Source organism: Barbus barbus (assembly GCF_936440315.1).
Source record: "Barbus barbus genome assembly, chromosome: 1".
NCBI classification, from domain to species: Eukaryota; Metazoa; Chordata; class Actinopteri; order Cypriniformes; family Cyprinidae; genus Barbus; species Barbus barbus.
Window position 1 is genome coordinate 25,260,280 of NC_136729.1, and position 144,179 is coordinate 25,404,458.

Consider the following 144,179-nt stretch of genomic DNA (forward strand, 5'->3'; position numbering starts at 1 on the left):
TCTGTCTCTTTAACTCATATTCTGGCCCTTCCTGGTCTCATTTGCTGTCTTTTGTCCATTTCTGTGGGACATGTGGTCAATTATACATATACTCATCATTCAGAGTCAGGACAGTCTTTTATTGTGACGCTATGTTCATATTCAGGACTCAAGATGTAAAGCTAGTGAAGCATATAGATGTATGTTATGATATGATATATGATATGATATGGCATAAAACATTTAGGTTTGAATGGATTGAATGCTTTTGGCTTACCTCAGAGATTAAGCACCAAATATCATTGCCTATTGCTTGGAAGGATTTTGTTGTTAAATAAGACTCTTCAAATAGTTTTGGGATCAGAAACCTGCTTAGGAATTTTCTGTTCATCATAATCCAAGCAATGTTACTCAAGATGGTTGTTTCCTTTCGAAACATGATAAGTAATGGTGTTGATATGTAGAGGCTTTTTTGAGGTAAATGTGTTTCAGAGGAAGTCATTATATATTTCTTGAACATCAAAGTGTCAGTGGGACAGGGAGATAAATTGTAATTGGCTGGTTCGGGTCATGCTCAATGCCAGGGTTGCCTAGAGACAGGAAACGCTTGATTCTAATTGGGTTGTCTGTCTGATTCTGCTTGCCGGTGTCCTGTCCTGCATCACAGCACACATTATTTTAGGCCGACACCAAAAGATCGGAATGACCCTCTGGTCTAAAAAGCAGATGGACAACAGGAATTATTACTACGGCAAAAGAAAGCATGAATGAAAGCAGCAGAGGTGCTAGATGGACACGGTGTATAATTATTAACAGAGGGAATGTCCTGAGATGTGATTCTCATCACGAATAATCCAATTTGTAACACACCGAACAAAATAAATTAAATAAAAAAACAAAATGTGAAAAACCCACATTAATGCATTGGTGGCACTGGTGGCACTCTTTCTAATTCCAGTAAATAAAAATATAAAATGTTGCCTTTTTTTTTTTTTAATTATAACTAATCATGATGAGTTAATGTTGTATTTATTAAGATTTTATTTGGCATTAAATAACTTTTATTTAAATACAAATATAAATATGATCCTTGCAACTTCTACTGTCTTATATAATGATAAAATATAGACCTAACCTTATTGTTCTTTACTTGTGTTTTCTCTCACATTTCATGTCCTAAAATCCTATTTTTCCAGGCAAATGGTAATTTTATGTTATTCAAACAACACATGGTTTGCTAATGCTAGTAAGAGCATTCATTGTATTGCTTGTTTTTTAAATATCTGCTATAAAATATACACCGTACTTACAGAGTTTACAACACATAACAGTTTTGCAGTATATATAGGGCCTATATTTATAAATATAGGCCTAAATATATATTTAAATATAGATTTTTATATTCATATAATAAATCTGACAAAGGTATATTTGAAAGCATCCAATAAGAAACTGAAAATCTTTTAATACATCCTTGGGATTTATGGAGCTTTAATAGGACTGCAAAAGTAAAATCAAAAGCAACAGGCATACAAATATTTAGTCCTGAAGTCTGTTGTGTGAATCTTGGAAGATATATGTATGATATACATCAATGTTTAAACCAAGGAAATGATCACAGCTATGCTGAGATATTATAATAAGTGAAATGTTGGGGAAATGACAATGTAAAACAACAATTTTAACAGCATTACAAATAAGTAGTATATGTGGCTTGTACTGTATATGACAACGGTTTATCAAATGAAATGTATCAATGCAGCTTTGTTATAAAATTAGGATTTAGCTTTATAAGTCTTGTAGTCCCCATTCCATATGGATCCTGAAATAAACAACCACAAATGAAATTAAAAATATATGTAATTTGCTCGCTAGCTATAATATTTTTCAGATCATTTGAGATTTTTCTCCATTGTTATACTTACAGAGAGTAAGCTGTTGATGTGAACAAATGAACCATGGATGTTTAATGCTTTGCACTTATTTCATTCTTGGATCAGCAAGGCCATAGAGACAGTATCCTCCACTGCATGTGGAAAATGCATAACTACAACAACAAAAAGAATAAAAAAATGTTTTTAAAGAAACAATACAATAAGTAAAACAACTTTGACTCATCAGAGCATGGCATATTTTTGTTTATTGTAATTACAAATGCTGAGAGCAGCATGAAATACTAAAGCTGAGAAATCTGTGAATTGCTCTCCACTATAGACATGGATATATTACAACAGCACTGGAGTGGAGAAAAATTCAACACATTTGTGAGTGGTGAGTGTTAGTCTACGCCGGGTCTTCAGTTCTAATGTGGCAAGTTGGTGAGGTTTTATGCACCCTCCTGTCATTTATACTGGAGCGACGTAGGCCGCGGATGTGGCCTCGGATATGTCTCATACGGCTCAGTTTGACTTCAAGTTGGAAAACCTTAGTGAGCACCAAAAATACAAATAACTCATTTAGTGTGATTAATTTTAAAAATGTAACATGATGTGATTGAAATTAGAGCATCGTGAATACTGAATCAAATGTGTGTACATGTACACATTATTACATATGCATTCTTCTACACGTTTCCTACATCTCTGCCTTTCATATTCATACTGTATACTCACACCTGCCTGTTTTCTTTGTGATCTTTGTCTTTGTGATGCTGGTCTTCACATTTATGGTCACATTAGTAGAAGTGCTTTAAATCGCCCTACCCCCTTCCAGTCAGACAGAGTTACAGTCATAAAGATAAAGGTTGAGGTGCTTTCCCACCTGTGCAGACATACAGATCAAACCACCTGCCAACACGATCCATATTGTTACGTATTAGGATGTCATTTAGTGGAAGTGTGATTAAACACTGAAAGGTTCCTTGTGATTTAGCTGCTTCAAATTGTCATTAATATTCTTGATTATTAATATCGGGGAACTTGATGTTTGATGTTTCTGCGCTCTGCATTTCCTTAAGTTGCATCATTGAGAAAAGTGTACAAACACTTAAAGTGCCTGAGCTTACAAGCTGTATAAAGTACAAACAGTAGTCATTTTTATTGTCTTCTGTAAATGTGTGTATGTAATCCCATTTTACAGAAAAGGCTTCTTGGCAGAAACAACAAAAACTGTTGGTTGATGTTTACATGTTATAGTTTCAGCTTGTTTGTATTAAGTTTGTGTAAACATAATCTTATGATTACAGCTGAGATTGATTTAGGTGTGAAGTCAGCTAACACAAAGATAGGGTGAAAGCCAAAACAAGAATATTTCTATACACAGGTGTCATAATGTGCATTCTCAAAACTCCTGCATTCTCAAAACTGTTTCAATGATGTGTGGGGTGAACTTCTGTAAACTTCATCTGCTGTAGACTATAAAAAGTATTATGTTTGCCATAGACTACATGAGGGAGTGACCAAATCAATTAAATAGAAAACAGAGAAAAAAATATTCTTTTAAAGTTGTACCGCCTCTCAACCTAGTGCAAGCTTTGCAAGCATGTGTCATGTGTCTGTCTGCTGGGCTTTTGCCACATACTAAACAACGGTGGATATGAAGAGAGCCTTGAGTAAGTCGTTTAGAGTCACAGAGAAGGAGCATTAGATGGTTTAACAGGCACTGAATTCTATATTGCTGTAGGTTAACAGTAGAACTGAGATCTAAAGTGGATTTTTTGTTCTAGCAAAAGGACACACCTGAAAAGGCTGGTGCAGGTTTGTCTATCTGTCTATACAGTAATCCCCCCTGCTTGTTCTGGGAAAATTCCACAGATCTGAACCACACCTTTCGAATGCTTCTAATATGATTCTCATCTACAGGAAACTATTATTCGAACAGACTCTACCTCGATAAAGCTGACCTGCTAATCTCAAAAAGTAATGTTTAACTGATTAATAAAACTGTCAGTTTCTACATCTAGAGGTGCTTTTCTAGAGATTCTCGCTTCTTTTCAGTATAGTTGCGAAAGTTGATGCTGGCTTTATAAAACTGACAAATGCCTTTGCTCTGAATGGTTATTAGTTAGAAATGAATCTGAGCCTTGAACAAATACCTAATATAAAACACACAGAAACATGTCTGAACAATAAACATCTCTTGAAGCAAGTTTGTCTGGAGTTTATTAAGATCCATAAATAGATTTAGAAAGCTGATTGTGCTTTTGAAGCTACCACAAGATATCAGAGCTTTAGAGCCTGTAAAACAAGGTGAGGATGTTAAATAAGCCCACAGACGCAGTTCTGGACTTTCTCAACCATTTGTTTTAGGCTATTCTTGGGATTTAGAGCTTGTTTTTTCTTATTTGCTCTCTTCTTTTCAACATACCACATAAGTAAGGGATAATGTACAGTCATCCTATCTTTATCGCAAAATAAAACTGGGTGATCAGGGCTCTGATTTGAACTAAATAAATAAAAACACGAAACTAGCACAGTTCTGTAGCAAACTGGTTGCCTGGGACAAAAGTCAGTTATACAGTTTAGTAGTAATTATACAAAACAAAATCAAATAAAAGGCAGAAACAAGTGTTCCAGAGAGCCACATATTAAATGACAATAACCACAACAGGTGCTCAAGAAAACCAGAAAATTCCCAAAATAAACTTCTACAAGGGTTTAATTTTGTTTATTTTGCTTGTACTCTGATTAAATGTAATGCTGATTTAGTGCTAGAGACAAACCATCTGGGTCAGATCACTAAAGGACTCTTGAAGAGGTGTGTCTTGAGACTCTGCAATCTAAGGTAGTCCATCATAGCATCATTTGTTGTTTACATATAATTCTCACCTCAAAGCCTCTGCTTTATTTTCACACCTTTTCCTCTTCTCTTCATTTCAGGCTTTGCTTCTTTCCTGTACAATCATGCTGCCCTCGATCGCAAAACTCTGGCGACCGGAATGAGGTCATTATCCAAGGCTGTGATGAGGAACTGCTGCATTCTCTCTCTCTTTCTCTCTCTCTCTCTCTTCTTCAGCAGCAGTAGTCTTTGGGATCATACTGCTCCACTCCTGATCTTTGATGACGTCACAACACTCATCCTTATCTATCACCTCAGAAGCTGAAGCGTGCAGACACATGTAGTTAACAATTAATTTTACAATCAATATGAAAAATATTGGCTGTAATGTTGTTCAGTGAGCAACATCCTGGAACCTGTTCAGGAGACTTTTGAGTGTGGGAATGTTTTGAAATCATTCACTATTCTTGTGGAATGTCTTCAAAGGCAGCACTTCTCATGGTGCGATGGTGATTTGCATGGCTACTAGCCATGATGCTTTCACTTTTCATTGGTTATTGTGGTCAGCTGTGTTGAACGTTGACTACATTTCCAGAGAAATTACTGTTGCTCCAGGTAATATGGCACAGGCCACAAGCACCCCAAGTTCATTAAATAGATACTATCTGTGTCCTCAGGTCAAATGGCAATTGAACAAAGCATGCTGCAGCAGATGGTTTACTCTCATGTGCTCACTCATTTGTATCCTGAACTTTCCCATATCACTGCAATAATATTTTCTTCCGCTGTCCATCATTTTACAGTTCTGGTGTCTTTGACATCTCTTTTCCAGGAGTGTTAAATATTCTAAATAAATATGGAACCACGTATAGTATTGAAAACAGCAAAAGGTTGAACCATGCAACCACTAGTCATTAGTATTATATAATGGCTGATGACGACTAAATTGGTTTTCTCAGCCTCCACAATGGCATTTTTAATGGCACTGAGTGGAATGTGTTAAGTCAATATGAAAATGCTATTGATAACATGCTTTTTTTTTCTTCATCATTCTAGGATTTATGAATTACTCTTAGTGCTCAGCAGCCCCCTTTGCCCCCTAAATCTCTGTGCGAATTGAAAACAGCATGTATTTGCGCATCTCTAACACTCTCCTCTCCCTCCCGCTGTGTTGGGTTGACCTCGGGCTTGGCTGTCTTGCCTTGGCCTTGAGAGGACTGAGGCTGTGTTTAAGTAGAGGGAGCGGCTGAGCGAGGCAAATAAAAAACTCTTTACACACTCCGAGACGGAGTTGAGCCTGAACCTCAGGTACGCGATTGTGAAATTCCCCACGTTCCACTCCCTGCAGTCCACAACAACACAAAGAGCTGCCCGAGTTCCTCCACAGAATGCTTGTCCTTAAGACCGTTTCGCTGTACACTAACTGCTTAGGGTCATTCTCAAAGGATTAGTCAGTTGGGGCGGCACATGATCTTGAACGAGTCCCAGAATTATGAGACACTGTTTATTTGTAGGGCTTATTCATGCTACACATACAGTTACATGAATGCATGACCTGAAATAGGATGTCTGCGTAATTATGAAGTCTGAAAAACAATAAAGGAATGGAAAACAATATCAGTGATCTCTTAATTGCTGATGAATGCAGTTGCGGAGATGTAATTGTAGAGGAGCAAGAAAATCATGCTCCACTCCAACATGTGTCTCCTCTGTTTCCTTGTAGTAATTCCCACTGACCAAAATCACTTCGTATCAATTAAGTTCCAGTTCATAATGTGTTTATCACAGCATTTAGAAAACCTTAGTATACTCTGCACAGTACATTTCTTTTAGATCACACTGACCAGGTGGTCATAATCTCATTTATCATGACCAATTAACTTCTGTGTGACTATTTGCTAGAAGCAGCAATTGATCTACCTCTCGGTTGCGTATTTGGCGCTTATAAAGTTATTTTAGAAGAGAATAACTGCTAAAAATTTTTAGGGGAAGGGGAAGTGGTGTGTGGCCAAGTATGGTGACCCATACTCGGAATTTGTGCTCTGCATTTAACCCATCCAAGTGTACACACAGTAGTGAACATTTACACCTGGAGCAGTGGGCAGCCATTGCTGCGGCACCCGGGGAGCAGTTGGGGGTTCGGTGCCTTGCTCAAGGGTCTCACCTCAGTCGTGGTGTTGAGGGTGGAGAGAGTGTTGGTTATTCACTCGCCCCACCTACAATCCCTGCCGGACCTGAGACCGGACCAGACCCACGACCTTTGGGTTACAAGTCCGACTCTCTATCCATTAGGCCACGACTGCCCCAATTGGCTGTCGACATTCTGTGAAAAGGTTCACACTGCCTTCATCCTGAGAATTAATATAGTGTATAAGTTTATTAATTGACAAAGAATTAGTTTCCAGTTAAGCTAAATCACCTGTGTCATGCTCAATTGAACAAAACCTTCAGCAGGGGCCCTGCTCTTCTTAATGTATTTCTCAAGACAAGCAGCCACCATCTTTGATAGAGCAGTCTGGAAAATGTGTGAAAACAAGGGAAAATAAGACAACGAAACACATACCTTACCCTCTGCTATGGGCCAGGGAACACAGTGGTTACCATGGCTTAATCTGTCACTGAAGTGGACTTTAAGGGGTGACAGGGTTTTTGCAGGCTGATCTTTCTCCCAAACAGACAGCTTAGCATTTGTGTGCACAGGAAGAGCCCTTTCCAATATCACAAATAAGCTGTGTTGGGCAGAAGAGCTAATTTAATGTCTGTCTCCTACTCTCTCAATCTCTACGCCAATGGAATTGCAGCTGATAGAGAGGGAGGAATATTTCATTTTATTCTAAATTAATCAAAACATTCCTGGCTTTTCAGTTTGGAAATAGACGTTTGGACAATATTTCAAAGAAAATTAAATCCTGTAAATTGTTTAGAAACTGAACCTTTCACTAAAACCTTGGCAAAATGATGCTGATATAGGGGGACATTGCACAAAGGATAATAATTATCATGCATATTATAAACCAAACTGGCTTTTTTTCAGGTTGAGAGATGAATGGGACAACAAGTGATTAACCTGATAAGTATGCGATTAAAGAAATAAAAAGGGGAAAAAAGTTTGCATGAAATTAAAACGTCTGTTTTTTTGCCATGTTTTGGATTGTATTTGGGATCGCTTTGTTTGTGGTTATTTTTATTCATGCGCACAAGCACAGTCTACACCGTCTGTAATAAACCAAACTTTTAACGAAAGTCGCGCAATTTATTTACCCTTACATACATCTTAAGCAGGACCATACATACAGACAAAATGACTTGGTCCATTAGCAGGTCACATACGGATGGGGCTGAGCACACATGCATGTCGCAGCCTCACAGACAGCAGCGAGGGGAAACTGATGCATTTACATCTCACCGTGTCCCTCCCCTGAAACCCACCTTCTTGAAAGGTTTTTGCACGTCTGTTTTGTGGGATAACATCAGAAGGGTTCGTCCCGTCGAGCCAATCAGGTCCCTCCCTACCTCAGATCGCAGCTATAATACATAGGAGTAAAGAGGCTTCTCGCATAAGTGGCTGTGGCTTCAACTACCGTTGTGATTTCGAGGTCAGTCTTACCTTTCCCATCCACGCCGCAACCCTTCGATGCGTTATCAGACGCACATTTCCGCACCTGTCACGGTAGGGCTCGGCGCCGAGGGACACGCGTGAGCTGAGGAGACGGCAAGGACATCGCCGGAGATCCGCGCAGCGAGAACGAGAAATCCTGCTAGACACACCGCGCAGGGCGCCCTAGAACACCGCAGCGAGATTCACCGTGCGGCAAAATGCGGCTTATGGCGAGAGTACTGCTGGTGTCTCTTCTCAGTCTGTCCTTGGTGGTGTCCGGACTGGCCTGCGGTCCTGGCAGAGGCTACGGCAGGAGAAGACATCCCAAGAAGCTGACACCTCTCGCCTACAAGCAGTTTATACCTAATGTCGCGGAGAAGACCTTAGGGGCCAGCGGCAGATACGAGGGCAAGATCACGCGCAATTCGGAGAGATTTAAAGAACTTACTCCAAATTACAATCCCGACATTATCTTTAAGGATGAGGAGAACACTGGCGCGGACAGACTCATGACACAGGTAATTCCCTTCCCTTCAGAAATTGCACCGGTGCTTGTTTGGGAGTCAGAGCTTCGGAAAGTAGCTACAGTTCGTGCAGGGATTGTGAATTAGTTTTACGGCATTGCATGGATCTCTCTAATGAAGCTGTGCGAGAGAAATGCCATCAAGAGAGCACCGGCTGGTTGCCTCCTTGCTCACCCTCATTGTGGAAGGTAGCGTGAAATATTTATGCGCTTCTCTGTTCCTATCTACGCATTTTTGTCCGCCTACATCGGACGCGCGTTATCTGTTTTATAAAACGTGGAGATCCTACTAGATCGGTACGGCACCTGATCCGAAGGGATGGTTAGAATATTTCAGTTTTATGACAAGCTAGATATAGAACGAAATTAAACATACATGTTCATGGGATCGCTTAGTCAGACCGCAGCCCATCCGCTCTCAGACACTGCTTATCAGGGCATGAAAATATTGACATTTCTCGAAGGATGCTCTTCCATTTGTTTCTGCTTATTATTGGGCCAGGACGGTACCACTTAGTGACAGAATCAGACACAATGGCCTGTGTCTTCAGCCCTCTTTTTTCGATATTATTCAGGAGTTTGCTCATCTGCTGGCAATGCTGTATAATCTATAGCTTATTTGTTGTACAACTGACCGATATATAAGTAACATCAAGTGACACACAGCCTGAAATAAGTTTCATGTGGTACGCTCCAGGAATAGACTAGTGCAACATTATTTTAATTACAGCGCTATTATTTTGGTAAATAGGTGGCTATATGTAAATAATCACTTAGATGCGGGGAACTGTTTTTATTTTACTAGTAAGACGTAGATCTATTTATTTTATGGTTAATGCTATAGTTGTGTGTTACTCCAAAATGATATAAAGTGTTTTTTGTTGTTTTCTTGTTCGGGTTGTAGGCTATAGCTAACATTTATGCTGTCTCACACAACTCATGTTATCTTTTTTTCAGTCATTCTTTCCCCTCTTTTTTTCTAGGCCTATTTATTTTATTTTCCAAGCAAAGCTAGGCCTGTGGAATAAAATCAGACAGCTTCGGGAATAGGCTGTCTGTCCCCAACATGGCTTTCCACTCTCGTCGCATTAGCAGGGATCATTTGAACTTCTGACCCTTTGCAAAGCAAAGGAACAACTACATTGCTGCTTAGTAAATGCATCGAAAATATTTTTTCTATAATGTGCATATTCAGGATTGCTTCTGTGTAATTTATAAAACTATTAGTCTGAGTATAATATCTTTATTAGTCTATTTCGGACGTGTCTTTGCTGAATAGCTCGAAGGTTCAAAGTCTAAGTCATGACTGATTATCGCATGGACAAGGTTTGCTGAAACATTGCGAATGTCAACCAAAGTGGATTTACACGCGCCTCGCAGGTGCATTATAAAGTTTCCCCTTTTCTGGTCCTTAAAAAAAAGATGAAACCCCTGTCTGGTGTGGTTTTCTCAGATGTATATCAAACTCTACTTAAGGTGAATGTGATTATAAGTGTGCGATGACCCACGGGCACACACGCTGCCATTAAAACCCTTGCAATCTTGTAACTTCAAATGAACGTCTGTCTTTCAAAGGGAGTTAACGAGGTGTCATGTTAACAAATGTTTTGGAGAAGCGCACCCGAGTGTAAGAGATGGTTTGTTGGTTGAACACGCTGTGTAATCAATTGGGCTTAACGGTGCTACTCGCGAAATTACGCGCTACTGCGAGAGCATCCAGGAGGCTGTTTGCTCTGACAGGTAGCTGATAAGTGTTTCCTCTAAAACAGTTCATTTCGGGAGGAGATTAGTCGCTGACTGGGACTAGGCGGCTTGTTGAACAAACCTCGTGTGGGGCACAAAGCGGCGGCACAGGGGTTCCCGCTGCGCTTCATGGTGGCTGAACAGAATTTGGCTTGATTTGCGGCACACGACCCAATGAATTAATAAAGAGTTTAGGCTTCACGGCTCTTGAATCCCCAGTAGTTTTGCTCAGAATGTGCTAGGTTGTGTCTTTCGGTGCCTCGTTTGTATTTTCCTCTCTCATTCAAGTGCCACAAGTGCTGTAGAGCTATAATAGGCAGCAGATTCCAAGTATAATCACTAAATCCGTTGTATTTCTATTAGGGTAAAGTACCATTCTGTCATTTTCCATTCAGACCACAGATATTCCACACATCATCAGTATGAAAATGCATGTAGCCACATATAAGACGACACATCTGTGAAGCACAGTAAGTTTTTGGTGGTTTGACAGATCCAAAAGACATGGTAGACACAGTTTTTATAATAGAGACTAAAGACATAATGGAGTGAATTGAAACATTTTATATTTTATAATTGACTATACTCTTTTTTTTCTAATTTATGATGGAATATAATCCAGTGTAATAAGGTGCATGTGGCCTCACTGCACATATGAAAATTAGAGGGTCAAGTAAATCAGTAGAAAGTGAGGCGATGGTAGTCAAGTATAGGATGTTATAGGCTAAGAATGGTGTGTGTGTCTGTCTGTGTGTGTGCACTTATTGAGGGGGGAGAGAAAGAGGGAGAGAGTGAGCAAGTCAAAGCTAGGAGGGTACGTGTGTGAATTATTGCAGGTATTAATTTGGCTTAGTGTCACAATTTGCAAGCATATTTTGAATAGATTTTATATAACCTCTGAAAGACTGTCGGTTAAGCAATCACATCACGTCCCTTGAGCAAATCTGTGCTGCAAGAATAATGAGTAGTTGCTTCTCCTTTTGGACGCAGTGAAAGAGTCTTTTGTGGGGTTTTATTTGACATATTGGTTAAGTGTTGGGAAGAGTTGTCCTGGAGAAGGACAAGCATCTCAACACAAGGTCTCGGGTAAGGTTAGTGGGTGCACCACCCAAACATGCCCTAATATTCCGCAGCTACCTGCACCTCGGCGAAAGCCACTGCTCTAAACCTTAAAGTAATAGTACAAACTCAAACATCCCTTTTTAGTATTGTTTTCTCATTTCAAGTTGCCATTGCATGTATTTTGGCCTTTGAAAGAGATGCAGTCACACCTTTCCCTGGTTGGATCTATATGTTTTAGATCAGTGAAGCGAATGCAATAACTTATCAATTTTTCATTAAGCTCTTTGGGCAGAATAACCTTGCATGCAAGGCTGAATTATTTCCAGTGTAAATACAGGTTCCTCGTAGAGTCACCTTGTTTGTCTAGACTTATCTATCTATCTATTATTACAGAATTATTGTCAGTAAATGATGAGGAGCTGTGATCCTTGAGAAGGTTAGAGAAAATGATAAGATACTACTGAACCAGTTTATGTCTTTAAATAAATTAGACCTGTCGGTTTATTTAGGGGTGCAAACAGCTTTTATGTAAGCTATGCTATTATTTTTGGAGATTCAGAACATTATTTATACATTTGTAAAGTAAAAATGCTTATGGCAACATGGATGAATGAATAGAAATGTATTAAAACTCAGTTAATTACCTCTTCCTGTTCTCTCTCTGTTCTATTAGAGATGCAAAGACAAGCTGAACTCACTGGCCATCTCTGTAATGAACCAGTGGCCAGGGGTTAAGCTGCGTGTGACAGAGGGCTGGGATGAGGACGGTCACCATTTTGAAGAATCACTCCACTACGAGGGAAGAGCTGTTGATATCACCACCTCTGATCGAGACAAGAGCAAATATGGGACACTCTCTCGGTTAGCTGTGGAGGCTGGATTTGACTGGGTCTATTACGAGTCCAAAGCCCACATCCATTGCTCTGTCAAAGCAGGTAAGACCATGGCAGCTTGATTGGAACAGCAAAATAAAGAAGTGATGGGCATGAATGTTTCACACTCGAATTTCATGTGAAAAAAAGCAGGGTTAACACTGCTTTTAAATACTGATACAGTAAAAAAAAAAAAAGTTCTTATATATTACTGGAACTGTACTGTATTAGTGTCATAAAAAACTTCTGGCAAAATAATTATTATTTCTAACAAATATTATTCTAATTAATAAATCTACTGTATATTTTAGGATTTATAAATAATGATCAAGTGATAAGCAATCAAATGCTACAAATTGTTTTAAAGCTATTCCTCTATAAGACCTGCTTTTAAACCTTTACACATAACGCTGCGTTAAACACAGAACGACTTGCCAACCAATATATGAAGTGATCTTACATCGCCCCACTCTGTCTCTTTGAAGGAAGCGCTTATCAAGTCATCACAAGCTCACTCACTGCAACAGAACACACACTGTACAAACATTTTACTAGAGATCTATGAAAACAAATTGAGGATAGTATTTTCACACGCGCGCTTGTAAAAATACGATGAAGGCATCACTTGGGCAATGACGTTGTAATTCTTGTCAGGATTTGATTTAGTTTAACATTGATCGAAGATAATTTAGCTGGGGCATATTGGCTCGTTCACCAAATTTTATCATTTGAATTCTAAACACATTTACAAATACATTACAGGCTTTGACAGAGCCGGGTCGAACTCGCTCGCCCAAATCTGTTTCTCAATGGTCACCATCTTATTTCATGCCCTAGAATCTTATGAGGGGATTAGACGAAAAGTCCATTCTATAGCTCTGTTTACCGACCCAAGAGATAGGAATGTGAAGAAATCCCACAAGGCCCGAATTATTGTAATTAAGCTTGACAACGGAGAGCAGGATGGTTTTTAAAAAAATGAAAGCAAAGAAGAAGAGAGCATTGATTGACCACCGCTAGCATTTCTAATTTACATTCAAATCTACACCATTAGAGCCTTGGAAAAGTGTCAGGGCTGAGTAAATACTATTTGAGCCTGCTTGGGGTTTTCTCATTCTATAAGTGTGAATTGTCACATAGAAGTTTCTGCACCTGAGCAAATATGAAAGAGGCGCAAGGAAAGGCAGAAGTGTCCTTTTCCAAGAGTGCTCTGTACACAAGCTGCATTAGAATGACAATGTGCGGGCTTTATTGGTTTTTAATTAGAGCAGTCCAGACTCTTTCCTCCTTCATCTCACACAAAGACATTGCTTTTTGGGAAAGCTTTCGATTTACAGCCTAATTCCCGTTGCCACGTTTTCTTTTGTTTATTCAGACTTTTTCTTATACGTGAGGCGACTTTGGGGCAGATTTAGCTGCTTTACGCGCATGTTTTTCGAGCTGTTTTGACTTGACAACCCGACAACTTCGCCAATAACGACTCAACACTCTTAAAAATAAAGGTGCTTCACGATGCCATAGAAGAACCTTTTTTTGTCTAAATGGTTCCATAAAGAACCTTTAACATCTGAAGAACCTTTCTGTTTCACCAAAGAAGGTTCTTCAGATTAAACAAATGTAAGAGAGAGACGCTCTGAAGAACCTTTTAAGCACCTTTATTTTTAAGAGTGAAAATGTGCTAAATTAGCGTAAAATGTTTATGATGTAACTTCTTGATATGCAGGATAAGAAATATTGCTATTTATCTCGACAGAAAATTCGGTTGCGGCGAAATCTGGAGGCTGCTTCCCAGGCTCGGCTCTGGTCTCGCTCAAAGACGGGGGACAGAAGGCCGTGAAGGACCTGAACTCAGGTGACAAAGTGCTGGCGGCGGACGGCGATGGGAAGCTCGTGTACAGCGACTTCATCATGTTCACAGACCGAGACTCCGCGACGCGACGCGTGTTTTACGTGATAGAAACGAAAGAACCAGTTGAAAAGATCACCCTCACCGCTGCTCACCTCCTTTTTGTCCTCGACAACTCAACGGATGATCTGCACACCATGACTGCCGCGTTTGCCAGCAGTGTCAGAGCCGGACAAAAGGTGATGGTTGTTGATGATAGCGGTCAGCTTAAATCTGTCATCGTGGAGCGGATATACACCGAGGAGCACCAGGGCTCTTTCGCACCAGTGACTGCTCATGGGACTATTGTGGTCGACAGAATACTGGCGTCCTGTTACGCCGTAATAGAGGACCACAGTCTGGCGCATTTGGCCTTCGCGCCCGTCAGGCTCTATCACGACGTGTCATCGGCCCTATTCCCCAAAAACTTCATCAGTCAGCCCAATGCGACTTTACAACAGGAGGGAGTCCACTGGTACTCCAAGCTCCTGTATCAAATGGGAACGTGGCTTTTGGACAGCCACATGCTTCATCCTTTGGGGATGTCAGTAAACTCAAGCTGAAACCCTCGCATGGAAATAAAGCGAGAGAAATCACACTAATGTAGGATATAAGACAATATTAGTACAAGCAAGAGAGAAAGAGAGAGCGAGAGAAAGAGACAAAGGCCCCGAGCGGAGTTGGGATATTTATTACAATGACTTTAAAAGAAATGTCATTTTCAAAGAATAAATGGAGCCTTAAAAGTTTTCTTTGCATAATTTATTCTCGCGTGAACTCAGGCTGGAGGCACACAGACGGATTCGAATGCAGTGGTCATCCAGCGGTGCAGAATCTATTTTTGTATATCTCATGTAAGCAGGAAAAGAAGAAGAAAAAAAATGTAAGAAAAGTAAGAAAAAAGAAAGAAACTTTCATGACAGGTTGTAACATTCTGTGCATATGTGCAAATGACTGTTATATTTTAGGAGTAAGCAAACGCCGTGGGGCTCCAGAAATTATATTTTTATACACAGAATTGTACATTAGATTTTGACCGATCGTTACCTAATCACTTTTCGTTATTTGAAATAGTGTAAGATACGAGAATATATTTTAATTTAAATAGGTGCAGAGTCTTTGCAGTCTTGTGCTGTTTTCTCTTTTAGAGCTCTCTATTATTTTGTCATTGCTTTGGTTGTCAGAGTGGGACAGACATATACGTCTTCTCTGGTTTCATTGTTTCTTGTACTTCTTTTAAGAAAATACGAAATGCACATTCTGACAATTCAGTAACGATGATAGTCCCACAGTAAAGAACAAAGAGTTTCGTTAAACAAATTAACAAGTAACTACTGTACATTTACTAAAATGTATTTTTCTTTTCATATTTTGTAATAGGTAAATAGTTTTATAGAAATAAAATGCAGCTGATGCACAGTTTGGATAGCATATGATTGAGTGGCCATACCAGTTAACCTACCTTTCATCAAGGCAAGGTGTCAGGAAATGTATAGAATTTATTATTTATATGTTTATTATAAATGAATGAGATAAAGAAAATATTCAAACTGATCGTTGGTATGTTTTTGTTTCACGAATATCCGTTGAAAATGCAGACATTCAACATCTACACCTATCATTTCAATAATCAGATTTAATATCATTATTATTGTTATTAACGCTCATAAATATTTCATTGTTATTGCTGTTGTTTCAATAGTCGGCTCTCAAGGGCTGCTATTAAAATATGAACTGTGCTGGTAATGCTCATTGCTGTGCAAGAAAAACGATATAGGCTAGCCTACAGGTTGTTTAAATGCATATAATTAAACAGGACTACGACTTGTGTTTTATTGTCACAATAAAAACGCTAACTGACAGAGTCGACCAATAATGTTTCCATTTCCAACCCACGTAAATCCGGCTATTCAGCTTGCATAAAACTCGACTGAGAGAAACAAGAAGTCCATTCAAACAAATGCGAAATGAAGTTAAATCGTAGCTACTGTTGAAAACGGCTATCGGTAAGACGCGAAAAAGTCTTTGATCTGGATTTTGTATGCTTGCGAAAAGTTGTGGTCCCATGTTAAATATGAAGAGGACAGTCCTTCGCAAATAACATCTGAAAATCTCTCACGCAGATTAAAAAGGCCACTGTTTGCGTGCTTTAGTTTAGACGCACCAACACATTTCCCACTGGAAATAGCTTTGCTTATTAGATTTGCTGATTTCACAAGCGGAGATCTGTAGTGTTGCTGTTACTCACCGCCACGAGAATCACGTCAAAAATATGTGACGCAATCAAATGCTCATTTTTTTGAAGAAATTCACATGGATGACATAGAAAGTCTCCACCACCCCATGGTTGCGTTTAAACACATGAACACAGTTTTCCGGTCTTCATGTAATTGGGATTATAGTGAAGATTTCCTTTAGTGAAACAGGTGGCGCACCAGGTGCAGCGAGAGCAAGCGCTTCACTTCCCATCGTGATGCACGAGTCAGCGCAGCGGCTTTTTTCCTAACTTACGGTTTAGAAAACCCAAACTCTAAGGTTTCCTTTGGTTAATTCTGAATTGTAATATGTGGCTTCTACATGCATGCAAGCAAATGACAGCCTAACCTTTTGCAGCCATCTAATAATGAGCCCCGAACCCTTTCACAAGTCCAGACAGCAGACATTCCCTATCTCTGTGTGAAATGAAAAAGCAATTATATGCATTCACCTTTGAAATGACCAAAAGCCGATCACATCCACAGCAGAAGCTGAATGGCCAAATGTCACCTTCACCAATTCAAAACTTTTCAAACTTTCACAAGCACCTCCCACACCTCGATATCATTCATGTGAAGTCTCTGCTGCACAATATTATCAATGTGAGCTCAGAGGATAAAATGGCTATTGAGAACAGTACTAAAGTCAATGTTCCTGTCTGACTGACGTGCAAATACAGACAGCAATGCCAAAAACATCAGCATGAAGGATCAATAAATATAAAAGATGGGCTAGGTTAGTGTCTTCACCATCTTTGTGTTGCACTATACAACATATACAACCATATCCATTTTTTGTCTTTTATGATGAATGTGTGCATGTGTGTGCACGGACACTTTGAAGGGTGTTAACTAGTGAGTGAATGGAAGTTTGAGCTTTTGAACTCTGTTGCAACACGAATAGAAATTCCACTACCATTTCTTGAGAAGACTTCATTGTGCTGCAGGTTTTGCTGCTTTTTAGAGCTGTTGGTGAGGCTCACTCTCAGCCCTGACCTTGAGCATTTACACAGACACAAAAGCGACCGGGCGAAAGCATTCCTCGGAGCAGGTAAATAAAACCAACTAATCCTTCAGAGGGGCCTTGTGTCTGCAGAGAGAGCAACTGTTTCAACAAACACTCGCTGGCATTTGCAAACAAAAATGGACCGGCAACTGTTGTGAGGTGCAAAGGAAATAAAGCTTGCCTATCGTTAAATTCCAATCATTACCTTGATTACATAAATATTTACGCAAGAGACAACCAGAGTTTGGAGTGGCATAAAGATTGTTTGGGACACAATTTACAATAAGGTTTCATTCGTTAACATGGATTTATTCATCTTAACATTAATCTCAACATTTACTAATACATCAAGATCAAAAGTTGTGCGTGTTAACATTATTAAATCACTAACATGAACATTTTAAGTAATATTAACAGAAGTTAACGAATGAGCTGCTCACAATTGATAAACATCTCAAGCAGATGCAAGGTGAGTGTCAAAAGTTATTCATTTATCAGTCCGTAAAAACAACAAGCAACAGAGAAGATAAAATCCAGGAAACGGATTTATTTCAAGTAACTGTTCAAAACAAGTACAGTCAAGGCATATTATCGGTTTTCATTTGACAAGCTCCATGAAAGCTTACTAAACAAACACCATTTATATTCTTCCTAATTCAACATGTAGGACAGTCTGGTGTACACATTTCAGACAAATCAAAACAGTTTCATTAATACAAGAGCGAGGGACAACAAAACGGTGATCAAAACAGCATAAATCATTTCCCCCAAACAATAATGATTTCCAAATAATGTTTTCTTTTCGTCCAACAACACAACGTGTGTGTATAGCTGGCAAGAGAGTACAGATCATTCTTGGGCTTTGTGCAAGTTTTTGAACTTTGGAACTCAGTAGGGTGTGGTCCCAGAGACGCAAAACTTCCACGGACGTGGGCTAATACAGAAAGGAAATCCAGAAGCAAGGTCCCCCTGCTTTAATACAGAAGGATTATGTTCACACAAACACCACATTGAGATCAACAACCGCTTTCCCATCCAGCCTCCAAAAGAGCAAAGAAAGAGTGAATGAAAGAGAGAGAGAGGGAGAATGAAAATCAATGAAAAAAATAAATAAAGAGACAGCGAGAAAGAGAGAAAAAACACGAAAGAAGGGATATCTGGCAGCACTTAAACTGAAGAGCACCTGTTGAGAAATGAAGACAAGTTAGCATCATCTGGAGGCAGCTCTACTGTAGACAGACACGACATTATTTGGAACTGAAACCAAAAGGAGGGTTTTTCACATCAGCTCAATATTTTAGTTGACGTCCGATTTGTTTATGCCGTGGTTTTCAAAAGCACTGTTTCTTTCATGGAGTGTGGAGTGACACTCGAACAATCAATAAAACATTTTCATTATAATAACGATCAGAGTCATACTACTACATAAAAAGTTAAAGCTATACAGAACATGTTTCTGAGAAGCTCAACACAGCACAGTTGCGGCTGTGCAAACGACAGTACTGGGCGGAACTGGGGAGAACTGCACCTGGGTGCAGGTCTGGGAATGTATGAGGTATGTCAATCATTATACTAAGCTAATACTCAGGGCACAAATCTAACATAAGTCACAAAACTAAGCAGCTAAGGTTTGCTTAGAAGCCATAAACCTGATAGTTTAGCCAAGTTAAAATTAATTCTGCACCAGATCCACAGAGCGCTGAGCAAGACTGAATCAATCTTCAAAACCATTCTGTAGACCTAATATACAGTTTAAAGCACAATCCTGTCCTAGTTAATGATACCAGCAATGGTTGTTTGCTAGTGCGAGTATGTATGACTATTCTCAAAACACAATCTCACCAGCTCAAAGTTGTTTTAAAGTGCCCCTATTATGGATGAAAACATCCTGCAAAGTTTTAAATCTGAAAGTGCACTGTGTATAAAATTATTATCTCTCAAAAGAGAGTCGACTCTGAATGATTGAAACGAGTCGTTTTTAAAACGAATCACAAGCCGTTTCATGTCGATGTCAACATGAATCATTTGCATATCGCCCGCCCACTTGTTGGTCTTTTTGCATTGGTCTGAATGAAAATGCTAATTCATTCTTTGCCACCAAGCGCTGCTATTGGAGCAGTAAAAATAGCGGTTTCCCCGGTAACGGCTGTACACAAAGCACCACTGTGCTCACAAACGCTGCTTTATCAGGGATTACAGGCATGACGAAATGAAAAAGAGACCAAATCGGACCAATCACCGCAGATAGCATGACGCAAAGGAGGGGTTTGGAAAAATTAATCGTTGAGCGAATCGTTTGGGAGTCGTTGAGCAAGTAAGGTAAAAATAAATGCATATTATAAGACAATGAAAGTGTTTTAAGACCTTGCGTGCTTGTCAACCTGTTGTTGGGGACTCCCAAAACCAAAATATGAAGCTTTCATAACCCATAATAGAGGCACTTTAACATGCATATGCTATGATCACTTTGCAAAGAATCTCTCAACTCTATCACACCACAGAATGACTCCAACACTAATGTATAAGAACTGTTTCACACACGCTCTGTTTGCAGTGTGCGGTGCAGAAGCAGCACGGACTCATTGTGTTTACACACAGGACGCGTTTGCAGTCCGCTCCTGTTTACCACAAACACAACATTTATCCATTATTTTGATTTTGAATCCAAACGTTGTTAGCCTATACTGAAAGTGCTTTTTCAGCATTGTGATCCTCTTTTATCACAGTACACAATCTTTCATAGACATTCACGTTTAAACTCAATTACGTATTAAATGCATTTGGCTATAGATTTGTATATTAAGTTGCTCAAGCAAGTGGAAACACATTTAAACAGCATACATCCTACGTTGTGTTAGGCTATCACAAATATTTTAAATTAAAACCACTGACAGAAACAGTCGTGCCTTTTACATTTAAATCTTTATTACAAACAGTCCCGCGGGTCTGAAAGAACTTTGTTTTTCTACCTCCACAAGACAAGTGCATATGTTGCCTTGTTTATCTAAAAGTGCACTTTTCTTTGTTTTATAGCCAAAAAGCCTGTGAAACACCGTAGACATATCTATTTATTGTAAACTAACTACACTTCCGTGTCAATCCATGTTCATTTTTACTGCAAACAAAGAGCTGTCACATCAATTCAGCGCGTGCAGCAAAGCAAAAATAGACTCGGTGTGGAAACGATCGCTGCACTGCTGCAGACGCACCGCTGGAGAGCAATTCTGGACCGCAACCGTGTGCAGTGTGAACACTCTGATCCGTTAACATGGGTGCGGAAAAATAACACACTCCGCAAACGGAGTATGTGTGAAACAGGCGTAAAACAGCTTCACAGAACTTCACCCAGTATTACTTCAAGCAATCTGTAACTACAACACCAAAAAAACGTTCCTTTGTAGAGTTTCAACACAATCTGTACATTTCTAAATAGTCCTTTTGAAAACCAATGCCACCTTAGAATGGAAAAGAGTGCAGAGCATTTGTTTTATGAAAAACCCTCCTTTCTGTGCCCCTTGAAGCTCTGTCCTGAAAAAGAGAAAAAATGGCTTAATTACAAGTAACAAATAATCATACTGCTGCCAACGGGAAGCAGCACATCGTGTTTGTCGCTTAAAACAGTGAGTAAAAACAGGCAAAATTATTATACAAAACAAGCAGCAGAATTGAAAAGTATCAACATTTTTTCCCCTGCAATTATGGGGGGAAAATGTCACATCTACCATTATGAGAAATAAATGTAAACTAACTAATCTAATTCTGAAGCAGTGGGCAATACTGGTGTTTTTATAAACTGGCCAATTGCTCTATAGCAGCAGGATCCGCGGTAAAAAAAATAAAACACTGGGAGTGTACCAGCCACTTGCGACTGGCAGAAAAAAAACAAAAAGCGCAAACTTTTAGCCTACTCTTGATTCTATCACATAATACCTCTTCCATTATTTTGGACTACACAGCTTGTGAAAAATATCTGCCAAAAAGAGACCATCTCTGAAAACTTGATGTGTCACATGTGTGATTACAGATCAGAAAGGGACAGTTTCCCCAAAGTTATTCTACACTTACAAAGAAGTTACTAAAAAATTCAATATGAATCAGTTTTTCTCTCTTATAAGGCTGTTTATAAATATTATGTGTCTTATAAGATTTATACCTACAGTTTAAAAAAAACTCTGACTAGATAAAACATTTTAAATCCATAGGATTAACTCTTTTTACATAAATACATTCAAACCAACAAATAAATAAACGTGTGCAACTGCAACTGAAAAAAAAACAAAAACAAACCAAATCTGTGCCCTATACCAATTTTAAACAGAACATGTCAAGAAAACTCAAAGTTAACAAAAAAACAAAAAAAAAAGCTTTTTAAGTGGAGCCATATGTACTTTATAACATTATTCATAATCTTACCCATTATATGTATTTCTGTAATTCCTCAAAACTCATGGAGCAAATTATTAATACAAACAATATGGATAAATAAGGTACTGTGATTAACCACACTCGACTACTATATTATAATAAAAGATGGCATTTCAGCAAATTACAAGTGCATCTTAAAACAAGAGGGTGCTGAAGGGTAGCAGCTTTACAAATTAACTTCATAGACATAATAATGGCCCAAAGTCTTGGACACAGTGAGCATTAGAACCATAACACAAAATTCAATTCACCTGACTTGAGAGAAATCGTGGCACCTTAATTGGAAACAAAATCTTTTCCCCGTTTGTACGGTTGGCAACAAAGAAACATTCAGGAGGATGGAGGAAATTGGGGAAATGAGTATGTTGTGTTCAGAGTAATATGCAAGAGGGAATCTTCAAACACAAAACAACATCGGACAACAGTTAATGGTGATCAAGACAGTTGGCTTCACATAACCGTATTTATATGGTATATATGTGACCATCTTTTATTTTTCATCTTTAAAATATCCTCAAATAATAAGCTCTAAGTTCTCCAATAACAAAACTGTTGTAAAATGACCAAGGAATACTTTTTATATCGACATATAAAAACAAATTGAGAAAAGAAATTCACCAGTCACGTACTAGTAGGTATTTTCAAACCATTTCAAACATGGAAAGATTTCAAAATGAGAAAACAACAGACTTGACAGCTTCATACACTTTTTTTTCTTCATTATATACAAGAAAGTGACCACTGATAACAGTTGCTCCCAAATCCTTTGAAATTGCAGACCTGGATGTGTTGATATCTACAGACATATTTGATTTTATTGAAATGGCTTAAACATAATTTGATTTTGTTATACTGTTATAGTATCTAAAATTGGTATATTTTAGATACTATAACAAGACTTTGTTTTTTGCTATACATGTAGCGTATAACTTAAAGTGTTTGGATTAGATTAACAGTCACAAATATGAAAACTGTAATGGACTAGATCTAAGATCAACTCTGGGGCCATAACGTGAAGGTTTAGGTTAAGCTGTACAATTAGACCTGACCAAGCTCGCATATGCTTGCACAATACCACAAACTATTATTATTATTATTACTATAAATAAAAATGATATAATAGCAATTTGAGGTGTGAAATACTCATGATTGAAGCCATGAAATTATTTTGAGGGAGTGTAAATATATTCACTGGAGACTGAAAATGTATGGGATTTGTTAAAAAATAAAAAAAAACACCTTCCAAAAATCTAAATCTTGGGTAACAACTTACTAAATAAATGGAAAAATAAAGTGGAAAATGGAGATAACTGATTTTATAAGGATACTTGGGAGCTGATCTTGACCAATCCTTATCTCTAACAACTCACAATTCAGATTCAGTAACCTGTATTCCCATCTGACAAACTTCAAAACAATTAACAGAGCCAAAGTCATAAGCATATTACAAACAGTCCAAAATATCTCTCTTCACAAACAAATAACCAAGCTGTTGTTGTAAACAGGACAGTTCAAACTCATCTAGTGCTCTAGACATCCTGCATCTTGTAAGCAAACAGAGAGCCATCAAAACCTACAATAAAATCCTATCAAATCATCCCATAGGCCATGATTCAGTCATCCTCTTCCACATACAACAAGTGCTGAAAACTAAACACATTAAAAAAGGAGTATTACCAAAAGAGGGGACTTTCTGGTTGCCTTTAATTCTTTCTTAGAAGCCATTTCTAACAACGGTTAAAATAATCTAAATATGCAATTCCAGCACCAAAACCTAAAATCAAAATATAAAAGCCATTTGTCAAATAGTTTTTCAGCTGTCTTTAGGTCACAAAGACATGCGTCGTGAACCACCACTCCAGCTCCGCAGAACAAAACCCAACTGGAATACAATCATAATGGAGAAAGGGACAATGAATAAACTTAAGATCCTGAATAGTCGTAAACAAATGCACAAAAAAAAAAAAAAAAAAGACGCAATATTACAGTGGCTTCCAAAAGATACACAACTAGAAAAGCTCAACCCAAATATGTCCCTGAAGTTTCATAACAGCACATCTCTAGCAAGCAGTGCTTTTCGCTCTGATGTCCACATGTCCTTAGCTGTGCCCCAACATACAGAGCTCCATACCGAAGACATCTGCTGCCCTCTACAGGTGACAAACCCAACTGCAGCATACGCAACATTATTCAATCAGGCCAAACCACCCGTTTAACACTTTGTTCAAGTCACTGACTGTGGAACTTCCACAATAAATCAAGAATTCCTATTTGACCAAAAACAGACATTCAAAAGATTATCTTGAGAGCTAGAGGATGGGAGCAACTATTATCAACTGGCATAAAAAAGTCCTGGTTTCATACCTTTGTCTCTCTTTTCACCTGCTGGTTCAGACCATTACTGATCCCTCCATATATAAATGAAAGTACAGAAACAAGAGCAAGACTTCATGCCACTGACAATGTGAGTTCAGTGCTGTGCCATATCCAGCAGGACACAGCTGGTGTGTGGCTCGTTGTTTTTGATTTTTTCATGCATGTGGCTTGAGTTTGTCGACAGCCCTTTTCACAAAGCTTTAGCCTCCTGATTGTGCGTCTGTCTTTCAGAAAAAGACGTTCTCTTCTTGCTCACTTCTCGTTGTCTTGTCTGTTGAACTGGCTTGTTCCTCAGCCATCAATAATGGAAACATCGATGTGAGACAAATCTATCATGTGCCTATGTAATCAAGGGAACATGTGATGAAAATGAGACACACATTAATGGCAAGCTAATCTGAGGCATCTCCATCAAAACATGACAATAAGTGGAGTCGCAGCAGAGCTCTTTTTCTTTGTTTTGATGAGTAATACTCACTGATGCTGCATTTCGGCACATTTTATTTGCCCTTCAGTTACATAAAACATTAGGCCCAATGACTCTGATCTGCTTCAGCCAATAACACCAACAGAAAATACACCTTAATATTCACACCATATGCTACCAGTCAAAAGTTTTTGAACAGTAAGATTAATGTTTTTTTTAATGTAAAGTATTCTCTTCTGCTCAGCAAGCCTGCATTTTAAAAAAAATCCCAAATACAGCAAAAGCAGTAATACTGTGAAATATTTTTACTATTTAAAATAACTGCTTGGTGAGCAGAAGAACATTAAAAATCTTACTTTTAACTGATAGTGTATATGAAGACACTTCAGAGGTTTGATATTTTGTAACTGTTCTACAACACTTCAACAGTACAAGTTTTTAAGCTATTAAGGTGAAATACATACATAAGTCTATAGGAATCCACTGTTTCGATTCAAAATAGGGATGTCAACGATTAGTCGATGATCGATTAATTTTCGATAAGACATGCAATCGATTAACGCCATTGATGGCTCATTGGCTGTGAGTCACTGTGAGTTACGGTGACGGGCTGGATCTTTTGCGAAAATAATTCACTAATGTAAAAATTACGCTTTTAATGTGATCCAAACTTTAAAAGTACATTAAATAGAAACAATGCAAAGTCCTTCGACATGGAAAGCAATTGAAATTTAGTAACTAACTCATGTCTCTTTAAAGCCTGGCTCACACTACAGGATTTTTAGCCCGATTTAGCCCCGATTTCCCCCTCCCGAGAATCTTTGTTTGGCGCGGATTATCTGGTAATGTGAGGCGTTCAGAGATAGACCCTTGCACCTCCCGATCTGCTCGCACACAAATCAGGGCCGCCCCGATCATGTCAAACATGTTTGATATTTAGGATTTAAATCGGGATGATGACGGGTATATGATTATGTCAGTGCTTTCACAATAGCCAATGTGCGACCGCAAAACAACTGCTTCTTGAAGTTTTGTAGTAACACGACTATCTGTATAATGTGTCGAAAACACATCACAACCGTGAGGAGAAAGAGAAGCGCTGGAGTGAAATCGCCCAGGTTTTGAATGTACCAGGTGAGTGCAGAAAGCTGCTAGCACGCTAGCTAACATATGTAAACATTGCTGACGAGCTGCTGCGTGAGATCACGTGAGGCGCTCCGTCTGGCATGATCATCTTAATATCTTGTAGTGTGTGATGCGCCACAATATTCAAATCTTGTATTGTGCGCATGTTTAAGATTTGAGGGAAGAAAATCTGCGAAGATTCTTCTTATGTGTGTGCTGCAACCAGATTTCATAATCAGTTCGGATTTTAAAACTTCTGTAGTGTGAGCCAAGCTTAAGACCATATGTTGTTTCTTTTGCTCAAATAGCGTTATAAAAAGCTTATTTTTTCAGGCTAGACCAGCCAGTGAACATGCGCACGTCTCAGAGCGCTGACTGTTTCTATAGCAACCAGGACTTCTAACAGCAGCTGCAGTGACGCGCTAACTTTACCAATTAGCGATTGGCTCTTTCATTCAGAAGGTGGGGCTTTCCGTTTGAGCAGCCATATTGAGCGTTGCATTCTTCCCCATTCAAAGCTAGACAAGTGACATGTCTTGGGTATTCTATTTCCCCAGATGACGGTTTCAAAGCGGGCACTGCGCTTTGACAGGGCTGTGGGACACGAGCGGGAATTTATTGTCCTACAATGTACAAACCCGATTCCAAAAAAGTTGGGACACTGTACAAATTGTGAATAAAAACAATGCAATGATGTGGAAGTTTCAATTTCAATATTTTATTCAGAATACAACATAGATGGCATATTAAATGTTTAAACTGAGAAAATGTATAATTTTAAGGGAAAAATAAGTTTATTTTAAATTTCATGGCATCAACACATCTCAAAAAAGTTGGGATAAGGCCATGTTTACTAGGGCTGTATACCTTGGAGAACCTGGCGATACGATACATACCTCGATACACAGGTCACGATTCGATACGTACCTCGATACAGAGCTGTCTCGATACGATTTGATACAATGTGACACGATTCGATACGATTCAATAAAAATACATGGGCCAGAGCCAATTAGTTAATGCTGAACACATTTACTCAACAAACAGAACTCTGCATTTTTCTTCAATTTATTGAAGACAAAAGTGCATTATAACAAAGTGCATTTTGCTTAAATATTTGCAACTTTAAGTGCTCTGATTAATTGTACACAAATTGTATTAATCTGGAAATTACCACAAGTCAACATTTAACTTTCCAAGGGTACAGTCTGAGCTCTCACAAGCACAAAATCTTCTTCTTATTATTCTTAACTTCTTATTAAATCTTCTTATAATTCTTTTTTGTGACACTACTGCCATAACATATTTCACTATGAAATCACTTAAATGCTACATCTTGCTTTAACATTTTCCATGAGTTTTTTTGAAACTCGCGGGCGCCGCTGCGCCCCCTAATGGCTGGGCGGAGTATCGATACTAAGGGCTAGAATATCGATACTGTATCTTTTTTTATTATATCGGTATGTATCTAAGAATCGATATTTTGAGCACACCCCTAATGTTTACCACTGTGTGGCATCCCCTCTTCTTTTTATAACAGTCTGCAAACGTCTGGGGACTGAGGAGACAAGTTGCTCAAGTTTAGGAATAGGACTGTTGTCCCATTCTTGTCTAATACAGGCTTCTAGTTGCTCAACTGCCTTAGGTCTTCTTTGTCGCATCATCCTCTTTATGATGCGCCAAATGTTTTCTATGGGTGAAAGATCTGGACTGCAGGCTGGCCATTTCAGTACCCGGATCCTCCTTCTGCGCAGTCATGATGTTGTAATTGATGCAGTATGTGGTCTGGCATTGTCATGTTGGAAAATGCAAGGTCTTCCCTGAAAGAGACAATGTCTGGATGGGAGCATATGTTGTTCTAGAACTTGGATATACCTTTCAGCATTGATGGTGCCTTTCCAGATGTGTAAGCTGCCCATGCCACACGCACTCATGCAACCCCATACCATCAGAGATGCAGGCTTCTGAACTGAGCGCTGATAACAACTTGGGTTGTCCTTGTCCTCTTTAGTCCGGATGACATGGCGTCCCAATTTTCCAAAAAGAACTTCAAATTTTGATTCGTCTGACCACAGAACAGTTTCCCACTTTGCCACAGTCCATTTTAAATAAGCCTTGGCCCAGAGAAAACGCCTGCGCTTCTGGATCATGTTTAGATATGGCTTCTTTTTTGACCTATAGAGTTTTAGCCGGCAACGGCGAATGGCACGGTGGATTGTGTTCACCGACAATGTTTTCTGGAAGTATTCCTGAGCCCATGTTGTGATTTCCATTACAGTAGCATTCCTGTATGAGATGCAGTGCCGTCTAAGGGCCCGAAGATCACAGGCATCCAGTATGGTTTTCCGGCCTTGACCCTTACGCACAGAGATTGTTCCAGATTCTCTGAATCTTTGGATGATATTATGCACTGTAGATGATGATAACTTCAAACTCTTTGCAATTTTTCTCTGAGAAACTCCTTTCTGATATTGCTCCACTATTTTTCGCCGCAGCATTGGGGGAATTGGTGATCCTCTTGCCATCTTGACTTCTGAGAGACACTGCCACTCTGAGAGGCTCTTTTTATACCCAATCATGTTGCCAATTGACCTAATAAGTTGCAAATTGGTCCTCCAGCTGTTCCTTATATGTACATTTAACTTTTCTGGCCTCTTATTGCTACCTGTCCCAACGTTTTTGGAATGTGTAGCTCTCATGAAATCCAAAATGAGCCAATATTTGGCATGACATTTCAAAATGTCTCACTTTCAACATTTGATATGTTATCTATATTCTATTGTGAATAAAATATAAAAGTTTATGAGATTTGTAAATTATTGCATTCCTTTTTTATTCGTAATTTGTACAGTGTCCCAACTTTTTTGGAATCGGGTTTGTATTAATTTGTGGCCACGATCCATGTTTCAATAATTTGTTCCCTAGATAACCCATAATTTAAGTAAAATGAGGGAATGAATTAATAAATCGGAACAAATTCTTAATTCATGGAACGAATAGGAACAAATTCTTAATTCATGACCACAAAATCTTTCATTTCCCACCCACGTTAACCACAGTAAGAGATGCAAAAACAGAGATAAGCGAATTAAAAAATAAACCTGCTAAATTAGAGCGTGAGACGGTGAAGATTTGGGAAAATAAAAGATTTCATGGAAATTCATCATAGATATGTATAGATACCCCATTGGACCGCTCCACGCACGTAGATGGCGCATCTACAGATCGCCATCTTGGAACGGTCAACTTGGCGTCATTCACCATACTGTAGGGTTCGCACAGAGCCGTTGAGCCGTTCTGTGCAGGATTGTGGCATCTTTCGAATATTCAGTGATTGCTATGGTGAATGATGTCAAGTTGACCGTTACAATATGACGGACGGCTTGCATATAGTGGCCCATAGAAAAACAGTCACTAATGAGGCATCTACATATATCTATGGAAATTTGTGACTAACCCGCAAAAACGAACACAAAGCCGCGTATGGCTTTAAACATATGGGCTCGAACAGCATAAATCCAAAAGCATTGTTGTGATGTAACATTTGGCTGCTAACCCATTATTTCTCTTATAAGTAAAGCTTTGAAGGCTACCTCACTTGTGTCATAATCCTCGCATTAAAATGTTTCATGTGAACAACAGTGTGTTTTGCTGTATAGCACTGCTGGTGGAAGCGATGCACTGATTGCGCGGCACAGCAGCAATGCGCCGATAGTTACTTTTGGGATCATTTTATTTTAAATGCTGACAATTGCAAACATTACGATTGTTTTAAAATGCAACAACGAGCACCAGGAAACAATTCAAAAGGTGCGTTTAGCGGTCTCCGTGACAGGATGAAACAGTCAACAAAGTATAATTGATCCCAAACATGACTACAATACGTTCTCTTCATTTCATCAAATAATCATAATCCATTTTATCATCATTTTACACTCCTGCTACAAGCCTTTTATTTAGACTAAAATCCCCTTTCAATCGGGTGAGGAAGCGGGCGTTTTGAGTGGCATTTGCACATCTGTCATGCCAGTGACTGGATGTCACCGCAATAGACGCATTTTGCAGTATTAAGGTTAACGATTAATCGATTCATTGATCGTTAATTTAAACAACGATCGATCATGGGAATGATCTAAAATTGACATCCCTAAAATCTTATTTATAACAGACATTTAAAAATGAATATTTGGTCTTGGTGTGAATAGGCCTCATTCTATAAAAATATGAAGAAAAAAAGTCCCAAAATCTAATTATCCATAAAATGTCAACGGCTCTATTCATTTTCATGCATTGTGTATAAACAAACAGCACAATCCAGATTTGAATTTAAAAAGTGTACCTGTGAAAGCTGTGCAGAAAACTTGCTGCATGCTGAGGGTTCACAAACTTGGCAATGGCCTTCTGCTGCTCCGGCAACATTGTAAACATCTACAAAATAACCATCAATTTGTGTATTAGCAGTGGGTTTTAGAATCTAAATGCTCCTCTGTGTGTTTCAGTAGGAGATAACCTCTGTTACTTTGCACTGTAACAGTGGGTGATACACCTCAAAAGCTGGGAGAAAATCATACAGAAGTACAGCCCTGAATGCACACAGCTAGATGGCGCTATTGTAAAAATTTAGAGGAATACTCTCCACTCTACCCAGTTTATTCTTAGGGTCACTAACAGGAAACAAATCTTTCTCTTGGTATTTTGTGAAGGATAGTTTACAGCTAGGAGTGCATTAAATGATTTTAATACACAACATGGAGGCGAATAATCAATCACCTAGCTGTATATTTTCCCACAAAAACAATAGTCATTTGCCAGCACAGAAAAGGTAATGTGCAGAGCAAATTTTGACTAGACAAATAAAAAATTTCCATTAGATACTTTATCTATGGGTTGATCGATCTAGAATTCTGAAGACTGTGCATATATGAATTCCCTGTGCAGCATGCCTTTACTAATCGTGAGTTTAATTACTTCAAATCCAGCAACATTACCACCACTTAGCTGAGAAACATAATGAAGCATTTCAGTACTTAAGCTATTTTAGTAATAAAAGATGCAGGGCAAAGTTGACAAGTTTCTGTGCTTCTGAATGTTTCTCCGAGTACATGTGACAAGTGTATGTTTGTTAGTACATTCATTTACAAAGTGATCAAACTGACTGGAACTACAGATGCATTAAACTGTTTGGTAACACTTTATTTTAAGGTGTTCTTGTTGTTATACGTTACATGTACTTACTATTATAATAATAATGCATAATTTCATGCAAGTAACCCCAAGCCAAACCCTAACCATATAGTAAGTACATGTAGTTAATTAATATTACTCCGTACTTCAATGTATAACTATACGGTAACAAGGACACCTTAAAATAAAGTGTAACCAACTGTTTAAATCGATATCAATTACATTTTTTTTTTCTTTTTTTTTTTTCTGAAGATATTGTCTTCAGAATGGTTAAACAGCCTGAAGTTGATACTTAGTAGTGTATACTTTAAATACAAATACTTAAAAACATTGTTTTTTGCTCTTTGGCCATCAAGTGGTGCCATCATCAAATTGTTGTTGGAAGCTCAGGGCATTGCAACAATGATATAGCAAGTTATACATAAAATTCACACTTACACCCCTTTTGATGCTTGATCAGTAATAAAAAGAAAAAGACAGAAATGTGTTTTGATAAGTGAGAAACAAATTTAAGGAAGCCTTACCTCAACAGGGCCAATGGAGTTGAGAAGGTTCATGAGCTGTTTGTTGGTTGTGGTGGTGGATAAACCTTCAATGCAGACAGTGTTTCTCTGACAATCCTGAGCTCTTGGGTTCTGCTGCATCATCACACCCCCCCCACCACGGCCTCGCGCCCGACCCCGAACTACCACCTGTGGACATCAGGAAGAGGAATATTGAATAAAGATGGAAAGAACAATTAACAGTACACTGGAACTAAGGATCTTTAATTAATTGTTATATTCGTTAGCCATTTTTGTACAGCTGTTCATCAGAAATATCGCAAGACAGTAATTGCTCTTAAAAACAGACGTTCTAATTTGTACTCATTTAATTTTTATATTATCAGATATGAATAAATGGTTTCAAAAAGCAAGCTAAACCATATTAACTAATTTCCTGTAGCCTTGACTGAATTAACAGTTATTAAATAATCAAAGCTACTGAATTTTAGTTCATATAGAGAGTGCTGGACATTCACTCCCCCCACCTACAATCCCTGCCAGACCAGGTCGTGGGTTCGAGTCTCAGGTCCGGCAGGGATTGTAGGTGGGGGAAGTGAATGTCCAGCGCTCTTTCCACCCTCAATACCACGACTGAGGTGAGACCCTTGACCAAGGCACCGAACCCCCAACTGCTCCCCGGGCGCCACAGCATAAATGGCTGCCCACTGCTCCAGGTGTGTGTTCACGGTGTGTGTGTGTGTGTGTGTGTTTTCACTACTCACTGCTGTGTGCGCGCACTTGGATTGGTTAAATGCAGAGCACAAATTCCAAGTATGGGTCAACACGACACATCCTTTCCTTTCCTTCATATAGTGAATAAATGTGTATTTGCGTCTAGTGTTGGGCTAGTTACTCAAAGAATGTAATATATTACTCATTACTAGTTAATCCTTTCAGCAGTAGTATTGTTACTTTACTTATTACGTTCTGGCAACAGTATAATCTGGCAACAGTATAATGAATAGTTACACTACAAGTTACATTACTTTTTCTTCACGCCCCACTAAAGTTGTGACTATCTTCCACATAAAATTCTTCTTGAATGTTACTAACAACATATTTCTGCCTCATTTTACCAAAATCCACATTGGATCGCAGTCAGAAGTTATTGCAAACACTCAATAGTGACTGATTATGACATTCAAGTAGAAGTGTTGTATTAATCTCATTAATTGTCATGTGTAGCTTGAAGCTAATTGTAATTTCTCCGTTACCCATATACGATTATATTTCATTATGTATTTTATCAAATCACAAAAGTTTGTAAGAAACAGTTTAATTTTCCAAAAAGATTAATTATAATATTATGTACCACATGATCAGAGGGATGTGGGTGGGATGTAATGCCAGAGTAAAATACAGCCACAACTTACACAACGGTGTTCAGATCAATACAAAGTCAAGATACAAAATCAATATAATGCAATATTTCTATCTGCTGAATGTAAGCTTTTCCATATTCCAAGCTTGCCTGCTGCACTGGGGACAGCATATGCATGTACGAGTCGTGAAAATTATGAAAATAAATCAGGAATTATTTGATTGTTGGATTTTAAATCAGCGGGGTTGAGTAACTAAGCTGTTTTATGGATGGTAACTAATATTATTACTGAAATCAGTAATTAGTAGTAATTAGTTATACTACTAGTTACTGCAAAAACTAAATTACTTGTAACTAGTTACTGGCCAGGAAAACCAGTTGCAACAATGCTTTTTTTCTGAAGTAGGAAAGACAGTCCACCAATCTCTTCAGCACTTTACTGATTAAGCCTGTGAAGCGGCTGGAGGGAAGAGACTTTTTAAAAAGGCCATCATTAAGTCACGCCTGGAGTCTGCTAGAGGCCATGTGACAAAACCTGGTGAATGAAAATGTTGTGGTCTGTTGAGACTGAAGCGGAGCTCTTTGGCCTTGAAAGCAAAGCTCTGTGCTGGGCACAAACCAGAGACATAACGCTTCAGCATAAGCCTCTCATTTTATAAAGGCAATAAAGGGTTTTTTTCAAGGCACTGTTCCTTGTTAAACTGCTTTGGATGTTAACCAAAAACATGAAACATTATTTCAAAATTAATTTGAACTGAAATTCTGGAGAATCACACTACCGTTCAAAAGTTGTTGTCTCAGAAAGAATTTGTTAATGTTTTTGAAAAAAAGTCTCTTACGCTCACCAAGACTGCATTTATTTGATCAAAAGTAATCTAAAAAATATTAGGAAATATAATTTGAAACAAGTCATCTATTTTAATATATTTTTTAATTAATATCAATTGCAGATAATAAGCTGAATTGCAATCAGTCATGACATCTTGCTAGACCAGAGGTCCCCAACCACCGGGTCGCGACCCACTACCGGGCCGTGGAAGAATTCCTACCGGGTCGCGAGAAAGTTCTGGGGAAAATGTGTATAGATATATGACGCTCTGTTAGTTGTTGTGCGTAAATGATTGTTCTAATTATTCTGTATTCTCGTTGTATGCGATTGATATAGAGTAGCAATTTGACGATTTCATGTTAAATTAGCAATTAAAAGATTGCTCGTATCTGTCATATAGGCTATAAGGCTTAAACGGATCGCAGTTGATCCGTGATATACGGACCAGGTCCAGACCAGTTCGGCATGTGATTCGCAGATTAATTTGCCAATTTACACTTTCAAGCTATTTAAAACCACAAGAAGAAGAAACTAAGCGCAACAATTTTTTCAAACTGTAACCGGTCCGCAGTGTAAAAAAGGTTGGAGACCCCTGTGCTAGACTAACAGACTTGTCATAGCACTTGTATATTGTTGCTCTGTCGTTGGTCTGATTGCTTCTACTTTGTAAGTCGCTTTGGATAAAAGCATCTGCTAAATGTAAATGTCAAAAGAGATTTCTTCAAATTTGCCATCACTCCATCAGCCGTTGCATTAGAAATGCATGTAGCAGCATAAACAAGATTTATGCAATTTAATGCCAGGGTATGTATGTGCATCTGTATGTATGTGTGTGTGTATATACAATATATAAACAATGTTAAATCTGAAAATGCTTCAAAGTCTGCAAGAGTGAAAACTGACTTGGTGCTCCAAAAAAAACATTTCTTACCATCAATGTTGAAAACAGTTTTGCTGCTTAATTTTGTGGAAAGGTTTTTTAGGATGTTTCAAAATAACAGCATTTATTTGAAATACAAAATCACAATTATAAATGTCTTCACTATAACTTTTTAATGCATCTTTTCTGAATAAAAGCATTAATTTCTGTAAAGAAAAATTACAGTAAAAATTTTAATGTTTATATATTGTGTTGACAAATGTATATTTAAAAGTATAAAAATTTGTGTTTACCTTGCGTTTAAATTTGGAGTAATGATAAAATATTCCAGTACAACGCAAAGACATTTCATTCCATTCCACACAGTGCTTTTTAAATGAAAGGGAGGCATCAAAAGTGCAGCAGGCACGCTGAAAAATCCCTTATGGGTTCCCAATGCTATGAGCTAGATGCCCTCTCACCACTTACACATACTGAGTATACAATTCACTTTTGCTCCAAGCAAGACACTGGGTAGAATGTCAGTGAGTGATTTACAAGGCCACAGTTATATCAGTAAACAGCAGAAAGTGTTTAGAATATCTGACTCAACACGAGAGCTCAGGCAGATGCAGCAAAACAGTCGGACTGAGACAGTGTGAGTGGCTGTGGAGGAAGGCGCTCTGCTGTGACTGACTGACACATGTTAGCACTGCATTTATCCCCTGAGAATGGACTACTGTACAGAGACGGCAGCGTGCTGAAAAGGCCAAGGGATCTTCATCTCTCCTGCTTCAGCCTGTCAATATCATCACACCTGGCACTCTGTTCCATATCATTACTGCTCCTGCTCTCCTCCAAAACAGCTACCAGTCCCCTGAGGAAAGCAGTGACACAGCTGAGCCATAGCAGGAAACCAAATCTGCCGTCTTTACTAGTGCTGAAGCGTGAGGGAGAGAAGAACCACTTAGAACAGCTCTTTATGACAGGGAAAGAGAGCCTAACAAAGACTGAATTGTATATTCTGGACAACACTATACAAGTCCAGGAGCAACAGCAACAGTTCCGGTCAAAATTAATGATTGAATAAAATAATACTGATATGGGCATTCAAGTGATTTTGAAAATTCCATAGGCAAGTTCACTTATCCACTTCCTGGCAAAGACATGACACTTTTAAGAGCTAACACAACAACAAAGAGCAAAATGTGTGTGTAAGTTAGGGCTGCCACTAACGACTTTATTTCGATTAATCTATCAACTAATTTATCGATTAATCGATTAATCTAAACGATTAATTTCCTGCAAAAAAAAAAAATCTACTATTTTACTTAAGAATATTTTATTAAACCAAATGAAATCCAAATTTCTATGAAATCCTTTTTTAAAGCAAAAGTGAAGTGCAACAGAGTGCAAGAAGCAGGTGTCTCAGTCCAAATCACTGAAATCACAGTTCAGTATTATAGTGTAAGAATAGAACACATGGATATGTTGTCAGTCTAATAATACAATTATCAGCAAAAACACTTTTTAAAGGAGCATTTACCAGAAATATTATTTACCAGAATTTATTTAGGTGAAAAATGTAAATGTAGAGTATTTCTAAAAAATAAAATAAAATAAAAATAACTAATATAAAATCAGTTAGTTGGAGATGCTTTTGATTATTACAATTTAATGGAACCATTCAAATGGAATCCATAAAATAATGGAAAACAGAATTTGGTAAAGATAAAACTGTAAAACTCAATTAATCTAACCATTAAAACAGAGTATAGAAAAATGAAAATGGAAAAAAATGAATTTGAAAATAAAACTGATTTCATAGGGCCCTATAATGATAATAAATCGTTGTGTGGTAATAAACATAGATATAAGTGAACAACAGCTTTTAAAATGACAAAGTACATATATAATAGCAATGATGCAATAATAATTAGTTCAAATAAAGTATCAAAAGCAAGAAATCATATGGTTTTATTGAACAAAACTGTTAAAATACATACTGTATTATAAACAACAGAGCTAATGTAGATTACGCATCACAACAAAGGACCGCAGGGGGCGCCGACGGCCTGATGATTATTTTTACACATTACTGCGCGATCTAATCCTTCTTTAATATTGACCAAGCACCCTTTAATTCAAATGTCCACTTAATCTTTAATATTTGGCCATTTCTTTAGGACAGAAATGCTACAGCCGCTGTGATTAAATGAATATGTGGACATCAAACCGTGTAAACTCAGAGTGAGGGTTTGAGCTTTTATTTTGAAATCGCGATGTATTCTCCTGTGTTAGTGTGTTTGTGTAGATTTACAAATGATTTACCTTACAAATCTGATGAAATGGTGCGCGTTGCATTCCCAGATGAACGTTATAATAAACACAAACTCACAACAACATGCAGAGATGAGTTTGAGACGCTCCACATGTAAATGATTTACATGTTTTCTGTGACCAGAGCCGCTGAGAGACTTACACGCATGGAAATAAAGTGCATATACTGTATCGCAATTAAATCATAGCATTTGTGAATTCACAATTATGCTTATGATTTTTAAGTGTGTTTAATTTATCATGCAGCCTTAGAAAATAGTCTAATATTGTGTTTTATGAAATGCCCCAATTCCCGGTATTTTACCGGATAATCGACGCAAGCAAAATGAAGTCGACGATTTTTAAAAATCGACTAGTGACTAAAATCCACGAATCGCGACAGCCCCAGTGTAAATTATGTTTTATGTACACAACCATTCAAACATTCGGGGTTAGTAAGATGTTTTTGAACATCTCTTATGCATTTATTTGATCAAAAATACAGCAAAACAGTAATATTGATAAATATTACAATTTAATTAAAATAACTGTTCTATTTTAATATACTTTAAAATTCAATTTATTGCTTTGATGGCAAAGTTGAATTTTCAGCAGTCATTGCTCCAGTTCTCAGTGTCACATGATCCATCAGAAATCATATTAATACGTATGTTGATTTGGTGCTCAAGAAACATTTATTATTAGTAATGTTAAAAACATGCTGCTTCAGGATTCTTTTATGTATATAAAGTTATTGTACGTTTTTTGTAACACTGTCCCTTGAGATCAATTTAATGCATCCTTGCTAAATAAATCCTTAATTTCAAATAAAAAATATCTATCTGACCCCAAACATTTCAACTGTGGTGTATTTTTCCACTCTTGTGGTGCCTCAGAGGATGATGGGAGATGGGGAATTTGATCAGATTCATCAAACAAGTTAAATGCATTGCTTTCTGGCAAGTTTGATCATTTTCCTCAACAGTAATGCAGTTATGCACAAAATGCATAAAAACATTTTACAGTTACATCTTATGACTAACAGCAATTTGCTTCCACCATAATGCTTTAATTCAGACATTCCCAACTCAGAAAGCCATGGCTTAAAAAACGTGGTAAATACATTCATTTGGATATGATTCGAAAGCACCATCAGCATCAGGGCTTAGTGTCAGCTGCGCAAAATGGCATTGTGCACCTGCCCAATTAAGGGCTTATGAGAGTAATCCAGATTCAATGTCATACCCGGTTTGTTTGGTTTGCCATGCCACGGCCAGCCTGTTGTTGATTTTGTACACCACCAGTTGCCATGGTAACTTTCCTGATGGGACCAAGTCTCTGTTGAGGGGCAGGCCGACCAATTGGTTGTTGCTGCTGCGGGGGACCAGTGTTGGGACCGGCATCTGCCTGCTGAATACAGAGCAGACGCATCTTACAACCCACACAGAAAGAAAATCTCCAGCGGCACACAAAATAACAAAAAATTACAGTCCATCATGCTAAAGTCTGACTGCACCACAATTAAAGGTAATTACAGCTAGGAGGGTACCACAAGGTAATGAATACAATGGCAGTTTTAGAGCTGCCCAAAGCATACAGAAATGTGTGATCAGTTTAAACTGGCACAGAGTAACCAAATAAGCCGACAAAAGTGTTCAATTATGTGATGTGCTCTGATTTTGGGATGACACAGAGATCATTTTCGGAGAATAAGGTACAGCTGAATTCATTAAACATCTTTCAGAACAGAGATGACTGCATTTCTGGGCACAAATGCCATGGATGTGGTCCTTTCTGAGATAAACTGTCTCTGGCTCTTCCTCTAAACTCTCAGTCATTCTGTTTCCTCTTCAGGAAACTTACATGTCTACGTTATCTGATGGCAGTCTTTAGATGTAGAAGGCCTTGAAAATGGCCTCACGGACCACTAAATCTCACAAAAAGGGAGATTTTCATATTGTATAGGGTAAGCTGGGAAAGATGTCCCCTATTCTCTTGACAACAGACGGCACACAATCTCAACACATTTAATGAATTGCTATGCTCTTCTTAATTTGTCATCGGTCATCTGAATATCAACAGTTGTGAGATATACTTAGTCACAAAAATTCTCAGGTAAACTGGCTTAAACTGTGTCACTAGAAAACTCTGATCTTTGACCGTGTGTTATGTTGAATGTAAAAGGATTTTGTGTCTATATGTTAGTGTTACTGTGGGGTTTTTTTGGATCCATAATTGTTTTTAGATATGCGAGCAAAAATATATTTTTTATTTTGAACTGAAAAGGTACAATCAGACCTTGGGATAAGAAGGCCTTTTTGAATCACTTTTGAATAATTTTACATAATTAAATGTTTCTCTATTTAACTCAAACACATTGGCTGATGTATCAATCCTGCACATGCTAAACTTTTATCTAAATATGTCACCTTAATTTAAAAGTACACAGTTTAACAAACTGGTCTGTCTGTGCCAGTAGGTTTACACAGAGATACCATTTGCAATATAGAAAATATGTAACAGTTAATATTTTTCTTAATCATACAGTTTAGTTTGAATCCAAATGGTGTGTGTGCGCTGAGTGAACAAATGGTAAACAACGCATGCAAAAAAAAAAAAAAAAAAAAAAAAAAAAAAAAAAAAAAAAGGCGTTCTCTTTCTTTTCCCTTGTTAGAAAATATGCTATTGAAACATACTATCGAAAAAAATATATTTTTTCAAACTTTCCAACAGTGTTTGGGAGAAAGACGAGCACTCAGAACACTTGTGTGTCTGTGCCACTGTGCAATCAATCAGCTCAGCACTTTACTTGTGTTGAAATAAGAATTGAATTAGTTTAAATGCAAATTTATGTTTAATATTTACATCATAGACATCCTTATCGAAAATTCTGTTTCAAGTTTGTGCTGTCATCAATGTTTTTTTTGGGGTGGACACAAACACTATACACTATCTGTTTTCGGTACAGGAACATTTGAACAAGAATGAGTATGTTAGCTGTATCAGGCCAGACAGCAATACCACGACTGAGGTGAGACCCTTGAGCAAGGCACCGAACCCCCAACTGCTCCCCAGGCGCCACAGCATTGTTCACGGTGTGTGTGTTCACTACTGTGTGTGTGTGTGCACTTGGATGGGTTAAATGCTGAGCACAAATTCCGAGTATGGGTCACCATACTTGGCCACACGTCACTTTAACTTTGATCCCTAAATTCATTATTGGCCACTACAAAGAGAAACAAACATTAACATGTATTCCTTATCCGACAGCAACAAGTATATTCAGGCTGGTAAAGCATCAAATATGCGCCCTGTAAACACATTCCTTCAGTCTACAACAAAGACATAATTGCCAAACCCTGCTACACTCATCCTTTTCTCCCCATCTGTCTTTTTCAAACCCATGTGCATTATCTCAATTGTGTCTCCATCTGAGGGGTTTAATGGATTAATCTAACTCAATACAAAATCCACACCTTCAGATTACATCTATCAGATACACCGGGGCGGGATGATGACACTTGACAAGCACCTCCCCCTCCCCCACCCACCCCGTCACCTCCATCCCCCATGTGCTTTTGTACGGCACAGGCTTTGTATTCATCCTGATGAAAATTTAATTTGCTCTTATCTGTACGGCTAAGCTGGGAAAAATACAAATCCGCCATCTCTCTTTCTCCCAGACTCTCACAGGTATTATTACACCGATATCAACGTAGAGGAGGAAGATTAATTGCAGATGTCCACGGTCTGACACCTATTCTAACACACTTCAATGATGAGCTGATGGATGGATAAAGCGGGAGGCGAGACGAGATAGATGAAGAAAGCAACACCGAGTGAGCGCAAGTTAGAAAGGAGAACAAGAAAGAGAGATACCATTGTCAGGCGGCTGAGGTTGACAGCAGGAGAAGAGAAGCACCTAAAGGATCAGCTTCTCTCGGTCTGACACCCCCTCCCCCTTCTTCCTCTTTGTCAGTCAGAGCCACGGCACTTCAGATAGCTGCGTGTAGCTTTCTATTAACTAAGTTGACACACAGTTATCTTCATCCACAGAGATCCGGCACTCAAAGGAAATATTTAGCTACGCTTCAGGCAGGAAACTGGAAGAGGATGTTTTCTCCTCATTCAATGCAGCAAATCATCTCTTAGAGCCCATAAATCATCCTTGGGTCCTTCTTTTCTTGGTCGAGATGCAGAAAATGTCCCTTCAGATTTGTAAATAAGCACCTCAAACTCCAGTCTTAATGCTAAATGACTCCACATAAACTTCCATTAGGCCATTCTCAAGTCGTCACATGCAACAGCACCTTGATTTAAAGAAGACACAAACCTTTACAATGTCTGGATCTGTTGTCACTCAACAAAGGCGCAAATGCCAAGCGACTCACTTTAATGACGCCAGAATAGTACCATTTATGGGCTTGAAAGGTAAAAGTGTTCTGTCAATTAAGTGTGGTGTCACAAATCCCAGCACTGAGACCGCTTTCTGTATCGATTCTTTCAAAAAGAGAAAATCGCATTATGCTTTAAAGAGTTTTTAGCTCTAAAAACTTAAGCGGTCAAAAATGTATACACCCTGACTTTTAGAGTAATTTGGAAATCCACCTTGTCGCGTTCAGAGTTCTTTGATTTATTCTATAAAGAGCTCTGGTGACAACTACTTCAAGAAAACCACCAAAGGACAAAGACAAAAAGTCAATCAGTGGCATATGAACTTTAAAGATCACATTTAGAGTTTAAACCGATAACAAATTCACTCACCTCTCCCAGAAGCTTAACTACTCGCACTTTCTGAGGAACCTGAGGAGATTCTATGCTGCTCGCTCTTTGCATCACTGTTCTCTTTCCTCCAGCTTGAGGCTGACCCAATGGCCCTTCTAATGGGCTGGTCTGAGCAGCACCTTGTCTCTGAGTGTTTTGTGGGGTCATGGTCCTCTTCTGCTGCGGTTGCCATTGGCCCTGCTGGCTGGCATCAGGACCAGCGCTCTGTTGCTTCTGTGGCCCAGACCAGCCTGAAGTCTGTGCCAGAGGTTTAGTGTTCTGCAGACGGGCCTTCACATTTGGACGAGGGGAACTAAGGCCTGTCGAAGGGTTCTGGGGGGTTCCGTTAGAGATCAGTGAAGGGACCGGCTGAGGGGATTGGGCTGCTGGGGTTGGGTTGGGTGTGGGGAACTGAATTTGTGGAGTTTGGTTTGGGTTCTGGCCGCTGATCCGTTCCATCAGTTCTTTTTTGCGCATACCAGCCTGCATCTGCCTGCGCTGCTCTTTGCGCTTGAGGATCTCCTCTCTCAGACGCTTCTGTTGCTCGATCTTCAGTCTGTACTGACGTGTCTCCTCATCTTCATCTGGGTCCTAAACAATGACGAAAAAAAAATCTAGATGAACATTTTTAGCATGATGAAAAAAATGTGTAAAAATATATTAAAATATATATATTAAGTTTAAGTTAGTTTAGTTTTAGTGTAATCAAGCTTCAGTGTTCATCCCCCTGCCCAAGTATACACAACATATCTGAAGGAATAAATACAGTTTGCACTAAGGTTGGGCGATATCTACCAAATTGGTATTGGACAATGTCTACAGTGAAACATTGTGATGGACTAGAGGTGTGCCTGAAGTGTGAATCCGTATTCAGAAAGTAACGGAAAACAAATAACGCACTCTACGGAGCCACATGTTTAGCCACTTGCTAGCGGTAGCCTGTAACATAACAGTACATGAAAGTTCACTTTCCATATACACAGACTAAGGAGAGATGACTGATAGGACGATGGCGAATGATTTGCAGATCCTATGCACCACTGACAAATACCTAATCTTGTAAAATGTGTGGTAAGTACTGCCGCTTCATAGAGTCTGTGTGATCGTGAATCTCGAAAGTGAAAGTAAAATGAGAGCAGGCATTCGAAAGCGGTTTCAATGCCCTGTATATTAATAGCGGCTCCCTGATGCCCGCAATCTATATACGGTAGCCTATAATTACCCAACGATATAATTGTTAGAGAAAGAAAAATTTTCCTCCCATGTCGTAGGATATTTATTCCCTTTAGGGGTTCTGTAGTACACTTTATTTCCTTTCCTTACATGGAATAGGGATGCAGCGGATTACGGGAGAGGGGGGAAAATCACGATGCCGGCTCAACATCGTGATGTCTGTCAGCCATCGTCCCAACCCTAGTTTGCACATTACTTCTTTACGTGCACACAGCACAGAGGTCAATGGTAGCCCAATTACAATTAAAGAGTTTATTAATTTAAGGCATACATTTTCAAAAGATGTTTTTAAATGGCATGCCAACTTCTATGGCTATTTTCATGGCAAAACTCAGGTCAGAAAATTTTACTGTTGATTCTGAATTCAGCTTAAAAACAAAGCTTTAACAGAAAGCATCAGTACAAAAACAGTAAAAAGGTGAGACAATCAGCCACAACAATAATAGGACTATGCTACACGTAAACTAAATCACGAGGCCATTACAGTGGAAAAATGAAGTTCAAACAGAACAATTCCAGCATTTTAAATACTCCTACTGCAAAAGTCTATGGGTGGAAAACATGCTCAAAATTTACCCCTCTCCACATGATCATGCAACGCAGTATTACCTCTGGAGTGGTGCTTGACTGTGCAACTGGACACTCTTTCTTCATCTCAGGCACACTGGGCTGCTCTGGTGCTTTGGCAGCTCCCTGCCCTTGTGCCACAAATCCTCCCCTTCCTGCTGGTCCAGCACCAGCAGCCTGCACTTGCCTAACATTCTGTGTTACCCTGGTAACAGGCTTTGCTTGCCCACTAGGCACTGACGGGCGGTTATTATTGTTGCCTGTGGCGATGGGCAGCTCACGGAGGTTGCTGTTGCGTTGAGGAGGAATCTGCTGCAGTGGAGGAGGACGCGTCTGAAGAAGAGGAGGAAGTGGTCAGATAAATGGGTTGACATTCAAAGAAGTACAGCAAAGACTGACATGAATGAAATCTGTTTATTTATAATAAATATTTATTTTGCCATCTTACTCTCTTGCAACAAATACACATTTGAATGGCTAACCATTTTGGGTCTGACATGGTTGTTTCGCTGCTGGTTGCCTTGTGGTCGTGACTGCATCTGTCTGTGGCCACTTTGAATCGATTGGTGGAAGTGGGGCTGGGACAGGTGCACCATGGGATGTTGGTCCCTTGGGTGGTGTTGGTGGTGCTGTTGCTGTGGAGGCTGGGAGTGATGCAGACCCTGTGGGGGCATGTTCTGTCTGTGTTGCTGGTGCTGCTGTTGCTGTTGCTGGTGCAGGGGTTGATGGGATAGTGGCAGATCATGGTGCAGGGGCTGCTGCATTAGACCCTGAATAACACAAAACAACAGAATACAGCCAAAATGAGACCCAAAATCAAATATTAATACATAATATAAAGCAAAGCTGTAGGCTTGAGTGTACAAATGAATAAGATCCAATTTTAGGGCATTTACACTGAAATATAGGCCAGTTGTAATGGGAGTACTCTAGAAGTCAGCCCTGTATAATATTTCAGTAGACTTAGACAAATAATTTGCCACAATTAAACCAGTTAATATCTCAAGCCAAGAAAAAATAATATCAAGTTGTGTTTGATGACAGTCAAGAGGAAATATTTTCATGAAAGAAAGCTAGACCTCTGATGTGTAACAACTAACCCAGTGACCTCAAATAACCATGAACTGACAAACAGTGCTAACACAAGAGGGCAGTCTTGTCTGCTGCTTAAAATGAAGACAGCAGCTTCTCCTGTCACAGTGGACCACTACACCTACATGGCTTACAATGGTTTCCAACCAAACCAAAACACCTTAGGTTTGTCATATACATGATTGTTCAAAGTTTGGGGTCAATAAGATTTTTTTTTTTTTTTTAAATCAACACTTTTATTTAGCAAGGAAAATTAAATGATTAAAGTGACAGTGATGACATTTATAATGTAACTAAATGCTGTTTTTTTTTAATCTTTAGTCATAAAATAATCTTGAAAAAAGAAACTCATTTTTGAATGATCATATGACACTAAAGATTGGCGTAATGGCTTTTAAAGATTCAGCTGTTTTCACAAGAATAAATTGTCAAAAACAAAAGTTATTTTAATTCGTAATAATATTTTGTAATATCACTGCTTTATTGTATGTATGATTAAATAAATGCAGCTCTGGTGAGCACAAGACTACTTTCAAAAACATTTTTAAAATAAATCCAACCCCAAGCTTTTGAACAGGAGTCTAAGACTGCCATATTTCCTACCAAATTCCAGGACTGTGAAAAGGCACATTAAATTGATTAAATTCCAAATAAAAGACACTAAAAACCCAATATTTTGACTTTATTTTTAATATATTTTTCATGCTACTTCCATGCCATGCTGTAAATTAATGCTGCGTTCCAGCAGGTTTTTGAGCCCACTTCAAACCACGACTCACGACTTTGTAGCGTTCCAGGCAAGTCACGTCAAACTGCCGAGCGCAAGGAACTGTGGTAGCTAGATGTAAACAAACCAGCATGGCGGACCATACGGGGCTTATGGTTTCAGACCAGGGGCGTCGCTAGACCCCTTTTACTGGGGCATGTGCCCCAGTATAAATCTATTGTGCCCCAGTATAAATCTCAAGTTTAAGTTTTAACAGTTTACTTTATTTGTCAGTGTAATACATAATCGTGTGTGTATTATTATTATTATATTATTATTAATTTGATTGCAACGTTATATTGTCCTAAAGTCTATTTCTCACTGTGTACCACTTGCATAAACACTGGGTGCACATCGATCTAGTACGAGTTCACGGGTGGGAAGTCACGGGTTTGACTGCCGTTCCAGTGCACTTTCACGGGTAGAAGGTTGGAAAAACACGAGTTACGGGTTGCCTGGAACGCAGCATAACATGCAGAGTTTAACACGCCAGCAAGGCCATGCAGATTCTAGTGAACTAACTTACTCTCTGGCGTACCTGCATACCAAACGGCATGTGCTGGGGGCTAAAGGGGGGTCCCTGCTGTTGGGGCGAGAAGGGCTGTCTGTGACCCACAAAGCCACGGGGACCAGGGGGGCCTGGAGGGCCTCCATGCTGCGGGGGCAGACCCAGCCGAGGGGGCTCGCTCTGGAAAATACCTCCTCCCTGAGGCCCTTGGTTCTGCCTGAGCCCCAGAGCAGCAAATCCAGGACTTCCGAGACCCCCTTGTGGGGGGAAAGATGGAGGGCCTTGACCCGATATCGGAAGAACACTGTTATTCATGAGGGGGGCAGGGCCTGGCTGGTCAAACATGTGCTGGCCTGAAAAACGTGGTTCTAGAAAAGAGAAAAGGGAATAAAAGAGAAGCCAGAAACCTGCAGCATCAATTCTGACTGCTTCAGTTGCTGGTAAACAACTGGATAGAATAACAAAAGTCAAAACAGATCTTTAAAACCATGCAGGTATAGTCTATGCATGCAACCAGTGGGACCGACCACCTTAACTTGACCTTACCACCAGGGAAGAAGTGCTCTGGATCCTGATGATGTGGTGGTGGTCCTCTCCATTGATCCTGGGGTGGCAGAGGCCGTTGAGGTGGGCCAAAATTCCCTTGGAGATGCTGCTGGAAATCAGGAGGAGCCTGGAGGAGGACAGACAAAGGCAAAAAAAAAAATATATCACACTGACTCCATAGAAAACACTATGACTATTCCAGCACCAAAATATTATTGTTGACATGATTTTCAAAGCTAAAAAGCTTCTTATTTGTGCTCCTTATCTTCTTATTTAAAATGTAGCTCTCCATATTAAGATCATAACCATCAGCATATACCACTGAGGAATATTTTAGGCAGAAAGACAACGATTTGCATACACCCTTGAATATAAATCTTTATCCATTCTCATTGCTTACCTAACCCATTGCTCATAAAACTCAAAACCCCCCTCTACCTTTCCAGAGGAGAGAAAGATAACGATCCTTACTAATCCTGCAGTTGAATACGAATCCCCTCTCCTTTATTCTTTAAAAATATCCTTTGCTCTTAAGAAATTAGCCTTCGTTCAAAAGGGCCACACTCCAGCAAATTGTGATGCTTAGCACCTCTTTACTCATTATAAATGACTTAAGATGCAATCAAACTTTTAATCCACGTTTTCAGCTCTGATCTTCAGTCGGCCAAGTTAGTGTCACCAAGGCCAGCCAAGTTGCTTAACAGAAAGTCAATCAGGCAGCTTAGCTAAGCAATGGCCAGGAGGGTGCGAGAGAGGATCACATTGTTATTGTGGACTCCATTGCTCTATTCAAAAGGTCAGCTCCTGTAGCACAATGGGAGCTTAAGTACATTCACAATACCTTTGCAAGTTTGCATTCGTTTGATAAAAGGAGCATGTCCTTTCGGGGGGCTAATCTTTCGTAAATACCCATGGATCTGTTCAATATGTAACCAGTTATGATCTGCCTGGGAGATAGAGAGGGAATGGGAAAGACAAATGCCAAACACAGGCTGCTGTCATTTTGGAGACAGGCCTCATGTGTCTCAAAACACACTCTGCAACCTATTCATTTCTGCTGTTCAGGTATCTGACAAATTCTCAAAGATCAATATTTGTTGCCTTTTATGTCAAATACCTCAATTTAAGCTTCAATCATTCAGAACACTATAACATTCATTCATCAACAACAGCGAAATTTACAAAAATATAACTGAAGCATCTGACATGGCATTTATGTTTGTTTAATGCTGCTTATTAATTTTGATTAAGAAAACACAAAAAGCATGTTTGTATTTGGGGAAACGCATCTTCACATTCTGGCTACACAGACAAAATCTAAGAACCATTTCTGAATTAGTTTTATACTTTTTATGAATTAGAAAATCTAGACTTTACGTTGGTTGTCTTCGCAGCATAAAAAAGACATTTTTAACAATGAATAAATTATATACAGAAAGAAAGCAAAGATTTGTCCATTTTGGTAGTATTTTTACCCCACGCCCGTTAATTTCCAACCCTGATATACACACAAAACATAAAATATGAAAGTTCTCTAATATTTTTACACATATTCTTTTCTATATTTCTACAAGTGTTTTTTTATAAAAATTGTATATCTACAAAAATCCTTCTACTGGTACTACTTTATGACATATTAAAAGGAATTTATCCATCCAACTAATGCCTCATTATGCAATAAATGTTATTAAGAAAACCTAACAAACTTCTACTAACTTGTAAAATGAAGCCAAGCCATTTATTTATTTATTTTAATATTAAAGAGTTTTCTGATACTTCTGCTACGACCAGTATCAAACATAAAATGCAATATAAATATGTAGTATGGAGATTAATATTCAAAAACTCTGCAGTAGTAAATATTCATAGAGAAATTGTGGATCAGCCTATTGTAAGATGAGATGTGATCATATGCTAATGTATGATAATCAAGTGCCCAGAGGGCTAATGGACGCCGCTCTCTGCAAAATGCCATTGGCATTTTAAATGGTGTCCTGTCTGTACCAGACTGGCGATGAGAGACAGACAGCTGGAAGGGTGTCATAAATGTGTGTGTGGAACTTCTCTCCTATTCAGCAAGATTAGGAACAACCAATTATTTTAGGTGTCCACAATGTGTCTAAACAAGGGGCCACAGTACACGAGTAGTTGACAAATAACATTGACATGAACTTTCCTTTTTCAATCAGGAATTTAGATTAAAATTCATAATAGAAAGAGTATATTTTAGGTTATTTGACTTTTTTTTTTTGCAGTTAAATGGCTCTGCGGTGTGAACTTTTTTTTTTTTAACACTATGCCAGCTTCATGGCGAGAGTCCTTCAGACAAAATTAGGATTTAGTTGGTTAAAAACCTTTTCAAAAGTATTAATAGAATAAAACAAGTTTCTCAAAGGAGTAGAAGCAAATCCAGGAAAATGTGTTTAATGGACAGAGGATTCTGACACTTTGGGAAATTCTCTCCTGATAGTAAAAGTTTGTATGTGAGTCTCCTATCTAACACTGTTTGTAAATGACTTGATCCCAGTGATTATCAAAATTGAATACAATTTTTTTTGTTTTTTTTTCCCGGCATTTTATTCCATGTAATTTATTAAGCACTGATCCCATTTCGATTGCCCTTTTTTTGGTGGTGTGATCATTTTTAAAAGCTGAAATACACCATGTAGTCTTAAAATGATGAGAGTAATGAGGTAGTAAAATCTAATTGTAATTATATACAAATGAGAAAAATGTTGTTCACAACAGTTTTAGATAAAACTTTAAGCGTAGCATTACACAGCACTCCTGTCACTGCCATATTCCAGATTGAAACACTAAACTATACATCCTTTAGACAGCAATATTAAAAGGGAAAATCAAAGTACTTTTAACAGAGAGGAAAAAGAAGAGAACTGGGGAAACAGAGTTTGATGGAACTACGATGGTCTCCTCCTCAGCAGTAATCACTTTAGCCACAGCATGGGCAGCTGCTTGATGGATCCTCTACCTCCTAACAGGCAAGTAAATGCTTTTACAACTGTTCTGTGTTTTCACGGTCTCCATTTCGATTTTAGAGAGGTTTCGAGAGACATGCCATCCACACAACAAGATAAATATTGCTTTCGGTGGCTACATTCCAGTCAAACCAAGAAATACCATGATGTCTCGACCGTAACACACTGCAGTTTTATGCAGAGTGAAATCACTTCATTCTAACTTAAAGCAACGTGAGGTTACTTACCGGGAGTCTCTGTGGAGTGATGTTAGGCCTCGGTTGGTTCTGCACAGGAGGCATTGAGGGAACTGAGATTAAATGGAAACAGAAAAAGCACGAGTCAGACAGACAGAAAAAGGGATGCAGAACGAGCGAGTGGGGCGGCGTAACACAAACACCATAAAAGTCTCTTCTGCCACGTTTCTAAACCATGGTCTGTCACAGCTGGTCACAGAGAGAGGGCTGTTCTGCTGATTAAACTGTGCATCTCTCTCTCAAGCAGACTGGGCCACCTAATGAGATAAACTGACAGTCAAAAGGAGTAATTTCGCTGTGAATCATTTCACCTCTGCAGATGTGTGCATTTCAGAAAGCTGGTTTAATGCTGATGGACTGCCTACAGAGTGAGGGCCATGCCAAAGGAGAAAAAAAAAAAAAAACTTGAGTGAAAATGTGAGTAAGCATCTGCCAAAGTGCAAAGCCTAAAAATGAACAGGGAATCTGCTTGTTAAGTCGTGTTGTAAGGAATACTGTTTTCGAGTCCAAGCCTATACTCGTTTCAGTTGAGAATGCCATGTCAACAGCTGTTTATGAGCACTATTTAATCAGGGTGTCACAATTAAGCTAAGCTAAAAAAAAAAAATTAGTGTACACTTCAGTCTCCAGGCATCCCAGACACCAATATTTTAACAATCCAATAATGAGTTACTGTCTAGCCATCTGAGATTTCACTATGAAGATAAAGGTCAGGATCATGATTTTCTTTTAGCAATATTACACCGCTCCTTGAGTGTATATTAGCACCATTTGCTATTTGTTTTGGTACCTAATACAGCATTTAGACCCAGAAATGGTGACATGTGATCCATCAAAAAATGGTCATAATTTAGAGATAAGTGGTAATTTTCTACAGCAGATTTTTGCCCTTTGATTTAAATGCTACCACCCACTGTTGTGATTGGCTAACATCTTCGCATATGAAATGAGCATTATAATTGGAACTCTTTATTTATAAAATTTATAAAGGCCTTCCTTTACCTAACAGCAAATTGATGGACAGATATGAGTGGTTTAGGACACGTTAAGGGGTGTGTCGAGGAGAATAGTGCCATTTAAAAAACCTGCTGATTTAAAATCTGGGCATTTAAGAAGGGTATAAAAGAATATTTCATTTTGAAATGGGTAGTTTGTTTTGAGTTCTGAAACTTGCTGTATATTTTTTTACTGCAGATTAATCTCTATTATGTGTAATTACCAAGACAATCTTGATTCATGAGCCTTTGACAAGCGTCTAGGCACTTTATAATGTCAAAGACAGCGTACAGCACACACTCAGACAGCCTTCATTCACCCAAGTATATAAAAATCAGGTTGGTGGTCTCTGGGGCCATACCTTGCACAGGCGAGGAAGAGAGTCCTCTGAAGTGAGGGTTGATGTGAATGTTCTTGGGGTGATGCTGTTGATGCTGCTGGTGTTGGTTGGGATGAGCGTGTGAGTGCCGCGGCGGCGAGTTCAACAAGCGTGGTATGTGTGCGTCATGTTGTGTTCTGGGCCCCGAGGAATGGTGGGCCAGACGAGGCATCATCAGCTGCAACGGCTGCTGAGGAATTGGGGTGCCCGGATCTGGGAATAGCCCGGGACCTCCACTGCCTCTCGGACCAGGCAGACGAGACTGATGGTGGTGATGCTGAAGCGGAGGAGTCATTCTGAGCTGCTGCTTTAAAAAAGAAAGAGAGAAAAACAAACAGGCGAAACAGAAAGACCATCAATCAATACATAAGCTCTTTCTCTTTCACCACAAAAAATCATTATCTTGTAGTGTTGTGACCTTGACTCTCAAGAAGACCCCTTTAATCAAGTAATCAATCATAAGAGCATGTGACTGGGACTGAATCTGAATTAAATGAGTAGTTAAGGAGGAATACAAAATGTTTAAGTACCCTCTTAAAAACCATGCATTGTGCCTTTGTGTCCCCATTGATTATGCAAAAAGGACAATATCCTATTTCAAATGATGACTGAAGGATTGACTCAAACTCAGAAATACACATTGCAGTCTCTTTCAGAAATGTGTATATACTAGATTTATTAACTCATCATCAGATGAAGACAACTTGTACTCATAGTCAGGGGTGGAGAGGAATTCAATTAAATCATTATGGAAGTGCTGCTGTCTATATACCGCAGTCTGAAGCGTAACGTAAAAGAACACATCAAATGTCGAGGAATGACAAGTTATGTCAAAAGCCTGAAAAGGCTTGCCTTCCCTATAAAAGAAAATCAGCTTTAAAAAAAAAAAAAAGGTGCTACGCCAACGAACGAACAGCTCAAGCGCAAAGGGATTACACCCTCGACAGATATTTAATAATAAAATAAGCGCAGGAAGCTAAATCCTTCAGCAAAGTACAAATTTAATTTGGTGTAATGCTTCCTCAATGGACTCCCGCCAAGTTATTTGCCATAATCCATATATCAACATGGATAAGAGGGAGTGAGAACGGTGATAATTGACTTTTACTCAAAAGCAAACTGACTCCACTCCACAAGGGTGAGACAAGACAAGACACAAGTCAACGGACCATCATCTAAAACTGATGCATCATCTTTAATAGCCACAATCCAATCGCAAGAGAACTGCTTGACCCCCAAGGAAGTTAAAATTCATGTTTGCAAAAAGCTGTCACTACTAAAGTGTTCAACAGTTGTAAAGAATGTTACTGTTTATACACTTTACCTTTCAAATGTCTGGGGTCAGTAAGATGCTCACCAAGACTGCATTTATTTGATCAAAAATGCTGTAAAACATTAATATTGCAGACCTGCCAAAGTTTTGAGTACCAAATGTTGCGTTTAGTTCACATGCTTTGCACCACTTTGCACATCATCATGCATGTCATTAAAACCGATGAATTCAGTACAATCTTATATCGTTGAGGAAAAAACTACTATTTGTGTGCATTTTTAAATAATCTGACTTCAGTTCAGAGCCTGGTTTCTGACTTCCTGGAAGCATTTTTTACATATATTCACCTAGTTTTTTAGTAAATAATAAAGTAATAAACAAATGACTGAAAACTAGTGCTCCTCTCTTCTTCAGTTCACCATCAAGCAATTCAGATCCTGCTCTCCCAGTACACTGTCTTTTCCCAAATCTTGAGCAACATCACAACTACCCTCTCAATAACTGGCAAAAAAAAAAAAAATCCTAACCACAATGAGATACATTTTCATACCCTCTATATCTGTGGAATATATTTGAATATTCAAATGTAAAAATAAAACAATGCATACCCCTCACTGTATGGATTAAATGTACACTGATTCTTAATAAAGCTACTCAGACAAGAGCAGTGAGTGATTTTCTCTCTCTGATTTCTGATTCTGCATTCCAATACATATAGGCCACGTTCACACAGCAGCAGAATACGGTTGTCAGTCCTGTATTTGAGTCTTTAATACAGTTACATTGACACATAGTACGGTTATTTACAGGCGTGAAAATCGCATTCTGTAACTGAACACACCCCCGTACATTTTCAGGCCTCACAACCTCATTCTCATAAAACACGCGCTGTGTGAACGGAACAGGACTGGACAACTACAGTAGGGCAAATAAGTATTTGATACACTGCCGATAATTCAAGTTTTCCCACTTACAAAGAATGGAGAGATCTGTCATTTTCATCGTAGGTACACCTCAACTGAACAGAATATAACAGAACATAAAATAAAATCCAGAAAATCACATTGTATGATTTTTAAATAATTAACTTCCATTTTACTGCACAAAATAAGTATTTGATCACCTACCAACCAGCAAGAATTCTGGCTCACACAGACCTGTTAGTTTGTCTTTAAAGGTCCCATGACATGCTGTTTTTTAGATGCTTTTATATAGGCCTAAGTGGTCCCTAGTACTGAATCTGAAGTCTTTTTCCCGAAATTCAGCCTTGGTGCAGAATTTCAGCCACTACGAGCCAGTCCCACAATGAGCTTTCCTTAGGACGAGCCATTTCTGTGTCTGTAGCTTTAAATGCTAATGAGGAGGAGAGAGGCGGGGCAAGGTGGAGGGTGGGTGTGTGTCCTGCAGCTTGCGGCCACGGTACCATGCGCTAATGTTGACAGTGGATGTATCGCAATGGCTCGTAGACACGCAGTCCTTCAAGCTTTTCAGTTTGACCCAGAATCTGATCCGGATGGAGAAGCACCAGACGAAGAAGTTGTAGCTCAACGCCCACTGCTCCGGGTGTGTGTTCACGGTGTGTGTGTGTGTTCACTGCTGTGTATGTGCACTATGGATGGGTTAAATGCAGAGCACAAATTCCGAGTATGGGCCACCATACTTGGCCGTATGTCACTTCACTTCACTTCACTACAGCAGGACGTCTCTCTCCCGGCGCAGTGTCGCCTCTCTCGGCGTCTGTTCTGAGCAGCAGAGAAGCAGCGCTTTCAGTTTGCTTTATTGGGCATTCAGTTGTATTACAGTATGTGACCGTTCATAGAGTAGAACATATCTGAAGTGCCAAAAAACAGTGCTTCGCTCGTTTGCAAGCCATGATGTCTCGCACAGTCGTAGCTTATTTTCGCATGGGCGGGCAAAGCAGAAAAAGGGGAGGTAACCTTTCCCCATATGACGACATAAGGGGAAGATTCCAGATCGGGCCATCTGAGCTTTAATTTTCTCAAAGGCGAAGCAGGATACCCAGGGCTCGGTTTACACCTATCGCCATTTCTAGCCACTGGGGGACCATTGTCAGGCTAGGGGAACTCATATTAATGTTAAAAACCTCATAAAGTGAAAATTTCATGCCATGGGACCTTTAAGAAGCCCTCCTATCCTCCACTCATTACCTGTATTAATTGAAACGGTTTGAACTCGTTACCTGTATAAAAGACACCTGTTCACACACTCAATCTGAAGAGAGCTGGGACCACAGTCTCAAAGGTTACCATTAGTAACACACTACACCGTCATGGATTAAAATCCTGCAGCGCGCGCAAGGTCCCCCTGCTCAAGCCAGCACATGTCCAGGCCCGTATGAAGTTTGCCAAAGACCATCTGGATGATCCCGAGGAGGCATGGGAGAAGGTCATGTGGTCAGATGAGACCAAAATATAACTTTTTGGTATAAAGTCCACTCGCCGTGTTTTGATGAAGGAGGATGAGTACAATCCCATGAACACCATCCCAACCGTGAAGCATGGGAGTGGAAACATCATGCTTTGGGGGTGCTTTTCTGCAAAGGGAACAGGGCGACTGCACCGTATTGAGGGGAGGATGGATGGGGCCATGTATGGCAAGATTTTGGGCAACAACCTCCTTCCCTCAGTAAGAGCATTGAAGATGGGTCATGGCTGGGTCTTCCAGCATGATAATGACCCCAAACACACAGCAAGGGGAACTAAGGAGTGGCTCCGTAAGAAGCATTTCAGGGTCCTGGAGTGGCCTAGCCAGTCTCCAGACCTGAACCCAATAGAAAATCTATGGAGGGAGCTGAAACTCCATGTTGCCCAGCGACAGCCCCAAAACCTGAAAGATCTGGAGAAGACCTGTATGGAGGAGTGGGCCAAAATCCCTGCTGCAGTGTGTGCAAACCTGGTCAAGAACTACAGGAAACGTCTGACCTCTGTAATTGGAAACAAAGGTTTCTGTACCAAATATTAAGTTCTATTTTTCTATTGTAGTGTACCTACGATGAAAATTACAGATCTCTCCATTCTTTGTAAGTGGGAAAACTTGAAAATTCGGCAGTGTATCAAATACTTATTTGCCCCACTGTAGTTGTCGGTCACATCATATAGTGCAAGAGAGAGACGCTCTGCTGCACAAACGCATGTCTGCCGTGTGTTGCGTGTTTTCATATGTGATTTGGATAACTTAGTGATGGAAAAAGGAGCTGCGTGTCATCTGAAAGTTTTAGATCCAGTCAGTTTTTCTGCTCTACTCTACAATCAAATATAAAAGCTGTCGCCGGTTAATGAAGATTTGACGGAAGAAGTCGCGGCTCGATTGGACTCTTGTCATGTCAGAAATCAGTGAAAAGACTTTCAGTTTCACGGACATCGCCATGTTTGATATTACTTCGGTCACTGTCGCTATGGTTACTGGTGGTAAGGTATATGGGTATGACTCCTGTTGCACATTCATACAGACAGTATTCGAGATGCTACTGTAAGTTGCTGTGTGAATGGGACATTGAGACTCACAACTGTAAGTAAATGTGGTTGTCAATTTCAAAAACTTAAAGTGTGATTGTAGCCACAGATTAAATATAAGATACATATCCCATTTTCTCCCAACTGTTTACATTAACTTAAAACAATGCGCTGTTCTATGTGAATACTCAAAGGATTTTTTTTTATTATTATTTTGTCTGTATTCGACTATTTAAATGTAATAAGCTGTGAAAGAGAACTCGATTAGCAGACTCTGTTTGTGTGTTTATGTGGCTTATATAGCATTAAATAATTTGAACATTTACCCCAATTTGGATTTTCTCATTCATGCAACTGTAAGCAACTATAAGCAGTCCTGCACTGTGTGGGTATTTTTACATGCTGCAATATGAATGATATAGCAAACCATGATATATGATATATGGTATATCGTCATACTGCCCAGACCTATAAAGAATTAGGATTTATTTTTTAAAAGTAATGCATTTGAACTATAAAGTAAAATTTTTAAGGGTTAAATGACTTCCCTAACCACAATATCAATATGCTGAGAGAAAGATATGGATCAGAGGCAAGAAGGACAACTGCTTATCAGTTCTTTAATTTGAGAAGTAGCATTGACCACTGCCTACTAGTCCACAATAGCTACCAGCATAAACCTGACAATCAATACTTCAGTGATATTGTGCAAGTAGAAGTGGAATGTTATCAAATCAGTCAAAACTAAAGTGAATCAGTCAAATTTCAATACAAAGTTCTACACATTTGGTTCACCTTGGTTCAGTTCTTTAATGAATAACTAATGAACTCTAGTTTACACCCTAATATTATAATAACAAAATTTGCTTTCACCTGAAGAAAGAAAACTCACAGATAAACTACTGTTATCTTGTGTATTATTTCTGGACCATTTTAGGCCTGAATACTTCCATAGTTTAGTTGTGAGGAGAGTGTTTCTTAAATTACAGACTGCAATGTTTTATTTTGAAATGACAACAGTGCTATCCTTTTGCAGTGAATTTGGCTCATATAATTGGTGCATCCGTTTAATTAATGCCGTCTTATCACACAATTTCATTAGTGTTATTAGAACAGGTTAAATAGGAGCATTAGTACTGTGTGTGTCACTTCAGACCATCAGTCTCTTACCTGCATTCCTAAGTTCACTTGCATCAGCGGAGGCCTTTGCTCATTTATTCTCCCTCGACTTCCAACTCCATCGCCACAGAAACCTCCCATTCCAAATTGAGGGAAATCGCCTCTTCCACTGGCTCCTCGTCCTCCTGCTCCTCCCCTTCCCCTGAGCCCACCTCTACCTGCCATTCCTCCCCTCCCTCCATCTGCTCCTCTCCCTCGTCCTCCAAAACGGCCCTGCTTCCTCTGACGTTCCCTTTCCTCAAACTCACGCAGGTCTGCTTTAGCTGCATCAGAGAGCTCTGAAAGGAAAGACATAAAAATACAGGCTTATTAGATACTGAAAAATTAAGCTGTTGATTGTTTAAGACAGCTTATCTAATAGTTCTTATGAAGGATCACTTTAGCATTTTTTGTCCTGCTTAGGATAATGATAATAAACTAATATTAATGTAATAAAAAAAATTATTATAAGCACTTACATAACCATTGGGAGACAGTGACAGGTTTTTTTTTTTTAACAAAATTTGGAATTTCACCGTCACAATATTAACCACCAAATTTAAAATTACTTCAGAAACATGAGCTAAAAAAACAAACAAAAGCACAATAGATAACGCTCAAATAATATTTTCAGTTGACCTTTCACAAAACAAAAACAGCCTTCACCGATCACCTTCTGAACAAATTATGAATAAAAATATTTGTAAATCTGTACAAAAATAAAAAGGCTTTGCTCATGAACATTAATTATGTTATGTAATTAATTATGTTACGTAACCCAGTAGCTCTACCTTACTGACTGAAAAGAAGACACATTTAAGTGTAGGGATGGGTCATGATGGTCTAATCAAGTGGAAGACTAGTCAGTCACAGTGGTGTGACCAAATCATAAAAATACACCATAATTTTACTCTCAAAAGCTGTAAAAAAAAAAAAAAAAAAAAAAAAAAAAACTGTAGCATTCAGAATATTTGTCATGTGCCTCAAAACAAGACTACATTGACATTTTTAAAAATATAACAGTACAAAAAGCTGCTTCATTTGTTAATGCCTAACCTAATGTATCTGGGATGTTCCTCCTTTTACTGGTGGCATCAGACAGTCTGACCACTGTGTCATCTTTGCGCTCGGTCTTAAAGCGCAGACGGCCGGATTCTTCAATATCTTCCTCTTCCTCATCAGACTCCTCCTTCACATCGGCATCCGGTTCGGCCTCAGCTTCTGGATCGTTTTCATTCTCCACCTAAAGCATAGAGCACACACAAAACATCAGACTCACACTGTGTGACTTTAAGCATCTCCATGAAAGACAGGAGCAAACATTATCTGAAACAGCCCATCTTTACCTCCTCTAATTCTGTGACCTGAGAGCTGTCCTGCTCCTCAGTTTCCTCCTCATGCTCCTCCTCCTCAGGCACTTCCTGTCGATCAGTCTGCTCTTCACTATACTCGGTCGGGTATTCATCCACCTGTGAAGAACAATCAAATATTTACTCCATTCAATGGAAATTCAAGCAGGACATGAACATCAGGGCTAAACTGATCTCTTGTACATCATCCACTGAAACACCTGCTGCGGAGCATGTCGTAGGTCGGCACTACCAGAACCTGTTCAATGCCAAAAACGACACTGATGAAGATAAAACATTAGAATGAAGCGAAATCACTTCTGAATGAAAATGTTAATGCCACATCTGAGAGAGAGGCCAGAAAGTTGGGGAGGGGAGGGAAGGGGGGTGCTGAAGGGGAGTCTTCCTAAATTAGCATAACAGTAGGAGCCCAGTCTCATTACTATGCCCTATTACCATTCCTGCTGATATTTGAAATTCAATGAGATGTAAATGTTTGACATGATACACAGAGAATGGGAGATAAACACGCACACGGCTCAGTGGTGGTGAAAATATCATTGACTGTGTTGTCTTTACACACACACACACACACACACACACAGACAGACAGAAAGCAAGCTCTGGCGCACACATAGCTCACTGACAGGGAAAATATCATCTTCTGACTCTGAGCAAATTCTCACACACGCTCGAGCACAGAATGTACAAAAGCATCCGGAGAGACGGGCGCACACGACTTCTGCTGACTACCTTGCTGAACCTCACGTCCTCCACCACAGGTCTTGTCCCCCTCCTCATGCTCCTGTGCCTGTTTCTGCTTCTGTAGCCACCACAGGTCCCGTCTCCCCCTGCTACACCTACAGGTCCTGTTTCTGGCCACCTGTTAAAGCCTACTGGACCACCAGTAAAGTGGTGTTTACTGTTTTTACTGTTAGTTTCCCTCTGCTAAAGTCCACATTTCACTCTTTAAATTGAGATTTTGTTTTGAGTGTGTGAATCTGAAAACAACCCAACACGCTAAACTTGGGGATCTGAAGTAGAAGTGGAAAGTATTGACTTACAACTATCCACACAATATAGTCATGTTTGCTGGACATTCACAACAAATACTTTAACTAAATAGCCACGCTGTATAGGCTCGTTTTGGATATTCAAGTGAATTCAAATTTACCTCATTGTACCAGAACTTTGGAATCAAACATCTAATATACTATAAAGTAACTAACATATCTGTTACTGATGTGAATAATGTGTATTAATAGATTACATTAATAATAATAATTATATTAATAATAGATTACAAATACATTTCAAAATTCAGTCAAGCTGTCTGTAATGACAAGGTTTTGATCTAAATTAGGGGTCGACCGATATGTGTTTTTCAGGGCCGATGCCGATACCGATTATTACAGACCAAGTAGACCGATAACCGATATATTGAACCGATATACATGTCTGGTGTAAAAATTAAAATGAATGTCAAAATTAAGAATAACAAGGGCTCTGACAAAAACGGCCTTCCCTAGTGTTGGTTGCACTTCTTACTCTTGTCTTCCTCCATGCATCCATCTACAATAAGGGTAATATATAAAGAGAGAGTTAAAAGTGGGGCCACTGCATGCTTCATGATTAAGCCTATGAATACTAAATACTAAAGCTAAACAGCTTGGGGAAATGTAAGTATTTGGCTTCAATAATTTACATGTTAGAAATGTATGTGTAATAGCATAACCTCTCATAATTCTTCATTAATTATTTTCGGTTGACTAAATCATAACCTACAAGAGGTGACCATTCAATTCATCATCTAATGCACATCAATTGATTAATTTAAAAAGCGCAATGTATATAATACGTGTAAATAATTTAATTGTCTTCATAGCTCCATTGTAGAAGTTGCGAAGAAGACCGCAACTATTTTAATGAAACTATAACACTAATAGCCTGTTATAGGCTCACTTGGTTCAATAGCCTATTGAAATGTCCCAATTTCCGTCATCCTAATCTTGGCCTATGTGACAGTATCTTAGTCTTGGCCTGTGAGACAGTAATTTAATCTTGGCCTGTGACAGTAATTTCCATTAGTTTTCATTTACAGAGCAGTGCAAATGAAGGCATAAAACATTAATTTAATTTATCTTTTAATCAAATGAGAGTTGAACTCTATTTTTTGGCAAACAAATGTGTTTACTATTAAAATTAAAACATGTAAGAAATAGCGTATTGTGTGATTGTTCTTTTAAACAAAAGTTGTAATAATTGTAGTAGCATTAGTAAATAAACCAAACTTTTATTTTGACGGGTTGCCATGAGGACCTCTTAAGTTTCTGTAGCCTATTTATGATATGACGATCGTTTTACTCAAACGAAACAGTCAAATGATCATGAAGTAACTCTCAGAGCAGTTCTGGGGATGATGTTCATATATTTATGTCCTCATTTAGTGACATGGCAGATGCGGAAAACACCGCGAGCGTCGCGCACTTCAGTGTGTGTGTGTGTGTGTGTCAAAACCGCGCGTCTGTGCCTTTCACATATACAGAGACAAGCCGAACATGCAGAATTCATATTTAAATAGTCTTTTAGCAGCTTAATGTTTACAGATAGTCCATATCATGAGTCGATTTAAGTGTATTGACCTACTTTTGATTAATTCATCCAAACTTTGACTAATTCCGTGACTCCGCGTTATACAGTAAATTCCATATGACTGGATTCCGCGATTCCCCCTGCGTTTCCCCCATCCCGGAAACCATAAATAGATAAAATTGAGGTTTTTACAACTTCAGTGTAGTGGATTGTAATTTATTGCAACTTGAGCAAGGTCTGCTGCTGCCTTTGAGAGATAACTGATGCGTGAAGCAGTACCAGTTAGCAAGCGCTTTCTGTGTGAGAGTGCCTTTAGTCTTCCACGTTGATTGGTCAGACTCCTGACTCTCAACAAATCAGATGCGCGGTGGGCGGAGACTGCTCTAGGCCACAGTTTGGTGAGTTCCGACAGGCTGCATCAGAGCCAAATAGCGCGTTTCAAAATTAAATAATTTTATCGGCACATCGGTTTTGAAAATGACCAATGCCGATTATCATAAAAATGCTTAATATCGGTGCCAATAATCGGCCAGGTCGATAATCGGTTGACCCCTAATCTAAATACAGTCGGTTATGTCTTACATTAAGGTAAACAGGCAGGACAAATAAACAAATAAATAATTAAAAACAATTTAAGTACATTTTTTAAGCTGGGTCAATAGCAGTGCCTCTTAACCTTTATTTACTTGAAGGCCCTGCATTGTCCAATTCAATATCCGAATGCCCCATATTACAAGATTTCTGTATTTCTGCTGTAATTATGACAAAGCTGCTCGTTTTCTTGCTTGTTAACTTTTATTAACAGAAACTGAAAGCATTTATATTTTACACTTATTAACAACAATTAATTTTGTGATTCTACTTTCAAGAACTGGGTGTTCTTCAAAAAAAACAAAAAACAGTAGTGATAAGTAAAAACATTTATGCTTTTTAGCATTTTAATTTAGTTAGATTTTAGTATATCAATAATTTCTTAATTTAAATATTTTAAAGTCATCCTCTATCTAGCTTAGATGTTTGCTGAGGTCCCCAGCTCCCTGGTTTCGAGCCACTGATCCAATGATTAAAGAAATTGTACAACCAATTTTAATTAGACTTGTTTTTCAGTCAAACTGCCACATGTCCTTCTCTTCATTTTCAAATAACAACAAGCTCCCCTCCTCTTAGCTTGTTTCTTCACTGCTCTCTCATGTAAGTAACAAAAACAAAAAGCAGTTCTTCTCACTTATAGCCATGCATATATATTATACTCTTGCCAACATGCCTATAGAGACTAAAGGCCCTGATATTCTTCAAACGAAATCGAAGAACAAACTGACATGACAATATAGAACAAAATCAGGCCAAAACGAAGTTCGTTTTGAGTTTGTTTCGGCAGTTCGATACAGCTCACCAAAGCGAAATTTCTGGGGAGTTCGTTTTGGCTCCTAAACACCTTTGAGCTACTATAGGTCCGTGGCGATTACGCAATCAGTGGGTGTGTTCTGGAACTACACCTCCTTTGACGCGCAATTTCTTTCCACCTGGTTCGTTTCTCATTCAACAAAAGTCAGGCAGGAGAACAACATCTCCAAGTCACTAGCAACATTTATACACTGTGTCGAATAGCTGAGCTGCCACAAATATATCTGCACAATCACTGGCGGGGAGACTTTAAAGATTCAGAGAGAGCATTTAATTCCTAGAAAGAAATCACAACGAAGCTTGGTGTCGACGACCCGGAGTTATGCAAAAAGCGACGTACAGAAACATCAGATCCAAGTTTTCCAAAGCCATGAAAAGAATTAAACGAAAGAGTAAAAGATATAAGGTAGCAAGTACCAAATACATGCGTTTCAAATAAATGTTACACCATACTACTGCTGCTGCTGTTCTTTCAATGAGCGAATTTAAAAAGGTATACAGTAAATTAAATGCCATAACATACAATAATAAACCTGTTTTTATCAAATTATGACAATTCATAAAATATAAATATGTATAATAATTTATCCAGTTTAATAAAAGACTTCGATACACCATCATTGCATCGTTGTTGTGTTTAGAGCAGACGCGTTTGCATTAATCTACACCCCGCCTCCAGCAGCGCAGGGGTGTTGGAATGTTCAAAAACAGTATACAGTCGCTCAGCCTTTTCTAACTTCTTTTTGCCCCAAACGAAGAATGAAAACGAACTTCGTTTGAAGTACATCGGGGCCTTAACTTTTCACTTTTTTCACTAGCACTAGCACATGATTCAATAGCAATTATTATCAGAGGGCACCTTTTAAAATGCATTTAGACAGCACAAATTTCACTGCTATGGAAAGTCAACAGTGCTCAAGCAAACTTATATTTGAAGAGACACTGTTTTCTCCAGTCATATCCTTGAGAAAATGTATGCTGTATGCTATTACAAAACGCTCCAGGTCATTTTGCTACTGTGAATCCAGATCTCAGTAGTAAGAGAATAAGCCTTTTTTATAATGTACAGAAACATAACAGACAAACATGCTAAATGTGATGCGAGGCCAAGGCCTCTGTGCACCTGTCAGCACTGTCCTGGACGCCGATGATCAAGCGATCACATGGACAGGCAGAATGATCAACGACATCTGTCCTGCATTAAAGGTCAATGAAAGACAGAACAAAAGGAGCAGTCTGATGAGTCTTGACTCCTGCAGGATTTTATCAGTCTTTCGGGCTTTGTGTAAAGTGACTGACCCTGATGCTTCATGACCACTGTTCGCCAAACTGTTTCTAAGCTCTGGACAATTTTGTGTGTCTTTGAACACTGAAATAAAATGTTTAAAAAATAAATAAAAATATATTTTGTATGCATACTAGGAAACATAGAAATTAGTAAGGGAAAGGGAAGTGGTGTGTGGCCAAGTATGGTGACCCATACTCGGAATTTGTGCTCCGCATCTAACCGATCTGGGCAGCCAATGCTGCAGCGGCCGGGGAGCAGTTGGGGGTTCGCTGCCTTGCTCAAGGGTCTCACCTCAGTCGTGGTATTGAGGGTGGAGAGAGTGTTGGTTATTCACTCGCCCCACCTACAATCCCTGCCGGACCGGAGACTCGAACCCACAACCTTCAGGTTACAAGTCCAACTCTCTATCCATTAGGCCACGACTGCCCTATGTAATTACAATTACAATTAGTAGTGCCTGCATTTAATAGAAATGTAATAAAAATGTAAGTTTTGGCTCCGTAATCTCAATTTCTACTTAGGGGTGTGCGATATACATCGCCTGCGATAATATCATAATTGTTGTTTTAACGATGTGCAATTTGACATTATCGAGTATTTTGCAAAAACCAAACAACACCTATGGAGTGCACGTCTAGATTACAGCGCATGCGCATTTAGAGTGTGTTCTTTCACTGCATGATTCAGTCTATGAAAATGCATTAAGATTCAAGATATGGGGGAAGATCACAAAATTCAAGATATGGGGGAAGAAAATGCGTGTATATATATATATATATATATATATTTCATATGGTCAAAATCACATGAAGGGTGACGTTTTTTCTTCAAAAATAAACACGATTACAAATGTGATGTTGTACAAAAGTTCAATAAACAATGCTTTTAGACACCATATTGCCTGTTTTTGCTCCATTTCGCCAACAAAAAATCATTCAACCACAGCTACAGCACTGTTTTGCGTCTCTGAGCAACAGGAGGATGTTGTGTCATTCCTGAATGAATCAACCGTTTAAATGATTCGGTTCAGTCGCAATGACTCCTCAATAACTTGTTAACAGCGACTTGCTGCCACCTACTGGCGATTTTAATTTCACATTCAAAGTATCTTTTCATTTTAAAATAATTTCAAATATCAGTATTCAGTGTTTTACGTTTAAAATATCAAAACATTATGCATTTGTAACTGCAAGTTAAAGCACTCCATGTCCCTCTGAGCTGCATTAAACAGTGTGTAAATACATCTAAATGCCACCTCACATGCAACTTCTGCAAAGATTCATTTTGTTGATACTGGTTTCATTTGTTTGGTAATGTCTTATTATTGTAATTGACTGATTAAATGTAACAATTTGATTCAAAAGATGCACACTTTTAGAAAAAAATTCTTTATTAATTAAAAGGTAAAATTGCCCATAAAAGGTAAAAATGAATTTAAACTTGTATGAAAAGATTAATTTCTATCACTGCTGTGAACTGACCACACAGAATATGAAGAATATCAAAAACTGCAGCTGTCCACAGTAGCAAAATATCGTTATCGAAAAAATCCCCAAAAATATCGAGATATCATTTTTTTTTCAATATCGCACACCCCTACTATAAATCTCAATTTCTAAAAAAATTCAGAATGCAATACAAAAAGAAATACAAGACAAAAACTAATTTTTTTGCCAACAAAAACATGGAAAGTTGACCTTTTCACCAGCAGCATCTACCCCCCCCCCCCCCCCCCCCCCAAAAATACATGCATCTTGATACTGACCTGCTTGGAAACAGCTACAATCTACCTAGTCATGTAGTTCAATTAAATACAACAGATACGTACATGTAATACATTCAGGGCTCCAGACAAAAAAAATCGAGTAAGGAGCCATTGGCTCCTATAAAAGAAAAACTTAGGCGCCAAATTATTTTTTTTAGGTGCCACAGAATAAAAGTAGTTTATTTTATTATTATCATTTTATTTTTCCCCCCTATTTTAACATTTCAATCATTTTGTCATGTGTTTATGTCTTATCTTTTCTAGGCTTTATCAGCATTTTAATCCATCTTGTAGATGATCAGGTCGACCGGGGGACTAAGGTTCACTTAAAGTGTGAATTAAATGTCTTTTACAACTTGAAATATACAGTCACAAAGAATTGTTCGCTACACAGAATCTGTACCAATATCATGGACCATAAGCATCACTTGGCAACTGAGTGCAGTGCATCCTATAAATGTTGTCATGTCTTTCACACATTCAGTCTGTTTTTCTTCATTAGTAAAATGCAATTTTATAGGAGGAGTTGAATCATGTACAACAGAATAAGTAAAAATATTAATATGCAACAGAGCATAAATATAGCAAAACGCTCCTCTTTATAGTTATTTTTCTAGCTGACTGATGAGTTTATGGACACTGAGTGGTTATTCTGAGGTAAATGTATTACAATACAATGTTTACAAGCTTTATACATTTCCTCATTTGAAACACTGAATGAGCATTTACATAAAACATTTCAGTAAGTTGTACTATAGGCTTTCTTATTGCCTACCTTTTGATCATGTTCATTTCATACTATAGTAGTAAATCGAAATATATAATGGGTTCACTTGCTGCTTTAACTGAGGTGCTAAAGAGATCGCGCCTGAGCATTAAGTGCGATACTCTCCGCTCGCGCGATCCGGACGCATACACGGACCGTGTGGACGCGGGGTACTGGTGTTTATATTACCGAAAGTGTGCGCTTGTGGTCCGCATTAAAGAGCACCCAAACCGCATCATTTGAATTTCGTAGCATTTTAAAGCTGATACTTTGTTTATTAAAAAGTAAGACAGCACAAAGCTTTTTGCGATTACTGGATGGCAAGTGCGCTTCAAATAACAGGAAGTCCATGCATTAACAGAACACAGCATATAGACTAAGATCTCGATAAGAAGATCGACCGGACAAGTGTAAATGCATCTGGTTGTTGAAACCACATATGGTAATTTTACTCCTCCCATAATATTAAAATAATAGACGTGTGAGAGCGTTTTATAGCCTATATGGCATGTTATAGTCAGATATGACAGCGCAATGCAACAAGCATCACCGCGGATGAGTAGCGGAGTATTTCTTCAGCAAGCGACGCGCAAACTGAATGAACCTGAAAGTAAGTCGCAGACGCTCAACACACAATCTTCTTCATTAAAAGTAGCGAGACTAGCCTATCTTTCCAGTGCTGATGCCGCGCGCTCTCTTGTTGCGGTCTCTGATATTGAAATTAGCTGATAATTAATCAAATTATCCATTGCTTTCATTGACGTGAACTCCGTTATATTTGCATATGAAGCGGGAATTGAAGAACGGATTTATATCCGTTTTGCGAAGACACATTTATGTAGCCAAGTGTAAATGGGGAAACGTTTTAAAAATCATATAGATATCCGATCAGAGAAAATGCATGAAGTGACCAGGTGTAAACAGGCCCTTTCAGGTCTCTCTCACTGCGTTCAGCAGACTGTGCGCGGCAGAGACGAGGACTGTTTGAAACTCTTTTCCAGTAAAACTTTGATGTGCATCATCTTATGTAAGTTTAATACGTGAACATAACAAAAGATGTGAGCGCAAAACAATCGGGGAAAAAAGTCCTTTCATGCAAATTATATATAGTCGCCAGTGGCGACCTCAGCAAAAACTTAATTAATATTTTTGGTCTCAAATGCGACCATTTTAGTCGCAGTTTGGAGCCCTGAATACATTGTTACTCTTCTTTTATCAAATTTGCTATATTGTAATCTCAGACATTACAAAAAACATGGAGTTGTCATGTCTAAACCCTAGGCATATTTGGTACTGCCGACAAGCCTAGAAAATCTTTAAGATACATTATGACTTCTCAAATGACTTCTCACTATGTCCTCTGCAGTGGACAATAAAGAATTGCTGGGTGGCAGAAGCCAAATGTGAAGAACTGTATACCAAGCATAACACAAAGTCGGACAGACCTAAATGACTATGACATGTTTCCTGCACACAGCACATGAACTGACCACCTACAGGGCAAAAATGTAATCCTTTAAACCGTTCCACACATTAACTCTGGATAACAGTAAACAAAAAGATAAGCCTCAGCAGGTAAGCGACCTTGTAAACAGAGACATCATATGCTCAAACAACAGAACTTCAGCAGAGAATTTCAAGCAGAGTTTAAGCAATGAAAATAGTCTTCCAAGAGTGCTACAAACAGCTGGCAATGGTAGCTTATCACCTTTGTATGTACAACAAAATACTTTCCCATGACTGCTGACCCAATCACACTTTAAGGAATTTTGAATATGCCTCTTATTAGCATAGAGCTGGGAATAGAAGTAGTCGTCGTAGAAAACCCTGCGTCTGACCTAAAACAGCTGTTTATAGATTGGGAAAGGGCCAATCTATTTTTACTAAGATTGGCCTCTACTCAATCTGGTCAGAGAGCATCCAGTCTGTTTAAGACTATCACTTTGGATTGAATAAAGTATTTCCAGTTCCTTGTTTTTTCTCTTTTCATTTTACTAACTTTGTCTGATATCCGATATATAAATGAATAGTCATTTTTAGTAGGATCTTTTCAACGAATTAGTTCACAGCACTGATATGAATGAATGATTTGGGTCTCAAATTCTCATACCGCATGCAGTTCTCATTTTTGGGTGAACTATGCCTTTAAGACCTAAGCAAATAAATAAACAAACAAACATGTACAGGAAGCACACAAATCATCAATCATGTGTCCGTGTCATGCTTGCAAAAGGCTACTTTAAAGAAGGTCAATAATCTTTTCACCTACAGTCAACTTTATCAGATCCTGTCTGAGCGCTCTTCCCATTAGCCAACATGGATTGGCAGGACATCTGCTGAACAAAGACTATGAAAAGAGTCTCACCCTGAACAAAACATTGGGGGTCACAAAGCATGATGTGTCAGGCTGCAGACGTGGAGGAAATGTGGTGGGAGATTACGGAGAGTGTGTGTAAGCAATAGAGATAAACAAGAGAAAGCGTTACTTACTTGAAAATCGTCATCCAGCGGCTCGTCGATCTGTAGCTCCAGCACTTCATCTTGATATTCTTCACAGTTCTGGTCTCCTGTGTATTCCACCCCTTCATCATCTCCTTGGTACTCATCTCCCTCATACTCCCCACCCTGAGAGAAGCCCGGTTGGCCGCCCTCTGTCTCGTCATAGGTGTATTCGGTATATCCACCTCCATCAGGGTCTTCATCGTGAAGGTGACCAGATGTCCCCAGACCCAGTGTGGCATTTAAACTCACAACCTCACCCTGACCACTGGACCACAGACACAAAGACAAATGTGTTAAACTCTGGACAATGAAGTCATGAATTTGTTGAGCTTGCCCTTGGGTTACCACAATAACTACATTAGAGACTGAAGTGAAGCGTGTCACCTAAAATTGCTATTTTAAACTTTTTTATCCTGCAAAAAAGAAAGCCGTTTGTTTAGGGCAGAAGGTGTCAAAGTTAGTTCAATGTCATTTCTAATTATGTTATGGATGAACTGCTCTATTGATTTTAGAGCACTGAAGCTTTGCATAAATTATGGGGTGAAGGCAATTTTGACCCCACAAATTGAAAAAGTGAACAATTTAGGTAATGCTGTATTTTATATTAATTTTAAGAATACATTCTTCTATGCAACAAAAATAAAATGCGAAAAGGAGAAAATACTTTTAATAAAGGCTATTTTGGGATACTTCAGACTATTTTTGCACTCAAACATAAAAACCGTCTCATCTTTAGATTTAGCAAGCAGTGTCATCAACTGTCATAACTTAAACCAATTGTAATTTTGTCATTTTAGAACATCTGATCAAAACATTTCTTTTGGGTAATCTGACAATTAACCCAAAAGAAAAGACCATTTTGAACTTTTACACTGATATGAGTGTCATATCAGTCTTCTAAAACATCTTTTTAATCTACATATAGCCAAGGCAAATCAAAGGTGTCACCATCAAGTGATAATATGACCAGACATGTCTTGCAGTTTGGCAATTACTAATAGCTGCTAAATTTTCTTCATATTGCACTTTCAGTCAGTGCTCCTAAAACAGTAACAAAAGTACTTGTATACAAAACAAGCAAACCAAGCAATATAACCACAAGCACAAAATAGGTCACATAAAAAGACACATTACTTACTGTCTTGTACTCAAAGACAAAAAAACATTAAAAACAATCTGGAAACCCAATTCTGTACACAACAATTGAAAACATATCTTTGTAATGAATTTTCACTCATGTTTCTTGTCTAAATGATCCAACAGCTTGTGTTTTTTTTAAATGCCTAGGATTTTATTTTGTAGGTTTTTGTTAGGGTACCTTGCATTTTGGTCCTCTTCATCACTTTGTAAGAGGTCATCGTTTAGCTCATCTGACATCTCTGAGGGGTTCTGTAGTGGACAAAAAAAAAGAATAAATTAAAAATCTTCTGCTTAATATGCTTGATATTTTGGTGAGACAGTGACAAATGTTGTTGGCCTTATAAGTCTTGAATATTAAGTACACCTGCTGAAAACAATTTATGTATTCCTATCAGTTAAGATTGCTTAACTGATAGAGGAGTTTAAGTTTAAGCAGAGGGGAAAGAAACTGGCAATAATGGAAATCACTTTACCTTTTTTGATGACAGCCAATCTTCTTCAAGTAAGTCTCCCTCCTCCAAATCACTGTGAATTGATAAACGTATGATTAAAAATTTGGTTCTTTCACAATAAATCTCTGAAAAGCCTGAATGCATTATACCATTTCAGCAAAATATTAAAGCAACAACTTAATTTGCTTTGCAAACACCACACACAAAGTCTATATCGATGCTGGTGAGATTCATTTTGAATGCTATGAAATACTCTTGCTGGAATGCTATTGTGCTTCTGGGAAACTGATGCTCTCTTTATTCGTCTTTTTCATTCTGTGTAATAGAGACATGAAAACTAAGCCAGCAATGAGACAGTGAAGACTTACCTTTCCAAGTCGTCGTCATCTCCTCTCCGTCTTCTTGACCTTTCAGCACCAGGCTTATCATATTGATCAAACTCATCATCTACACGCAGACAAGAGAATGAAACACATTGAGCTTTCATTACATACACATATATACAGCGCCCTCCATGCTCTGTTGGCTGTGGAGTCAAGACATTTGCAAATATGATTAAAAGATGAATACGAGACAAAACTACAGAATGTCACATTTTATTATTAGCCATTTCAACACATGCATGTTTTACTAAATAAAAAGAAGAGCACTTCTAGGGTTCATCCCACTCATTGATGTGAGCATAAGTATTGGGACAGTTGAGCATAAGGCAGATAAAAAAGATTAAAAGCTATTATTTAGTTGCAGATTCCTTGCACACAATCACAGCAGTGAGTCTGTGACCCATAGACATCACCAGACTCTTGGTCTCATCCTTTGAAATACTTTTCCCAGCCTTTAATGCAGCTAATTCCAATTGTTGCTTGTTTTGGGGAGTTTCTGCCTTTCCTCTCCAGCAGGTGAAATTCATGTTCAATCAGATTTAAATCTGGAGATTGACTTGGGCAATCTAAGACTTTCCATTTCTTTGCCTTTATAAATTCCTTGACTGAACTGGCAGGGTGTTTTGGGTCATTGTCCTGATGCAATATGAAGCACTTCCCAATTAATCTGGTGGCATTTTCTTGAATATTGGTAGGCAAGATGGTTTTATACCCTTCCAAATTCATTCTGCTATTGTCATTAAGTCATCAGTAAAGTTGAGAGGACCTGTTCCAGAGGCAGCCATGCATGCCCATGCCACGACACCACCTCCACCATGCTTTACAGATGAGGCTGTATGCTTGGGATCAATTGCATTTCCCTTTTTTTCCTCCACATTTTTGCTTTCCCATCACTTAGATAAAGGTTTATCTTTGTCTCATCGGTCCATAAACACAGTTCCAAAACTCTTCTGGCTCATCTTTGTGCTTTTTTGGAAACCCTAATCTTGCCTTTCTATTTTTGGTGCTGGTCAGATGTTTGCATCTTGCTGTGTAGCATCTGTAATTCTGTGTCAAAGTCTCCTGAGGACAGTAGATTGTCAGAGCATCACCCCAGCTTTCTGGATGTTGTTGCTGATTTTACAGACACGACTTTTAGGAATCATTTTCACAGCTTTTATGATTTGTCTGTTATCAACTACTGTTGTTTTCTCAGCCAATCAGGTCGTTGTTGGTTGCTGGTGTCACTAGTGGTTTCCAAACTCTTGATTTCTCCATGCCCTTTGTTTTTGCTAGAGCTCTAACTGACTTCCTCTTTTCTTATAGCATCCAAATTGCTTGCTTTTCTCTCAAAGTCAGCTCCCTCATCTTCATCCTGGTTTGTGTGTCTCATCATTGAATGCAAGATTCAGAATGCAGAAGTAATGGATATAACTGATACGACACATTCCCTGCTTTTAATATCTGAAGAATTAATGCAACAGGACACAGCTGATCACTTAGAAAGACCTGTGAGGCAACTGTTCCAATACTTATGCTCACATCAGATAGAGCGATGAAACTCAAAGTGCTGAACTTCTTAGCTGGTAAAACATCTGTGTTGAATCACCCAATAATAAAATGTGACATTCTGTAGTTTTGTCTCATATTCATCTTTTAATCATATTTGTAAATGTCTTCACTCCACAGCCAACAGAGCAATTTTGTCTTTACTGTTCCAATACTTTTGGAGGGCACTATATATATAAAATTTGACTGTGTGTAATAAAGTGCTCAGCCCTAGCATGTAACACCTTAAGATTCTGTGCTTGAGATCTTAGGGTTCAAGATTCTCAAGCAACACAATTTCTCTTCAAAGCAAATTTACTAGTCTTTGAAGAATCTCTCTAATCTTATCCAAAATCTACATTTCTGTGATGATTTACTTGCCCTCGTGTCACTCCAAACCTGTATAACTTTCTTCTGCAGCACACAAAAGAAGAAACTTTGAAGTATGTTGAGAACCAAACAGACCACTGACATCCATAACAAACAAAAACACGTTTCTTAAAAAATGATCTTTTATGTTCCACAGAAGTCAGTCATAGATTTGGAACGGCATGAGGGTGAGTAAATGACAGAATTTTAATTTTGGGGTGAACTACGCCTTTACAAACAACTGTTTTTCATATAATCAGCTCAGTATTCCAGAAAAACATTAACCAGTACAAATGTTATTTGAAAGAAGCCACTGGAAGATTGTATCAAGCGCAGTTCTTGTGATATTTACTTTCTAGGCTGCTTCAATACCAATATACAATATAACTATGTTCATTGGTAAGCACATTTGCATACAAATCCAAATCAAATACAGATATATCAAATCAGATCTGCAACCTTGCAGCTGACAGTGATGTACTGTAGGATTGACAGGTTGAAGGCATTTACAGCCCTGGTCTCTGTAATAAACCACTACAACACACTTGATATACCATCACGCCTACATTTAACACACAAACTCGTACGTGTTATTACAGAGTGACAAAACTATCCAGTTTTTATTAAAATAGAGATCTTCTCAAAACACATCATTTGCATCTCTGGCCTGGATAAAACAAGTCCTGCTGTCTGTAGAGGCAGCGCTACCGATGCTTACATAACCACACAAACCATACAACCTCACGGTGCTACACACAACAATTCTTCATCCACCATTTAAATGTCAAAATCACTATCCAAGTATATATCATTCGTTGCATTTTGCATGTAAACACACGGGCTGCGCATTCACTGCAACCCTTCAGTTACCGAGTTAGCAACCGCAAATGAGAAGAAATATGTAAATGCACGTCTCGATCATCAATATGACACACAACAGAAACAAAAAACATCCTAACAGATAGTCGTGACATCAAGGTCAACCGTGTTCAATCTGTAAACCAACAGCAGATCTCAGAAGCTCAGCAAATTATGAAACAAAAGCAGCTAACCTCGTTAGCACTAGCTGGGAGCTAAACTAAGTGTAAATTAATATTACATATATATCATACCCCCGGCATTGGTCGCCATAACCCAAGACTGTATGTTATCTTGGAGACTCTGGTATCTCTATAACGTCGATGAGTGCATTGAAACTGGTTTAAGTGCAGAGCTTCAGGCCGTTAGCTTAGCGTCAAATCTCCTCAGTCTGATCTCTGAAAACATCTGCACAAGCATCATGGCGACCGGACTGAGCCGCGCTGCATCATGGGTATGATGTGAGGGGTGTGCGTTTAACTCTACAGACCTGCCTCACTTATTTAGCTTTATCCTATACTCCAATAAAGGTGAAGGCCAGACAGACCTTGCGTATCTTTTTCCAACTTAAAGCCGATAAGCCCAATTAATTGTATTTGTATCGCACCATTCACAAGAAGTGAAGTATTGAGAAATGCATTCTCCCGTAACATTATCCATCAGTGATTAACAAGTGTTTACAGGCTAAAGATTTGGGTCTCAGTATAGGTTATAGACAAAGCAGACTGATGATTGTGTGTCAAATAAGATCAAGTAGCTGTTAGTAAAAGTTGCAGATATTTTTCTTACTGAATAGTGGATTATGGAAGTTGCAATATACATTTACACAAAATTATTATATCTAAATTAAACAATCTCTTAATTTAACAAACTCTTTGAGGTAATGCTAATTGTATTTACAGAATGTGTTGTGCAAGCTGATAGAAGTAACTTTTTCAGTAAAGTGGGGATTCATTTTTCACTGATTTCATTGTTGTATTATTTTCTATAAATAACAGAATATTGTTTTTGTTCTCAATAGTCCATATCACCCTGACTAGAGCATGCTACATTTTTGACTGATGTTTGTACTTTTTAAGTATGTCAAATTAATTTCAAAATTAAATTTCACTGGTAAGAGTTTGGGAAGAATTATCTACCAAAAAAAGTCAAATTTGTAAGTGATGAGCCTCACCAAAAGCTCAAGTTACTCCATCAAAGCCTAATTTAAATAAAATAAAAAGACAAAGAAAAATGTTACATTTGATATTTACCCCAACTTTATTTATTTTATTATTATTATTATTATTATTTTATTTTTTATCATTAGCACTTAGTGGAACAATTAGTCACACTAGCAAAATATTTGTTTTTGGCTTTAGTTTCGACAGTGTAAAACTGTAAAAATGTATTATTTTATATTAAGATCAAATAATAAAGTATTTAATAAATACAAATAATTTATTAAAAATTATTTGTTTATGCATTGTAGGTACAAGTTCATGTTAGCCATCAAAATGCTGTAAATTGGCCAAAATCACACAAAGCATAGCCTATTTTTAAACATTATTCATCAATTATTATGAAATGCCAACAACATATTCTTTTATTATAAACTATTTCTCTCAAAAATATAATTAATATAAACAACTGGGTGCATCAGCAAGTACACTATTTTTTGGTGATGCAAACCAGACAACTAAAGCTACGGTCGCGCGCAGAATAGTCTATTATTATGCCGTTTCCTTCTCTCATGCGACTCAAGAGTTTATTTCCATATCTGCAAGCGTAATGTCTGCATGATAGACCTGATTCACCCCACCTCCAGTCATATTTGACTGCGTTTCCTAAAGATTATTTTCTCTCTGCATCCATCCGGGGAGTCATTCAGAGGTTATGATTTTTGGGCTGCTGTTATTGGATATCATTGCTCCAGTTCGGGACGCCATTGGTCTGGAGCTTGTCAGTCTGTGGCGCGCCGGCGCTCGAGAAGCCGCTGCGCAGACGGTGCACGACACGCGAGTGGCCAGAGAGTGTCTGGAGTCTGTCTGAAACTGATAAAAATGGTGATGGAGTTTACCCACAGTCTCGCTCATACTCATTAGAAAAACAAAGGGAGACAGAGCGGAATTATACAATCATCCAACACTGTAGTGTGATCGTAGCTTGAAAACTAGATTCTATTGTAGCGCATTTCAAAGTTTTATTCCAGACAGACAGTTCATTAATTCACAGGTAAGATGATCGTGGCGGGGCGCAAATCTTTTTGTCTGATACAGTCTGCAGTTGTTATGGTGATTGTATTGTTGCTGAATATACTTAACTGTACGATGATGCTTAATCACGGCAAACAGGACGGCGCGTGTAAACCGCTGGTCGGCTGCAGGGTGGTCATTTTAATGTGATTACATGTTAGCGCATGTCGTTCGGCAGATGAAGAAAGAGTTTATCGCGATCATCTCTTCAGACAGATGACGCACCTGTGCTCACGTGAGCACGGTTTCTCATTAACCCCATGAACTCGTGATGCCAAAACACTGTGAGTATCTACCAGCGTGTCTGGACGGTATACAGCGCGGTAAAAAGCATGCAGCCATGCGCCAAGTCGGCTGCTGTTTATCCGCAATTTAAGGCCCGTCTTTGCGCGTGAGATTTTCGCTCGCGGTGGATGACTGCGTTTTAATTCCCCATGGTTTGGCGTTCAGACTGTTTTCCAGGTTAAACAAAAAATGCTGGATTTGAGGTAGCCTAAGGAATGGTTAGTCTAAGGACAGTATTTAGACTTGAAAGGCATTTGGCAAAACTACTGACAAAAAACAAACCGTCAAAAGCTCCTTACGCGTTTCGGTGTCTGTAATCATCCGGTGGCGCTAACTTGTTTTCTGCTCACAGCTCGCAACTGGTGTCAGTGCAGCTCTGTTGCGCGCTTGGATGGTATCGTCCATAAGTGGTTAGTTCCCCAATAGCTAGTGTGGTAAAGCATTAAATTAAATTAAATTGATTTGTATCACAAGTCCCTAAATAATTTACCAAATGCAACTAGTTCACAGCTCGCAACTAGTTTTTTTCATCCTACAAAAATATATGGACGACGGTGGCTTGTTGGAGCAAAGACGAGAGTTCTTTTACTAAGAGTTCTGTTCATAGTTCAGAATTTCTTGAAATATAATTTTAGTGAATTTTAAAATACCGTTGTATTTCATATTTTTGAGCCGTTTTGTAAAGAAGTGTACAGACAAAATGAATTATATCATGAAGGACAAATTAATGATTAACTGATTTTATTTTTAACTGAAAATGATTATTCCGCTAAAAGTTATTTATTTATTTTAAACATGTTTCATAAATGTCTGGTTGGGGCATGAAGTTTATATTGGGGCGTGTTGTTACATTGTGAAAATATTACAAATATATACAATTTATAAACTGCAATATATTGATGCTCGAAACAATGGTTTGAGGGTATTGTACATTAACTTTCACATGTGTGTTGTTTAATTCGTATGTGTTTCGTAATGGTTTTAATTTAGCAGAACAGTCAATAAAAGGCTGTTTGGGTCCCCTTTAATGTGACAACATGCCCTTCCACGAAAGGTCAATGTGTGTTCAATACACTTTTCATCAACAAAAAATGGTAAAAATATTCAGTAGCTTTTTTGTATTGCCAAAACTATAATGTATGTGCCGAAACAGCAGTTGACTGCAGAAAATGCTGAGAAATATTCACTGGAGTAAAACTTATGAAATCTAGTACTGGTTCTCCTTAATAAGATACCTTATTTATAGGCTTATGAAAACATGCATTATGAGGCATTTACTTAAGTAGGCTATTTTTATCATATTTTCATTATAATTTTTTTTCCCTTGCTGTATTTAAAAGCTACCAATTGATTATTACATTATTCTCTTTAGATTAGAATTATTTATGTTAATCAAAATGCAGTGCACTCTTTGAGGATTCATCTGTGGTGTGTAGATTAAAGCGTTTCAGATTTAGTACGGGATTCCATGCTGTCTTTTGGATTTAGTGTTTCTTAACTTAACTTTACCTTTAGGTGTATCTTTTTGTCTTAAGTGTTTTTGAGTGTTAGGTCTGCTTTCTTCCTCTGAAATTGTTCTAAATAGTCCCTTTTTTGACCTGTTGTATGTTCGTATTGGTTCAGATTTGAAAAGGCACCATGAATATGTTGCCCATGTGGGTTGGCTTTGCATGCTCATGCATTCATAGTTTTAAAGCAGACAGAGACATCTCTCTTGGATATTGATATCTAATAAGCAGTCATAGGACTCTAGCTTTTCAGTCATATGCAAAACAAGATGGTTGCTTCACGGGAGGCACAAGGCTATACATTGGTAGATAAAGTGGTCCCTTTATAGTATGTTTTGAGTCCATGTAAAGTGTCTTAGTGAAAGGAATTTGGACACAGCATGCACAGAACACTATCATGCCCTGACCCAGAGGAGTTGTGCAATTAAAAAAAACATCTAAGCAAATATGTTACAATAATGGACTTAAACATAGGTGCAGGTATGTAATTATAATTAAGTATATTATCTAAACACAAGGATGTAACAAATAAAAAAAAATATATATATAATCTTTGAAGGTTACACAAGGTTATATGTGAAATTATTTTCTAATTTATTTTGTAGCGTATAGATGGCTTCTGGTTTGATGAGTTCTGTTTATGTATAACTTGATTAAAATAAAAATGCATTATATGACGTTTAAAATAATATAATGTGTTATGATTAACAGAGAGCAAGTGCTTCATTCAAACAAAACTTAAGATATTTGTGATATTTTCTATTTAGACATACAATTTTCTAACACATACACAAGTTTCTTTTCATTTTTGCATTTTGCAATATTTAGGCTGAAGACTATTGAAATTGGGCACTGAATGACTCCTATTTTAATAGTAGTAATTGTAACTGTACATTGATGTAAGTTTATGCTTTTTCATTAATGGTATTTGATAAATATTTTGTAAACAGAGTATTAATTTTTGGCGTGCATGGTTAGTTTAGAATAGGTGTGACTCACGCCTAGAAATTAGTCTTTTTTTTTTAGTTGAGTGTTTTTGTTGCCTACAGCACAAACTGATGCGCTAATATTTTCAGCTTATTTGAGCAGCTCGGTGCATGTAGAAGGTGTTCGTTTTGCCTTGTACTTGACTCAGGGTTTTCATTACTGTAATGTTTGATGGTATTATAAATGGTTCGCTGCACACTTCTGTATATCAGTTGACCTTACAGGCCTATCAGTGTCCGACCTCAGTTCTCCGTGTTTCAACTGGTCAGGCTGTGTGTGGAAGTGTGCGTGCATGTTGCTTTAGCTCACAGGCCCGTTAAACATTTGTTTGTAATAATGATTGGTATTTGAAAATGAAAAATGTGCCATGCACATCCACAAACTGTTGGTGAAATTATATTTCTATACTAGTATTTCTATTTGAAGGTGAAGTATTATCAGGCATTTTATGCTTTCAAAGTGCTAAAAAATGTGTTACAGTTGTCTGATAAATTTTACATTTATTGCTTTTTAAAATCAAGTATTATGGAATAAAAAGTCATTTCATTGTGTGATACCTGTAAAGAAACGTAAAAATAATTGTTACAATTTCCCAACATAACGTCAGGTTGACTGAAGTATATTTGGAGTGTATTAGCATGGCTGCCATTTTGCAATAAATATATATTTTTAAGTTTACTGATTTTAATTCTTTGTATTTGGGCTGTCGTTATAGGCAGGAGGATTACATTTCTGAAGTCTTCTGATGACCTCTTGGAGCTGTCACAGATGCAGCTACATTTAAAGGTGATACCTGTGTTCTGCGGTTGTGCTGCCATGCTGACGGTAGGTTTAAAAGGGCATTTCCCACCCAGTACAATGTGAAGCACATTTGGGCATGTCATGGAGAGAGAGGTGGAACGGCAGGAAAGCAGAGAGGTGTGCAAAGGTGCGATTATGAAAGCCTGCAGGCTGATGAGTGTGCATCAGAGAAGCTAATGCTAACCGAAACGAACCTCTGTTTTTCTTTGTCAGATGTGACGTTTGAAATGTTGCTTTTTCAGCTCGGCACACCAATCATTTCCGGTGCTCGCTTCTTATATGAATTTCTAACTGATTTCTTCATTGAACACAATGATTAGACAGGTTGATTTAACAGACAGGTAAAAAAAACTGCACTGACAGTCTGGCATGGAAAAAGCCTAATGTTTGAATGTGAAGGTTACAGCAAGGCTCTTGAGAGAGAGAGAGAGAGAGACTCTAAAAGTCATTTTTGTGACTTCATATGGATGGTTAAAAAGCTTTAGAAATGGGAAATGATATCTGTCGAAATGAAGATGGCAGCCATTTTTGTTGTAATGTCCAACAGCGCCCCCAGGTCTCTCTGTAGCTCTTGTGGAGCAAGCTTATGGATTTTGTGTGTGAAAGAACAAGGCTCTCACTCTCCTGCATTGCTTGCATATATTCAATATCAAAGCCACAATGGCATTTTAAAGGGATCACTGGCAGGCGGCCAAAACACAGAGCCTCACTCTTTTTGGTGGCTGTCCTGGCTTACTTGCTTTCTTCCTTTTACTCATGTCCTCGTGCTGATGGCAGCGTAACGTCTGACTCTTCTCAAAGCTTTACCCAAGTGCTGGAGCGAGACATTGGATGTATTAGAACAGCTGCCTCCATTTTAGGGAGGAGTTTTGTAGAGGAAGATGGATACCCTTTCCACAGTACCAGAATTTGCAGCGTGAATCAGTTCTGACTTGAGGCATCGCCTGCAATATTTAGCTATGTTTTGTCATTTGATATTCATTTGTTACCCGAATGTGATACGTTTTCCCGAAATTTGCTTCGAGTGCATATGTTGGAGATTATATGGAATGATATAAATCATGCTTTTGGTGCCTAGTTTACCTGTCTCAAATTGAAGCAAATGCACTTTTTTTATAATTCTACTTTTGATTTTCTGCATAGATGTTATTGTGACATTTCTAGATCTTTTTTTTTTGTTGTTGTTTTTCTGGCCACGCACAAAGATTTTAATCTGCTTTTCTGGATTTGATACAAGCAACATGTTTGTTAGTTAGTTACAAAAAAAAATCATAATATCCAAATAAATTGGTGCCTTTAGGCCCTCGGGATTTTACTGGTAAATAATAATGTGCTCTAATCCGCTGTGAAATGTTATTTGTTTTATTTTTATTGTTTATTACTCAGGCATATAACTATGCTGTGATTATATTTTTCTTTTTTAAACCCTCAAGTTGGGAATTAGACAGATACCTAAAATGCCAGATACCTTTGACCGTAAAATATATTAAATTACAGATTGCTTTAGCAGGATTCAACCATTTTTTGGTCCTAAATTTGAGTCCTTTGAGTGTGTCCTTAACGTTATGTATTTATTATTTGAATATTTCAAATTCTTTATTCGTTCTCGTGCATTCGAATATTGTGTTAAATGATTCTTATCTCTATCATTAATTATCTCTAAAGATGATTGTTTTACTGTGTCTCAGTTTTTGTGTTGTGAACAGGACAAATGGAAATATGTGCACTTTTTGTAGGAGATGTTCATTGAAGCACATAATTTAGCAAAAAATAATGTTTTGAAAAGTGTTTTCGCATTATTTTTGAAGCATTCCAGTGATTGTTAAAATTATTGTTTTGTCAGTTTGTGTAAATACATTAATTATTATTAATATTAAATAAATGTAAAACAATTATTTGAAATTGCTTTTATAAATCAGTATTGTCTTCTATTCATGATGTAAATTTAAGGTAGACTGTTTTATCGTGTAGACTGAATTATTTTTGTAAGTGTTGTGTTTATTGTTATTATTGTAATAAAAAATATTTCAATTGCTTTGATATAACAGTGTCTGTTTGTATTGATAAAAAACATTTGATGGATTCATGCGATACAAAGATGAAATGAACGAGACTGGTTTGGAGTTTAGAAAGTGTATAAAGCCACAAAGATGGCATTGACAGTGTGTCTGTGTGTGTTCGCGTGTTGCAGGGTGGATTTCTGGCTTAGTGTCTGGGGCCTTTTGCTTCAGTATCTGAGGTACACAATGTTCTGCAAGATTCGGCCTCTTGAGTGACCCATTGGCCCTGAAATCTTGCTCGTAACTGGAAAAGCTTCGAAATACGAGTCTTATGAGGGTTTTTTTTTTCGTGATTGTTGGTATAGCTTAATTTAGGAGAAACAATATGAAATGCATTTTAAGTTTGAACATTACATTTGTAAAACAAATTGTTAATAGGAATGATTAACATTCAAATGTGCCATGTGTGTTTGTATAACACTTGAGCGATGATAAACGTTTAACGTATAAATCTTTGAAAATTGTTAACAGTTGTAATTGAAATGTTATGGATATACTGTGCGAGGACAAAAACTAAAACTGGGGGAAAATAATTACTGTTTCAGTGCTGTAGAGGTTCTAAAATGTTGTTTGCTACAGTTTCGAAGACGTTTTATGCAGGTTTTTTTTTTTTTTTTCAAATATCAGTGAAAGTACTAAAATGTTATGTACTGCTGCAATGAAAGTCACACGTCCTTTTGCTCAGGAATATGTTTGCGGTTTTCATATTTGTTCTACGTTATAATGTTTTGCTTTATATTTGCATAATTGTCTACTCTGAAAATATTAGCACTATAATGTTTTTTAATACTTTTTCACAGAAATATTCAAGAGTACTGAAGGTTTTATATCATTTTTAGAATTTTACATGAATTCTTTTATGCATAAAATGTATTAAATGACTTTGAGAACGCTAAAACAAAACCTGTTTATTGTCTAACTGTCGCTGATACTTTGTAAAAGTCATAACATTCGTCTTGAGAATTGGCACAAGAACTTCATGCCATCATGTCAGTCCTTTCATAGCATTCATAATTATTTGAACCGGATGGTAAACTTAAGATTCGATACGCTGGCATTGGCCAGCGATTAGCTGATTCAAGGCTATGCCAGATGAAATGCCAGTCATCGCTGAGGGTAGTTCATTTGGTTTAATTTATGAACTCCTGCACATTTGATTGGTAAGTCCTTGTATTTTACTGATTCAACTCACTTTCTGTTTACAGAATGTAAGGCCATAATGCACAGCTTGGTATGAACATTGAATGACTTTTTAAAGTGCTGTGTCCTTGCGCTTTTTATTCCTCTTTAATGGCTTTTCAAAGTTGCTGATGCTATTTGCGAGCACATTATATTACGCATTGTTCACCCTGGGTGAATTTTAAACTCTTTGGCTATTTAATTTGGATGTTTCGATCAGCCTTTAATTCAAAAGCTGAAAATTGAATAACATTGTTCAGGCTTTTGTGGAACTCAAAAACAATTCTTTTCAGATGAATTCTACTTCCTTTTCTCATTGCAACAAGTTATATGCATGATGTTATTTGTTCACTATTTATTTTTTTATTGTTATATGCATGTTTCCTGTCTGAATGATTTATTACGTTTTGAAGGAGAAGTAGAAAGAAGGCTTGTTTATTCCATTTCACCCTAAAGGCATAGTATTTTAATGAAATCTCATCTCTCTCTCTCTCTCACTCACACACACACACACTTCTCCTTTTTCACAGCTGCTGATCACTTAATGGCCTTCTAATTAGTCTGAATGATGCCGACGAGTTCCTGTATGCCACTATTTGACAAAATCACTGAGAAACTCACACCTCTATGACTGCGGATATGTCAAATATCGCTTCATATGCGAGCAGTATGTCGTTAAAGGGTCATCTTCTTTTGTTCTTTTGATACCGCCATTCTGTTTGACTTTCCCTGTCTTTAGCTGTGTATATTTTTGCCTATAAGCGCTGTTTTGATTGATCTTAAGAGGTAATGCTCAGATTTAACCTTGACCCCTATTTTTATTCTGTCAGGTGCTAAGGTTCGCCAACCAGTCAAAGCGTTCAGACTCATTAACAGTTCTTTCGTTTTGATGTTGTTCTGCTAAAGCATGTGTTGAGGGGTTGAAAACCAAATGAACTGGTCACAGTGATTAAAGGCCAAGTGGTTAATCCCAGCAAAGAGTCTGTAACATAAACACCAAATGAACACTGCGACTCTTCGATAAAAAAGAGCCGCGCTTAAGCACGCAAACATCCCAAATATCAATTTCACGTCTGATCTCCCACTGACACTCAACGTGTGAGAGTGCAGGGGTTGCGCCAAACAGGGCCTTGGCAATAGTATCATGTTATCTCCTATCAATTAGTGCCTAAAGGGGATTAACCCCTGCAACACAGAGGAAGCTGATAGGATCACTGTTGAATTGCAGGGATCACCTGCTTCCCTCATTAGTGATGACCTCTCTCTCTTTCTGTCTGCCTCTCTGTCTGTCCTTTTTTATGTATTCACTACTAGTTTAATAGGGGAAGTAGACTGATATGTTTTTGTGGACATGTTATCATGAATGTCTTTTGGAAGGAGGGTTAGATATTCGGTGATTAGTCATGCTGTGTTGTGTTGTGCTGCTGTTGTTCAGGTGAGAGTGAATCAGCAATGTATTCAGAGTTGACAGCATTTCTCTTATAACAAGGCTAGCAGAATGAAACTCAGTTTGAGTCTGGCTAATGTTGGTGTATCGTGGCACACAGGGAATAAACTGCTGCTGACCTTACTCTATATTCATGAACCTGTGCTGGTGTTAGAGTCTCCTCAGGAAAGATTTTATAACAATAACTTCAAGTAGGCTTAAGCCCGAGAATTTTTTTGAAAATTTTCTGGCCACATCAATTTCAATGAAACAATCATGAAAATGGGGTTTTCTATGTTTTATATACTGCGTGGTAATTACCATTTTCCCAGTTTGTATCTTTTTGTGCTTTTTTTTTTTTTAAACCACTAAAAAATATGAGAAACATAGATCAGAGAAAAGTGATGACAAATTAAACTAAAACAGTGTCAAACATTAAATATTCAATGCTTCCAACATAGTTTGAATCACATCAGTTAAACTGATATATCTGGTTTTATTAACCGTTTCATCTCTGACTTTGAGGATAGCCAATGACAGTTTAGAATGTGAGGGTGGCACCTGGGGTGGCCAATCAAGTTTATGTCTCCTGTGAATAGATGATTCATTTAATTTTTTAGTGTGAAGTATTCCTTCTAAAGATGCTTTCTTTGTGCTGGTATACAGTGAATTAAGGTTGCTGACATGAAATCCTTATGTAAAGTTGAAATTTCCGACTATTTCCTACTAAAACATTTAGCTGATTCTGTTATTACTTGCTACTTGACCTTGTAATAATAGAGACACAACAATTACATTTTTATACTTTTAAATTTTTTTTTTTTTTCAGACTGTAGGACCATTTTAAATGAACTTGTGAAGTTAAGAAAAGGTGAACAGGTGCTATTTGGCCTTGTTTATAAAATATATATTTTAACCTAAAATCTTGATGTTAATAATAAGTGCTTAGACAGCTACCCGAATATCACACACACCCAAAATTCAAAATAAAACATAACAAATTTAATTTTGCATTACACTAAAGAAAGGTTTGCATTGCATTGTGGCATTATTTTCCTAACAATTAAGCACATTTGCCCCTAAATTCTCATTACTGTGATAGTTACATATTCAAAAGATGATTTGAAAAGGTGTCAACTTTAATACAAATAGTTTAACTGTAATTAACATTAACACATATATAGCAGTGCATTTGTGTGCTCATAATTGGCCACTGAAAAGTTCATGAAGAACGACCTGTTCCAGCCGATCCATGAAGTTGTGGATTGTCTGTGGACACCAGGAAAACAACACTTGTAATATATCTTAGCTGCCAGTATTTTTTAAAACAGACTGTAACACTCTTAGATGTTCTCTGTAGCAAGATGGAAGTCTGTTTTTATATCTCTGAATTTTGTAACGGGAAGTGTGGGTTGAAATCGAACTTCTTTTAAATGTTTAGCACTAAGGATAAAGTGTGAATTTTTTTTTTTTTTTTTTGATAAAATAATTTTGTAGTAAATGACCCTATAAGGCTAGAAAGATCTCCATCCCAATTTGTAACTGAAATTACCACAAAAAAAACAAGACCGCACATTCAAGAATCCATTCCAGAATGCACATCTATTAATGGGTTTTTACAAACCAGAACATAATGTTTCATTGGTGTGTGATTTGTGCTATGAACAGTGCATGTCTCACAAAAATATGAATTTAGACCATATGTCCACAACACCTCACTTTTTTCCCCTAAAATGCCATAGACATTTAGCCACTTATTTGCTGATAAATCTTTAACAAGCAGTCCTCCATAACAAGCATTCTTAGCGTTATTTCTGACATACTTTTGGAATGTGTGTTTTTGTTTTAATTATGTACAGAAATAGTCAAAAATGCAAAATATGCATAATATAAGACCCTTTTTTAATCCTTGGGTTACTTTATGAGCCACAGGGAAAAATATCCATGGCAAAAATCAAAGGTGTCATGTAAGGGGAAAAAAATTACTTACTATTATTTGAACAAAACCACAGCTAAAACGTTTCAGCGATAATTTTCTAGGTTTAGAGTCTAGTATCTAGTTTTACTACCAATATTTAAAACTGGCACTTATCACAGTTATCGGTAGTTTATCTACATTGTCCAACCAGTAAACATCACAGCAAATAAAGGTTTGATTGATTGATTTTTCATGATGAATGAAACATACTAATAAATGTCCAATGTGTGACAATGTTTTGTTTACTTTTGTTACCAGTAGCTACACATTATGAAATGCCACAATCTCTTGTGTGCTCCATTATAATTTGGCTTTTGTGCTTTCTGTAATGTCAGTGATTGTGCAATGTTGTGATATAAGTTTCTGGAACTTATGCAGAGAGGAAGGTTTGACACCGCCCCCTTGAAATGATGCAGTCCTCTCTAGCCAATCAGAATCCTTCTTTTTAATGGAAGCATATTAGAAATCATGAATGAAAGGCTGTTTCATTTATCACAGTATGTGCTTATAGAAAACTAAATATTACATACACATTACATGCTTCAACTTGAGATTTAAAAAAAAAAAATATTTTGTCAGTTAACGCAAAGATTATGTAGCTATTTTTTGTGCATTTGTCTCTTCATGTTCTCTAGTCATTTTCCCCCTCCGCTCATGCCGCTTTAATAAAGATGCTGCCAAAGACTTTCATTAACTGGGTGCTTCAGGCAAATATGCAGTAAGAAAACACATGCTGTCTTTGGCCTTACAGCTGTGTGGATGTCCATCAAACTCTGAAATAGTTTTTTTTATACTTCAAAAGTGGTAATGTAATTGACTTGACATACTTCTGACATGTTGGTAAAAAATGGCAACAACTTCAAATCAGCTGTACTTCACAGTCAACTTCAGTGTAAGAAGTCATGCAAATGGTCTTATTGTGCATTGTGATTTTCTTTTTTTATATATCTGATGGTTTGGTAGTGCAAACAAAAACAAAATATTTGAGCTAAAATTATCTATGCACCATGTTTTTGCGCATTTTATTTTATATACATATTATATATATTACTTTGCTTGGTGACTGGACAATATTCAATAGAATAAACGCTGCATTATTAACAATGTCTTTCACATTTAATGCGAAATTAGTTTGAAGATGCTTGATTAAACAAAATATTTGCTTTAAAGCATCAACACTATTTTTTCACTATATTTACATTTATATATATATATATATATATATATTTTTTTTATTTATTTATTTATTTATTTGTATATATATATTTGTATTTATTTATATTTAACTAAATTTTTTAAGCATGTTATAATTATAGCTTTTTATTAAAAAATATTTTAGTAGACCATCTTTGCGTTTATTTTTTTTAAATGCATCATAGCAGAAAGGTGAAATTTTAAATTAAATATAAGTGTTGAAGTGAAAGAAATGATAAATTCTACCAACTGTTTTACACCGCAATAGATTTTGTTTAAGGTGTAAAAAAAACCGTAAGTGTTCTATATCTGCACACTTTTAATATCGGAGTGATTCGGCTGTGATGTTCCGCAAGGAAACAATTAATGATAATCTTCTTCTGTGCAATATGGTAAGTTAATAAAACTAATTTTAGCATAGAAGACTTGGACAGTACCCTCTGCAGCACAGGCCTCGCAGACTCATCTGTGTCTTTTGGAAATAGCATAGAAAAGAGAGTTAATTATTTCCACCCAAACCCAAAATGCCTCTGTCTCTCTCTACACAGATTGGCTTGTGATTTGCATGAGGATTTTGAGAAGCTTTTCAGTATGTTTGCCATGTCTGTCCTGGCTGTCTGTTTAAACAGGCCCCGAGTAATGAAGAAGAGAAGATGGAAGGAAGGAGGGAGGGAGGGAGAAAAGAGGAGGTGTGCTAAACCCTGGTTTCCCTCCTCAGACCTTTTGGGATATGAAGGCCCCAGATGGTGTAGGGGTGTGAAAGCAGCGTTGTGTGTGTGTGTGTGTGTGTTTATATGGAAGTGTCTGTCTGTCTGTCTGTCTGTCTGTCTGTCTGTACGTTCGTTCCGAAATCAGGGGCGTCCTTAGTAAAAGAACCCGGGCCTAATGTCATCTGTTTGAGTGGAAGCTTGTCTCTGTCTCTGAATGGAGACAAAGGAGAGTGGACACACCCCCCCCCCCCCCCCCCCCCCCCCCCCCCATTATCTTTGTCCCCGTTGCCCTCTGTAGCCCAGAGCCTGACACCCAGCACTGGGGGCTTTGATTAGCCAAGTGGAGACACTGGGGGGGGTCACACTACCCTCTGCCCTGATTAGCCTGCACTTGGCCACTGCTGACCCCTCCTTCTGAAGAGATTCATGTGAGGGGTCTGGAGATATTGAGACGGGGCATTTGGGAAGAAACATAATGCACCTTGACCTGTCTAGACTTTGCTGTTAACATATGGATAATGTGACCTTTTTCATTTGTTGATAGTTTTTATCCTCTCTCTCTCTTAATTTTTTTTTTAGAGTTAACTATGGTCAATAATTTCACTGTAGTTTAAGGACTTTAGAAGTATGCAGAGAAGTATTTTTAGATTTTTGTTCAGAAACTTTTAAACTGGGATCAATCCTGGTGAAATTTACTGACATGTTTCAACACGAGTCAGAAAAAAATGATCCTGTTTCCCACGTTGTGAGACGTCACATTTTCTGTAAGTACTTTTATTAAACAAATTAACGATACTACTTTTGATTGATTTATTTTTTGTAGTGCCTTTCTTTGTGGGTGGTATTGATTTAAAAAAAGAAATTACCTTTTATAAGAAAGAAAAAGTTTTAAATTACCTTCATTAGAATGTCATATCAAATGCATTATATTTGATATATAACTATATATATATAGTTAATGTAAATATTATGCTACGGTCTATGTGTGACATCAATTATATACATTATTTCTGGTATTTTTTTATTATTTTATGAAAACAATTATGTGGGTTTCATATCTGATTCGCACAGGGATGAATGTTCGTGAACTGTGAAAAAATATTGATTTGTTAAGGTGGAAGGCACTGAATTTTAAAAACTACATCATTGTCCTTATTTTCTTGTATTATGCTGAGTCCAGATCTCTGGTCAAATATGATGATTGTGCCTTTTGGGAGTTAGATACACAAAACCTGATGACAGGTGAAAAATTTGGTCACAGGAATATTGCAATTTCAAAATCTTTCTGAAATGCTGGTGTGAATGTTATGTGTACACAGTGGTTTTCCTTTCATTATGAATGGCTGTGGGCATAGTTTGCTCACTGAAAGTGCAGGAAGTGCCGCTGTTGTTGTTCCTGTGTGGGTGGGTGGCTAAAGCTGCTTTGCCGTCATGCAGCAGTTTACTCAACAGATCCAGAGTCTGTGATGGTCGAGTGATCTGTCAGGTATGATTCGGACCGGATTAGATAAATCTGACCGTGGAACAGCCGATATGGAGGTGGTTTGTAGGAAAGGCGGGGTGGTGGGGGGGTTGTTATGGCGTATTCTGTGTGGCTGCTCCTGCCCCGCCCTCGAACCAGCCGCTCAGAGCCAAGAAAATGGCAGCCGCAGTGAGCTGCCAAGAGAGCACCGATTCTCCACCCACCCTTCCATTTTCCCAATCCCCCCACCCATCTTCCCCGCTCGCCTTTTCCCATGTTTTGTCACTTTTGAGGTAAAATGAACTGGAATCTTGTGTCCTTTGCAGTCTAAAGGTCTCAAACCTTTAACATTGACACTATCAGCACCAGCTCTTCCATCCCCATGTTTTGAAAAGTGCCCAGGTTTGTGTTAAAATGAAACATACCACACCACTAAGTTTTTCTGTGGATAAAAAACCGAACTAGATGTTCTACTTCAATCATGCATATCAGACACCTCTGAACACTTTCTTCACCACTGTATGTAACCATGAAGAATGTAATAGGAGTAATTTACCTCATACGGGGATGCTTTAGTAAATGCATTTCATGGCAGTCAAAATGTCATGAATGTTTTAATGAAGTCTGTCCTATGTATGTCATTTGTGATGAATGGAAGTAGTCAGGGTTTTTCACTGCTGTACTCCCACATGGCAGATGATTGAGAGCGGAGAATCTGGATTGCTGTTGGAAAACGAGTACATTTGCTCAGGTGTTTACATTCCCCGCCATTCTTTGAGCATGGCTTAGACTGAACTGTTTTAGTGTAGTCTACTGACTGTGTTTTGTTGGGGCCGTGAAAATCTGCTCCATCTACACTTAATTTTGAAAACATATACTATACAATGTCTTTGATTAACTTGAGCGTTTGCAGAATCATCTGCTGCATTTTCTCCTGCCTTGCTGTGCCATTAATTCCTCAATTATGCTTTTTATGAAGGTACTTCGATTGTAGTTATGTGCCATATAACTATACGTTTCTAAATTTGTAGTCAAAAGCATGTAATTTTAGATGTTTAGCAAAGTTTAACTCACTAAAGTGTCTAATTAAATCGTTGTAACCAAGAAACAGTCTAAACAATGAGCCAGTTTGTTTGCCTGTCTTGTGCTTGGCTTTGCCAGCACACCAGAGAGAGGCAGGGCAGGTCCACGAAGGATGTAATATAACTCCCCCTGACTACACTATAATGGAGCAGACACCCTCTCTGATTTTGAGTCTCTCTGAATGTATTTGTGTATGTGAGCATGTTAGGAGAATGTCAGTGTTATTCTGTGGAAAACATGTGACCCTCCCTATTTTCCAGCTTGAGTTGATGAGAAAATGGAGCTCGACGGCTCAAATGAATATATCATTGCATGTCGGACTGAAAATTACACTCTTGAATGCTGTACTTTCATATGGTGCCATTAAAATTGAAGTCTGAATTTTTTCTATTTTGCATTGATGTGTCTCACTGATGTTCTTTTTGTGAATTTGTCTGTTTGTCACAGGATAGTGAAGAGGAACAGAGCTGATGTGTCTGCAGAGATGATACAGGTAGTAATATTAACGTGATTGTATGTATATCTCTTTTTACTGCATTATTCTCTCCCTCAATTTCTATAAAGTTCTGTTCTCTGCTCTTACTTTCTTTCTCTCACTATTTCCATCATCACTGAAGCAGAACAGCTTTTACCTACCTTCATACGATCAATACAGATATATAGCTAATTTTTTAAAATCAGTTTTGTATTTACTGTTTTTGCTTAAGTTAATGCTACAATAAGTTCTAGTTCTTTTGTCAAGTTGCTCAAATGATCAACACTGTGGTAATACAGTCTCGTTCTTAATGTCAGACCTGTTTGTTCAAGTTTAATTTGTCAAATGTCTTCTTTAAATATATATCACTTGTCATTTTATTTAATAAACATGATCTTTATGTATCATCCAGATGAATATATCAAGACACAATTGAGCCTCAAGTTAGATAAATTAGTATTTTGTCTGTATTCCAAGTCCTTTTATTATTACTTAAAGGCTCATCCATATGCTGCAGAAATACAGCTTTTTTTAATAAGCACAACTCGCCACGAGAGTAAGTGCTAATGAATTGCATTTTAGATGCACTCTACTGATTTTATTATTTACATTTGTAATGAGTGCTTGTAGTGTAGGCGCAACTGTAAGAAAAAAGAAATCTACAGACATTTAGTTTTCGATTTTAATGTGCATTGAAACTAAGTTTAAAAATGTACTGACATGTTTTTTTCATATCAGGAAGGAGCTAGAATACACACATCATTCGCTTAAAATTTGTAGACCTTTAAACTGAATAGAATGTTTTAAATGGTTATTTTGTCCTGCTCATGGTTAGTTGGAGTCACGGCCAATTATGTCTCCAAATGTCGTACAGTATAAGGTCAAAAGTTGCTGTGCTGTATTAGAAAGATGACAGTAACCATTCTGGAAAGGTCAGCCACTCAGTTTGTTTCCAAAGACGAAGTGCCACAGTGACTTTGAGCTTTGGATTTACTTTATATTAGATTTAGTTAATGATATGCCTCCCTGTTTAATGACAGAAGTAAACTTCTACATCCAAATGTTCTGAGTTGTCCAATAAGATTTAAATATGCCCTGGTGTCATTTGCATTGAAGTCAGATTTGAAAGGTTTTGAGTAAATGGTTAATTAGTTGTAATGTGTGGTCATTTTAATTAGAATTTTGAAGTGTTGGGCTTCTCTAGACCCTGAACAAACTTTAAATGTAACCCTCACTAGCTCACTTGAGTGATTTAAAATGTTTTGATGTGCAAGTACACTACAGTAAATATGAACATGTCTGCATCAGATTACTTTAATTGTTCTTTGGTTTTTTAAATAACAATACATTTGTTTAGTTTTTATACAGGGCTAGTCAGTTAACGTTTTTTTGTAAAAGAAACTTAAGGAGTATATTCAGCACTGCTGTTTTATTAATACCAAATCCCAAGGCTGCATTTATTTAACAAAAAATACAGTAAAGACAGTGATGTTTTGAAGGATTATCGTAATTCAAATAACTGTTTTCTACTTAAATATTTTATAAAATGTAACATTTCTTGGGATGGCAAAAATTAATTTTCAACACTCTTCAGTGTCACGTGATCCTTAAGAAATCATTTTGCTGATTTGCTTTTCAAGAAACATTGTCTTATTATTATCAATGTTGAAAAAAATTGTTGAATTGAAATTGAAAAGTTATTGCTTAATAGTTTTGTGGAAACTGATGAATAAAAAGTTTAAAAGAACTTAATAATGTTAAGAAATCATTTGTAATATTATGAATTTCTTTGCTGTCACACATACATCTTTGCTGAGTAAGTGTTTTTTTTTTTATCCTGCTGACCCACAGCTTTTGAACCGTAGTGTAATAGCTATTCATCCATGCCTCCATGAGCACAATTGTTTTTTAATATGTATACTATAAAATAGGGCTGTGCAATTAATCGCATGCGATTCTCATGCGCATCTCGTCAGTAAAGCCGGCTCCGTGATTGGCGGTAAATCTCCATCACCTGTTTTCAGATGGCGCGGCAGTTAATACACAGAGCCGTAGTTCACTGTATAAGCTAGGCAATATCGCGTTCAATATCGCAGATGAATCGCATTCGATTATGAACGCGATATTGTCAGTGAACTACGGCTATTAACTGCCGAGCGGCATGCGATTAATTGCACAGCCCTACTATAAAAGGCAATTAAAAAACTTTTTAGGGGACAGCTAAAAACTGTATTTTGTGGTCTCCATGAAGTTATTTTTAACTTTAGAGTTGTTAATATTTATTTAACTCTGAAATCACTGTTAACGGGTGCACATGCCAATCACTAACTTCAATGACAGACACTTGCACCTTACATGCTCATTAAAATTTCTCATTAGGCTTTTTTTTTTAAATTGGTGTAACCCATGTGGTGGGTGGTGCTAGTATGTGTGTGTGAGACTTAAGAGAGAGACAGACCGAGAAAAAGCAAGAGACTGGAGTTTCAATGCCTCTGCTTCCTTTTGTCCTCTGAGTTGACTTCTTAGGAGCCCATTGCCAGAGTTCCATACATGAGAGATCAAGAGTTACCAAGGTGCTCAGGAGATAGACACAGACACACACTCACACACATTCACTCAGACTCATTTCCTTTGCATGTCAGAGCCCTGCTGGGGTTTCAGTAGAGGTCACTGACACCACCAGTGGAGCTTTCCACTAAATGAAAAACCAACCCCTATGTGTGTGTGTGTGTGTGTGTGTGTGTGTGTGCATGTTTATGTGGTTTATGAGGACACAAATTTGTATAATGACATGGGTATGACAGAGGTATTACAATATGAAGGTGGTTTATGAGGACACTGCCTATGTCCCCGTAATTTAAAAGGCTTAAAAAACATACTAAATGGTGTTTTTTTGAAAATCTAAAAATGCACAAAGTCTCCTGTGAGGGCTAAGTTTAGGTGTAGGGTTGGTGTAGGGCAATAGCACACGCAGTTTGTTCAGTATAAAAACCATTACGCCTATGGAGAGTCCCCATAAACCACAAAAACCAACGTGTGTGTGTGTGTGTGCGTGTGTGTTGCTTTCTGAAAATGGTATGCTGAAGACGAGGGTCCTGAATGGATTTAGTTATGATATTGCTATGGAAGTATGTTTTTATCGAACTGACTCCATCTTATAACTATATTCTCTCATTATGGAATACTATAAAGATTAGTCAGGGGATGTTCTGTGAAGCATCTGAAGGTAACTTGAATGGTCTTCCACTGAATCTCAGTGAATGTCTTGTGTAGTTTGAGAGTTAAAGTTGTTAGGTGTGCACCTGTATCAGATACGCTAGAGTTGAGGTAAGATATGAGATGCTCTTTCCCATCAACTAGCTGCAGCATTAACTATTGTATTGTAACAAGATTAAAATATATTTGTCCTGCGGATTAGCATTCTTTACCATCCCTTTCGTTGCTTTGCCGGACCGGTCTGCGTATGTGCAGCAGTCTTTTTGATCTGCCGTGCGTAGTGAGGACCCTGGCTTGGGTCTGGCCATCCAAGGGCCTGGTGTGAAATCGGCCTGATGTCATCCCTTTTGTCCACCATTTGCATCCCTCACTCCTTTAATGACGTTTCCGAACCTCGCAGGCGCATTCCTCAGTGGTCCATAGGAAGCGTTTGGAGAACTCGGGGCAGAAAAGCACAGTGGGAGTGTTTGGAGTTTGGGGGGGGTCGAGGGTGTGTGGATCTTTTGTATGGAAAGCAGATGAGTAGACATCCGTATTCTGATACTTTCCCTCCACCTCAGGCTTTTCTGTTGTTTGTCCGAATTGCCATGATATCAGGCAAAGTTGAAGTTTGAGAGAAACTGTATAATTTTGTAATGTACAAATGAATGGTGCCTTTAATGAAAGCACTCTGACGTGACCAGTAATGTATCTTAGCAGTGTGAATACAACCTGTCATGACTGCAGTTTTCAGTCATTGACAATAGTGTACTTCCTTAATCTACAATCTTCTGATGAGTATTTTATGTGCACATAATTTACACTTAAACTACCTTCTGCAGCTTATATGAATATATATATATTTGAGATGATAGTTGAAGTGTAAATATATAAATAAAGTGAATGTGTGTGCGATAGAGAAAGTTAAATGTGGGTGTAAGGTGAAGAAAGCGAGAGCTGAAGGGGGTGTGGGCAGGACTGGGGACTATTCCTTGCAGAGGAAATGAGCCACCTGCAGCCATGACAGGAGGTTTTGACCTTCATTTGGGGTTTCTTTCTCTCTCTCTGTCTCTAAATCTCTTTCTCTCTCTCTCACTCTCTGTCTGTCTCTCTCATTACTTTGCTCACACAAACACACATACTTCTGCTCTATAGAAAGCCAGTCAGGGACCTCTCCCCTCAACCATTGGGCATCACTTCCTCATACAAGGGGTGCTAGAAAAGAAATGTAGATGAGGCATTGTCATTGAGCAGGTCAGTGCATGGGAAATGCCAGTTGTCTGTGCCCCCCTTCACCTCCCCCAGAGGACAGGTAGACTATGACCAGATGATTTTTTTTTTTTTAAATGAAGATCATTTACATATTTTAGGGAAAGTCAAGTTATTGTTTGAGTGACTTACCTAACTGATACAAAAAGGGCATGTCTTTTATGTGTTTATATGTAGCTGTTGTCTGGCTGAGCTCTCGGGGCTCCTCCGCAAAAATGAGTTTGAATCGCCAGGAAAACGTTGTTACCTCACTTTGTCTGTTTATAGGCAAATCTGCTTTCATTTTATTTTGCATGCATAAATAACATAATTGTTGGTCTGCAAATATGGTACAACATTGTATTACGTGGTCTACAAAGTTTGTATAAAGTTTGTTAGTCTGTTAATAATCTAGGTGGTCTACAAAGTTTATATGAAGTTTGTTACTGCACATATAAACAATAAAACTTGAATCTAACCAGATTTAGTTTTACCACAAATGCATTTGCTTTAGCTATTACGTTAAATTAAACATGTATTACATTTTATTTGATCAAAAAGTGTAGGCCTGCTTTTCACAATTTCATTTAAATGGTTTAAATATTTTTTCTGCCTTCAACCCTTACAGATTTATATTTTGAATATGGGCCAACAGTTAGCCTAGGCTATTTGTTTTGCGGAACGCTTAAGCCAGTCCTTAAAAAGCTGATATATGTAGGCTATTTCGTCTGTTCATTGAAGGTTATGCTTGTGACTTTTAATGAACAGTGTAATTTTTTATGAGATTCTGGATTCTGAATTTAGTGTTGTTTTTTCGATCCGGTTTATAATAAAGCGTCCTGCAAAATAAACAGCAAAATAATAATAATAAACATAAAAAAAAGGCTGAATGCGTAGCATTGTTTAAAATAATGCTAACAGTGGTTGTGAATTAATTAATGCGTTCGTCAAAAGCAGTGGTTCCTATTATATTTTAGTAGTAATTAATAAAAATGGTGTTTTCTAAAAAGCTGTAGGCCTATTCATTATCCAAAATCATTGTTTCTGTCACCGGTCTAAATAAAAGTAATAAATCTGGTCTAATTTGCATGTTGATATCTACGCAATGGGAGCTTTTTATTTAGATTTTTTTTTCTTTTTCTCCCGAAGTGAAAATCTTTACACAAGATCCCAAACTGAGTCCCCGTCTCCCCGACTTCGGTCCTGCAGATGTTCTTAATTTGACAATAGATTCCTTTTTTATTTATTTTTTTACAAGTATAATAATGAAAGGAGCATATTGTGTTATGGATAAGCATGGCTGGGATTTTTTTTTTTTCTCCTTTTGTGAACATTTCAGTAGCCTAAGTGTGAAGCATACAGGCGAATATTAGATTAACCGTGTTTGTAAATTTGCAATCGATACTTTTGAGTGATTTCAAAGGCTAGTTATGGAATAAAGTCTACCATCAAGTAATCTATCAAGCTCTTATGAGGCAATGACTCTGTTTCTGTCGTCCCAATCATGGTGCATGGGGCAGGGTAAATGTTTACAACAAAAATTCGCTGATGCAGAGATTTCAAAAAAGTTAAACAAATAAAGAAAAAAACATCCAAAGGATCTGTTTGTTGGTGATTATTATATAGGCTTTATGGATATCTGCACTGCTTCTCAAATGCCTTACTGAGGGTGCATTAGCGACTCACTCCTGATTTGGTGAAGCTTTGTGTGCCAACGCTGTGACGTCATGTCCGCTGGGCTCAGCTCCCATTTGATGAGATATGGCACCTTCTTTTCAACCCAAGAGCAAGATAAGGCTGGAGCAAGAGATAGTTATTTAATCTTATAATAGAAGCAAATAAAGAAGCTAACGAGACATTGAGAATTATTATTCTTATTGTTTATTTAATTCTTATCAAGATTTCAGGAGGCAGTTAATTACACAATTAATACGTACGTGATACAAATTATTTACACATATAACAAACATTACCTGTAAACACAAAATAAAAATAGCATTGTATTATCTAATTTTTTTTCATTTCAGCTTTCAACATAGCTTTTATAGATAGATCTTCGCTGATGAGTAAATTCATTAGGTCGTATATCAGATAGAAGGCCATATTCATAGATATGCTCATATGCAATTGAACTAATATTGTTTCTCTGATTCGGCACAGTTCTGTGTTATTAAGTTCGCACTTGAACTTGTAAGGCAAAGTGTGTTAAGTTTGGTGGCTATATAGTCACACACTCTTTTTAGGTATAAAACAAAAAGGTTCAAAAAGTAAAAACTCCACAGTTTGGTATATGGATACAGTCTGCAACTTAAATCTCGATCATACATGAATATGCCCTAATGTGACAATTTTCAGCTTTCATGCAAAGGCCCCAATACCGCTTCATTCACATAAAGAAGTTATTGCAATATAAATAAGCAATTTAAACACCTTAGAAATCTACTCTCACATAAAAAGCAACACCGGTCATTGGATAAAGTTTTTTTTTTCCTTAATATAATCTATATAAATACATAACAAATATGAAGTCAACATTAAAACAGTATTTTAACATCTGTCATACAGTAAACAGCTGGTTTGCTTATTTTTTATTCCATAGTTGTGTGTGTTTATATATATATATATATATATAGAGAGAGAGAGAGAGCTGTATATTTATATATTTGTTTATATTTCTGTGTGATGTGTTGTTGTGGCGCTTACTCTGGCTTTTATCAAGAGTGCGCATAAGCGAAATCATTGTCAGTGCTACACGTTTATAGGCAGCATTATAATGATCAAAACATACTTTGCTACAAAAGATGATTATATTGCTCTTTTATAAAAACTATGTAGGCCTATGCGATTTAAGACGCTGCGGTATATTTGTTTATTTATTTAGCGCACCTATTGAAATGTTTTGCCCAGGCTATGAAGGTTAATCCAATGTTATTTCGTAAATGTTAGACTATTTCACGTGGTAGTCCAGCCAGATAACCTACAACGTAATGCATTGCTGTTAACGACGCTCTTGCGCGTTTTTTCTTTTTTTTTTCGATTTACCCCCCCCCCCCCCCCCCCCCCCCCCCCCCCCATTTCACTCATTAAAATTAACCAGGCAAAGACTGTGAATTTATTTACAATAAAAAGAACAGTGTTTTTTCTCTTTTCTTTTTTTGTTTAAAAAATCCTGCTGAGATCCGACGATTGCTGCGTCCATTTAGTATCAAACATCAAATCAAATACGATAAACGTGGAAATAAGATGCATTTCATAGTACTCACAGTTGCCTGGATGCAGCAGAAAAGACTCTTTGGACTTAAGCAAGGTTTTCGCTTTTTTTTTTTCAACATAACTAATAAATGTTTTATATAAACGTCCGTTGTGTTAATAGTGGAAAACGCTCGGTTCTATTGACAACATGACAAAGAAGAACGATAAAAACACTTGTTTCTTAAGAGAGCCACTCTGCCCAAGTGCAAAAAACGGCACCTATTTAGCCTATTTTTGAAATAATTTGACTATTATTTCATAAGAGAATTGTATTCAATAATGTATTTTTGACATAATTCGATATAGCCTCTATTTAACGTCAGTAATGCTGGTATATTTATTAACTGGCCCTTTATTCTTTTGAATTATTGCATTGTAAATATAACCTTGCACCCCCCACCCCACCCATCACCTCCACCCCTCCCCTCTTTCTATCTCAGTCACTGTCTGATTTGTCGTCCTTTGACGTGGTGCTGTGGTTGTACAGTCCCTGCGCCATCAGGTGCAATGCCAGAGTGTTCTTGCTGCCGCTGGCTTTTTTGATTTTGGCCCGTTTATTCTGGAACCAGATTTTGATCTGTGATTCGTTGAGTCCCAGCTCCTGCGCCAGACTCTGTCGTCGCTGCTCGGTCAGGTAGCGGTTGCTCTGAAACTCGCTCTTGAGTCTCTGAAGCTGCTCCGCCGTGAAGGCCGTGCGTGGTCGTTTGTCCTCTTTATTTGCGTTTTTCTTCTTTGGTTTACGAGATCTAGGACCTGCGTGTGTGGACGAAATAACAGGTCGTTATAAGAACGAAGCACAAATTGTACCATTATAATCTGTATGTTCATGCAGGGTCTTGAAGAGATAATTTATGAATCTGTTTTACGTAGGCTTTATTTATTTATTTTGCGTCACATTTGGGTGTGAGCAGTATGGATCTCTCTCTCTCTCTCTCTCTCTCTCTCTCTCTCTCTCTCTACATGTGCACGTCGCTCAGTGGAGGCTACATTAATAGGTAATGCGGGAAACCTCAGAGATGAAGCAGAATATTAATGAGGTGTTCGCGCCTTGCTCCATATTGGACTTTTTTGTTTAAAGAGCCTGTTTAGGCATCGAAGTGGTATATAGCCTAGCGATCATACGTGAAATTAACCCATTCGACATCACAACTGTTTAAGGCTAGTGTTAGTCGAGAGCAGTCCAAGAAAAAATAACTAAATTTGCTTTACGACGGCTAAAACGCTCCGACTGCAGTTGAATAATAATTTCGTTAATATTTGGGTAATAAAAAAATCAGCGTGCTTTTAACAAGAGAAGACGTTGACTTTAATGAAGGCTACATTAATAACGCGAAAATCAAATGTAAGAGTGGCGCGAAAAGACATTATTTTACAATGCAGGAAATAGGTTGATTCACTTCTCTGAACGAAAATAAAATGATAGACTTGGAATGAGAATTAAATGCGCTCTCTCTTAGCTAAAAAAGAGAAGGTTATCAGCCAGCATTCCGCTCTTTATTTTAAGCAGTAGCCTAACTGAGAGGTGAGCATTTTGATCCCATATAGTGGTTCCAAATATTTGTAAAAGTAGCCTAAAAAATACTCGACGGACTAGACGAAATGACAATTCTTGCTCGAGTTTGCGCTAAATTAGCATAGCTACTCACATATTGCTTTCTTCTGCTTTGAAATAATATAAATACAATTTTAGTTAAATGTTCAAGTTTGGAAATGTATCTACTTTACTGCACACAAACACTCATAAGCAACTGCTTACTCAAAATAAAGTAGATGCGAGGCCTGCTCCATTGTCAAAAATATGCTAATGAAATGTCAACAAAGACGAAAGGCTCACAGGGCAAAACCTCTCATGTACAACTATTCAACGTTAAAATTGCGTTTCTGTGATATTTCATTTACTTCTTTATTAAAAGCAGATCCATTTCGACACCTTCTATTTCTCATTCTCGTCGTTAAAAAGATAACAAAAATAGATAGATTAGGCTATCATTCCCATCCTCAAGCAAACGGTATGGAATTGAAATGAAAGAAAATTCAAATAGGCCTATGTTAAGAATAACTGAAACGATAAGTTTGGTCGTAAATATTGTTAGAACTATATATACTTTTGTATTTTTCTAAACGTTTTGATTTGACGATCTTAAGCATGTATCGTTTACTTTTAGATAACAAAAAATCCCATCGTAATGGTCCAGTATAGGCCTAAATGTTTAGAAATATAAAAGATTTGAGTTCATCCGGTCTCTTTAGTAAAATTAATCATGTTTTCAAGTATTTGGCGGTTTGTATTACAACTTATTGGGTTTGTTTTAAAATTACAATGGCCCTCTAAATTTGGGATTTACCTGATTAGAACCGAAAATAGTGCAGAGCAGAACTTTCAGTAGACTTTGCATGAATTGCCGTGAGATCGGGCTGGGTTTCCTGGCGCATGGTAAAAGGAAATAAAGGAAAACGTACTACCTGACGACGGTCTGTCCGAGTATCGTGTGCAGTAAACCCAAGCGGGCCAGAGCATAGGCTGGCTATGCTGACCGCTTGAATTGGACTGTGAACTATCCGATTCTGAACCCAGGCACTGATCCACATTCTCCCCGCGGGTCTTCAGAGGCTCTTCGCTCTCTATCTCTGCCTTCTTTCCTCCGCTGCTCGTGTGTGTTGTGGAAGTCCCCTCTGCTGGCACAGTACTTCCCACCTGTCCCGTACTAGGACCCGTAAGGTTGTGATTCTCTCGCGCGCCGAGATTGCCCTCATCGCGCGTGATGTTCGCTTCTTTCTTGCGGCCGAAGTCCGGTCGCAGGATGTTGTCGATGAAGAAGTTTGTAATGCGGTGCGGGAGCTGCAGGTTCCCTGGAGCTTGCAGAAGGGGTCGTATGGCACTGTTGGACTCATCCGCCGCTCCTCGCTGCTCCGCGTCTCTTGCGCTCTGCTCATTCTCATCCATGCTGAGACACACTTTCCACTTTCCGTCCTTAACCCTTTATCGCTCTCCCGCAATCAGGCAGTCGCACCCCACTCCACGGGCGACTCCGTCCACTTTGTTCACTTCAGGAAAATTTCAAAACTGAGCAAGAAAATCTGTCAGTGAGTTTTAGCGACAAGAAAAAGCCTCTGCGCACCGTGGACACAAAGGAAAAACATAGTTACGCCTTCCAATCACGGAATGTTCTCTGTTTAAGGTTGATGAACCGTAACTTGCCAGTTTGGTGCTATTTGTTTTCTGCGCAATGCAACTATCGGGACGTCAGTGGCTACTCTGAGGACAGAGAAGTGGGGCTCCTAACTGCTCCTGAAATACTTTCACTCCGGATTTTTGTTCTTATTTTTAATACGAGCCCCCAGTGACGTTACACTCCGGTATCCTAGACACGTGCCTTTGACCAATAGAATAGCCAAGAGCTAGTCACATGGCCCTGATTCGAGAGTAACAGACAACACTCATCCTTGCACTTTTAAAGACACAGTGCTTCACCAAAATACAAATTCAGGCAGTGCCAAAAACGCAGCCTGCATACTGAACATGGTCTTCACGTTTTAATCATAGAGGTTTACTTGTAGCGTAACTATGTGTGCTGTGCATGTTTTTTTTTGTATCATTAACCAGATTTGGTCGTCAATGCACTCACGAAACTACAGATTTTAAAATCCGATTTTTTAAATAAATTTTTTTTTCTACTATTGATACTATTGAGTTCTGTTAAGTTTTCTGAGAAGGGGAAATATTTTATTGTATTATTTAAATTGCAGTTTTGATTAATTGGAAAAATGTGTAATGTAGCCTAAAATACTATGTGTCGAACCAAAACTAGGGGAGGCAACATTGTTCCGCAATGGTGTGCTTGGTGTTCCCAAGCCATGACAACCATTACGGTTTTCTTGATGTGTGAAGATATTTTATGAAAGAGCAGTAGGAGAAATTCACGTTTATCAACATTCAGATCAATGTTACTCAATGTGACATGATTGACAGTGATAAAGATTTTCGGCATTATTAGCCTATTACAGAATCATGAGTAGGCTACGCACTATTTATAGCCTACGCACTATACACTGTGTGTATTCCTTTTCGTTTACTTTTTCAGTGTGCAGAGTTCTTCATCTTTAGACACGAACAGACCATGTAATGATGATTGGGTGCTTATTTCTTTGGACAGATGCCAATGGCTCTTTAAACATAAACTAGTATTTAAAAAAATATTAATCTGCGCATAGTCGCGCCACAAATGAAATAGTAGAACTTCTCTTTCATTCGTTCATAAGCTTAAACCAGAGCCTAGCCGCTCTGGCAACGGCTGAATGCCTTGTATTGCAGATACGGTTACTGTCTCGCGCTCTCCAGGTTCCGAGGAGCAGCAAATGCATCGCGCACATCATTGTGATTGGGATTCATTTCATTCTTTATTCTCAATCAGGCAGCCTAGAGTCGTTACGTCTATTAATAGCGCCTAATGAGCCTAAGCATTGGGCTACACTGACTGTGACCTTTACAGCCAGCACAACGAAATCAACACTAGCATCGACCCTCATGCCCTTAGTATAACGTTTGTAAAGACATCACCTTGTTGGAGCTGCCGGTATAGATGGCTAGCTTCTCTCAATGAACGTGCAGTAGCTATAGCTTTTCTAACTGAAGAGGTTTCTCAAGAGGCCTTCTGTGATTGCAGTTCTCATTATGAAGTTTCTGTGGCGAGCCAAGAGCGTGCAGTCTCTTTTCAAATTGGTGCATATTATCTGCCTAATCACCTTATTTTAATGCCACTTACAAGGCATGTTTTTTGTTCTATTTTCTCATGATTTTCCACCTTTTAACAAAATATATATATATTTTTTTAATTTACAGTCCGAATGCATATTTGCTTTTCATTGTGGGTTATGTTGTTTTATTGTGAACATAATTTAATTCTGTTGTTTGGGGCAATAAACTGTGGGCCAAATATATTTTTAGCCATGTTTTTATATTGGCTACATTCATATTGATTGCATGATGGAGATTCCCCCGACTACAACCACGTGAATGGTAGCGGTACAACAGCCACTAGCCTGTTGTACAGCCTTTCTCAAGGGTGGAATGGACACGGCTCTAATCTAAGGGTCTTCAAGGATGCTTTGGCTTTAATGACAAGGGGGCATTCTTTTAGAACTATTTTAATCACCAGCAAGATATTCACCGTAGAATCCATGCGCGGAATGGTTGAAAGACAATAGAGCGGTTGACAGATCTCAAGCCCCGTGGCCTGCCCTCTATCACTGTCTCTCTTTTGCTACAGTCAGGGCTGAAACGCTCGCCCTGGCATAAACGCGAATTGTATTTTACGCAATTATTTGTGTCTTGTGCGTAGAATAGATTCCTTATCAGACATGCAAATCACAACAGTTAGGCTACATATTAGGACTGTAAAAGCCAGAACTTTAATAATAGGTAATTAAAAGAAATCAACAATGCATTAGATCAGTGATGTTCCATAAATGAAGCATTCCTGTCTCCTCATTTACCCTCCACTTCTGCTGCTTCATCCTCTACTTTATGTATCCTGTGATGTCACTAACCAATATGATGCGTCCCCTCCCATAACAGTTAAGAGGCTGTTATACAGCTAAAATAATAAATCATCAGTAATAAATATATCTTTCTAAAGTGCATCTTAGTGTAAATCTTGGATATTCAACATTTTATGCTGTAGTAGGCTATATTAAATTTTACGATTGATTACACTATCATGCCATTTCAGGCAGGCTCAAGCAGTTCTTTCATATCACGTTAATTTAATACTATAGCGGCTCTTATAATGCTTTAAGGTAAACATAACAACACTGGCACCAATAGCGAAACCCGGTACATTGGATTAAGGCCTTAAATTGATGTTTTTATTTGCCTTGATATGACATCTTTCGTCTTTTGTGTTGTATGTGACGTGTCAGCCGTGCACACGGGCATGTTCACGTGCGCATCTCGTCTGTTAGTCTCCAGAATCTATAGCTCACCCTGGGGACACTTCATTTACTTATCCTTATTCATGAAAAAAATTGATGAGCTTTGCCTTTCACTGCGCCGTTATGCCCACAGACAAAACAGTGAGGTCTGGTTGGCAATCCTACCTCTTCCTGAACACGTACAGAAAATTTTAATATTTTCTTCATAAGGAAATATATTTCTAAGTAATTCTGTTGGCTTTGCACCTGAGAAACGTCAACAGTTGGAGCATCGAGGAAAATATTAAGGGCACATGGTATAGGAGGTGTCAGTTAGCCTAGAATAACATTCAGTCTTGTTTGTAAACCGATTCTCGCTGACATTTTTGTTGACTGATTAATCAATAACTTTGGTTCTTAGGTAGGCTAATCAAATATAAATTAGCCTACCTACCTAAATTAGCCTACCAAATATTTTTTTCTGTGTTTACATTGTTCAAAGTAAGCTTTGGTGATAGAGATAGGCTACTTCTGCAAAGAGTTTCATTCATGTTTTCATATTTATTTATTTAGCTATAGTGCGATAAAGTTTCCCTGTTTTGCGTGACAGAGAAAATAACGTTCATAGCAAAAATGTTATCTACATTGACCAAGCGGAACAATTTTCTAAATATTTATTAAAATATATATTTTTAGTTATGAATAGTCCGTGGCATTTTCTTGTTTGTAATGAGGAATATGCAAACATTGATCACACTTGGAAGGCAAAAGTCGAGTCAATTAGTCGGGTGCCAGGTCAGTGCCAGCGAGGGTGTATAGGTAATTTGATTAAAAATGTATACATTTAGAGCTAATATTCATGCATAAATGTGTAAACCCAAGCACAGATTCAGAGAAAATACAGAGCATAGGTAAATCCCTTAAAATTATTTGGTTTCCGGTTTAATCTCCGAACAGACACACGTCGATATGCATACTTAAAAAAAATAAAAAAATAAAAAACAAGCTCGAACTATTGTCCCACAGGAAAATGTCATGGTGATGTGCCGTTTGCTCTTGAAAAGACCGAAGACATCAGTGCCTATTAGGCTAGGTCCCGAGGCCTATCAATATGTGATAGATATGATAGTCAGCGTATTGGGTTTTATTTGAATCAATGTTTTGTACCAGTTTAGGTTGGAAGTGCCTATAGTTGACCCTCCGTGTGTTGTCTTTTGGACTCTCTTGTGCTCCAACACATATGCCACTGGCTCAGTCACTACAATAGGTGCTGACGCGCTGACTAGATTTGTGAATGGACTCGCTGATGTATGTGTGTGTGTGTGTGTGTGTGTGTGCGTGCACACGCGAGCCTTGCGATCATAGAGCTTGCAGCCTGATATAAAGGATAACGACCCCCCCCCCCCTCCCAACTCTCTCTCTCACTGTCTTGCTCTCAAAGCTCAAAGACACACAAACACTCATACTAACACGGTCAGTCAAAGCAGGCCTGCGATATGAGTCCTGACACCATGCAGGGCAGAATCCAACCCAGCCAACCGCCACTAGGATCTGCAATGACACGATGACAGTTATTTTCGATGTTACAAATAAATATCTTTTTTCTTCCCAAAGATTTGTAAAGCTCTTTAAATATTACGATTGGAAGGTCTCCATACCTGAGAAGTGCGATTTAAGTGACAGCACCAGAAATTATTTTAGCAATACTGTCTGTAATCCACCGCCGAATATTTGGTCCAATACCAAAATGTGAAACCAATACCTCTGTGGGTATTGGTCTAAATGGACGAGTGATGCTTCTTGTTTTAAATCCAGATTCCTCCATCAAAGCCAGGGAACTGTCGGGGTCCGGATCCTAGCAGAGTGGACACTTTGAAAACGGCGGGAGGATAGAGTTGATAGGTTTTAATGCCTTTAATTCTAAAGCGTCTGATCGTCCTGGCGTAAATAAATCTCCTTTCAGTCGACACAGTCTCGCTGTCCCTGACCCACCGTGCATGTGGCGTCCTCCACAAACCTAATTAAGGCTCTTTAGATGGGATCAAGTTAATTGAATGCTGCTCCCATCTTGAGACCCTTTTTGGAGAAAATGGCTTCATTGACAGTCAAAGCTTTTGCCTTGTAGGCTATCTCTCTCAGTCATCCCACCTTTAAGATTTCATTGAATCGGAGAGACAAAACGCTTTTGCGTGCTTAGACCTTTTTCCACTCTACTGACGTTAAAAATATGTGATGATGCTTAAAATAGTTTAATAATAGTTGGCTTTTCAAATGCAAGAAAGTGCCACAGGTGCATTTTCACTTTCACAAATACAAAGCATTTTTTCTCCGTGAAAACTCGCATTTAGACTGCCTCTCAGACATGTCAGCCCAGATTATATTTCATTAACATCACGGATCCAACGCATTTTCTCAAATTGGTTTGTGACCAGTTGTCAGTAACTTTTACGAAAGGGGTAAAAATAAAATAAAAAAAATCTTGTCTGCACTGTTACGAATTGTTATAAATACAATTTCTTCATGTTTGATGTGGAATAAGTACGTTATATATATATTAATTAACTATTTCATTGACTCATTGAATAACATTTTTACAAAAATAAAAAAATGTTTTATTTTTGTAAAAATATGTATGAGTAATATTATGCATTATGCTATCTATATTTTATTTTGTTAAACCCTGACAGGAATCCATGAATGAAGGCTACATGCATAAACTTCTTTCACTGTCTTTGTTCCAAGTTGTTCATTTTATGCCAATTAAATTGTTGTAGTGTGTGTTAGGGACAGATGTTATTTAAATGTTCACTTTGTGTTATGGCCAGTTTGTTCTGACCTTCATTTTACTAAAACGAAGTTAGAAATAGAATATTCTACAAAACTAATCTGATTTTGAAGTGATTTAGTTAGAATTGGTACGAGATTAAAAAGTAGAAATTGTTTTCGTTTTTCTATTAATGACTTCAAAATTGTAGGCAACTTTCTTTAACTTAAAATAAATGTATTTTAAATTTAATTGCGTATCTTAATGTTTTAAACATTACTGAAAGGTTGATTTCTTTAAACTAACACAAATAAGCTTAATCCTTGCTTTATTCTGAATTTCTGTTCAGATAATGTCAATCTATACCAATTTAACACTGTAACATGACCAGAATTCGTTAATAATATCTAGTAACCTATCAATTCATGCTCTCACTTCCAGTTCATTCGAGAAAAAAGTAAACTATTTGAATAACATTATTAATAGACATGCCATTTCAAGAAATTATTCTCCGATTTCCTTTTATAGAATTTGTAAATTTACTTGGGAGTTTGCTAAATAACAGCTAAAATAATTATTAGACGTTTTATTTATTAAATTATGCTTAAAATGTCCCTCAGATTTAGTAAAATAAGCTTTGATTGCTCGGTAGATTATTCGCCCGCTTTACTAATAAATGATGTCAAAAGCACAGTGCTAGTTCTGTTGAAAAAGCTAGGCTAGCCAATGTGCCAAAGAAATTCAAATAATCATTTCGCGAATATAGCGCCTTTCTTTTTTTCATATGCACAGTTAATGTTGGTCCCTATCTGAATATGAAAAAAATGTAGGCTAAATGTATATGCACCCTTCAGGTGCCGGGACATCTTACTTGTGACAATGACTAACAAACACTACGTGGTGGCTATACACTTATAGAGTTAAAAATAAAAATAAAAAGCATGAGAGAAGGAGCCTTATAAATGGGTATACCTACAGAAAACAATAAGAAACAATCATTTACATTAGACAGTGCCTGGTTCGCATTCTGTGGGTTACCTGTATTGATGTCTGAGCACCCTGGGTGGGTCTCAGGGCGTTATCCTAGTTTCTTCGCGGGAGTTTAGCTGCTTTGAATTCCATTGGCACCTGTTTCGCGTGCTTGTGATTGTTTACGACCCTCGCGACAAGTGTGGCGCGTGACATGTGCACAATAATTACTTCCCTAAACACTTTTCTCACTTCCACCTCACTGTGCACTTGTTGCTTAATTCACTTTAGCGTCTCTTATTTTGTAAAATAATTAGTATGTAAATACATAATAAGCACGTTACACCTAGCTCAGTCTGTCAAGTCCCCGTACACACAACAGCAAAAGGTCATAAGTTGGCGAATTAATATGTAGCCTAACAAAGCAAGTAGGCTATCAAAGAAAAAAGGGGGGCTGGTTATGAAAAGCACGTGATATGATAGGCTAGCCCAGGGCTCCTCAAATCTTACCCTGGAGGTCCAATCTGCTGCAGAGTTTAGCTCCAACCCTGGAAAAAACTCACCTAGGCTACCTGTGATTTTCTAACGATCTTGAAGACTCTGATTAGCACCAGGTGTGTTTGATTAGGGTTAGAGCTAAACTCTGCAGGAATGGTCCAGATTTGAGGATCCCTGGTTAGCCTATCGTGTCACAATTTAAGTGCCATTTGTATCTAAGTTTCGGGGGGGTTCCCGGCTTGGATACTCTCTGTGTGTGGCATCACTAATCATATCTTAAGGTTCAGCAAGCAAGCGTATATATAGAGAAGAGGCTGATTCCATGTGTCGCGTGCCCCACCTTTAACCTAACCCCTAAGATATTTATTTTGACCACAGCTGAGATGAGAGGACTTTCTGAAACGAGGCCTTTTACCAGTTGCCAATCATGGTAAGGCATGGACCTGATATGCGGCCAAAGGTCCCAGGCGTGTTTCCTGCGATTACGTTTAAAGTTTTGAATGCAGAATAAATTCTACCTCAGATATTTTCAGAGTAGCTTGGGTATTTTTTACCCCAGTGTCCCTTCCAGTGCCTCTCTGAGAAAGTTGGAGTCCTCTTTTGTGCGTCTGTACTCGACCGGAACCTGCTCCGTCCACAGCTGCTCTCCTGCTTTGTGATGGGGAAAGCGTTATTTCGCCATCTTTCACACACTAATCTATTATCTCCACTTCCCTGTTTTTGCACTTCGTATTCTTCATTCAGTTTTAAAATATTCCGGTACATAAGCTGCCTGGTTTGACATCACTTGTCAAAAAAGGTTTCAAAGGAGAAATCTCTGCACAGTGTTTGGAAGAAACAACGAACCGTTTTCGTCGTCATGTCTAAATTCGACTTGTAGATTGAATTTTCTAAATATTTCAGATGAACTAACGGATGAAAATGTGTGAATGAACGTGACTGTCTCTCGATAAACGTTCAATAACGCACTTGGGTTAGAAATCAAGGCTGTGATCGCTGTTTGACTATTGTCTCCATCCTTCTGCTGCTCGTATTAAAGGAGAGCATTTAATGACGAGGTGACTGAATATGATGGGTATCTAGGGTTACTAAATTATTTGCGAAGGGTTAGTTGTTTGTATGTTTAAAGATCTCTTCTTGAGTGAGTTAAAAACAGGGTTAAAAAAGAAATTAATAATTGGTGCATCGATTGATTGATTGATTGATTTTTAAATATATTAATTGAGATTAATTGGCCTATAATGTGGGAATTAAAACACTAGGCATGAAATTGTCGTTGTTGCCTGCAAGTTATTTTAAGGTTTTAAAGTTTTGACTTACAAGAAAGGGAATAACTGTATCTTTAAATTATACTGCTTTTTAAAACAATATATTTTACAAAATGTATTCATTTTCTTTTCATAAATGTGGCTTTTTTGGTTGCACATTATTTAATAATCACTAAAGTGTATTGTGAACTGTTAACAGCTCATGAATCAGATAAAATCATCATTTTCTATGTGTCCCAGGCTGTACAAGCATTTGAGGGGCTGGAATGGCACTAGAAATATATTAAAAGGGGTCCCTGCAAAATATTTCGGTCAAATGACTAATTATAAAATCTCTGGCATCAAATTACATTATCTAAAAGTGACATGGCAGAATGCCATAAAAAGGCCACTGACCTCAAGGTAAATTTCTTTTTACATAATTTTTTTTTTCCATTGAAAATTCAAACTATATAATTGAAAATAAAAGCAGTGTTTTGAAGAAAATAAAATAAATTGTATTCATTTGTAATGAATAATGTATTACTTAATTACAAGTAAAGTATATTACTTTTATATTCCTTTCTACAGTTTGAGTATAACATGCAGCTGATATGAAATAGATGGAAATGTACAGTATGGAATCTCTTCCTCATCGTTTTTTAAAATAACAGTAGATAAAGCTACACAATTATTTGATCCTTATCCTATTTTTTATTTGTTTGTTTTTTTGCATTTTTATCATTAATTAGACATATAGTTTAAAACAAATCCCTGAACAACAGAGTTTGCAGCACTGGCCTATAGAATGTGTCTTCATGTGCTTGATTAGGTTGTAATAGTGGCAGGCCTAACGGCAATCAGCAGACAGTTAATCCCAGACCGTAATGCCATGTGTATTTCATTTGCACTGTAAAGGATTTGTGCGGATCAGACGCTTCATGTGTCACCACCTGATATTTACTTTTCTGACTGCAGCCATCGCAGAACTGTGAAATTCATTCCACCGCATTCAAGAGAGAAGTGTGTTTGATTTCCATTTGTACAATCCCTGAAGAATATCAGTTGTAATCTTCATTATATGACATTGTTGATATAAAGTACCCCGGTAATAAATGACTGACCTAATCTCTATATTGTCATCACTCTTCATTCCCTTCATACACCTGCAGATCACAACTAGTATATTTCTTCCAAAGAATTTTGGAGACCCGTTTGATATTTGTGAGACTAGAATGTGAATGGCAAATAAGATCAACTGTAAAAATATATCTTTTTTTTTCTGAAGGGAAGGGGGTTATGCTATAAGTGTTCTTGTCTTGTGATCGACCATGGAATCCATAAACCAATTAGAACAAGCAGGGCTGAATCAGACTGACTGAGGCGAATGGAAGTCCTGGTCAGTTGTGAGGGGTGAGACATGTTTAAATGCCAGAATGACATTTGAATGGCATCGTGGGCAATTTGGACTGAAATGGTGCTCTGTTTTTTTTTTTTTTGCACCCTCCTGTAACACCGTCGCTGGTCTGTGTCCCATTAGGTCTAATTCTTCAATTCATTATCTTGCTACCCTCAAAGATTGAGTGAGACGGTGATGAGACAATGAGCGAGAGATACCGAACGAGAGAATGGAGAGAGATTGCCATTGTGGTTTAACATGCACACGTCAATCCCCAAAATCAGTGACAGTGTTGACTGAGGCACAAATTATTTCACAGCCTGGCGGTCCAATTTAAGATCATTTTGTTGGTTGAAAAAGGCGGTGATTAATTTTGTCTATGTTTTTATTCTGTTTTTGTCCAACTGTGCATGTTTCTATACGACTGCATCTTTTCAGGTGCAAGACCTTTAGGAGGGCTTGTGTACTCTGTGTAATCTATATTTTCTTAGTGTCTCGGTCTCTTTTATCATTAACATATTCTATCTTCTCTCTCTCTTTTTTCTGTATCCCCCCACTCCCCTTCATCTCTTCTCCACTTCCCTGTCCTCTTGTACTCCTGTGCTAGTTCAGTCAGAAGCCAAAGAAATGTCAGGGGTGAGTTCAATAAGTCTGGGTAATTGCGATTCTGTCTTCTCGTCCGTTCGACTGAATCATCTTCCATTAGAGGAGCGGTGGGGGGGCCCTTACCCAGGGCCAAAGAGCAATCTAAATCCTCAACGCCTGTTAAAGCCTCTGCAAGTCATCTCCATACAAACACATGGAAAATCCACCAACACGCCCAAACATTTATTTTGTTGTTCTCTATCTTTTGCCTGTACCTTTCTTTTTCCCTACAGAATGGTTGATGTAAACTTTTACTGAAAAGAACTTGCAGATTTTTTAGGAACAGACTTCCAGAGCAACCTGAGGTTAAGTGTCATGCTCAAGAGCAAAATAAAGTATGGTAGAAAAATGTATTTTTAATGTATTGACCAAGGTTCAAATCTCAGCCGCAACACTTTCACCGACAGAAATTAATTGAGTGCAATTCTGATACAACTTCACACTTTCTTTATTCTTTTATTTCTTTATTTAACAAGTGTTGCTGATTTTGTTGTGACTACCAGAAATGTACTTTAAACATTGCTAAAAAGCTGTTTTGTTGTGGTGTTGAAATTTCCCTCATTTTCACTTGTCCTTTGAAATATCTGGCTTTTGTATTAGATGTGAAGGGACATCTCTAATACACAATGACATGCTTGCCACTGTTGAAGTTTGACTAGGAACAGGCAGTGTTCATGCTACCAGGAGGGGTCCCTCTTTAATGTAATGTGGTAGTGTTGAAAAATGTGCAATACTGCCATCTGCTGATATGAATTGGAACCAAATTTATGAAAGTGTTCCTTGAAGCGTCAAAATGTCAGTTTACCCAGTATTGCTATAATAAATTTCAAGTACGTGCAAGACACAACGCAATTTATTTCTTCACTATTATTGGTCATCTTAATTTACCGTTGGTATATGAATTTGACTAAGTATCCAAAAACACACGAGGAGCATTCTACTGATTGTATTGGCTAATGTCAAGTATATTTATATGCTATCGGAAATGAGTGTTTAAAAGGGTAGAAAAATTGGGATGTATGTATTTCTTCCTATATACTTCTATATTTATATTTAGATTAAACAAATATGCGTTTTTAATAATTTCAAAAAGAAAAAAAATTTAAATCTTTAAAAAGGAAAGAAAAAATAATTCTAAACATAGTAGCAGCGATCATTTGCATTTTATGGCACACCAGGATTCATTATTTAAACATTCATTTTACATGCAGTTGGACATCTCATGTTTGCTCTTGACTTTGAAGACAATATAATGTGGTAGGTTAAACTGTACTAGGGAATATGTTTGAATATGTCTGATGTCTTTTGTGTGTAAGAATATACATTCTAAAAATACAAATTAAAGAATGGGTAAAAGATTATCAAGAATGTGCTTTCATACATTTACATGCATGGCCAATCCTAATTGCTGATATAAAGAGAGGAGGATAAGTTGTCTCAGATCCTTCTTCATAGGTCCAAACTGAGGGGAAGAGAAAGTGAGGGGAGAAGGATTTATTTGGAAAAAAAAAACATGTTGATCAGTTTGATGTCTGAAATTACAAAATTAAGATCATCTTTTTTTTGTGTTTATTTGTGTACACACTAAATATATAACTGAAAACAACATTTTGTTCACACATAAAATGTACTGAAAATGTTTTTAATATCACCAACTACTTCTTCCTCTTGTTTGATTCCAAGCCATTTGCCTTAATCCCTCAATGTAACCAGGTTAACAATAACAATAAACCCTATGAAGTAATATTAAAATTTGGTCTTGGTATTAATGAAAACCCATGCAGTTTTTATGCTTAGCCCACAAATTTCAAGAGTGAACGAATAACTCCATTGACCATTGTACAACACACGATTTTATTGAATTTCATTCATTGAACCAAAAACAGTATAAATGAAGTGGTAAAGACACACTCACTCCTAGAAACACATTGCATTTCTCACTCCCCTCTAAATAAAGCTTTCATTCAGTTTAACATCTCTCCTTCCCTGAAGCACAGATGTTCAGAAAGAGCCTGTTACTCCTGAGAACAACGTTTTATCACTCTTTTAAAACATTCCCTCATGTTCTTCTTCAGACATTCCCAAAATACAACACACAGCATTCTCTTAAAATGATTTTTCCAGCTTACTTCTGCTAGTAAAGACACAGAACATGTTTTTTTCCCCCAGAACAGTGGAAATGGTCATTGGTATCAGTTGCAACATTATCGTTTGTGTGTGACTTTTCCTTTTTTTTTTTCTTCTTTTTTTTTATGAGTCTGCTGTCATGTTACATTTTCACAAAGATGTATAAACAATGTGTTTATTGCTGGTATTTAGCTATACTGCATACGAGTCGTCTGGGGTACCTTAACATTATAAAAAGTAATAAATATGAAAGAATACCAGGCTCAAAGAAACTGATTGCACTTCATTTGCTAAGACCACCAAACCTACACACTAGCCCAGTGATTCCTCTTATATTAGATATAGAAGCGGCTACAGGTGATAAGCAATACACAATGAATAAAGTACAAAGAAAAAGAAAAATTACTGTACTGAGAGGAAGTGACAAAAGCACTTAATTCTATTATACAAAGGCAATCACAGATTGCAAACCTTTGAGGCCGCGGTACAAATGTCTTCTGGACGTTTAGTTATCCCAAGTTTCCAACCTTTTGATTTAGAAACCTTTAAATTGACTTCATTACACCATTTTTGTGAGTTTACATTAATACAAATAGGAGCATCCTTGATGTGTTAACTTATGTTTGATTCTTATTTCAAGGTGCCACTTAATTTCTTGAAAACAAATGTTTCTAGTTTTACTTTTGGTCTGCGTTAGCAACAAAGTATGATAAAAACCACAATCAATTCAGTCAGTATAATACGCTAACCAGTCGGCACAAATGTGATTGGCAAATCAAACTTCTCTGGTATTCAAAATAACACTCAAGGTTGTTCAGTCTGTATGAGAGACTCGCAGTGCTGCGAGTGTTTTTTTTTTTTTTTTAATAAAACTACAACAAATCCTATATAGACAGTACTTTGGATAGTTTAGGTAATTTGCACAGTCTTAAATTTGTTTCCCTTTGATTTCTCTTTCGGTTCTCCAGCACAAAGTAAAACAAAAGAAGTGTGCACTTCCACACAGAGCACTTCTTTTTTTCCCTGGCCTTATCCACAGGGACCAGCACACACACCCATTCGTATACACAAAGTTTCACCACTACTCACCACTCACCTTCAGTGAAAGTGAAGCTAGTTATGATTTTGTACAGTCCAATAGTGGCACTCCAGCAACCTGGTAATAAGGAGTCTGACATTACCAGTAACACTACTGCAAGGAGCTGTAACGACGATAACGCTGATGGTAGTAATGAATGCCAGGGGGATTCTTTTGGCTGTTCAAAAGTGCAGTTCATGGCACACTGGGCCAGTTCAGACCAACCTGCTCTTTGATTTCTTGTATCATTACAAAGAGGAGCAAAATTAAGAGCAGAAGTAACGCTTGGATAGAAACCAGGAACACCCAATATAGAGTCTCAGTTTGAAGGCCTTCTGTTTTGGCACTCTTTGAAGCTTGCTTCATGACCTCTGACACCCACTTAGTCATTATGAGGCTTCTCAGTTGAGCCCTGTGGAGAAACAGATAGTCAGTTAGTAAAGAAAATGCAGTGTGTGCACATCTCGCATAAACAAACAGATTAAAACAAAATGGAAAGAGCTTGATTTGCATTCATCGCCTAATTATTATAGAATAAAGGAACAGGCATAAACTGTACCACTGTGCAAAATACCTACAAATACATTTTAGTTACTTACTTTCTAACTACCTAAATACAGTATGTTCAAGCACCACAGGTGTGCATTTAAAAAGTTTTTTTCACAAAGCTGAAGCTGCTCCTGTTAAAGCCCACTTAGCCCCTCAAATTGTGGCTATAATTAGTATGCACTATATATATATATATATATGACAAGCCTTGTATATGCACAAATTATACAAGGCTTGTGTGGATGTGGCGCCCTGTAAAATATGATAGCCCTTCATAGGCCAACACTCTCTCATATGCCACACTCATGGGCAGCTGGCCAGTCTCCAAAAAGAGCAATCTCTAAGAGACCATTTAATCCTCCAAAACCAAACAGTTTATAGTGCAAACAGTTTAAATGGTAATCATTACACTGTCTTTGCCATTGTTTGAATGGTGTTGGTTACTATTAGATGTGCAATCTTAATTCTAGAGTTATATTTAGAAGATATAGCCATCTATAGACTACAAAATAGAAATTCACAGCCACATCAATGGTCTCTATTCAGTATATTCAGATAGATCCAGTTTGACAGTCCACTGCATCTCTTAACTGGCCACTTCATAAAGAAAGAGAAAAATACTAACACAGCACTAATCCCAGCTGGTCAAGCAAAATCAGCCGGTGCCAACTCGAAAACAAAAAACACCCAGGAAAAACATGTAGAATGCACCAATTAGAGCCAGTAAAGCACTTTGTTTACCATCTCTCTGACCATTAGCATGAAAAACAAGGAGCGTAATCTGCTTTCACGCCCTTATTGAGTAAGAACGAGGTTATGTCAGCAAGACAAAGAGGCACAGCTGACTGAGAAGGCTTGGAGGGGATGGCACAAACATGCCTCAGACTACAATCAGCAGCTAATTAAGATGTCCAGGCATGACGTTTTAGCCCAGCACTGGAAACTGTTAACAATCTCATCACTAAAAAGCAATGCACTTGATAGAAAAGCAATTTTTCCACACATTTCTAGTCAAATTTAGGTGTGCTGTAAAAAATGCTAAAAGTACAGTCTAGATCCCTAGTTTGCCACATAAACATCTATATTTCCAAATCGAACATCTAACAGCTATAAAAGTTACAGGGCAAACTGTCTATTTTTTTTTTTTTTTTAGGAAACTGGTGGTCCTTACAAAAACGAAAGCTAAATTTCGTTAAAATACCACTTGAATCCCAACCACGTCTGAATCAGTTTATGAAATCACTTATGTTAACGGCCATATCTCAAATGTTGTTTAGAAAACTAATCTTGTCTGAATACTTGCATGTTAAATTGTACACACTCAAATTGTTGTATAATAATAATCTGGCTCCAAGTCTGATTTGTTTCCTAAAAGATTCAGGCTGCCTGGTTATTTTATACATTTACACCAAGTGCTGTGAACAGCTGATGAACCATTCCAAGATATTCAGTTTCACTTTTGCTTCTGTATGTGTGCCCCATTTAAGTTTCATTTCTGAAAGTGCTGCCTGGCCTAGTGCAGAACACTCCAGGAAACTCAAGACAATACATAAGTAATCTAAAAGAGGTACTTTCCTAAAATGATTCCACTGAATATAAAGGACAGGAAAAGGGTTTGGTGAGCAGAAAATATGGGGGAAAGTTTCTTACCATAGCTAGCTGTCGGCCGATGTTTCCTACTGTCACTCCACCAGAAAAGAATATACAAGGCAGCCACGAACGTACATACAAGAAGTCTGGAGACGTATACCTGAGAAACATTAAAAGAAATGCACTGAATCAACTCGCAAATAACGTCCAACAACTGTTAATCTATGAGGGGAAAATGACACATTCAGACATTTACAAAAATCTCATATCTGATTACTAAACATGCAATATAAATACAGAAGTGAGCCTGTGACTCGGCTGTCACTTGGTAGTTGATGATTTATGACACACTGTTTTCGACTGCAATGTCTCAACTTGTGTGAGCCATAACTTACTGGTAGATGCCATTGTAGACCAGCAGCTGAGCAATGAGGGTGGCTAGAAAAGCAGTGGTCAGCCCTAGACCAAAGCCACTCCTGGAACGGTCAAACGTCCACCAGAGGCCCAGAGACAGGGCAGACAGAGTTAGTGAAAGCTGCACATTATTAGCAAAGTCCAGTTTCTGTGAGGTACTTTGACTTAAGGGAAATACGAGTTAGTTCTAGGTTAGAACTTTCCTTAAATAAATGTTAAACATTTAGAGACTGAATGTGTGATAACTGAAGGGCTTACTGGTATTTGAGGAAATCGGTTTCTGTGTAATTCCAGTAATAATAATAATATATTTTTTGATTAAAGGCTGGAATACACTTCATGACTTTAGCCCATATTTTTGCACAACATCCTCAATCCACAACATCCTCAGTTGTTTGATGTATGATGCCTAATATTTTTGAAAACTATTCAGAAAGGTTGTGTGGTGTATTACCCTTAAAACAACAAATCTCAAAACAGATTAAAAGTTTTTATGGTCCACACTGGCTACAGTTTCATGGTAAGGATACAGCACTGGCGTGATTGATGCCCACAAAAACAGCAATGCAGCGCATCACACTTGCCCACTCCCGCTTAAACTTGTGTGGTTCTCCAAGATGGTGGTCCAAGCAGGGGTACAACAGACCAACCACAGCTGAGGAAAGAGAAAACATAAGTGCTTTAAACAACAGTAACTCTTCAAAAACACGAGAAGAAAAAAAAAAACACATTTGATGTCCGAATCTAATTTGTATTGTTTGTTTGACTGCTTAACTTGTGTTTTAGCCATTAACCGAGTAACATGAGTGAAAGTTCACAAAAATCTATTTTCTACAGTAAAAGACGCAGCCTGGGATGTGTCCACTATGTGGACTGTGAGGAATGCAGGGGGAGGAGTTGTGTGTGACCGAATTATTTATTAAATTCTGCTGCACACGACTTCCGTGTTTCTCTTTACTGTTAAGTGGCATGTTCTGCCTTCCAGCCAATAGCGTGCCTCCTCGCAGCTCACCCGTTCTGAGCGCAGCCAATGAAAGAGCAGCACCCCAAAGACTGACCCCAAATGCCCGGCTGTTTCCAGGGCAGCGCTAACCGATAGAGACAGAGCCCAATGTCAACAAAACTGCCCCCAAATCATCAGTATGAGGACTCTTACGTAATGCAAATACGATAGCAAAAGGCCCGCGGCAAGCAGAATGTTTTTGTCCCATCGATAGAAACAAAACAAAGACTCACCAGCAGCAGTGCCACAGCAGAGGGGGATCCACCAGGCCGACGAAAAAAGCGTGTCCAGCACTTCCTCTGGAAACAATGTAACATTTCTCTGGATCTGGAGTAAGTTCAGCACCAAAGCGAGAACTACTCCTACGATAAACAACACAAGCCCCCGTCGAATTAAGTTAGCGGACTGGAGGCTGTGCACAGAGCCGTATGCGTGGCGCAGCACTGAGGTTATGATGGACATCATCTCTCCCGTCTTACAGACAATCCAGCTGGCGCTTGACAGATCCTGCGTCTTTACACTGGGTGAACAGGAGCAGCTCCAACAGCGTTCCTCTAGTCTTGGCATTTGGCACTGAGAGAAGCGAAAACGTAATTATTAATGTGGAAAAATGTTCAAAGAAACGTTATAATAATGTCTAAAGTCAAGCTAATACGCTACAAATACTTCTAGCGCTGTAAAGCAAACTGTTCTCAGTGGAAGTAACGTTATAACGTTAGGCTGTGGAAACCCACCTTGATCCTTAGGCAGTCCTCGTCTAAACGGCAGCGCGTCGGTGCTTTTCAAAGCTATTTTGCAAAACGCTAATCTAACAGAAGACGGTTTAAGATGTGTTGTTTAGTCACATCATCTCTTCGCGAAAGGCTGCTGTCTTTTTCATTGCACAGCACAATAGTGCCACACGCGCGCTTCCTCTGCAGAAAACAAGCGCGGTCATGTCTGGTGAGTCGTGCTGGCCAATCAGAGAGCGGCGGGCCATATGACGCGAGCGCACGCCACCTCCCTCTCAGGACACGCGTTTGTTGATGTTCACTGCTGTCAGCTGTTCGTTGGCGTGTGTGTGTGTGTCTGTGTGTGTGTGTGTTTGTGTGCGTTTTGTGACAAACGGGGACATCAATTTGTATAATGACATGGGTATGACATAGGTATTACCATAGATATATGGGTATTACAAGGAGAAGGTGACTTATGAGGACATTGCCCCATGTCCCCATTTTTCAAAAAGCTTTTAAATCATACAGAATGTTTTTTTTTTAGAAAGTAAAAATGCACAGTTTCCTGTTAGGGTTAAGTTTAGGTGTAAGGTTGGTGTACTGTAGGGCAATAGCACATACAGTTTGTACAGTATAAAAGCCATTACGCCTATGGAATGTCCCCTCTTTTCATAAACAACGTGTGTGTGTGTGTGTGTGTGTGTGTGTGTGTGTGTGTGTGTGTGTGTGTGTGTGGACTGACGTAATGACAAAGAGTCATGCAAAGTTTTAAACTTCTGGATAAGGTTTAATGACGTTGCTTGGCCAAATCCTTTTCACAAAACAGTACTGCACTGATGCACTGAAGCTTGTGTACTCATAGTACATTTATTGGCTCAGAACAGAACAGAGTTCAGACTCTCACCTGAGTGGAACTACTCACCAGATAATGGATCAGATGTTTGCCCTTTGTCAAGAATGACTGTCAGCAACATACTAAACATGGTTTATCGTTCATGCGAGGTCATGTGATTGTATAGATATGCTGGTACAAAAACAACATATACGTACCTGATGTGTTGTAAGCATTGTGTCTGCCCTGTTAACCAATCGCAAACAGTAGCCTATGTCTGTCCTTCACCCAAAAACATTTTTAAAATGCTATAATTGCAGGTGCTAAAGATCCATTCATTGAGCAATTTAGCCCCATTAAGCACATGATCCCATTAAATTTTCAATTCAGTTTGATTTATTTGTGTTGTGGTTTTCACAGTACATATCGTTCCAAAGCAGCTTTACAAAAAATAGTGCCAAAGGCGACATCAGCAGTTGAAAAACTCTGAAAGATGTTAAGTAAATGAGGAAGAAACCTTGGGAGGAACAGAGAGCAGACTGAGGAAGCCTTTCTCCTAGGGCTGGCTCATATTTAAACAAATTTCTGAAAAAGCAAACACATAATCATAGATCAATTTGTAATGCTCAGAAGTGGAAAATAAACAGTTATATTGTTGAGCTGAGAGATTAACTGAAATCCATTGTGAGCGAAGTTAACATTATCTGGGTGAAAGTACCAAAACTCAAAGCTTTGGAATGTGAATGCCCTTTAACTGTTTCAGAGTGAATCGTCTTTCAAGTTAAGATTGTTTTTCTAAGTGTGGACACTTTCTTTAAAATCCTCAGGCAAGCACTAACTAAGCAATAACTGTAGTGAAGGAGTCATTCTTTTATTGATTTTGAATATTTTCTAATTTAACACTTAGTGATTGTTTTTGTTCTAGAGCTATAAAGCATTCAGTGTTCTCTCATTCTCAATTATTAACACTTGGGGAAGAAATACTGACTTTGTATAACAAAAAATCTATAGAATTAGAACTGTATTTCTGCTTGAATGCTAATACAGTGTACAGTTTTTTTTCTTTGTGCACATTATGACCTAGAAACCTAGAAGAACTGCTCTTTTAAGGTCTTTTCTAAATCTGTATAGGTCAGATGTACCACATGAAAGTTTTCCTATACACAGAGTTTCACATTTTTTAACATAATAGACAGTTAATACACACTGCTAGTGCTAGGGATGAAATCAAATGGCTAATGTTAAATGTATATTTTCTTATATGTTTAAAACATAGAATCATTTTAGGCCTATATAAAATGACTTTGTCATCTTAAAATTGATTTACGGTTTAAAAGTGAAGCAAATGAAGGAAACTCAAGACCATTTAAATCTTTCAGTGAGTTCAGTCACTGCTCTTCAGTTAAGAATTAAGGCATGATGTGATCCATGGTTAACAAACAGGGATTATTATATTTAATTACAAACATTTAATCATTTCTAGAATAATTTTTCTTCCGTTTCTGTCTTATAGAATCTTAAGAATCTGATTTAGCCTCACAAACTGAAGGAAGATGGCATGCAGTGGCATAATGCACAGGAGGCTCATGCAAACACAGATCCTTTTTACAGGCTAGATTTAATTTTTGTCTGGTTGAGAGGACAATACACCATGCGGAAATTCTGCCCTATAGTGACTTATACTCAGCAGTGCTTTGTGGCACAACATCTGTGTGGCAATGTGTGGGAGAGAGATAACGTCTGGGGAGAGGCAGCTTTTCTGAGGAGGGGGAGTGGGTGGTACAGAAGCGTGAGGCAGACAGGAAACTCCCTACGGCCATCCTTCCTCCTCTACAACAGGCTCTTCTCATCCTTCACCGCCACGCGTACATGATTTCATACAGTTATCACAGTGCAAGGCAGGACTGCAGAGATAGAGTCCTCAAACATTTCATTGTTCTTCTCCACAGATGTTTGCAAGGATTTCAGCTAAACCCCTTTAATTTACAGACACCATTCAAAATGTAATTTCAGCTCAATTTTTTAACCGTTTTAAGACATTCATGAAAATGTCCCATCGATCACATGGTCCAGCATTTATTATATAACCCACAGTGATGATCAGTGTATTTCGATTGTGAAGTCTTTTAGCATTAATTTAACCACCTTGGCCTTAATCATTAAACTGCTTAACTAATGCTTCTTCTGGACACTTTTAAATAAAGGATCATTATCATAATCTAAATACTGGCAATGAAAGTGAGCACTAAAGAGCATGCCAAATAATTAATAGTTAAATAATTAAATAATATTATGCATATATAAAATCAATGCATAAATCAGTGGGGAAATTGACATATTTCAAAGCACCGCATATATGTAGATGTATGTACAAACACCACTGCATGTAAATGACTCGCCTTATTATTTCTCGAAGTAAAAATGTAAAAGAAAAAATCTTCTGCCTTGCCCATTTCTCTCTTACAGTCTCTCTAGACGCTTCAGCAGCAGGATGCTATGACAGATCAAATGAATCCCAGATGAAGCGTGGCAGAGATTAAGCAGCAAGTCTGGGTGGAATAGCAGCATATTCAAAATAATGAAAATGTTAAAGTGGCTGCTTTAAATTGACTCATCAGGCGAGACATCCTTATGCCCTCCCCTGACACAACATGAAGTTATGTGGTTGAAATGTTCTAATCCATCCTTTGAGACACGGGATTAAGCTCAAGGGCCAATTTTATCCTCTTTCACAGAATTTTTGGCAATACATTGCTGCGTGAATGCTTGTTGATGTTTTGCTTTTTGCTTATATAATTTTTCTGCACTCTTTTTTTTTTTTTTACTGTTAGAAAAAACTAGATCATCTTCTTTTCACATTTAGACTTCACCTTTAGAGCTCACCATTTTAAGAGATGAACCTTTATTCCATTGCTAGGATTTATCAAATGCAAAAGGGATTGCATTGCAATTTTTTTATGAAAATGCAAATCTCAATTCCTAAAATATCTCTTACAAAATTATAGTTGGTAATATCATTTTGTTTGGGTTTTGTTGGGTCCTCTAGGTCCTCTTCTATCCCTTCTGACCAAATCTGCAAAAAAATTCTGTTGATTATAAAACAAGAACAAAACAAGTACTTGAATATTTAAATTGCTAATGAGAAGAGCTCATTATTTGAATAAACACTGTTGCTGTTCTAGAATGCTCAACAGTTATCATTAGCAAGTTAATTGGAGACTAAATATTCTGGCAACAATAGCACGTAAGAGTACATCTGGAGTACAGCAAATGTAGTATGAATGTATTATAATTAGTCTGTGCTAATGATCAGATTTTCCTGCTAAAGTACAAAGGTTTTGAAAAACAACATGTAGTATGGGCTCAGTATTGTTAGCCAATCCGCTCACTGCCAAAGCACCTTGTGATTGAGCCAACCAATCACATTACAACTACATACTACATAGGGGGTGTGGCAGGCACTTGCAATGTTTTGAAGATTGCTCATTCATAAAAAAAGTAAGGTGTGGTTATAGTGCATTAAAAAGAGGAGAGGGGGAGAAGACTAAAGAGATAATACACAAGAATAGAGATAATTTACAAAATATAGTATGTATTCAAAAGCAGAACATTTTACTTTGTAATTTTCATTTAAATTTAAATTTGTTCTTTCTACAAACAATAAACCTAATTCTTTAAGAAAGTCATGGTGATATAAAGTTATTGAAGTCTTCTTATCATGGAGTTTAGAAATATGCTAATAAATCACAAATGTGCATAACATTCATAAACAGCCTTATCAGCTTGTGACCTATACATTATGTACATTCGACAGTATCTGTGTGTGTGCGTGTGTGTGTGTGTGTGTGCTGGGAGTATGTGAATTGTGCCACCTCCCAAAAATTCTGGTTAATATTTGTTCTAAAATGTTCTGCTGGAGTGTTTCTGTTATCAGATAACAACAACAGGAAGACATTAAAAAAAAACAACAAATGAGCATAACAACAGAATGCCTATTGCCTTTAGCCTGATTAACCCTAGCTATTTTTCATGTTCCGTTTTGTTACACTCTAAAAAAATCTGTAAAAATAGTACACAATATATTGTATAATTTTAAGGAATTTTTCCGTATTTATTTTTTACCGGTGTTTTACCAGTATTTTGAATTTTACACTTCATTGCATTGTGTTTTAAAGTTAACAGAAATGTCCGTAAAATAATGGATAATGTAATGTGTAATGAGCTGCCAGTACTTTTTCTGTTATTCTACGGATTTATTTTTACAGTGTACAGCAACCACAAATGAATGCATGTATGAATGATAAATATTATTTGTAGTATTAGTATTATTATCAAATAAAAATGCTAGTAAACATATTTTATTAATCTTTATTTAGATTTAAAGCTGTTTGTTATCTTACATTCATCTAAGACACCCCCCCCCGTTTATTATTTTTTTTCTTGCTATTTACAACATTCTCATACACACTGAAGGGGCTTATTTCGCGATAACTACAGGCTGCCTGTACATTATCCCGCTTATTACACGGCTACTTGCCACATAAGGAAAAAAAACTGGACATGAATATGAATTTGAAACATTTTATTGGCATATTCGTTTTAAATTAACATTTTTATCCTTCCGCGAAACGATATAGTACCACGTGACTAACATTCAAACGAATGTACGTTAGTAAGACAATTTATAACATCTACATATGAATATATATATAAGTATTTTATTTATTTACAAGTATTAAATTGCACATTTCCATTAATTGTGAATTGTGACATTGTAAATGTGGTCCCAGCGGGGATGTTGAAGTTGATGTTTTTGGTAGAGTCAGCGAAAGTTTCCTCTATGGACTTTTTGTTGATTGCACCTAAAATCACACTTATCATTAAACTATGTTGGTGATTGAATTTTATGATAAATATTATATTTAATACGAACACTTACTGCTTGCCAAGCTGTTGTCAGGATTTGATGAGAGTATAGTATACTGCTCCATTTCTGTCTGTCAGCGGTGGTCGGAGTCCAGTAAGTCTTTAAACGTTAATCTTTGTTGGCGCGGAGGGATTTTAAACATACAAGTAGTACCGGCTATGCGTTATTACTTTGGAGCGGTTATTATTTGAAAAGAACGAACCTGCAAATGTCTCAACTGACCAATCAGAATCAAGCATTCCAGAGAGCCGTGTAATAAATGGCTAGTAACAAAGACTTGAACAGTAGTGTAACGCATACCGTAAACTGCCAAATATATACATTTTTCAGGTAGGTCTCTTAAAGCATCTTGGAGACATTGCCACAGTTCTTCTGAATTTAGTCTGTCTCAGTTTGTCCTGTTTCTTCATGTCATTCCAGACAGATTGGATGATGATCAGATCAGATATCTGGCTTGTTGTCAGACAAAAATCTCACTGGATTATTACAATTAATGGCAAAATTAATATTTGGAAATGTAAACTGATATTACCTACTGACACAGCAAAAGATAGAAATAACTGACTTAAAAACATTTTTTAGCTGATGAAAATAATAGAGTTGAATTGTTTTGGCCACCACTGTAAATACCACTGCTAAATTATGTATGCTGACGAGAGTCTCAAATTAATGTTGATTGCTATTTTATTTCCTGCTGAGCGAACAGGCATGAGTCCACATATAGACAGCGATTATGTTATGAAAAAATTTCATTTGGAATCCTTTGCATAAATTATTTGAGGTGAGTAAAGCCTAAACTCAAGAATGGGCCACACGTGACTTTTGGACATTAATATAGAACATTATGTGAAAGACAACACTTTGTGATCTCATTGTGACTTGTCTCCGACCTACTGGGTGTAGATTGGTTTTTGCAGTGCACATTCATTTTAATGAGACGGAGAGGAAAGGAAAGTTATGTTGAAATATAAACGTCAAAGTTTTGATATGATGACGATGAACACTGATTTGATCAAACAATAGCCTTGATGAAAGAAGCAGGACTCTGAACATGTCTGGTTATTACGCAATAAGCCTTTAATGCTCTTTAATCTTTTCATGACTATTGCTGGATGCGAATCATCGAAATTATGAGGTGATGATATAAATCTTCAATTATACCAACAGAGAACATAGGTGACCGTCGAGAGGTTGACTGTAGTTCATGTATCAGCCAGGAGAGGGCAGGCGCACAAACCCTTAGCCTATAATTTGATCAAACGGAGCTTTCTTTCTTTCTTTCTTTCTGTGAGTCTCGCGCAAACACATATGTACACAGACCCACAAGCAACATCTGGCCTTTTATGGCACAACGCTCCTTCAGCAAAGAACAACAGAGATGCTAATTGATAACATTTGAAGATAATTACAGCAATTATTTCTTAAGTTCACTTGGGCAATAATTGAGGCTTGTTGTAGATTCATGACCTTTATAGACAATAGAACTGCACGGATAAGCTATTTACAATGCATTCATATCAATTACTTAAATGCACTAATAAAACAATGACAGTCTACAAGCTTTGAACTGCTTGATATGATGGAAATCATCAGGCTGCTGGATTTACATGAATAAACTATAAAGCCATTTTAATCAATTTCCAGTTACCCAATTAATTTCAGAGCTAAATATGTTGGAAAAGTGATTCAGTTTTGAATGAGAAATTGCACTTGTTTAAGATAATTTAAGACACTGGGTTTTATTCCTGGTGAAGAGTCATAAATATTGAAGAAAAAAGTTATCCTTGCTCTGTCATCTCAGGTTTCTTTAGTGACTACAATGCTTTTAGGATGCATGAAGTTGAAAGCTGGTTATCAGCATTGTTACATCCATTTACAAAGCCGTTTCTACATTTCATGTAATTGAGCATGTGTTTCACATTATGAAGAAATAGACTGGTGAAAGAATATCCCTAAAAACAATAGGTGCAGTTGTTGCCACATTATCAGTGCAGTTAGGCTATGCCATGACAAATTATATATAGTGTCTCTTTACACTTGTGATTTTGAGCTGTCCTTATCTGAGAAAATGTAAATGAATTATTAAATCAACCATGAGTCAAAAAGAGAGGTGTGCTTCCATGTCTGAAATGCAGTGACAGAATTTGGACTCCCTGGCTAATATGGATGAATGAACACTTCAATTGAAAATGACAAACCTTATTAATCTTACTTAGCAGTGGATGTTTCCCGGTGATTTATTGATTAGTTACTTGTTATTGGTTATTTTCACAATAAATCCATGTCTAAAATTTCACAAAAAGAAAAATCCACTATATCTATCTATCTATCTATCTATCTATCTATCTATCTATCTATCTATCTATCTATCTGTCTATCTGTCTATCTGTCTGTCTGTCTGTCTGTCTGTCTGTCTGTCTGTCTGTCTGTCTGTGTCTTTCTACTTAGTATATATACAGTGCCCTCCAAAAGTATTGGAACAGTAAAGACAAAATTGCTCTGTTGGCTGTGGAGCCAAGACATTTACAAATATGATTAAAAGATGAATATGAGACAAAACTACAGAATGTCACATTTTATTATTGGGTGATTCAACACAGATGTTTTACCAGCTAAGAAGTTCAGCACTTTGAGTTTCATCGCTCTATCTGATGTGAGCATAAGTATTGGAACAGTTGCCTCACAGATCTTTCTAAGTGATCAGCTGTGTCCTGTTGCATTGATTCTTCAGATATTAAAAGCAGGGAATGTGTCGTATCAGTTATATCCATTACTTCTGTATTCTGAATCTTGCATTCAATGATGACACACACAAACCAGGATGAAGACGAGGGAGCTGACTTTGAGAGAAAAGCAAGTGATTTGGATGCTAAAAGAAAAGAGGAAGTCAGTTAGAGCTCTAGCAAAAACAAAGGGCATGGAGAAATCAAGAGTTTGGAAACTAGTGACACCAGCAACCAACAACGACCTGATCGGCTGAGAAAACAACAGTAGTTGATGACAGACAAATCATAAAAGCTGTGAAAATGATTCCTAAAAATTGTGTCTGTAAAATCAGCAACAACTTCCAGAAAGCTGGGGTGATGCTCTGACAATCTACTGTCCTCAGGAGACTTTAACACAGAATTACAGATGCTACACAGCAAGATGCAAACCTCTGATCAGCACCAAAAATAGAAAGGCAAGATTAGGGTTTGCAAAAAAGCACAAAGGTGAGCCAGAAGAGTTTTGGAACTGTTTATGGACTGATGAGACAAAGATGAACCTTTATCTAAGTGATGGGAAAGCAAAAATTTGGAGAAAAAAAGGGAAATGCAATTGATCCCAAGCATACAGCCTCATCTGTAAAGCATGGTGGAGGTGGTGTCGTGGCATGGGCATGCATGGCTGCCTCTGGAACAGGCCCTCTCAACTTTACTGATGACTTAATGTATGATGACAGTAGAATGAATTTGGAAGGGTACAAAACCATCTTGCCTACCAATATTCAAGAAAATGCCACCAGATTCATTGGGAAGTGCTTCATATTGCATCAAGACAATGACCCAAAACACCCTGCCAGTTCAGTCAAGGAATTTATAAGGGCAAAGAAATGGAAAGTCTTAGATTGTCCAAGTCAATCTCCAGATTTAAATCTGATTGAACATGAACATAAAGGCAGAAACTCCCCAAAACAAGCAACAATTGGAATTAGCTGCATTAAAGGCTGGGAAAAGTATTTCAAAGGATGAGACCAAGAGTCTGGTGATGTCTATGGGTCACAGACTCACTGCTGTGATTGTGCGCAAGGAATCTGCAACTAAATAATAGCTTTTAATCTTTTATATCTGCCTTATGCTCAACTGTCCCAATACTTATGCTCACATCAATGAGTGGGATGAACTAAAAATGCTGTTCTTTTTATTTAGTAAAACATCCTTTTAATATGAGTAAAACAAACTCATATTCATCCTTTAATCATATTTGCAAATGTCTTGACTCCACAGCCAACAGAGCAATTTTGTCTTTACTGTTACAATACTTATGGAGGGCACTGTATATATATATATATATATATATATAAAAAGTAGATAGATAGACAGACAGAAAGTATCAGCCAGATAATATCATACAGCAATGAATATCAAAATCTGAAAGTAAAATCAATTAGATCCATGTAATTGATTAAAAAATGGAATGGAGATTGTTTTTCTTTTTAATCAACTGAACAGTTATTAAAAAACTCCATTTAATGCATGTTAGAGGGGTAATTGAAAAATTAAAAGAAATCAGAGGGGAGTTTCCGTTTTAGGAAAGGTTCTGTGAAAAATACCTTTAATAAGCCGTTAATGAGATGTCTAGTTTAATACCACTAACTAGTAGTGATATTAGGTTTCTAGCTCACATTCCAGTAATACATGCTTTGAATTGTTTAAAGAAAGTATTACTGGAAAATACCTAAAGAAAAAGAACAGGACTGACAGAAATTACTTTAGATGGGCTATACAAAATCATCTAAAACACACTAGAGAAGTAACCGCACCAGAGTAAAGTGTTTTCAACAGGCGGGTATGTGGAAGAGAGGCTGATTTTGACAGGAAGACACAGGGACAAAGAAGCGGTGGAAAAGTATTCAGAAGTAAAAAGCGTGTTGTGTGTGTGGCAAAGAAAGAAAGAGCAAGAGATGGAGACAGAATATAGCTCTAGTATGAACAGGTGCAGTTGTTAGGCCCTATTGATCTTGCACAGAGCCATGTCCCTTAACACCATCATTACTCCCCCTACAGACAAATACACATACAGGGTTCTATTCTCTTGTCAGCGTCATCCTTTTTAACACTCCATCCATCTATTCCCCATTCTCCCTTTTTCAAGGTTTTATTTTCCACAGCATGCCAGTCAAAACGTAAAAAAAAAAATATTGTTTTATGGTGAAAAAATGGCTTGTTCACCCTTGAAGTGTAAGGAGTCCAATTTATATCCAATTTTACAACTTAACTGCCAAGACAGTGTTACACCATAAACCCTAAAACGATTTTAAAAATATTTAAACCGATCAAATAATATGAACTGAATTTATGTGTTTTACACCATACATTTTAACAACATACTCCATTTTTCCTTTTTTTAAGATAACTGTTACATTCCCAGTTAGTCTAGGGTTAGAGGAACAAGTAACAGAATAAAAAGGGTGATGTGTGGAGGCAGCAAGGTTCAATTCCCAACCCCGGTGCTTTAACAAATGCAAACGATCAACTCAATATCAAGAAACAAGTTTTTATTTTAAAGTTATGGGAGGAAGTCAAAGCTTCAAGAGAGGGCAAGGCCAACTATTAGGGAGAAACTAAGCTAAAACAAAGAAAAGGAAACAAAAATACAATATACAAACTAGCATAAACGGGAGGAAAAACAAGGTATAAAGAAAATAAAACTTCCAAACCAAACTTCTTGTCGTAGGCCTCAGTCGCCACAAGAGTGTTAACACAATAACACTACAAAGAAATCAATCATCAAAATATTAAATAAAACAACTAATAAAGCTTGTTGGGTTGAGAATAGAAGCCTCCCGACGCAGCCTCCACACACACCCTGTGCTTGTGCAGCTTAAATCCTCAGTTTCCCCTCCTCCTGCAAACACATCAGATCACCAATCATTGGAATCAGGTGGCAGCCATTACCTCCTGCTTATGGGGAATAAAGGGGGAGAGAGAGAGAGAAACAGGGAGAAAAACAAATGCGTCCTTGGACGTAACATAACAAAGGATTATTTAAAATAAAATAGATCAATATTAAATAAAATAATTATTTAAAATAAAAATAGTTTTAAATAAATTAATCAGCACTATGGCACAAGAACTGTATATTATATTGACCCCAGAATATTCCTTAGCGCACACGCACACACACATAAAGTACTGTTGATGGTTTAGAGTCACTGTGTTGAATATACAGGTCCTTCTCAAAAAATTAGCATATTGTGATAAAGTTCATTATTTTCTGTAATGTACTGATAAACATTAGACTTTCATATATTTTAGATTCATTACAACACAACTGAAGTAGTTCAAGCCTTTTATTGTTTTAATAGTGATGATTTTGGCATACAGTTCATGAAAACCCAAAATTCCTATTCCTAAATTAGCATATCATGAAAAGGTTCTCTAAACGAGCTATTAACCTAATCATCTGAATCAACTAATTAACTCTAAACACCTGCAAAAGATTCCTGAGGCTTTTAAAAACTCCCAGCTTTTAAAAACTCCCAGCCTGGTTCATTACTCAAAACCGCGATCATGGGTAAGACTGCCGACCTGACTGCTGTCCAGAAGGCCATCATTGACACCCTCAAGCAAGAGGGTAAGACACAGAAAGAAATTTCTGAACGAATAGGCTGTTCCCAGAGTGCTGTATCAAGGCACCTCAGTGGGAAGTCTGTGGGAAGGAAAAAGTGTGGCAGAAAACGCAGCACAACGAGAAGAGGTGACCGGACCCTGAGGAAGATTGTGGAGAAGGACCGATTCCAGACCTTGGGGGACCTGCGGAAGCAGTGGACTGAGTCTGGAGTAGAAACATCCAGAGCCACCGTGTGCAGGCGTGTGCAGGAAATGGGCTACAGGTCCCGCATTCCCCAGGTCAAGCCACTTTTGAACCAGAAACAGCGGCAGAAGCGCCTGACCTGGGCTACAGAGAAGCAGCACTGGACTGTTGCTCAGTGGTCCAAAGTACTTTTTTCTGATGAAAGCAAATTTTGCATGTCATTCGGAAATCAAGGTGCCAGAGTCTGGAGGAAGACTGGGGAGAGGGAAATGCCAAAATGCCTGAAGTCCAGTGTCAAGTACCCACAGTCAGTGATGCTGGTGTTGGTCCACTGTGTTTTATCAAGGGCAGGGTCAATGCAGCTAGCTATCAGGAGATTTTGGAGCACTTCATGCTTCCATCTGCTGAAGAGCTTTATGGAGATGAAGATTTAATTTTTCAGCACGACCTGGCTCCTGCTCACAGTGCCAAAACCACTGGTAAATGGTTTACTGACCATGGTATTACTGTGCTCAATTGGCCTGCCAACTCTCCTGACCTGAACCCCATAGAGAATCTGTGGGATATTGTGAAGAGAAAGTTGAGAGACGCAAGACCCAACACTCTAGATGAGCTTAAGGCCGCTATCGAAGCATCCTGGGCCTCCATAACACCTCAGCAGTGCCACAGGCTGATTGCCTCCATGCCACGCCGCATTGAAGCAGTCATTTCTGCAAAAGGATTCCCGACCAAGTATTGAGTGCATAACTGAACATAATTATTTGAAGGTTGACTTTTTTTGTATTAAAAACACTTTTCTTTTATTGGTCGGATGAAATATGCAAATTTTTTTGAGATAGGAATTTTGGGTTTTCATGAGCTGTATGCCAAAATCATCAATATTAAAACAATAAAAGGCTTGAACTACTTCAGTTGTGTTGTAATGAATCTAAAATATATGAAAGTCTAATGTTTATCAGTACATTACAGAAAATAATGAACTTTATCACAATATGCTAATTTTTTGAGAAGGACCTGTAAATGTATTTGACTTAGTCTTAAAGTGCCCCTATTATGGATTTTTGAAAGTGACCTTTCCTGCAGTGTGTAAGTGAATGAAAACATCCTGCAAAGTTTTAAATCTGAAAGTGCACCGTGTATAAAGTTATTGCCTCTTAAAAGAAAGAGTCGACTCTGAATGATTGAAACGAGTTAAAATTAAAACGAATCCCAAGCCGTTTCACGTAGATGTCAACATGAATCATTTGCATATTGCCCGCCCACTTGTTGTGCGCGCAGACCTGGGAAAACTGGATTTCTCGGATTCTCGCGTAGGTCTCAATGAAAATGCAAATTCATTCTTTGCCACTAGGTGCCGCTTTTGGAGCGGTAAAAGCTCACAAACACTGCTTAAAATGAAATCGGACCAATCACCGCGGATTAGCGTCACGCAAAGGAGGGGTTTGGAAAAATGAATCGTTGAGCGAATCGTTTGGGAGTCGTTGAGCAAATAAGGTCAAACTAAATGCCTATTATAAGAAAATGAAAGTGTTTTTTGACCTTGCATGCATGGCAACCTGGTGCTGGGGACTCCCAAAACCAAAATATGAAGCTTTCATAATCCATTATAGGGGCACTTTAACTTTCCACATCAGGCTACAAGTAGGCTATCTCTTGGGATTAATATACATCTCCATCAATTGGTTGCTTTTGTAGTTTCTTGTCTATTTCAAGGAAATAGGGACTGTATCTCCTAACAGCCTATGATATGACCTCAGTATTAGTGCCGAGGTCTTTCTCATTCTCCCTCTCTCTCACTTACATGTAGGCTACACACACACACTAAGTGGCTCCCTTATTCTCCACTTTCTCTCAAGACCTGTAATTGCTCAACAATCAATGACATCAAACACTTTCCTCGGATGCATGAATTTCAATCAGCCTCTTTTACTGTCCAGCACTCTCCCAAAGACACAAATACTGATTCGCACACACATACGCTTTATGTTCTCTGAGCATTCACAACAAGAGCTTGTCATAGATACCAGTGAAATAAAAACGCTTCCTCGCCATTTTTCCATTCATATATTTGTATGTGTGCATTGTTTTTTGTGGGCATGCTCAGAGTTTGGCGATTCAGTTGCAGTGTGAGTTTTTGTGTATGTGTGTGAGAAAGGCAGAAAGAAAAAGAGATAGACTTTAGCATTTGAGCTTTTTGTGCTCTCAGCTGGTGTGCTGCCCCTTCAAAATAAAGGGTTTTCTTTACTTTCACACACTTTTCCCACATATATTTTATTCATGTGCTTATAGACTTCAGTATATTCAATGCAGTGACCTCTGAATTTCGTCAGCAGGCAAGGTTTGCAGCACTAATAATATTTTATCTACAACTGGCTAATCATCAAACTTTATGGTCAAAGTTAAAAATAGGCTACTTATTTTAGGCCTATTTGTTGTTGTTTTTTTGGTTGTTTTATTAAAATCAGCTCAAAAATCTCTCAAATCTTAGTTTGAATGAACATGCTGCTTTCTGGTTTCAACAAAGGAAAATCAAAACCCGAGTAACTCTGGTTTGAATGAGTGAAGTAGATAACTTTTAACTTTTGTGTGAAAAAATGTGATATAAGTATCCTATTTCATCATCCTCCAAAATAAATCTGTGCACCTAAATCATCTATAGTTCTTCCACTCATATACAAATGGTACTGCTTATAAAACAGCTCAAATGATTCAGTTGAAATAACAGAGGAATGGTGAAAACATCTATTGTTCCTTTCAGTAAAATAACAGCAATTTTCCAAAAGGCATAAACCACCTGCTGAATTTCCATCCTGCAGTTCTCACTCAGGAGGAGATCCAAGATGTTTCGTTTCCACCTACATATATTTAGTTTTTCTTGCAGCAACGCAATTTATTCTAGATTGGGAAACTGGGATGTTTCAATGCACTGTGTGTGTGACAAATAAAATACATGACTTCTTTTCCATGTTCCTACTATTCTGAAGGTTCCCTGCACAATATTATTATTAAGTAGGAGTCTGTATACTCTTGCTACATTCACACACTATTTATGTATGTATTTCTTTTTCTTTTTTAATCATTACATGAAACAGCCTTACATTTTCATTTTTTGCAGGAAATAGCTAACATGGCCTTTTCAGCATTTGCATATCCTGCCAGTGCCCTTAGGTGGGCGTGTAAAGAGCAGATATGAAGTGCATTCCAGGGGTCTATAGCTGGCCTAAAGCTGGACAGTCATGACTAGCAGGAGGATATTGCTAACCGCTCCCTGATTTAATTGCCTACTTGAGCTGACACAGACATGCCAAATCTGAGCACTTCACCAGCAGATCTGAAGTTTGGTGGAAAGAGCTTAAATTAGTGAGAGAAAAGATTTGATGTACTGCTCAGTAGGAGAGCAGAGGTGCTAAGACATGGGCATTTCCAGAGTAGACAGATTCTGCAAATGATCCAACCACTGACTGGAGGGGCTCAAAAATAACTCGAAAACTCTGAAGTAGACCTTAGTTTGTCATCTACGGGATCAAGAATTCCTGTAAAAACTGAAAAAGTAATTCACAATACAAAATTAAAACAAGGCATTAATTTTTATTTAAAGTAGCTTTGTTCTTTGAGCTCATTGTGTTTTCACTGAGATCTCATTGAGAGTGTAATATATAGGCCAGATGAATTTGCAGAGAATTTATTAAGATTTCGAGAAATTTAGCATTACATCACTTGCTTACCTGTGGATCCTCTGAAGTGAATGGGTGCCGCCAGAATGAGAGTTTATTAAACAGTAATCACAGTAATGACCCCAGTCCATCAATTACTGTCTTGCGTGTTTGTAAGAAACACATCCATCATTAAAGCGCTTTAAATTGTTGCTTCTGGTCAAAATATCAGTCAATAATAAAGCTTCTTGCAGTAAAAAAGTCCATCCCCTGTTGTACTCTCACATCAAAATCCACCAACATATCTGTTTAGAATGCTTGTGAATGGGTTCTCAGAGTTCAGATGAGACGACTTACTCACTGGAGAAATCAATATTAGGGACTCGTATTTTAGCTGGAAGCACTTATTTTAAGTTAAAAACACCTTACTAGTGGATTTGTTTACTAGTGGATTTGTTTCATACAAACATGCAGCTTTTTGCTTCAAAAAACATTAATTGATGGACTGGAGTCATGTGGATTACTTGTGATGTTTTTATCAGCTGTTTGAACTCTTATTCCGACAGCACCCGCTCATTGCTGACAATCCACAGAAGCCGTTCTGGCGGATGACGTAGGACGTCGGCGTTGCGTGATTAGTGACGAACTCGGAGAGAGAACAAAACGCCGGTCACGAATTAGAAGCACAAAACGAGGATTTATAAAGAAAAATGTCAGAGGATTTTGATATAAGCCAAGAGGAGACTGGTTTTCCTTTGCTAAGGTAAGGAAACTTTGCTTCCTTTGCTCCTGTAAACAAACTCATGAGACTAGCATATCTCAGAGGCGCGCATACGTCTTACGTCATCTGCCTGAAAAAAGTGTTTATTACGTTTGAAATATGGATATTTATCTTACAAAAAACGCATAGATTCGCTACAGGAGACCTTTATTCACCCCCCGGGCCGTGTGAAGCACGTTTTATTACAGATGCACACACTTTATTTCATGTCTTCTGGACTGTTGACAAAAAGCATCCGCTTACCCCCATTGTAAGGCTTGGAGGGGCAAGGACAATTTTTAATATAACTGGATTCGTCTGAAAGAAGAAAGCCATATACACCTAGGATGCTTTGAGGGTGAGTAAAATACAGGCTAATTTTCACTTTTTCACTATCCCCAGTCACCGTAGCCACCCGATCCGGTCCGTATCCAGCCCAGATGGTCACTGCAGTCACCAGATCCAGTCCGTATCCAGATCAGATGGTGGATCAGCACCCAGAGACGACCTCTACAGCCCTGAACGTCAGCGGAGACCAGGACACAGAGATGAGCGCCAGAGACAGATCACCAGTGAGGACCCCGCCACTAAGCCATCGGGAAAGACCACTGGAACCAGTTGAGCCCTTACAATCTGACATTGCTGCAGTTGGAATTGAACTGCTGGTTCGTTTGGCCAGAGGAGAACTGGCCCCCCGACTGAGCCTGTTTTCTCCCAAGGTTTTTTCTCCATTCTGTCACCGATGGAGTTTTGGTTCCTTGGCGCTGTTGCCTCTGGCTTGCTTAGTTGGGGACACTTCATTTCCAGCGATATCGTCGACCTGATTGCAAAGACACTATTTAAACTGAACTGAGCTGGATGATGACATCAATGAATTCAATAATGAAATGCCTTTAACTGAAAATCTTTTTTTTAATCTTTTAATTTTACATTATTTACACACTATTTTCCTTTTTTGATATTGTGCAGTTGCTTTGACACAATTTACATTGTTAAAAGCGCTATATAAATAAAGGTGACTTGACTTGACTTGACTTGAACTAACACTTTAAGAATCAAGTAATGTAACGGTGTCAAAACTGGACGTGACGCGACAAAATAGGCCTACTATAGAACCCATTATCAGTGATGCTGTCTACACTGGATGCGGCAAATCCCCAACAGTAAACTGATGACTTGTTCTATTTATGAGGTACTGACAAAAAAAGTGCAGTGGTCGATTTGTTGTGTCCAGTGTGTAGACAGAGTCAAGCTGTTGCGGCGCAGCGCGACAACTGTCACATCAGGTGCAGACATGGTGTACTGCTAAATTTGCCAGATTTGTTGATGAAGAGACAAACTCATACATGGCCTGAGAGTGAGTAAATTTTCAGCAAATTTTCATTTTGGGGTCAACTATCCCTTTATTGTATAGGCCTACATGCTTGTGTTACGAGTGTGAATATGGGGAAGACTTCTTCAGACTTGATACACATAGCCTATTCAATACACTGCACTGTTTTATTAAAACATTTGGGAGGCATAGCCTCGTTTTCTTAATGTTTTTAATAAGCTTATGTTCGAATATGTTTATTCCTCAGGGACTTAATAGTGTAATATGAAAAACAGTAAGGCCTATGCAGAATATTTAAAAGCAACGACAGTTCTTCTGAATTCTAAAGAAGCATGGCTAAAACACAAATTGCAATGAAACACTTAAGCACAAACACACAGACTGTTCCCTCTGAAGGGCATATAGTTTTGTTTACTCCTTTATTTCTAGCTGCATCTCACTTATATGCATCCACATGATCTCAAAGGACAAAATGCCAGACATCTCATCTCACCATGTCCAATTAAGTCTTAAGCCCGATTCGGACGGTAATTGTTTCTCATATGGACGTCTGTAAAAATAAATTTACATATCACCTCAGTGATAAACCTCATGGATTTGGATGGAGATTTATTCACAGGAGGAGTGAGTTCTGTGATCCTGAGAACCAGACAACGTGCTGCTCACATGATTGTGTGCCGTAAATAAAATGAAATTTATTTACAAATTTATTCTTATTATTGTGGAAAATGTTCTCACCAGATCCCAATGCCCTGGTTTCTGATCACCGCCACCTGTCAGCACTAATCAGCAGCACTATATCCCTGCACTCCTCCCGTTCACTTACGGTCTGGTCTCAAACATTCAGTGTTGACTAACCTGACCCACTTACCTTTTGTCTACCTACCAGTTGCTCCAGTGTTCCTATCACTGTTCTCCACCGCACCAGTTCTCCACCATCTCCACACTCCGCTGTTACCTCCGGATCCCCTGGAAAAGGACATTCACACTCAGATAAGCCCCTAGAGACATTCCCATTCCCCGCCATTCTGCTCGTCTCATTCCCCTCTGCTACTACTCAATACACCTGTTGTTTGTATTGCACTTACCTCTGTGTCCTGTGTCTATCTGCTGACAGATATAGGTACTTAATTTTAATAAATTAAATATTAATTGAAATGTAAAAATACAAATTAGAATTAAAAGTTTTTTTGTGAAATTAATAAGATTAATTTACATTAAAAATGTAAATAAAGGTTTAAAAAACATGAATGCCTCTGCATGTCACTGTACTATACATGCACATTAAAACCCAACAGCAACATTTTGAAGTTGGTAAAATGAATATAATTTTCACTACTATAAACAGAGCCTTCAAAGAAAGATGTTTGGGTATAATAATTCAAGATTAAAATTTGACAGTTTATATTAGAATTTAATCTCAAATCATGATGACCTTCTGTTAGAGGAATGCAAGTGTGTTTAGAATTATGAGCAATATTGTGACAGATGGGGAGCGGAAAAACAATCTGCAACAGCTGGACGATGAATCAAGCAGGTTAGGGTGAGAGAGATGGAGAGCGTATATAAATAATTGTTTCCCCCCAAAAAACAGCAGGTTCAGACATGCCTGAGATGGACAGCAGCATGTGAACATGTTTATGTCAGTCTCGCATATTTCAGTCACTAAGATCTGGGGAATACAACTCTCTCTCAAATCATCTGAAAGAGGGAACAAAAGGGCAGACAGCTGCATTCTCTCCTTTGAGAATTCTAGGAAAAGAGAGCGCGAAAGAGAGAGCCAGGCAGCACAGAATATAAGTATAACAGTGAAATGGTTAATTTATGTGAAGATTAGACCAATACTAGTCTCTTTTGAATACGATGCTTCTTTACCTGTATCAAGCTCCGTTTAACTCTCAGTTTCTATTCACCTGAAGGTACCAGGGATTAAAATGCTCCAGTTGAATCAGAACACTGATATGGGCCACAAAGAGCCCCCTGCGGAACAAGAGAGAGGATTCAAAAGGGGATAAATTATGTTAGACTGGCCACCTGGTCTTCTTATTAAAAAAAAAAGGCTGGACAGACTGTGCCATTCAAGGTGGTTTAATGAGGCTATGGGTATGTGTACAGTCAGAACCCAAATCATTAGGAGCTTAAATAAAATATATGATCATTCAGAGCTAAGAGCAATTGAATGCGTATTCTCGGTAATAGCTGTCAGTCAGATGCTATCCATTATAATCATAGAAAACCAACAATTACACATATTCTTTCAGCTCTGAGATGAGCTTATCCTTGAGGCACAGCCTATCAGTTGCATAACTAACTCTAATCCTATCATGGAACAGACTTGTCTCAATTCCAATTCACTTTTAAATTTCAAGCATATTAATTATCAATCTCCTTTGCTGCAGACTGCATCAGTAGTTTTGTCACTCAGAGACTGTTACTGAAACAAAAAATGGACATCAGCCTTTGTTTGGCTTTGTTCAGAGCTGTATATTTCACTGATTTGAACAGCCTGTTCTATAGATGGATCCATATTTGTAATATTCTTATTAATTGTCCTTAAAGGTTTGTTTTGTTTAATATTTTAATATAGACTATAGTTTTATACAGCAGTGTTCATTGATACGCCAGTAGGTGGCGACAAGTCAGTGAGTCATGGAATCATTCACTGATCTGATTTTTTTAAAACTGATTCATTCAGGAAGGAAACAAGTATCATGAGTGAATAATTGAATAATTCAGTCAATTGATTTGTTAAAAAAAATTTGTTCGATAACAAAAAAAAGTGACTGTGAGTCATTCAGCCATTCATTCAACTCATTTGTTTGAAACAGTGATTGATTCAGAAACAAAATACTAGCTACTGTTTCTCAGAGACATGCAATGATGAAATCTGCTATGGCTTAGTTTGGAATGACTGTTCATTGACAGTGAAAAGAACAGACAAAGTAATTAGCAATAGTGTGTTTAAAATGTAAGTTGTTCAATATTAGCTTCTTGTGTATTAAACTGGACTATGGAGTTTAAAAGCAACATCACAATCCCAATTAGTCTCCTGCATATTCGAAACACTCTGTTGTTACTGTTGTGTTATTGCTTAAATTACTGGCTGAACCTCGTCTGTAATTTCAGTTCTATTTTGCTGTGCCTTCCTTTTTACTGGGAGTGATATCAGCTCCTCTTGTGCAGTTGTGAAAAACCTTTATTTTTCATATAAGATATACTGTTGAAGTTGTAAGATGTAAGAGTTGTACATTCTGGAGGAGCAGGAGACTAATGAGGATCAGGTGGGAGATCAGCTTTAAGGCAGGTGGATGATGGACTTCACCCCATCTGGTGAACAGTCCTCTATATCAGTTCATCTGGGGGTGGTATTGAGCCAACTAAGGATAAGCATGGATCAGTTAAACCTCAGAGCCTGGCTGAGATGAAACAGACTCTGTGTCAATTAACACACAGCAGAGTGGAACAGCGACGTGGTGAATCTGCCAAAACTCTGCTATCCATTACAGTGACGTAAAAGGAAAAGTTGGTTTTGAGCAAACTCAATGTCAGTTTTATTGCAGGCACACTGGATTCTGCATATTGTATGTCTCTGATTAGCCTGAGAGACATTTGCTTATAGCAGTGTATGTTACTCACTTTTACTGAATTGTTCTTTCTATCCACCATGAAACTCATATAATGTGTTTATTGGTAAAAATGTCTGCTCCCTGTCTGATATTTATGGCACATATGTTTTTTTTCATCATATTTGTGAAAAAGGTGAATCATGGGTACAAATACAGGATGCACATTTGTTTGTACTTATTAACATTTTTTACTAGTTTTTGTTTTTCAAAAAATAATAATTTGATTGGCTGCTAGACATTTTTACATGTGACTTTTTTTTTTACATGTGACGTGTGCAAATGTGTAAATATTTAGCACTTTTTTCAGGAAAGAATGGTGGCTTGTTAACCTCAACATGAACATTGTGTAATTTCATTTTACCTGAAATATGCAGAAGCTCACAATCTTGCCATTGTCTACATTTATGACTAATTCAAACTTGCTTGAAATATTAAAAGAATGGGATTCAAATGAGAATGTTGGATGTGATGAATTTAAAATAATCTGACATGACTGTCTCTGTGCTTCTAGTTGTACTTTTCTCAGAAAATCGCTGTTATGTCATGCGGTATAATTGAGGGCACTGAACAAGTCTTAATTAAGGATGTATCGTGTTGCATGAGGTGGATTTTTCTGGCTTGGTAAACATGGTTGATTTGACCCTTGGTTTGAACTTTCCAGTTTGAAAGGTAAAGCAAGCATGAGGGCACTGCTCAGTATTTATAGTTATATTATATGTATTTAATCCATTTTGTAAGTATGGTGGCTAACAGATGCAGATTTACAATGCATGGCCTGTGTAGCAGCAGAAATACAATACAATCTAAAAAACAATATGAATTAAAGGAAGCAAAAATCCTTGATGAGCAAGATCTTATATCTCCACACATGCACAGGGACATTCAAACATACTCTGCAATCAGCCAACCGAGCCATTATTATTCTAATGGAGCATGGCCACCTCTTTAGGGAAATTCACACACACATCTCAATGTTCGTCATCAGTCAGCCTCATTCAGATCACCTCTTTGAGAGATCAGTGCTCTTGAAAGACTCTCGAGACCATTGGCAAACAAGAACTTCAGTGAACTAATGCTACATCAGTTTACAGAGGAGAAGCAGACCATTAATGACGCTTCATCAAAGAAGGGTATAGAGAGGAAAAACAATTATATATATAAAAACTAGGAAAACTTCAACCATGGTGAAGAAGATTATGAAGAAGCTCGTGATAGGTTTCTGTGATAGTTCTCAAAATTATAAACATGCAGTCTCACTGCCTTGTACACTTACTATTTGTGTGAATCTCTGATTTCAGGCTTCAGCTGAGTGTCGTCCTTGAAGAATCACAGCACCCAATAAATGCAGTCCATAGGAATCAAGACTGTGGTATTAGAGTACATGGCCAGCTCAGGTCAGGTGCTTGACTTTCTTCAGATGTTTTTTTTCTGATGTATTTTTTCCCCATGAATGCTCGGAAATGGTTTGGTCTGTCTTAAAAGTTATGTAATCAAACAATAATCTTCACCATACCTTGGAAGCATCTGACCAATATAATATTTCTAAGCTCTATTGTTTCGGAGTTGCTGATGATTTTACTCTCAAAAAAAAAAAAACATTTTATTATTAAATAAAAACCAAACATGCTGTTTACTGATAAATGAAAATAAAACCTGCAGGAAGCACAAGGTTGATGTGTTATTGCTGAAATCTCACCTTCCTGTGTCGGTAGCTCTGTCACTCTCACTGATTAAGAATGAAAGAAGGGTGAAAGATTAAATGACTGCCTGTGACATTTCTTTCCGATTCCAAGTCACGTATTGCAATCTCCATTTTGGCAGCAAATCAATGTGAAGCTGAAATCAGAACAGAAGCGCCCGGCATATGTAAACAATTGTAATAGACCGAATTAGGATGCAATTCCTGGAGTGACTTTGCCCTATGAATGATTGTGATGTGTGTTTGTTCCTTTAGGGCTTGTGGTAGAAATATGTTCATGCCTGCCGGGGTTACTTTTCACACCTCCAGGGAGCAAAGCAGATGTACATTCAATGAACACACATTTCACTTTTTTGTTTATTAGTCATTTAAGGTTAGGCAAACCTTAGAAACATGCTTGGTTACAACGTCACCATTAATAGCAGTCCTTACTGTATAGCATTTGCGTAAACATTTTGGATGTCAGACAAGGAGAACAATGGCTCATTAGCATGAATTGAAGGTAAAAAAGTATCTCAGTGGCTAAATAAAATGAAACCTGTTGGATATTCTTGGAACCCATTAACTCAGTAGGAAGTTGAGTCACTGGGGCTGAGGAACAGGGTTGTGCGCAATCCCCTCTTCTGATTCTCATTCGACTATGTAAATGAATCAGAATTTTAAATCAGTTAAAGTAAGCTGATTTGAAGCACTTCACATAAATGTCACCATATAATATTTGATGTATTATATATATATACATTTTTTAAGCGGAAAGTGAATTACCTTGAGTTTTTCAAAGCTTTGAAAAGCAGGTATATTTATTACGTGGTTTGAATGTCCAGACAATGTGGGTTTATAATGTTTAAATAATCTTCTCCTCAAACCACAAGAACACATTAATGATGATATGCAGTGGCACAGTTTCTAAAAGTTTTTCACTCACCTATTTCACAGCACTGACAAACCTTCAAACTTCTGTTTCGATGTTGGGTCAATGAAAATGATCTCTAACAGTTTCCAGTGTCTTTCACATCCCCTTAATGACCTGTCATGACATAAGATATGCTGACTTTCATCTTTGTCTCTGTAAAATCTGTTTCATGACCACCGTGCTTCACCATAAAATACTGAGACAGGAGCTGACCTCACCTGTCTGCTGACTTCTGACTCTTCAGTGCCAGCTAAAGCCTGATATTATGTTATGAGCTGTGCAATGCAAGAAAGCTAAGCCATTGTATTGCTGTTTTTCACACATTGCTCATTGCTCACAGCACTAATTACAGGAGCTGGTTACACCTTCATTTTGTGCACGGACAGGGCATCTTGTCCATCTTTGAATTTTATCACATGCTTGAATGAAGCAGGGAATTATACCACAAACACAAAGAAGAAACTTTAAAAGCAATATGTGTAGATGAACCATATTAGCCTTTCCAT

The 144,179-nt window shown here is 37.9% G+C and overlaps 4 protein-coding genes across 6 annotated transcripts; 1 reads left to right on the forward strand and 3 right to left on the reverse strand.

Annotated features, from left to right (window-relative positions):
• Positions 1 to 8,250: 8,250 nt before the first annotated feature.
• On the forward strand, positions 8,251 to 15,931 carry LOC306868873 (sonic hedgehog protein). Its single transcript, XM_079415309.1, has 3 exons — positions 8,251 to 8,811; positions 12,295 to 12,556; positions 14,247 to 15,931. Exons 1-3 carry the CDS (start codon positions 8,512 to 8,514, stop codon positions 14,939 to 14,941), a joined length of 1,257 nt encoding a protein of 418 aa, XP_079271435.1. The 5' UTR covers positions 8,251 to 8,511; the 3' UTR covers positions 14,942 to 15,931.
• A 2,237-nt stretch (positions 15,932 to 18,168) lies between these two features.
• LOC306872218 (RNA-binding protein 33-like) lies at positions 18,169 to 73,848 on the reverse strand. Of its 3 annotated transcripts, none has more exons than XM_079420709.1 (19): positions 73,686 to 73,848; positions 70,663 to 70,741; positions 70,316 to 70,367; positions 70,021 to 70,091; positions 68,691 to 68,967; positions 58,383 to 58,505; positions 58,093 to 58,279; positions 57,049 to 57,335; positions 51,115 to 51,436; positions 49,749 to 49,810; positions 46,526 to 46,652; positions 45,998 to 46,347; positions 44,096 to 44,383; positions 43,656 to 43,946; positions 41,814 to 42,404; positions 38,295 to 38,459; positions 31,701 to 31,868; positions 30,332 to 30,420; positions 18,169 to 24,780 (listed from the first exon to the last, which is right to left on the reverse strand). In XM_079420709.1, exons 1-19 carry the CDS (start codon positions 73,702 to 73,704, stop codon positions 24,732 to 24,734), a joined length of 3,597 nt encoding a protein of 1,198 aa, XP_079276835.1. In that variant the 5' UTR covers positions 73,705 to 73,848; the 3' UTR covers positions 18,169 to 24,731. The 3 variants fall into 3 exon arrangements, with proteins under 3 accessions (XP_079276835.1, XP_079276836.1, XP_079276834.1); XM_079420710.1 differs by having other exon boundaries at positions 46,010 to 46,347; positions 51,115 to 51,439; XM_079420708.1 differs by having other exon boundaries at positions 51,115 to 51,439.
• Positions 73,849 to 98,944: 25,096 nt separating this feature from the next.
• On the reverse strand, positions 98,945 to 101,452 carry LOC306872500 (homeobox protein engrailed-2a-like; the record flags this gene model as incomplete). Its single annotated transcript, XM_079421088.1, has 2 exons — positions 98,945 to 99,261; positions 100,972 to 101,452. The coding sequence occupies 2 exons, from the start codon at positions 101,450 to 101,452 to the stop codon at positions 98,945 to 98,947; spliced, it is 798 nt and encodes a 265-aa protein (XP_079277214.1).
• Positions 101,453 to 113,772: 12,320 nt separating this feature from the next.
• Positions 113,773 to 119,655, reverse strand: LOC306868909 (insulin-induced gene 1 protein-like). Its single transcript, XM_079415380.1, has 6 exons — positions 119,436 to 119,655; positions 118,935 to 119,274; positions 118,229 to 118,353; positions 117,680 to 117,846; positions 117,345 to 117,444; positions 113,773 to 115,557 (listed from the first exon to the last, which is right to left on the reverse strand). Exons 2-6 carry the CDS (start codon positions 119,266 to 119,268, stop codon positions 115,528 to 115,530), a joined length of 756 nt encoding a protein of 251 aa, XP_079271506.1. The 5' UTR covers positions 119,269 to 119,274; positions 119,436 to 119,655; the 3' UTR covers positions 113,773 to 115,527.
• Positions 119,656 to 144,179: the final 24,524 nt, after the last annotated feature.

What these genes read in the sequence shown, in the direction of transcription:
- LOC306868873 (XM_079415309.1), top strand. Translation starts at nt 8,512, where the DNA reads ATGCGGCTTATGGCGAGAGTACTGCTGGTGTCTCTTCTCAGTCTGTCC. An exon ending in CGGACAGACTCATGACACAG is followed by an intron (nt 8,812 to 12,294) that starts GTAATTCCCTTC and finishes CTGTTCTATTAG; the next exon opens with AGATGCAAAGACAAGCTGAA. An exon ending in CCATTGCTCTGTCAAAGCAG is followed by an intron (nt 12,557 to 14,246) that starts GTAAGACCATGG and finishes TTATCTCGACAG; the next exon opens with AAAATTCGGTTGCGGCGAAA.
- LOC306872218 (XM_079420708.1), bottom strand. An exon ending in GATGACGACGACTTGGAAAG is followed by an intron (nt 70,368 to 70,662) that starts GTAAGTCTTCAC and finishes ATCAATTCACAG; the next exon opens with TGATTTGGAGGAGGGAGACT. An exon ending in CGCTGGATGACGATTTTCAA is followed by an intron (nt 58,506 to 68,690) that starts GTAAGTAACGCT and finishes TGTTCTTCACAG; the next exon opens with GTGGATGAATACCCGACCGA.
- LOC306868909 (XM_079415380.1), bottom strand. Translation starts at nt 119,268, where the DNA reads ATGCCAAGACTAGAGGAACGCTGTTGGAGCTGCTCCTGTTCACCCAGT. An exon ending in GCATCAATCACGCCAGTGCT is followed by an intron (nt 117,847 to 118,228) that starts GTATCCTTACCA and finishes AGTACCTCACAG; the next exon opens with AAACTGGACTTTGCTAATAA. An exon ending in TCGGCCGACAGCTAGCTATG is followed by an intron (nt 115,558 to 117,344) that starts GTAAGAAACTTT and finishes GTTTCTCCACAG; the next exon opens with GGCTCAACTGAGAAGCCTCA.